This window comes from Anabrus simplex, chromosome 3, assembly GCF_040414725.1.
Source record: "Anabrus simplex isolate iqAnaSimp1 chromosome 3, ASM4041472v1, whole genome shotgun sequence".
NCBI classification, from domain to species: domain Eukaryota; kingdom Metazoa; phylum Arthropoda; class Insecta; order Orthoptera; family Tettigoniidae; genus Anabrus; species Anabrus simplex.
The window spans coordinates 129,011,018-129,155,196 of NC_090267.1; the positions used below are offsets into that span (position 1 = coordinate 129,011,018).

Genomic DNA, 144,179 nt, shown 5'->3' on the forward strand with positions numbered 1-144,179 from the left:
ACCACGCGCACTGCCTTTAACTCCTGAAGGAGAACTTTGGGATGAACAGGGCAGTTGTCTAGGAAAAGGAGGATTTTCCTCCTTTCACGTTGAAACTTCTCGTCAGTACCACGCAGCCGAGATTGGTAAATGGAGCTTGTCATCCACGACAGGGGTTGCTTTTGTACCTGACCGGTAATTTAATTCACACCCGAGAAACAGGGAGACTTTGCCGATTTTCCGATCACTAGGTGCCGATTGCAGAAACGATGACTAATTTTAAGCCTTAGACAACGTCTACCTAAACAACGTATAAATCGAGCACGATCTTTCATTGCATAAACAATGTTCAGTCTATGTTTAACTAGACATCGCTTAAAGTTTCAACATTGGTTTGAAAATGGAGATAGAAGTATCTTTCATGCAACTCCTTGCTTGTCGCAACCAATGAAATTCGTCGGTGCGCGCGCCGAACGCCAGTCAGCGGTTTGTCTTCCTACACATTGCTCAAATATGGCTAAGCATGAGCATGACTTTACGAGTATCGCTTTCGGTGGAAATTAAATCTCATAATATTATCGACACTAAAGCGACACGCCACCGTACGGGGAAGTGTAGCTTTGATTATAGCGTTGTTCTACAGTGAGTGTAATCTGCTCATAAATACGGTAGCTTCGACGAAGGGAAGATGACACAATACTAAGTATAACCGAGTGTGTTATACGGGGCATATAGATGTAGCATGCATTCTGGAGATCGTAGGTTCGAAATGCATCATCGGCAGCCCTGAACACTGCTTTCCGTACTGTAGTTTCCCTATTTTTTACATCAGGTAAATACTACGGCTGTTATTATGGCCAAGGCTCTTCTTCCTCAGTCCTCTTTAAACAATAATCACATCCACTTGCCTTTTCCTATCTGATAGTTGCCGAAAATGTATACGATTATGTATATAAAAACCTCATACAACCTACTTTTCAGTTTTCACTATGATGTGAGTTTACTTGGCAGTAAATATATAAGTGAATCCCTCCCAGTTGATGTATGTGACAGCCCTGTGACGATCAGGACACGTAATTCTGATATGTATGTAGTCGAAGTGACCTATAATTCCATGGAAATTACCCCATGTGTATAATAAAATATAGAATATCGGTTGCCAAGAATTGTATTCAAGTTGAAAATTACCGGATTATCCCTTTGTCAGTCTTAAGAAACAAGTCTCTCGAAAAGCGAAACCTTACTTTAAGATCTATCTCCCCATACATGTCAGACGAGTTGCTGCGATTTAGCAGCGGGCGACCCACATAGAGGTTGTTGGACTAACCTTTCTTCCAAGAATCGTCTCAACATGAGAATACAAATGACATGTTTCATGGTACATAACCTCTGATTGAGATTATCTCCTCTCATTTGAGGTTAAACAGTGGTCTCGACAGTGTTTAAACATGACTGGTTGAACATCGGTTTTATACAGTGTCTAAGTGATAAATAACGTCTCTGCAATTCGCCAGCCATACTTAGGCATTGTTTAACCGTAGCCATTGTCTAAATACCGTTTCTGCAATCGGCCCTAGATCTTTTAGTTTTTTTGTTCGCGTCGTGTTAGTTCCCAGCATCACTGTAACCCTTTCTTCACTTGTTAACTGTTCCTCACAAACCACAAACGCCATATTGCATAGTTAATGTAGTACAAAATTCGAGTATTTTCTGGAAATGTTTGCTTCGAGAAATCGAGAATTCGTATAACCGAATTTCGAGTAATAGTGAAGAACAGGACCGCCGGCCGGGAAATTTAAGTTATTTCGAGATACTGAAAATTCGAGTAATGGGGGTTCGAGATATCGATGTTCGACTGTATCATTGCATCAGTGCCCTAATTCATTGCAGCATTAGTACGCGAACCTTTTCTTGAGCCCTAGTTCCCATTCCGCACTATGAAGCTCAGGCCTCAAGAAAAGGTTCGCGTACTATACAGTACCACCCCTTTTATGATTCAGCGATTTCCATTTTGAGCGGATTTTTTTAAATTGTGCAATGTTCTGATGCTCGGTAAACGGATGCTGATTTAATTTTAACATCAATAACTTCCAAATACGAAGATAAGAGCACAGATAAGATAGGCAGCAGTTGCACGTCAGCGTATAGGAGTGGTTATTCATTCTAACAGTTGATAACTCTGGTGTAACCTTGCAAAAATTCATTACAAGAGAAAACGGTGCTTTATTAGCGATTTATTCCACGAACACTGTACTCAACCAATTAAATCTTGTATTATATATACAGTATATTGCCCTCTAAGGAGCACGCAGAACCACTACTTAGCACTGGGTTTCTTGATCTTCTTATCCTTGTCATAATAATAATAATAATAATAATAGCTATAGAGTTGGTCCGTTATTGGACAGGTTCCCTATGGGAATCAACATCTCTATTATCCTTTTCATCTTCCCCAAAATTCCTCATCCTTTCACTTTCTTTCTTTCTTTCTTTCTTTCTTTCTTTCTTTCTTTCTTTCTTTCTTTACTTCTTTCTTCTTACTCCATGAGTTTTTGAGTTTCGAATTCCTTCCTGCTGGGTTCTTGCGTATGAAGTTATATGTATAGGTTTTCTGCCTGTGTGTAATCCGTATAGTTGCCAGTGGGTCAATATCGATTTCTGTGATGTCCTTCGGGTGTATACCAGCCAGCGTATTTTGGATTGTCGGGTTCCGTTGATGATGTTAACCAGATATAGAACGTAAGGCGAGGAAACTATCATCCATGAAATCCATGTGCTGAATAATGTTCATTCTTAGAGAGTACAGTAAGCTTTACGGTATACCTTAAAATTAGTCCTCTAGATTGTCCACAACACGTTGCCAACGATGTGGGAGACGTCGGATTCCAGTCACCTCACCATGTGTGAATTTTGCAAACTGGTGTTTCGCAGAGCTGGCAATGGACTCTAGTGTTCCGAACTGTCTCCCACGCAATGGTTTATTCACTTTGGGAACCAGGTTAAAATCGCACGAAGACAGGCCTAGTGAGTATGGCGGCCGTTGTAGTACTCTCCTACCTCCAGAGTTGAAGTTGCCTCCGAACAGCCCTACAAGGTGGTACGGTTGGATCCCAACCAATACATGTGAGATTTTTGGTATACAAATCCACGCCCCGTAGTTCAGATTTCATATCAAGTTGAGGTCCTGTGGCTATGATCGAATATAATAGAATAATTCCCATCCCCTAATTCCGGATCGCCAGGAACTGGGGAGGGAGTATTCAAAATTATTTTGATAGATGCATAATTTTGTTACAATTAATGTACCTATTACTGCCTTAAATATTACAATTACGCCTACTAACTAATTGCACCCGATCTCTAAATTGTAGTTTTTAACATTTTTATTTTTCATTTTTGTCCTAGAATTTAACATTGTTATTTGGTCTAAGACAACATGTATCTTCTTGTTAGTGCATGTATGTATTTGTGTCACTAGTCTAAACAATGTTATCATTACCTTACAATAGACATTATGAATTAAATAAATAAATAAATAAATAAATAAATAAATAAATAAATAAATAAATAAATAAATAAATAAATAAGTGAATGAATAATTTAATGAGTTGAATGCTCCCCGCCTACATCTACGGAACTCCAGCAAACATTCACCCATGTGGATGAATGCATGACGATGAATAAATGATTAATGAATGAATGCATAATTAACGGACGCATGAAAAGAGGTCTCCGTCCCAGTCACAGATAACCACCAACTGGGGAGAGAGCTTTTATTATTAAATGCGTGAATGAATGTTTGAATAAGTGACTGGCTGAATGAATGAATGAATGAATGAATTGCCTGATTGGTTTGGATTGGATTTCGTGAGTGAATATAAACACGGATATGTGGCTATGATTGTGATATCAATAGCCACGTAAAACTACAAGCTTGATTCCTTTATATTTTGTTTCACTTTTTGCATTCTGGTCCTCTAAATCAGTTTCCTCTCAATCTCTCGTATGCATCACACTGGATCACTGCCGTTGTTATTCAACTTTTAATCGAATGTAGCATCAGCAGGGAACTGACTGTGTAATGCGGCTGAGAATGTGTTCATTCAGAATGATAAAATCTAAGTTTGAGGGTAAAAAGACCTATATAGAAAATATTGAATACTTCATTTTTTGAGTACGTCGAGTTCAGTGTATAGGTCGAGAGATGGCAGATATACATGAGTATTATTTAGAAGGATGAGTTGTTTCTCGTTTGTCATTCATTCTGATAAAACTTGGTGACCGTACCTCTTCCTGACAATTGCAGAGATGTCTTGGGCAATAGATGAGATAAGCGATGGAATCAGTTTCTTATCTCTCATGCATGAACATGGCAAAAACTGTGGGCGACAAAAAGAAATGTCACTTATACGTTATTCAAGTACAACCTGCAAATGAGCGTTCACAGTGATAATTTATACTTCGTACTGGGCTGTGTACAGTACACGATCGGACGGGTTCATCCATAAAACTGTTCGGTACGTTGATTGAAATCTACAACTAAACTATAAACTCCTCATCTTCAGCGACGTGTTACGTCGACAAACATGGCAACTACAGCACCCTACAGAAAGACTGAAGAAAAACACGGTGTCTACGACATGATGTCCAGCATATCGCACTATAGAACTGAAGACATACATGGCGTCTAAGACATTGCACTGGACAGACTGAAGACAAACATGATGTCTGTTATATTACACTGGACAGACTGACGACAAACATGACGTCTGTTATATTACACTGGGCAGACTGAAGACAAACATGATGTCTGTTATATTACACTGGACAGACTGACGACAAACATGACGTCTGTTATATTACACTGGACAGACTGAAGACAAACATGACGTCTGTTATATTACACTGGGCAGACTGAAGACAAACATGACGTCTGTTATATTACACTGGGCAGACTGAAGACAAACATGACGTCTGTTATATTACACTGGACAGACTGAAGACAAACATGACGTCTGGGCAGACTGAAGACAAACATGACGTCTGTTATATTACACTGGACAGACTGAAGACAAACATGACGTCTGTTATATTACACTGGACAGACTGAAGACAAACATGACGTCTGGGCAGACTGAAGACAAACATGACGTCTGTTATATTACACTGGGCAGACTGAAGACAAACATGACGTCTGTTATATTACACTGGACAGACTGAAGACAAACATGACGTCTGTTATATTACACTGGGCAGACTGAAGACAAACATGACGTCTGTTATATTGCACTGGACAGACTGAAGACAAATTCCACCCCCTTGCGATCCTGTAGTATCCTACGATGAATACGATATGTTGTTGGGTAAGACCAGCCCCATGATATTCTTCTCGCATGCCCACGACTGGTCTGGGCACGATGAGCACCGAGGAATAAATAGTCGAAAAACACAACACATACACAGGCAGAAAGATAACGAAAAAGGGAAACAAAATATTTTTAAAAATCAGTGGGAGCTCAAATCAACCAGAGGTAACGGGACGATAAATAAATACTTACCTATCATGTTCACGCGGACCGGGTCGAAAATGACCAGAGACGAAGTCATGAACTGAACTCGAGCTTATTACATCAAAAGGATAAATGTTAAATGGCTACCCCTCCGCCGACCAGAAAACAAAAGAGTTTATTAAATAATTCTTAAATCAAAATAGTAAATGGCCTCAGTAAAATTAGGAAGAAATAAAACAAGAAAATAAGAAAACAGGCCTTGATGGAAACAATACATAAGCTTAATGACCTATTCACTATCGTCGTAGCATCGTGCCTACCCATAATGTGATCCAGCCAATAGGTTCAACCATACATAAAATACAATTACAGTAATCAGAAGATAGGACAAGAAATTGTTACCTTAGGAACAAAATAAAATAAATACGTTACGCAGAGTTCAGCCCAAAGTAAAAAAAATTATTTGATATCCATATCAACAGGACTAGTCTTTACAGATCGCCACACACGGCCATGCAATGAGATGCCACACAACAAAGGTTTCCAACGAACTCAAAAGAAGAAAACCGGGCGCGTTGGCCGTGCGGTTAGGGACGCGCGGCTGTGAGCTTGCATCCGGGAGATCGTGGGTTCGAATCCCACTGTCGGCAGCTCCCAAGATGGTTTTCCGTGGTTTCCTATTTACACACCAGGCAAATACTGGGGATGTACCTTAACTAAGGCCACGGCCGCTTCCTTCCAACTCCTAGGCTTTTCCTATCCCATCGTCGCCATAAGATCTATCTGTGTCGGTGCAATGTAAAGCCACTAGCAAAAAAGAGAAAAAAGAAAAAATATGGCCGAATCAAGATCAATGAAAGGGAGGCATGTGGAAGCATGGCGCCCGGGATAAGAGATAAACAAGGCTTGCTAAGGCAACATATACACACTCAAAAATGCCAGAGCACAAAAAATGCAAAAATAAGAACAAACGACACAACTACAATAGGCAATATGATTCGTCCTACGTATCTCACATTCGAACACTCACACAATAGGTTAAAGACGGGTCCAAGAAACGGGGAACGCATAAAAGATAACAATATTCAAAAGAACCCCAAAAATGTAGAACCACGGTTCATAATTAACGCCCCACGTGGATATTCGAAGCCAACCTACACAAGATCGGAGGCCCAAATCACATCATCAATACGTCTCTCATATACAATTCAAATGCCAAAACAACACAAACCATCCATGTGCAGGCCGGCCCTCCCGACGCACAGCGACATAACGGGGACATCGGAGAGCAATTTGGTACATGAACAATAACAAAGGGACTTCCACACATGCACCGTAGAATAAAATTGTCATAACACACATGGAAGGTGCAACAGAGCTCATTCACACAATACAGACATTCAATTACAGTAAGACACAAATCAATGTACCGTGTTGTGACACAAAAACATAGCTGATATAAATAACGTTACATGGGCAACAACAGAAAGATCAAGGCGGGTCACCAAGTAAATAAATACCCACGGAGAGCAAGAAATAGTGGCCAACCACAATGCCATGTGGCGACACAAAACTAACATGATCCACGAGGCCCACCTTAAATAACAGAAAGAAATCGAAAAATAAACCAGTAGTTACATTACCTTAATCAAGCACGTTGGAAACCACCGAGACAAAATACATTTACGTCTTATAACGTTTAAAATAAGGCTTGTAAAAACAAGCGTGTAGAAACATTGTGTCGCTCGCCATAATCCGTCACCAAGATAAAAACCTTAGAAGAGGCACGGAGAAACTAGATAGACAAGATCGAGAACAAACGTCGTAAAATCACAGGAGGACAAAGGCAACATCTGTGATCTCCTTGGGCTAAGTTTGCATGTAAAATAAAGTCAAAATCGCTGCTTTTTGATGATGCTTGTTGTTTTAAGGGGCCTAACATCGAAGGTCATCGGCCCAAGTCAAAATCGGATATGATACCGAAGTCATTGAGTACATGTAAGTAACAGAGGGCAATCAGTTCGTCCGAAAAAAGAACCAGATAAAGATAGAGATGGCCGGGATATGGCACTAAACATGGAGTCTAAAATATCGTATTGAAGCAAGATCGAAGATAACAATGGCGTGTGGCCTCCGAAGAGGCCTATTGCAGGTCTTTCGAGTTGACTCCTTATAGGCGACCTGCGCACCGATGAGAAAGGGGCCCTACCTATCATGAATTCTAATGCTTAAGACAGCACACACACACAGTCTCCGAACCATCAGAATAAACCATTGAAGGTAAAGATCCCAGACCCTGCGGAGAATTGAACCGTTGGGCAAAGGCCAGCACGCTAACCATTTCGCCATGGAGCTTAACAGATCATGATATAACGTTGAACAAATACTGAAAACAAGTATCCAGTCTGTGGTATTGGACTGTAGAAAGTTCGAAACAAGTATAGTGCCTATGTCAGCGTAGTGAAGAAAACACGGCAGGTCATACAGATGAACGGAAGACAAAACATGACGCCCATAGTACAACACTAAAGAAGGACTGGAAGACAAACGTGATGCCAAGATGTAATAATATAGCAGGGCTGGAATATAAATATAGTGCCCATCCATTGTACCTAAGGAGGCGGAATTCAAGCCAACAATCATAGAATATAACTAGGAGAAGACTGAATGGCGCTCTTGAGAATCAATTTTTAAAAAAAACTGAGGACAAACATGGCACGGAACGATTTTCTTCTAGGACGAAGAACTCAGAGGTTACTGAGGTGATCTCTGTTCAAGTAGTGTTCAATACACAGGGTGTCTCAGGAGGAATGGTAAATACACAGGTATATGACAGGAACGTTAATATGAAGCAAAAAACTTCATATGGACATATGGCCTATTCGAATTCTTTCTGAAATATAACACATTTAATGTACACTGACTGACAGAGCAAATGCAACGCCAAGAAGGAGTGGTCAGAACTTTATGCCAATTGCAGGGTAGACTGACGTCACTGAGGTATGCTCATGATGTGAAATGCGCCGCTGTGCTGCGCACGTAGCGAACGATAAATGGGACACGGCGTTGGCGAATGGCCCACTTCGTACCGTGATTTCTCAGCCGACAGTCATTGTAGAACGTGTTGTCGTGTACCACAGGACACGTGTATAGCTAAGAATGCCCGGCCGCCGTCAACGGAGGCATTTCCAGCAGACAGACGACTTTACGAGGGGTATGGTGATCGGGCTGAGAAGGGCAGGTTGGTCGCTTCGTCAAATCGCAGCCGATACCCATAGGGATGTGTCCACGGTGCAGCGCCTGTGGCGAAGATGGTTGGCGCAGGGACATGTGGCACGTGCGAGGGGTCCAGGCGCAGCCCGAGTGACGTCAGCACGCGAGGATCGGCGCATCCGCCGCAAAGCGGTGGCAGCCCCGCACGCCACGTCAACCGCCATTCTTCAGCATGTGCAAGACACCCTGGCTGTTCCAATATCGACCAGAACAATTTCCCGTCGATTGGTTGAAGGAGGCCTGCACTCCCGGCGTCCGCTCAGAAGACTACCATTGACTCCACAGCATAGACGTGCACGCCTGGCATAGTGCCGGGGTAGAGCGACTTGGATGAGGGAATGGCGGAACGTCGTGTTCTCCGATGAGTCACGCTTCTGTTCTGTCAGTGATAGTCACCGCAGACGAGTGTGGCGTCGGCGTGGAGAAAGGTCAAATCCGGCAGTAACTGTGGAGCGCCCTACCGCTAGACAACGCGGCATCATGGTTTGGGGCGCTATTGCGTATGATTCCACGACACCTCTAGTGCGTATTCAAGGCACGTTAAATGCCCACCGCTACGTGCAGCATGTGCTGCGGCCGGTGGCACTCCCGTACCTTCAGGGGCTGCCGAATGCTCTGTTTCAGCAGGATAATGCCCGCCCTCACACTGCTCGCATCTCCCAACAGGCTCTACGAGGTGTACAGATGCTTCCGTGGCCAGCGTACTCTCCGGATCTCTCACCAATCGAACACGTGTGGGATCTCATTGGACGCCGTTTGCAAACTCTGCCCCAGCCTCGTACGGACGACCAACTGTGGCAAATGGTTGACAGAGAATGGAGAACCATCCCTCAGGACACCATCCGCACTCTTATTGACTCTGTACCTCGACGTGTTTCTGCGTGCATCGCCGCTCGCGGTGGTCTTACATCCTACTGAGTCGATGCCGTGCGCATTGTGTAACCTGCATATCGGTTTGAAATAAACATCAATTATTCATCCGTGCCGTCTCTGTTTTTCCCCAACTTTCATCCCTTTCGAACCACTCCTCCTTGGTGTTGCATTGTCACTGTCAGTCAGTGTACATTTGTTTCTGGGCTAGTGGCACGCACGTATATGTCTTACCCACCCAGCCTCTTTGGCGTTTTATTCTAGATCAGCCTACCTTGTTGCTTTCAACCTCCTTTTCTTGGATTGTCTTTCTGTCATTAAACTAGCCCGTTGAACGCGCAGTTATCCGTGGTGTGTTGTGAGAAGTAGTGCGAGGGATTGAGTATATATCAGGGAGAAGCGTCGTTCAGCTGCGTTTGTACACGCGCTGACTAAAATGCTGCACATCTACATTAATGAAGAATAAGAATTTGTAGGTATCGCTTCTGTAATTGTAGTGCTCCTGCTGCTGTCGAGGAATACCCTCAGCGCATTCCGACACGTCGAATTCCTGATCGTAGAGGGTTTGCAAGAGTTTTCAGCACATTGCGTGCAACAAGTTTCCTTCCAAGTTCCCATTTATTTTCAGAACGTGTGCAGGAACAGCAACACATCGTTGAAATGGTGCAGCATAGTCCTACTACCCGCACACGGCGACATTCTGCACGTATCAACGTCGCACGTACACACGTATGGCGAACATTACGTGCAGAGAACTTGTACCCATTTCGGAACGTCAAAGAGGTTGGGTGCACACTAGCCCAAAACAAATGTACATTAAATGTATTCTATCTCGGAAACCATTCGGAATAGGGCACATGTCAACATGAAGATGTTTGCTTCAAATGATCGTTCTGTCATATCCATTCCTGCTCGGACACTCTGTATATGATATTTTTCAAGACTTTGTGTACTTTTTAAATTACTCATAGGTTCTTCAATCTGCCGAAACTAATTTTGAATATATACATTTTAACTATCCGAAAAAGAAAACATATGGTAACAGGATCATGCATGGAAAAGGAACAACTTAATTATTCAGGTAGTTCATAAATTTTATTCAAGATTAGTTTCCGCAGACTGTAGCACCTAACAGTTATAAATTAACTGAGTCTAAACTGAAGAAAGATGGCTTCGCAACTACTAAAATGTTATCATTCCTCACTTCAAGGGGGAGGTGGGCCTCTTAGACGGTGACGCCGTCTCTCAGGCCGGGAGATTTGTTACGATGAAGGAGATGCTCGGAGAACGTGAGGGTGTTGGTGGCCGTGGCCTATACTAGGAACTGTCCTGGCTTTCGCCTTAGTGCAGGAGAGTGGAAAACCACGGAAAACCATTCTCAGGACAGTCGACGGTTGGGGCCAGCCGTGAGAACTAGTCCTGTCCCGTCTCCCAAATGCAGAGGCGTAGAGCCTCGGTAGAGCCGTGGCCACTCGTCGTCTGCTCGGTTGGTCGGTCAGAGTGCAGAGCTGTTGGGCCACGGACCAGCCGTGGCTACTTATGGGCCAAGACCCACTCTGCATCTACCGACCCGTTGGCTTCAGTTGTCGTCGTCGGAGACTTTCATTCCACACCCTGAAGGGCTCTCCCTCTGGCCAGGAGCTTGGGCGGGGTTGGGAAGATTTGTGAAGAGTAGGAGGTGGGAAAATGTGATGTGAAAAAATATGGGACGTGAAGGCCTCTTGGCTAAGGGAGGTGTAATGATACATATGCCTTTATTGTTTGATTGTGAGTTAATTACAATACAGACGATTTATACAGATATACAGAAACTAGAGGTTTAAAGAGATCTGCAAGGGAAAAGGTGGAGGGCGAAGAGGTGATAAAGGGAGGAGAAGTGGACAAGGGACGTAAGGAGAAGGCGGAGATTGTCGGAAGACGGAGGATGTGGGGAAAAAAGTGGATGGTGGTGGGTGAAAATGGAGATGGGAAGTAGAAGATTGGGGCGGAGGGGTCGGCCGAGGACGGCGACGAGGTGAGGGAGGTCGGTTCAAGGGTTGGGGAGGAGATCGGGAATGTTCAACGCGGTGGTGACGGCCGTAGAGGAGTAATCCGTGGTGGACGAGGCGTTGTACGTCGTCAGGCGTCGGTAGATGGAGTCGCAGCAGGCAGGTAGGTCCATCGGCGTTGAAGATTCGTGAGGCGCGTTGTACCGGGAGTCCTGATTGGCGAAGAGCATGGACGGTAAGGTCAGAAGGGAACCGGAGTCTACCCCACGGACGACGCAGCTATAAGTTGGCTGTTGTTCTGGCGGTGGTGGTGGCGATGATAGGCGTTGTGCTGTAGTGGTGGTAGTGTCCTCGGCAGGCGGCTGGATCTGAGCGGGTTGTTGAGCAGGGGTAGGGTAAACGGGGAGATGAAGTGTCAAAAGGGGGAAAGGACGGGACATTACGGAAGTTTTGATAGGAAAGTTATGGAATGTGTGAGAAGAAGTGGTGGTGGTGGTGGTGGTGGTGGTAGTAATGGTAATGGCAAGGGAGGTGTAGTGAGAAGGCGAAGGTAGGGGTGGTGAGCGGTATGGGGGAGGCGTTGTTGCTGCAAGCGAAGTGACTGGTGAAGGGGTTTCTTGGTTGCTGTCGGGGAGCTGTGCCATGATGTTTGGGGGCGTAGTTACCACTCGATGAAGACGATTGTGGATCAGTCGCCATGATGAACGATGTGATCACGGTCGACTGAAGAGGCCAAATATAGCAGTACTGCGTCGGAAAGTCCTGGGCCGGCGAGGAGGCTGGAGACACAATGGACTCCAGATGGATGAAGGGCATTGAGGATGTCCTCTTCCGGAATGTCTAGGTTGACCTCACAAACTAGGCAAGTGTATATATTGGGAAGGCCGACCTCCATCTCGGTGAGAGCATATTTGCTTTATTAGGTTCGGCGGGTTGCGAATTATAGGTGAGGCGTCACCCGGCCGAAGAAAAAGAGAATTGTGTGTCCCCCGCTGGCTTCAGATATCACAAACTTTATGTCTATTTCATCAACGCATTCCACGTAAATATCTATCCATCATGGGGTTAGACTTTAGAATTTATTTGCCTTCTTGGTTGCTTGCTTGCTTGAAAGTTTCACCGTTCACCAATAACAGGTCTGCCCCACTGCTTTGAATCGTGTCTCCTCAGTGAGCACTTTGATAACACTGGACTGAGAATACCGTTGTCATTAGTCCAATGATTTCGTTGTTTATCTTTTGTAGTAAGACGTGTGCGAGAGAGATTCACGGGAAGGTTTCAGCTACACCCAAACATCGAAAAGTTTGAAAGCTTTGGATCAAAATATTATAGAGGTGCAATATACGTTGAAATTAACGATCTCGACACGGTACAATCTATCCGCCTACCGAAAATGATGAACACTCGCCAGAAAGTGCACCTGTCATTCTCAAGGGGTCTACTCGCCGGAGGTAAGTAACAGACCACGACCTACAAACTCGGAAAATTATTTCTTCTGCATTCATCGAGACGCAAAACGTGAAAGTCTGAGCTGTTATATCAGTCATCTCTGCTGCTGCTCCACATTTCCTAGAATTTCCGAAATTGATAGTTTGCCTATAATTAGCAAAATAATACGATGTGAGCTATGATTATTTTAACCTTCACGAACGTGCTCTCAGGTGATTTGTTGTATTTTATCAGGATGAGTTCTTGAAGATAACTTTATATTAGAATTAGGTAAGGTATAATGATTAAATACAGTATTCGGGAGATAGTGGTTTCGAACCCCACTTTAGGCAGCCCTGAAGAGGGCTTTCCGTGGTTTCCCATAATTAAGGCCACGGCCACTTCCTTCCCACTCCTAGTCCTTTCCTATCCCATCGTCGCCATAAGACCTATCTGTGTCGGTGCGACGTAAAGCAAACTGTAATTGTATATTTATTAAATAATGAAGTAAACATACCTTTGATTTCTTTTATATTTATGCAGTTTAATATCATTCCTTATTTATGTTTGTGTTAATTCGCTAAACAGTGCAATCAGAAAAAACTTGAGCTCCAGATTTGCCATCAATACATTGTGGAGCTCTCATTAGGCTACACGTCCGACTCGTTGGCTGAATGGTCAGCGTACTGGCCTTCGGTTCAGAGGGTCCCGGGTTCGATTCCCGGCCGGGTCGGGGATTTTAACCTTCATTGGTTAATTCCAATAGCCCGGGGGCTGAGTGTTTGTGCTGTCCCCAACATCCCTGCAACTCACACACCACACATAACACTATCCTCCACCGCAATAACACGCAGTTACCTACGCATGGCAGATGCCGCCCACCCTCATCGGAGGGTCTGCCTTACAAGGGCTGCAGTCGGCTAGAAATAGCCACACGAAAATACACTGACTGACAGAGCAAATGCAACACCAAGAAGGAGTGGTTCGAAAGGGATGAAAGTTGGGGAAATAACAGAGACGGCACGGACGAATAATTGATGTTTATTTCAAACCGATATGCAGGTTACACAATGCGCACGGCATCGACTCAGTAGGATGTAGGACCACCGCGAGCGGCGATGCACGCAGAAACACGTCGAGGTACAGAGCCAATAAGACTGCGGATGGTGTCCTGAGGGATGGTTCTCCATTCTCTGTCAACCATTTGCCACAGTTGGTCGTTCGTACGAGGCTGCGGCAGAGTTTGCAAACGGCGTCCAATGAGATCCCACACGCCACACGTGTTCGATTGGTGAGAGATCCGGAGAGTACGCTGGCCATGAAAGCATCTGTACACCTCGTAGAGCCTGTTGGGAGATGCGAGCAGTGTGTGGGCGGGCATTATCCTGCTGAAACAGAGCATTGGGCAGCCCCTGAAGGTACGGGAGTGCCACCGGCCGCAGCACATGCTGCACGTAGCGGTGGGCATTTAACGTGTCTTGAATACGCACTAGAGATGACGTGGAATCATACGCAATAGCGCCCCAAACCACGATGCCGCGTTGTCTAGCGGTAGGGCGCTCCACAGTTACTGCCGGATTTGACCTTTCTCCACGCCGACGCCACACTCGTCTGCGGTGACTATCACTGACAGAACAGAAGCGTGACTCATCGGAGAACACGACGTTCCGCCATTCCCACATCCAAGTCGCTCTGGCCCTGCACCATGCCAGGCGTGCACGTCTATGCTGTGGAGTCAATGGTAGTCTTCTGAGCGGACGCCGGGAGTGCAGGCCTCCTTCAACCAATCGACGGGAAATTGTTCTGGTCGATATTGGAACAGCCAGGGTGTCTTGCACATGCTGAAGAATGGCGGTTGACGTGGCGTGCGGGGCTGCCACCACTTGGCGGCGGATGCGCCGATCCTCGCGTGCTGACGTCCCTCGGGCTGCGCCTGGACCCCTCGCACGTGCCACATGTCCCTGCGCCAACCATCTTCGCCACAGGCGCTGCACCGTGGACACATCCCTATGGGTATCGGCTGCGATTTGACGAAGCGACCAACCTGCCCTTCTCAGCCCGATCACCATACCCCTCGTAAAGTCGTCTGTCTGCTGGAAATGCCTCCGTTGACGGCGGCCTGGCATTCTTAGCTATACACGTGTCCTGTGGCACACGACAACACGTTCTACAATGACTGTCGGCTGAGAAATCACGGTACGAAGTGGGCCATTCGCCAACGCCGTGTCCCATTTATCGTTCGCTACGTGCGCAGCACAGCGGCGCATTTCACATCATGAGCATACCTCAGTGACGTCAGTCTACCCTGCAATTGGCATAAAGTTCTGACCACTCCTTCTTGGTGTTGCATTTGCTCTGTCAGTCAGTGTATTATATTAGGCTATATTGTTACAGGTAAGAAATATGCGCAAGCTTTATCAGTTGCACTCCTATGACTAATTATGCGCTTGATAAAAAGAGATACCGATAGATGGCAGAAGCTATCTGTATCGTTTGAGACATTAATATCCTCCTGAAAAAGCTTTACTTCTCCATTATTTTCTCTTTTGACATAAATATATCAAATATAACAAATCACCACGCGATGTTACCTAGCAACAGTACCTTAAAAACAGCACAGGCCAATGATCTGTATTTCATGGTCATCCCTCAATACTTCCCATCACAGCCTGCACAGTTGCTAGGCAACGTCGCGTCACACACTTTAGTTAAAGACTTAGCCTACTGATGATCATTTCATTCTCTCAAAGGGAAATTTCATTTAATTTATATAGAGAAAGGAGGGCACACATATTTTGCAATTTTTTTATGAGATCAGTTTATTAAATAAGCTACGATTGATTTCATTTTACTATTAGTTTTGTCACACTGACTCAGACAAATTTTCGAAGACGGGATGGGGGAGGGCTAGGAGTGGGGTTGAAACGACCGTGGCCTTAATTAAGGTACAACGCCAACATTTGCCGGGTGTAAAAATGGGAAACTACGGAAAACCATTTTCACGGCTGCCGAATGCAAGCTAAGCGTTGCCAACTCGCTTGATCTATTATTTTATCTATGAAATATTTTCTTCCTGGATTTAACGTGTTCTTCAATCCAATCCAATAACCATGACACAACAGCTCCGAAGGGCTATGGCCTACCAAGCGACCGCTGCTCAGTCTGAAGGCGTACAGATTACGAGGTGTCGTATGGTCAGCACGACTGATCCCCTCGGCCGTTATTCTTAGCTTTCTAGACCGGGGCCACTATCTCACCGTCAGATAGCTCCTCAATTTTCATCACATAGGCTGAGTGGACCTCGAACCAGCTCTCAGATGCAGGTAAAAATCCCTGACCTGGCCGCGAATTGAACCCAGGGCATCCGGGTAAGAGGCAGGCACACTACCCCTACACCGCGGGCCCGGCGTTGACGGGTTCGTATTGTTTATTATCCTAAAAATATTCCGCTTTTTCTCTTAATTGGAAGTTACAGTAGTTTGTTATTCAATAGCTATGTAACCGTTGTTGATGGGTTATGTTTTGTAATTCCAGCAGTAACGCAGTCTAGTAAAGGTGAGTGGCAGCAAATAAAATAAAACAACTAATAATGCATATGCTACGAGCAACATTCGGTCAACGTAGTGATTTAGCGTATTTCGCATAGCCCTATTACGTAGAACTTTTGTTTCATTTGAATGGGCGTCATGATCAGCGCAGTGTCTGGACCGACAACTTTGCACCTAGAGAGCCGAGGTTCCAATCCCGGTGGAGAGTTATTTTTTTTGTTTTTACGTTGCACCGACAGAGATAGCCCATATAGCGACAATGAGATAGGAAATAGGAGTGGGAAGGAAGTGGCGGGAAGGAAGGTATACCCCAGCATTTGTCTGATGTGAAAATAGAAAACCAAAGAAAACAATTTCTAGGGCTGTCGACAGTGAGGTTCGAACCTCCTATTTTACAAATGAAAGCTGACAAGTATGTGATCCAAACCGCATAGCCACTTGCTCGGTGATTACACCCGTTTTTTACTTAGTTTTATGTCACACCGCCTCAAAGAAGGTTTAGTTTTCATCCGAAAATTACCCGGGATCAGGAAAAGCAGCTAGCCGGAAACTTTGGGTCAAAAGCCAAAATAAGGTAGGATAGCTCAAACAATTAGCCAAGACTAAGTATAAGGAAAGTACAAAAATTCTAGTCATGCAAAACCAAAACCGTACAGGCCATGAATAGTACTTGGAATGGTGGAATTCTTCTTCCTCTTCTTCCTCTTCTCCTCGTTGTTTCTCTGGTGAAGAGTCCGTTTTGAGCGTCACTTTTATCCTCATTTTGTGCAGTCTAACACTTTCGTATGCTTCCATAGTGATTATTTTTAAGTCTGAATTTATCCTACCAGCGGTGCTTTGGACAAAATCTGGGGCATTGATTGGCCTTCGACGTCGAAATGGAGAACGGAGATGGAAACTATACCAGATACTGGACGCTGAATGTGGGCATACAATCAGCCATTTTTCTGTCACAACCTCTGCTCTCTACTCATAATTAAGGCAGCATCCATTTGTTCCCAAATTGTGTCTTTGCTTATCGCCCAACGGAGTATTCGGGTCTCCGTGGCGTCTGGCTGACGTTCAGTGACATTTTCGGCTGGTGGGCACTCAACTCCGTACGGGCAACTGGCCTTATCACTGGCATATATTCGACATGAGACGAAGTGGCTACTTTTTATTTATTTATTTCTTCCCACAAAGGACGCCTGTGATCTCCTCGTGTTTGCTTGCTCTCACTTCATTGTTGATGTCACCGTCGCTCTGCAAACGAAATCGAAAGTACCTGTTTTCTGTTATCGTTTGACGAGATTACTTTCAGCGTCATATGCCGCTCAAGAACAGGAGGTCTTGTTTCTATATTTTTCGTCTTATGGATAGGAATCTCACCCACGCCCTTTCGAGTGCATGGAGCACGCCTTCAGCGACTGGGCTAGGCAGCCTCTAAAACAGTCATGCGGGTTGCATATACATACATTGGTTTTACTCAGCAACTTTTACGGATCATTTCATTATACTTGACGGGCAATTAATTTCATTATATTTGACGTGCAGTTCAAGGAAGTGATCAGCATCGTAACTACAATGCCGCATAGGGCGTGGCTACACCTTCCTACTGTTATTCTTTTATCTTAGTACGGAATGTGACCGCCGTTCACTTTTCCCGCTGGGTTATATAATGATAAGAAATATTTACAAAGAATTCGACCCGTCATCAATGTTGCGGTAGTGAGTAAGAAATGCCGCTAGATGGCAGCAGTTACCAATCTTGAGAAATGTACTACTCTGTTTATTGAAAATCTGACCTTTCAACGTCTGAGCATGAAAATGATGACATACGTACTATAGCTCCAGTGCGAAGCTTATTCTGCAGGAATCAGTCAATGGGATAGCGTCCGTGGATCAGTAGTAGAGTGTCGGCCTGCGGATCTCAAGTTAGCGGGTTAAAACCCGGCAGAGGAAGTCGGATATTTGAAGGGCGGAAAAAAGTCCATTCGACACTCCATGTCGTACGATGTAGCTGTGTAAAATATCTCTGGTGACACATTTGGTGTTTACCCGACAAAAATTTATTAAAAACCCAGCCATAGACGCCCAAGAGATATTCGGTTTAAACTGCCATCTAGTAGATCTAGAGTAAAACGGAACGTCGAAATTGACGAGCAAGCAACCAGATGGTGTCAAACTAATATACTTGAACACGGTCGCTGAGACCATACCATTATTATCATAATCATCATCATCAAGGGGGTAACCATTGAAAGCATGCCTGAGGTGAGAATGGAACATGGCACATGCCGTCGGCCACTGCCAGCGTTGCCAGCTGTAGCAGAACTCAGGTTTTAGAGCGGAGAACAGACTGTGTGTAGTATAATTTCATATCTAAGACATAATCATAAAAAATAATTTGTTCCATCTCTTCTCTTACATTCTCGGGACTAAACGTTCCTTTTACTGTTTTTTTTTAATTATTATTTTTTTTTTTTTTTGCAAGTTGCTTTACGTCGCACCGACACTGATAGGTCTTATGGCGACGATGGGAGGGGAATGGGCTAGGAGTTGGAAGGAAGCGTCCGTGGCCTTAATTAAGGTACAGCCCCAGCATTTGCTTGGTGTGAAAATGGGAAACCACGCAAAACCATCTTTAAGGCTGCCGACAGTAGGTTCGAACCCACTATCTCCTGAATACTGGATACTGGCCGCGCTTAAGCGACTGCAGCTATCGAGCTTGGTCCTTTTAGTTTAAATACAGTTTTCTTAACTATTCTGTTTTAAAGGGAAGTGTTGGATCTCGACTCTGTGGGTGAATTATTTCTCGAGCTGAGACTATCCCTGCATATTCTATATTTAATCGTATTTTTTCCTTTCACATTCCAGAAGTTGTCCTGTTCTGTGAGTATCCCTATACTACATGAACGGAAAGAAAGCATGTTAAGATGTTTTTTCGGCCCTCGTATGTTACTCATTCTGTGAAGAAAAGTTCTGACGTACTGTGCGAATGTAATAGATAACAACTGATAGGCCACTAGATAAGATACCACTATACTGTATAAGCTCCGACATCAATAACCAGTAATATTCACTGTCGTAGCTATGGGTAAAGGACTATTTCTGATCCTCGTCGTGTTGGCCGTGCTCAATCTGAGTGCGGGTAAGGAGACCCATTCCAAGGGAATTCCCCGGGGTAAGTACACATAATAATCGTTGATAATATTATAAAGCAAGAAAGCTTGTGTTTATTTGGATACGGAGGGTGGTATCGGGAACCATGTAACCAATTTCAGTACTTCTTCCACCATTAGAAAGCTCATTTCTTCCTAATTATTAAGCATGTTCAGTCATCAGCCCAAAGGTTGGTTGGATCCTCAACAGCTCCGCCCTTACCTGTCATAAATGGTCTAGGCATCAATGAATAGGCGTACTAGGAAAATGAGGAGTGAGGTAGTTTCCTGTTGCTTTCCTCACTGAACCAGAAGTTTGCTAATATATATATCAGTATGTCAAGCCCACTGAAATTCAAGCAACAACCGACCCTATGAGCAACATTTTCACACCATTCATAACAGGAAGTGGCTGCATAAGGAATGGAATTACTAGTATCGCTCATATCTCAGTGACATTCAAATTTTCAAAGCCAAGGATAAGACTGAGACAGATCAGCGAAAATAACAAAATTGCTTTAACCCATACCAGAAGACATAGTGCACTGTAAACACAAGGACTCGCCAGCAAAGGCATCTGATTATTATGGGCTACATATAAAATTCTTTTGTTCAAGAGCTTAAGAGTATATATAAGTCATGTCATATTGGGTCCTCACAGTGCAACTCATTGATTTAACTTTCGACGGGAACTATTATTAAAAATGAAAATAAATTAATTTTCAGAAATTTGTTGTTTTATTTATTTCAGACATTCAACGATTAATGATGTGTGCATGTTTTTAAAACTTCAAGCCTTTCTCATGAAATCTAGATAGTATTGACTTATACTCTTAAGCCTTGGCGTGAAATATTTATGCTAACTTATCAGGGGACAAGTAGTTCTCAAACGAGTAGGGTAATTCGGAAAATTGTACGTCGGGGAACTTTAAAATTGGTAACACTGCCTGAGTCCGCCTCTGTAGTGGTAGATGTGATTAACGGCCACCCCTGGAGTACCGCAATCGATTCCCAGCTCTGCTACGAAATTTGAAAAAAGTGGCACAAGGGCTGGAACGGGGTCAACTCAAGGCATTTTTAGGCCCATGTCCATATAACATATTTTCTTCTTCTACGTGTAAGGAATGTGTCCTGAAAATTTGACCTATCTTGTTGTGACACCCTGTACATACTAGAGCCCTGCAAGATCGAGTATGAAGAACATAATTTAAATGAAACAGACTTACACCCGGCTATATCGGGAAACCACCAAACGTTTCTGTGAAATAGTATTGTACAGTATACTTACAACCGTGTATGAAATACCTGGCCAAGTAATTTTATGTTCCATCCTTCCTATCTGTGTCATTTTTTTCCTTCAAGCAATTCTTTGTTTGAAGTAGAACCAACAAGTAGAACCACCAACAACAGAAATATAGAATCATGCGGTATAGTGGTTTTTTCTGTCTTAATTCATATTATGAGTGAAAAGGTAATTTTGTTCAATTATTATTACTAATTAATATATTTGTTATCACAGTGCATTACTTAAGTAAGATCAGAAATAGATCTCCCCGGTTATAGGAATGGCAAATTCCTGTTGACACAATCTCGTACTTAGTGGCTTAAGTACCCGTACCGCCTAAAAACAAATTACTAATTTTACATCAAAAAGGAACATAAAACCGTAAAAATTGTCCATAAGTGTTATAAATGTATCTCTTATATTATAACAACTCATCTGATTTATAAGTAACTAGCTTATATACCCGATGTTCCTCGGGGTCATATTTTTTACATACACCCATCCATTTAAAAGAATATAAAAATTGTCCATAACGTTCCAGAAAAACAAATCCCCTTTGTATTCGTTCTTGTTGTATTGAATAGGTTCGAACCCACTATCCCACTATTGTGCCTAACAGCTAGATAATCGGTCCCTAACGGCACGAGGTGCAAGGAATTTGAAATTAAAACTTCAAAATGTATCCACTGACTAGAAACTAAAACGAAGGATAATGAAAAATGATCGTGAAACAAAAGCAATCAGTGGATCAAATTCGCAGACCAAACCAAACCCCATTGCACTACAGCCCTTGAAGGGCCTTGGCCTATCAAGCGACCGCTGCTCATCCCGAAGGCCTTCAGATTACGAGGTGTCGTGTGGTCAGCACGACGAATCCTCTCGGCCGTTAAACTTGGCTTTCTAGACAGGGGCCGCTATCTCACCGTCAGATACTATAGCTCCTCAATTCTAATCACGTAGGCTGAGTTGACCTCGAACCAGCCCTCAGGTCCAGGTAAAAGTCCCTGACCTGGCCGGAAATCGAACCCGGGGCCTCCGGGTGAGAGGCAGGCACGCTACCCCTACACCACGGGGCCGGCACAGTGGATCAAATTCACAATACCTTAATTCCTGGGAAGATGCTTATTATCAAAAGGGGTCAAAAATCCAGGTCACCGGCCTCTCACAATGCTACTAATCACTAGTAAAGCAGAACCATGGTGTTCCTCCTACAATGTTACTAATCACTAGTAAAGCAGAACCATGGTGTTCGTCCTACAATGCTACTAATCACTAGTAAAGCAGAACCATGGTGTTCCTCTTACAATGCTACTAATCACTAGTAAAGCAGAACCATGGTGTTCCTCTTACAATGCTACTAATCACTAGTAAAGCAGAACCACGGTGTTCCTCCTACAATGCTACTAATCACTAGTAAAGCAGAACCACGGTGTTCCTCCTACAATGCTACTAATCACTAGTAAAGCAGAACCATGGTGTTCCTCCTACAATGCTACTAATCACTAGTAAAGCAGAACCATGGTGTTCCTCCTACAATGCTACTAATCACTAGTAAAGCAGAACCATGGTGTTCCTCCTACAATGCTACTAATCACTAGTAAAGCAGAACCATGGTGTTCCTCCTACAATGCTACTAATCACTAGTAAAGCAGAACCATAGTGTTCCTCTCACAATGCTACTAATCACTAGTAAAGCAGAACCATGGTGTTCCTCTTACAATGCTACTAATCACTAGTAAAGCAGAACCATGGTGTTCCTCTTACAATGCTACTAATCACTAGTAAAGCAGAACCATGGTGTTCCTCCTACAATGCTACTAATCAGTAGTAAAGCAGAACCATGGTGTTCCTCCTACAATGCTACTAATCACTAGTAAAGCAGAACCATGGTGTTCCTCCTGCAATGCTACTAATCACTAGTAAAGCAGAACCACGGTGTTCCTCCTACAATCACTAGTAAAGCAGAACCACGGTGTTCCTCCTACAATCACTAGTAAAGCAGACCCACGGTGTTCCTCCTACAATGCTACTAATCACTAGTAAAGCAGAACCATGGTGTTCCTCCTACAATGCTACTAATCACTAGTAAAGCAGAATCATGGTGTTCCTCCTACAATGCTACTAATCACTAGTAAAGCAGAACTATGTTGTTCCTCCTACAATGCTACTAATCACTAGTAAAGCAGAACCATGGTGTTCCTCATACAATGCTACTAATCACTAGTAAAGCAGAACCATGGTGTTCCTCATACAATGCTACTAATCACTAGCAAAGCAGAACCATGGTGTTCCTCTTACAATGCTACTAATCACTAGTAAAGCAGAACCATGGTGTTCCTCCTACAATGCTACTAATCACTAGTAAAGCAGAACCATGGTGTTCCTCCTACAATGCTACTAATCACTAGTTAAGCAGAACCATGGTGTTCCTCTTACAATGCTACTAATCACTAGTTAAGCAGAACCCTGGTGTTCCTCCTACAATGCTACTAATCACTAGTAAAGCAGAACCATGGTGTTCCTCCTACAATGCTACTAATCACTAGTGAAGCAGAACCACGGCGTTCCTCCTACAATGGTAGTAAACACAGGTAATGTAGTCCCACGGTTATGTCAAATACAATGGTACCACTCACAGGTGACACAAAACCATGGTGTTTCGCACAGAAGGGCACCACTCATAAGCAATACAGACGCATGATGCTCCGCACATAGTGGGAATAATCATAGGCGCCGGTATTCCCGAGGTGTTCCTCACTTAATGGAGCTAATCACAGGCCACGTATACTCATGGTGTTGCTCACATAGTGGTACTAATCATAGGCAATGTAGACCCACGGTATATCACACATTAAGGTATCACCCACAGGCAACACAGACTCAGCTGGAGACCGTAGCGGTTCGCGTTCCTTTGGTGATAGTGATTAATGTTCTAAAAAGGAGCACAACCAGGCACGTGTAGTAGTACTAATCGCAAGTAAAGTCGACCCATGGTGTTCATCGCGTAATGGTACAAATCACAAGTAGGCTCATGGTTCTAATGTCATCATCCCTTGGTCGCCCCATTTAGTCACCTCTTACAACAGGCAGATGATGCCGTAGGTGTATTCTTCGTCTGTATCTCTCACCCACAGGAGATAGAGAAATGAAAAATAAGGTATCCGGTACTTCGAAAAATTATGTATCGAACAAAAAAAGACAAGGGCCACGAAGGGCGTGAATATGAAAGACACCTTAGGCCTTGAATGCCCTAATACCGTCGGGGTCGGAAAAGAACAAGATTTGACCAAAGGAGGTCGGATAGGATAGATGAAAGTGAGGCGCCTGGCACAAGTAAGTGGAAGCAATGCAAGAACTCAGCTAAGGGCCCCGTGGTAGCCAACCCACGCTCCCAAGTTGAGAGACCTTGGGGTCCCGTTTTATCGCCTCTTACGACAGGCAGGGGATACCGTGGGTGTATTCTTCGTCTGCGTCCCCCACCCACAGGCGGTTCTTGTTGAATTAACCTTTCAAATACAGCTTGTTTAATACATAAACGTACAAATTTACAATATACTGATAACCAACACAACTACTCAAATCTACACAAATGTACAACATACTGTACATTGAAATAAACGCTGCTTTCAAACTACAGTACAAGAGAGTTCAAGTTGCAATGACAGACTAATGCAATGCCTGCCTCGTGGAGCTCGCATGAAGCGGTGCTTCGGGGAGCCAGTCCTGGAACATGCTACATAAAGCTATCCGTGAGAAAAAATACGGGAATTGTAGATTAACACCACACTTCTTGATCGATTATCCTTGTGCCTTGTTACATGTGATGGCAAAAGAAAGGAAGTCTAACAGGAATTTGTAATTGCTTGAAACTTAAGGATATAGGCCTATCAGTTGGGATTAATGGAGCGGCGGCCCCCAAACCGTTTATTATGTTTTGAAGATCTCACCCCTCCAGCATCGGGGGTAGGGATATCTAACACCCATTGCATTTTTTTCTCAGTTAGTAACTAATAATTGTCCCAAGTTTTGTTGATTTTTTCTTGTGGTTAGGAAGGGATATGGAACAAATATACCCACTTACAATGATTTATTTATATTACCAGACTTTATTTTTAGGATTTGTATTGTCTGTTTATTATGTGTGAAGTAAATTTTTATAGATTTTTTATTTTGATGTTCACTGGTACTTTACGAACTCATTTGTACTCTTTGAGTTATATGTTTTAAGTTTCACGTTAAACTTTGTCCCTGTGGAAGCCCAAACTGTTTGAAAGTAGCTGATCCTTCAACTGTTCATTTCAATATTCTAAGTACGTATCGAGAGCCAGGAAAAATATTCCCGTTTTTTACACCATCTGAAACAGTGCGAATGGGACAGACATATTAAACGGCCATAAATTCATACGATGATTTTTCAGTGGGTGTTATGCTTATAAAGTCAGTCTCGTAGTGTAGGGTTAGAGTGCCTGCATCTTACCTAGAGGCTCCAGGTTCAAATCCCGGCCAGTCCAGCTACTTTAATTCAGAACTGAGGACTGGAACAGGGTTCATTCATTCTCATGATACTGAGGAGCTGTTCATACGAGATGCAGTGGACTTAATTGCAAAGCTAGACTATGACCATGTGACACACCAGTATCTGCAGGTCATCTGACTGGCTGCTAATGGCTTTACGTCGCACCGACACTGTTGTAAACAAGGTTGGGTTTACAAAAAGCACACCTTCTTTATTTGCTTCACATGTAAAATTACAATATTTACACTAACAAAACTGAAAGTTATCTCGAAGCAAATTGAACTATGAATTTGGAGAAAGAGTCTGTCTTTGTACACTATATACACGTTGGAGTATTCACGTTCACTACTATTTCGGAAAGATAGTCTTTGTGACATGAAAAGTTCTTGATAGTCGAAAACTATCAGAAGCACTGACGTAAATATCTCAGAGAGTCCTTCCTTGTTGAAGTGTCTGAGTTCATTAACGTAAGTTCGATGACTGAAGAGTTCCTACTTAGCGAAACTAAGTCGATAATGGGAGCTAGCATTAGCTAGGGAATGATAGTGGCATATAATGGTAAGACTGGTATGGACAGCGGAATAGGCAAGAGGAGCGGTGGCCCGAGGTGAGACCTCTTACTGCCAGAAATTCAGTCCACCTGGCCGAAGCACATTTTCAAGAGGAGTAGCCTCCGTGCTCGACGTAGGGTGTATTCTGGAGCTGGACACCGGGGTCAGTGGGCTGTCTGGACAGGCTAGGAGCTCCTTTATATAGCACACACGACGTTCCAGGCACGCGCACTGAGGGCTGCGCGTCGAGGCTCGAAGAATAACACACTGGCACGCGTGTAGCTGGCTGGCGGATCGAGAAGGGAACGACGGACATACAACACCCTCCCCTCCTAAATACGCCGGTACGGCGTGAAACGGCGGCGGCGCTGGCGGCGGCTGCGATGCTGGGCCGGAGCTGCTGATGTCTCTGTTGTATTGTCCGGAGCTGGGACTGGGCGGAGTGGCGCTGCCTCGTCCTGAAAGGAACCCATGGTTATTAAATGGTCGAAAGCTCGTTCAGCAATAGATTTATCTGGCTTAGCAATAGCATCAATAGCTGGACATGGGCGGTAGCGCAGACGTATCTGGTCTTGATGGCGGCAGATACGTTTCTCCGTAGTCTGTATCTCGTAGAGACGATGACCCAACGATCTGCAGATGACTCCAGGTATCCAGAGTGGGTTGGACTTGAATGTCCTGGTGTAGACCTTGTCGTTAACTGAGAACTTCGGTGGTGAGGTTGGAGGCTGGGCTGGAAGAGGCTGCAACAGAGAAAGTAAAGTTCTGTGAGGTCGTCCATGGAGCTTCTGTGCAGGAGTGATATTATCAGCGCCGGGCAGAGTTCTGTAGTTGCTTAAGAGTTGGAGCAATGCTTGGTCTTTAGTTAAGCCTGAAGAGATAGCTTTTTTCATACTTCTCTTAAATGTCTGTACAAAGCGTTCAGCTTCACCATTAGATCGAGGGTGAAAAGGCGGTGCTAGGATATGACGAATGCCATTATATGTACAAAAGTTCTTAAAAGCAGTAGCTGTAAATTGAGGTCCGTTGTCCGAAATTAGTACTTGAGGTAAACCTTCTGTAGTAAATATTTTCTGAAGAGCACGAATGGTAGCTGCGGTCGTAGTAGTTGAATGCATATCCACTACATATGGAAAGTGCGATAGTGAATCGATGACTATTAACCACATGGAACTGAGGAAAGGACCTGCGAAATCGATGTGAACTCGTTCCCAGGGAGTAGTAGCAGGAGGCCATGAAGCTAGATCAGAAGACGGGGCGTTCTGATTCATTTGACATTGTTCACAATGACGGATGAGTTTTTCGATGGCGGCATCAATACCGGGCCAGTAGCAGTGTTGACGTGCTAGTTGCTTTGTTCTGGATATACCCCAATGGCTTTGGTGTAATAATTCGAGAACTTGTTTCTGTAGGCGAAGTGGGATAACCACTCGGAAGAGGGTGCTTGTTTCTAGGAGTACGACTCCAGCACGAGTCGTGAGACGATGCTGCAGACGATGATAAGGTGCAAGGTGGGCAGGAAGCTTGCTCTGAAGAGGCCAACCGTTGCGGATGTAATTACGGACGGTAGCAAGTGTACTGTCCCTATCCGTAGCTTTAGCTATGCAGGTAGCATCAATAGGAAAACTGGATACAGTATCTTCAAGTTCTATGTCCAACTGAAGACATTCAGATTCCTGAGAATCGAAGGCAGTATCAGGACCAACTGGTAAGCGTGAGAGGGCATCAGCATTACAATGCTGGGATGTGGCTCGATAGACAATCTGATAGGAATAATCAGAAAGGAACATGGACCATCTTTGAAGCTTGCGGAGGGAATTCTCAGGGATCTTATTACCAGGGTGGAATAAGTGTACGAGAGGCTTATGATCAGTAATGATCAGGAAATGGTTGCCATAGAGATATTCATTGAAACGGCGAATACCAAAGATGATGGCTAAAGCTTCTTTCTCTATCTGTGAGTATCGACGTTGATGGTCATTAAGTGTTTTCGAAGCGAATGCGATGGGGCGTTCCTGTCCATGACGATCCTTCTGGGAGAGAACGGCACCGACACCGTAGTCTGAAGCGTCAGTAGCTAGCGTGATGAGCTTGTCGGGCTGAAAATGAGTGAGTTGTATAGCTTGAATTAAGGCGTTGTTGATGGTTTTCCATGCCAGTTGGCATTGCGGAGTCCACTGAAATTTAACACCTTTTTTACGTAGAGCGTTTAATGGAGCTGCCACTGTAGCGAAGCGGGGAATGAACTTATTATAGTAGTTCGCTTCGCCTATGAAGGACTGGAGCTGCTTGTGGTTCTGAGGTGCCGGCATGTTTACGATAGCTGAGACATTCTGTGCACTAGGGCGAATTCCAGTCTTATCAAGTATATGTCCTAGGTAGTGAACTTGAGGCTGAAAGAATGAACATTTAGCGAGATTCGCTCGTAGGCCATTGTCTTTCAATTTCTGGAGAAGGAGGCGTAGATTGGTTAGATGTCCCTGATGATCTTTTCCAGTAACAATAATATCATCCAGGTAGTTAGCACAACCGGGAATGGAGGCGGTGAGTTGAGCTAAATAGCGCTGAAAAATAGCCGCTGAGGATGAAACACCGAATGGGAGCCGCTGGAGCTGGAGCAGTCCGAGAGGAGTGTTGAGTGTTAGAAATTTCTTAGATTCTTCGTCTAAAAGTAGCTGGAGATATGCTTCTTTAAGATCAACTCGAGAGAAGAATTGTCCACCAGAGAGACGACGGAATAAGTCTTCTGGACGTGGAATAGGAAAGATATCTGTGTCGATGTGTGCGTTGACGGTAGATCGAAAATCTCCACAAAGTCGAACATTACCATCAGGTTTCTTGATGACCACTAGCGGAGTAGCCCATTGACTAGAAGTAACTGGTACCACAATTCCAGTTTGTATCCATCTGTCTAATTCTTTCATGACCTGGTCTTGAAGTGCGAGAGGTACTGGACGTGCTTTGAGGAAGCGAGGCTTAGCTCCGGACTTCAGCTGTATGTGAGCTGTATAGTCTTTTGCTGTTCCGAGCTGAGAGTCGAAGACTTCAGGAAACTGCTCTAGGAGAGCGGTAACGTCAGAAGTAGGATGCAATGTAGATACGATGTTAATGTTGTCATGTATCTGGAAACCAAATAAGTTAAATAGATCCATGCCCATAATGTTGGAGGCAGTGTAGTTGTTAACTACGAGAAGAGGAATGGCCTTCTGAATTCCTTTATAACTAGCCTGAAGCTTGATTTGACCTTTAATGTCAATTTTCCTTTTGTTAAATGTCACGAGCTGGATGTCAGCTGGAGAGCATGCAGGTGAACCTAAGTCATGGTATGTAGCCAGGTTAATAATAGAGACCGGTGATCCAGTGTCTAATTGAAAATCGACAGAACGATCAGAGAATGAGAGAGGAACGATGATCTTGTGAGAATTCTTGGTAGGAAGAATAAGATTGATCTGATCAACTTCCATGTCTTGGCGGGGCTGTATATGCTTCCGGCGTGCTGCAGGAGTCGTAGCAGGGCGGAGCGAACTCTGACATACAGTCTGAATGTGTCCAAGTTTATTACATCGTTCACAAGTGGCTTTGAAAAAACGACAGTCACGACGTTCATGATGCTTGAAACAGCCTCGGCAGGAAGGCAGGAGTTTCTAGTTGCGTTTAGAATTGGGCTTCCTGGTAAAATGACGAGAGGGATCCGTGCGAAAATGCTTGGTAGAGAGCGCCTTGTCTGCGCGGTTCACTGTAGCAGAGGACTTGTGGGCCTGAGGCGAGACTTGAGCAACTTCGTGTGGAGAAGCTATGGCTGCGGCAGTCTTGGTAGTAAGCTCATAAACCGTAGCAATACGCTGGACGTCTTCTAAAGAAGGGTTACTCTTCTTGACAGCGTCAAAACGTATTTTGTCTTCAGGAGTATGTAAAATTACCATGTCCCGAATGAGAGAATCAGTATAGGGTGAACCACAACCGTCCTTGGAGCATATGAACTGGCAGGGTTTAGCTAGACCACGCAATTCAGTTATCCATTCAGTATGTGTCTGATGGGGTTGCTTTCTGCTCTGAAAAAATTTATAGCGAGCAGCCACTATGTGAGGAGCTTTGGCATAGTGTTCAGTGAGACGGGCCAAGAGCTGTGCGAATGGTACCTCAGAGAGGTTTTCTTCTGGACTTAATTTACGTAGTAATTCACACGTAGCATTGCCAACCGAACTAAGAAATAGTGCTCGGCGGCGTTGATCATCTGTGACAGAATGGCAGATGAAATGCTGTTGTAAGCGGGCTAAATAAACTGACCATTCTTCCTTAGCCGGATCAAAAGCAGAGAACGGAGGAATAGCTGATGGCTGTGTAAAGACAGAAATAGCTTGCATAGCCTGAATTAAGGCTGTCTGTTGTTGTTGCATAAACTGTTGTTGTTGCTGCTGTAAGGCCTGGAATACGGTAGCGAGTTGCTCAGCTGTAGCCATTGCGAGATGCGTGCAATAAAGAGCAAGTATAGCTGTGTGTCAGAACTGGTTGTATGCGAGACCTTGACCGGTATAGCGGGGAGTGAGAGAGAGCAAGCAAACACGCTGGAGCGTGCCACACAGGTGGAGCGCACGACAGAGAGCTGTGGAATGTCGGCTGACGTTCCGGAGTGTGAAGAAGTGTAATAGCTTCACTTGAGAAAAGCGAACTGCTGTGATAGGTCGTACAGGCGCCAATGTGGAATGATGATAGGTACGTAGTATAAGGTCACTGTGCCCATGACTGGACAATATCCCGCAAGAGTTTGTTGGTCTGTTGCAAATGAGTTGATAACCGAATGGACACAGGCTTGCACTTTGTTTCAACCGAGTGGGCGACACACTGAGCACTGATTGACTTCGTCGCCAATGTATAAGTGTCTGAGGGCACAGAGTTTGCTGTATCTCGGTGTGAATGAGTGGATGACGGGGCCTAGAAAGTTCGTGCTGTGTCTCGTCACCACTGAGTGTCGATTGGCGCAGATGAATTGCAAGTTTGCTATCCCGTCGCCCAGAGTTGGCGACTGGGGCCGATGAAGTGTAGGTTGTTTTTTTTTTACCTCGTCGCCACAGAGTTGTGTTGTAAACAAGGTTGGGTTTACAAAAAGCACAACTTCTTTATTTGCTTCACATGTAAAATTACAATATTTACACTAACAAAACTGAAAGTTATCTCGAAGCAAATTGAACTATGAATTTGGAGAAAGAGTCCGTCTTTGTACACTATATACACGTTGGAGTATTCACGTTCACTACTATTTCGGAAAGATAGTCTTTGTGACATGAAAAGTTCTTGATAGTCGAAAACTATCAGAAGCACTGACGTAAATATCTCAGAGAGTCCTTCCTTGTTGAAGTGTCTGAGTTCATTAACGTAAGTTCGATGACTGAAGAGTTCCTACTTAGCGAAACTAAGTCGATAATGGGAGCTAGCATTAGCTAGGGAATGATAGTGGCATATAATGGTAAGACTGGTATGGACAGCGGAATAGGCAAGAGGAGCGGTGGCCCGAGGTGAGACCTCTTACTGCCAGAAATTCAGTCCACCTGGCCGAAGCACATTTTCACTGGCCGAAGCACATTTTCAAGAGGAGTAGCCTCCGTGCTCGACGTAGGGTGTATTCTGGAGCTGGACACCGGGGTCAGTGGGCTGTCTGGACAGGCTAGGAGCTCCTTTATATAGCACACACGACGTTCCAGGCACGCGCACTGAGGGCTGCGCGTCGAGGCTCGAAGAATAACACACTGGCACGCGTGTAGCTGGCTGGCGGATCGAGAAGGGAGCGACGGACATACAACAGACACATATAGGTTTTGTGCCGACTATGGGATAGGAAAGGGCTGTGAGTTGGAAGGTTCATTTGCCTGGTGTGAAAATGGGAAACCACGGAAAATCATCTTCAGGGCTACCGACAGTGGGATTCGAACCCACTACTTCCCGGATGCAAGCTCACAGCTGCGCACCCCTAACCGTACGGCCAGCTCGCCCGGTCATCTGACTGGAGAACAGTCGTTCGACAGGCCACAGAAATGTTGTGTCACTGGTTATTGTGCTTATAATATACATGCATCTTCATTATCGTATACTGGTATATCTTTCAGCGATCAGTCTGCAAGCCTCTTAGAATTGTCTAGACACTTCCACAATCCATCAGTCGATGAGACCGTCACCAATCAGCTTAGTGACCCCGAAAAATCTCTGTCATTTTGGATATGTTTTCACCTCTTATCACCCCCATGTCATTGGAGGCTGAACTTGACTTAACGGCATTCAGAGTGTCACAATTCATCTCAGCGACACCGAAAACTTTTGACACTAATATCGTTAGTCTTCTATTAATTTTACATATCACCCACTCCTCTATAAGTGCTAGGGGTGCCTTAACCCCATAGTATTTTTTCCACAAAGAGCTATGCTGTAACATTCGTCCATAATCTGTCAGTTTAGATATTCTTTTTCACCCCTTCTCAAACCCTATTCCGATTGGGGCTAAACTAGGACCTAAACGGCATCCAGATTGACAATTCGTCTCAGTGATCCCAAAAACTATGGATTCGACATGAATACCTGTAGTTTCCGATTATTTGTACATGTTATTTCTTCCCTTAAGAGTGCTAGGGGTGGCTTATCCTCACACTATTTTTTGTTGCCAGATAGTAAGACATATGTGTACCAAGCTTGGTTAAGAGATATGATAGAAAAATTTAGAAACTTTTCGTACCACTTTTGGAGAGGCATATGGTCTATGGTTTATTCATCTTAATCCAAACAATGAGAACCATTCTACTCTATCCCACTTATTGATGAGGTTACTATCCGTAATAGTAGAAGCCTTTACTTTCTACTCCTCCAAGGGCCTTCATAACCTTAGCTAGTTACTAGCAAAGGATAAATTACTTATTGTAAATAATATATGGGAACAGCGCTAAGTAACATAAACAAATATTTGTATACGAGTTTGCTCAATTCTAACACTTCCTAATTTGTATGTCTATAATTTGAATTAAAGAAACCTCTAGCATCGTTTCAACGTTAGAGAATCCAAATTTGTGACGTTTTTTCAACGAAACCACAGTTCAGACTGGGAAAGCGGCCTCTCTACATCAACTGGCGTATAGGAGCTGTCCTGAAGAGCAGCATCCTAACAATGATAAATCCCTCTTTCTTACAGAATGGCTGAGATTAAGGACACCTTTGGCCCGCCCACGGCGTTCTAGTGACGCTCCATACACCATTTCAGCAGAAAAACTAAGACAAATCCGTAGCGACCTGCTCTACTGGTTCTCTGACCAAGGAGGTAATGACGGACATGGAGACTACCAGAGCGGCATTCAATCATTCAATCCACAGACACAAGTGGACTTCAATTTTACTCTACCTTTCATGGGATTCCATTTTAACTACATTAAGGTGAGTACTCCAGTATGGCTTCAAACTGGCTATCGTTTCTATAAGTAAACTATCCCTTAAAGGAGGTAATCATGAATAGGACCAACATTTATACACTTTTGAACTCTAATTTTGAGAAGCATGCCTTCGTAAACAAGTATATACATAATTTATATGAATAGAATTAACAAAGAGGAAGAAAATATGAAGTTTCGTTCTGAAAAAGGGGTCAATAGTAATGTCCCACTAAATACTTTTACGCTTTCCGGAGACACCAAGGTGCCGGAATTTTGTCCCGCAGGAGTTCTCATACTTGGCGGTAAACCTACCAACACGAGGCTGATCTTCAAATACCACCGGACTGATCCAGCATCGAACCTGCCAAGTTAGGGTCAGAAGGCCAGCGCCTCAACCGTTTGAGCCACTCAGCCCTGCGAAACAAGGGTCAGTGTAATGCAAACTTTGTCTGCAGTAACGTGCAAAAATTAGATTTTCACTTTTAAGTACGCATAGTATCTGAATTATTACGTCTCATGTATGTCTACACAGTCCGCCTCTGTGGTGCAGTGGTTAGTGTGATTAGCTACCACCCCCGGGGGCCCGGGTTCGATTCCGGGCCCTGCCACGAAATTTGAAAAGTGGTACGGGGGCTGGAACGGAATCCACTCAGCCTCAAGAGCTCAACTGAATAGAGGTGGGTTCGATTCCCACCTCACCCATCGTGGAAGTGGTTTTCCGTGGTTTCCCACTTCTCCTCCAGGCAAATGCCGTGATGGTATCTAACTTAAGGCCATGTCCGCTTCCTTCCCTCTTTCTTGTATATCCCTTCCAATCTTCCCATCCCCCACATTGCCCCTGTTCGGCATAGCAGGTGAGGCAGCCTGGACGACGTACTGGTCCTCCTCTCCAGTTGTATCCCCCGACCCTAAGTCTCAGGCTCCAGGACACTGCCCTTGAGGCGGTAGGGGTGGGATCCCTCGCTGAGTCCGAGGGAAAAACCGACCCTGGAGGGTAAACAGATTAAGAAGAAGAAGAAGAAATATGTCTACACCGTTATATAAAATTCAAATTCTTAATGTAGCTTCTAAATTATGCTATTTCTAAAATATTACATGTTGAAAATTACACCTCAGTAATTGTTTTGATTAATAAGCATAGTAGGCCAGCATATTTACCAAGTGTAGAAGAAGTATCTACAATCTGTACAAAAATCAGTCTGCAGTGATAAGAAACGAAAGCTACGAAAAAAAAAAAAAAAAGCAACAATCCAGAAAGGAGTGCGGCAAGGCTGCAGTTCATCACCCTCTCCATTTCAATGTTTACATAGAACAGGCAATAAAGGAAATTAAAGAAGATTTTGGAAAAGGAATCACAATCCAAGGAGTGGAAATCAAAACTCACATATTCCGATGATATTATTATTCTACCGGAGTCTGCAGAAGGTCTGGAGAAATTGCTGAATGCTATGAACACAGTCTTGGAGAAAGAGTACAAGATAAAATACATAAATCCAAAATAATTGTAATGGAGTGCAGTCGTATGAAGTCTGCTGATGCAGGAAATGTTACATTAGGAAATGAAGTTTCGGCCGTCTCTGTGGTGTAGTGGTTAGCGTAATTAGCTGCCATCTGCGAAGGCCCGGGTTCGATTCCCGGCTCTCCCTCAAAATTTGAAAAATGGTACGAGTGCTGGAACGGGGTCCACTCAGCCTCGGGAGGTCAACTGAGTACAGGTGGGTTCGATTCCCGTCTCAACCATCCTAGAAGTGGTTTTCCGTGGTTTCCCAGGCAAATTCCGGGATGGTACCTAACTTAAGGCCACGACTATTTCCTTCCCTCTTCCTTGTCTATCCCTTCCAATCTTCCCATCCCCCCGCAAGGTCCCTGTTCAGCATAGCAGGTGGGGCCGTCTGGGCGAGGTAGTGGTCATCCTCCCCAGTTGTATCCCCGGTCCAGTGTCTGAAACTCCAGGACACTGCCCTTGATGCGGTAGGAGTGGGATCCCTCGCTGAGTCCGAGGGAAAAATGGACCCTGGAGGGTAAACAGAAGCATAAGTAGAAGAAGAAGAAGGAAATGAAGTTTTAAAGGAACTAGATGAATATTGTTACTTGCGTACTAGAATAACTAATTATGGTAGCAGAAAGGAGGACATAAAATGCAGGCTAGCACAAGCAAGGGAGGCCTTTCTTAAGAAAAGAAATATTCTCACTTCAAACATTGATATAGGAATTAGAAAGAGGTTTTTTCAAGACCTTAGTCTGGAACCTGACACTGTACGGAAGTAAAAGATGGAAAATAACGAGCTCAAGAAGAATGCTTTTGAAACGTGGTGTTACAGAAGAATGCTGAAAGTGAGATGGGTAGATTGAATCACAAATGAAGATGTACTGAATCGAATTGGTGAGAGGAGAATTATTTGGCGAAATTTCACCAGAAGAAGAGAAAGAATGATAGGGCACATCTTAAGACAACCAGGTCTTGTTCAGTTAATTTCTGAGGGAAGCGTACGCTGTAGAAAGGCAGGGGTGGAACAAGGTATAAATATGACAAACAGATTAGAGTAGATGTAGGATGTCGTAGTTATTTAGAAAGATTAGCACAGGATAGGGTGGAATGGGGAGCTGGATCAAACCAGTCTATGGGCTGATGACCCAAACATAAACACAAAAATTATACATTTTCTTGTAGCTATAACATGCGGTAAAAATTTGGAGTCAGTGGTACCAACACTTCAGTAGAAGTGAGCGGAGCAAACTAGAATAAATTATACATTTCATGTAGCAAAACTTTGGATACAATGAGAAATGTTATTGTAGTTTCAGTATCATTTCACTGTGCTTTTTTACCTGTCTCAGTTAATTCAGAAGTTCCAAGATAGCAGGTTCCAAAGTTCACAGTCCAGTGTGGTCCACACTTACGTTGTACTACACAGTCGTTCGCATCATTATGACCACTAGCCAGTATCCAGGGTAAATGAACACAGACAGAAGCCAAACGGGCCGGAAGTCACTTAATAATGTGCTGTTAGCTTGTCACAGGTATCTGGAGCAATGCTGCCTGCAGTGCATCGCACAACTAGACCTACGTGTTGAAGGATCCATTGAGGGAACACGACACTCAAGGTGGTCCCACAGATGCTCATTTGTTTCACGTCCGAGGTATCATGGAGCAGGAAAGTACTTGGAAGCCTTCCAATCACTGACGGGCATTTCTAGCAGTGTGACATACTGCACTGTCTTGCGGGAAGATCCCATCCACAATCAGCATGTATGGGTGTACGCAATCTGCAAGTACAGTCTAGCTCCATGGCCTTCGGTCCTTTAGAACTCGAGTTCGATTCCCGACAGAGTCGTAGGAATTTAACGCTAAACAGTTAACTTATTTGGTTCATGGACTGGGTGTACGAGATGTCTCCAACGTTCTTGAAACTCTCACACCGCACAATACTGTACTATCTTCCATCACAATAACACGCTGCTTCGCATGCACGGCAGACGCCGCTCACCTTCATCGAAGGTGTTCTGCCGTACAAAAGCTGCATCCGACTTTAATAGCCACACGAAGTTATATCATCATTATCATCTGCGAATATGGATTAATAACGATATTGGACGCTGGTGACCTCCCCGTAGATGAGTGGTCATAGAGAAGGTGTCGAACACATTCCCTAGAACACAACGCAACAGTGAACAGTGTAACACATGGTACACTATCAGGAGTGACATTGCGTCGCAGTTAATTACGGTCTGGAATACCGGCACGTCGTCCACTTCTCCGCATCAGAGCCGAGGAGGACGCAGATCCGGCCTGCAATGCCATTCGGATGAAGTGTCGATCTTCTCAGGGAGAGTTCTGAGTGGTGCGACCAGACCAATCTCGTCGTGTTCTACGGCTTTCTGTGAACCATTCTGTACACACCCGTTGCAATGCCGACACACTTCATCCCACAGGAGCAGCAATTTTTCGGGTGGATGCATCACGTTCTCTAATGCCAATAATGCAGCCTCTTTCAAACTCTCTCATTCGACGGCACGGTTCTCCCATACATCTGCGAGGCATCCTGCACAATGAGAGCCGCAGGCACATTTTACCAGTCGGTGGTGGTACACCAAGACATCGATGTGGACCTTGAACCTGAGGGCCGGCATGGTTCAAATGCTAATCATTTCTTGAGAACATACTAATGCACTTGTCCAGTGAATATGAACTTCCTATCTCTAGTCTTTTAAGATGTTCTGGTTTTTACGTAAAAGAGTGTATTTTAGTAAATGCTTAAGTAATTTACAGTAAATCTATATAAATAAAGTTGTAATAGGTACGCTGTCTGTAATTTCATTTGATTACCAATTTTTCAGATTTCTATCCGCTTTAGGTCAACTCAAGACCGTATCAGTGGCTTTTTGATTTCGTGTCTGTTTGTCCGTCTGCCTGTCTGTCTGTCTGTCTGTCTGTCTGTCGATTCCACCATCACGGCGAAACGGCTGGATAGATCTCGACTAAACGTCATATTTAGAGTATACTCACCAGGAGAAGGTTTAGATATGCATATAATTTAAAAATCACTGAATAGACTGGGGGTTTATACGAAAACAAAGACAGGTTTCTCAATTTTCTGTAAAATACGTAGACCGTATGTGAAATTTCTCTCCATTTGAAAAAACTTTTGTTATGTACTTAATTTCGCTTACTCTTCAAATGACAGAAAAAATTATTTTTTTTTTTTGGTTTCATGATCTGCACAGAGTGACCGACAGACCGACGACGAACCTACCGGTTACCATGGCAACGTCTCTGTTGCTTGACAGCAGCGAAGTAACGTAATGCAAATATCGTCATTATTTCTGTAAACTCGTGGTTGTTCGTTATGTAGAAAGCGAGAGAGACGTGAAGCTGCCATTCTGCGGGGTATTTGCGGAATACTGTTGGCGGTTACAGACGTCTCCGAATAGCACTAAGGATGGCTATTCATATTTCAATAGTACTACGGACTGAAGGCCATTATTTTGCACTGTAAGGTGTTTTATGGCATTTGCTATAAATGTTGCTGTGTTTCTCTTCTAATTCCGTTCTCTCCTTTTATTCATTGCCTCTACCTTGCCTCTTTAGGCTTAAGTAGTAACACCGTAAGTCATCTTCTTATGTAAGAATCCCTGATCCTACATTTTTCCTCTCTTACCGGTTCCTTAAATCCGTAACTTATCATTATAATTTAGCGATGGCATATCTTTTTTCCAATCCACCCATTTGGTATTTACATATTTCTCTTATCCTGTCGTTCTCAGTTATCTTCAATTAATGTCGACTTCATTAACTGTATTATTTTCTTCCTTAATTTCTTCGTATATATGAGAGTGCTAAACCCGAAACCTGGACACTCTTTCTTTTGAGGATAAATTCCAAGCTGTACAAATGTGTAACCTTTTGACCCCGAAATATATCGAAATATGGAGGCAGTTTTAATGACTGTGCAGACCTTCGTTTCGGGGTAATTGGTGGCTAAACAGTAAATCGTATCATTAAACAGATAGCACAATCGGTGCTCAATTTGGGAAGACCGACAACTTTGGTCCCATGACTTTTCGTCGTATCTCGATCCCTTATACGTCATATTAGTGGCGTGCGGTGAACATATTCGTTACAACAGCTGCAAAAATGTTTCTTAAATATAAGCAATCGTAGCCCACTACACTCTCTAAAGTCAACATTACCATTTTATGAACTCACTTGATAACTAAGTGGAAATATAACAAGCAAACAGGCGAAACAATAAATAAATAAATAAATAAATTAATAAATAAATAAATAAATAAATAAATAAATAAATAAATAAATAAATAAATAAATAAAATAAAATAAAATAAAATAAATAAATAAATAAATAAATAAATAAATAAAGATACATATTTTGGTATTTTGAAATTATAACTCTCATGAATAATTTTTGGAGGTGAAGTCAGCTGCGTATTTTCCCAGTAGCTGGTACCCTGCAATCGGGAAGTGGGGGTTCAAATTCAGTCTAGATTTGTAATGTGAAAGAGAGTTTGGTGAACCTTGAAGAATTCCTCCGAGATGATATTTTTCCATTCTGCCAACCGTTTTGGCCACTAAAGTAGTGAACAGCAAATAACGAGATTATTAATTTAATGTTCCTTAGTGACAGAGTGGTCTGTCCTGAATCATGTCGACAACGTTGACATTGTCATTGAAAGGTGAACTCCATTCTTCTCTCCTGTGTAGCAAAGTAGCGAACAGTTCTTTCAAAAAATGAATCTTTTGGCGAACGTCTTCCAATAATGCTGCTTCAATGGAAAACAGTGCCCAGATTGAAAGTCTTTTTTCTCCCGTTATGTTCCTTCTCAACCTAATTTCATCCAAATGGCCAGGGTATGAATTTAGAAGACTAGAAATTTCAGCTTGAGAGATATTTTTATGATAAATTACATACTACCCTTTCTCCGCAGATATTAGCCCAAGGAAATTCAATTTCTCATAATCCTGAAAAACCATTTCGAGGTGACTGTCAACATTATCATATATTTCACAGTAAATTTGTTTGTAATTAGGACTGTTTCTTTTTGTTGGCTCGCCTATTTCTTGTGCTGTTTCGGCATATACTGTATTGACGAATAAATGGCCTTCCGAATTTCATCAACTTTTCTCCGGCAGAAAATGATGTCAAAAGTTTTCGTCTGGAGGACATTGTAGAGAACATCAGTGAAAGCAAATATGTTGTAAAATGTTCTAAGGAGAAAACAAAATGTGAAATCATTCAGCGTGAGAAAGTAACCTTTTTACTGGAGCTAACATTTCATTCTCAATTTCGAGGGAATTGCGTAGCATTGAGTTAAAAACTTCACACAAATGAACACGGTGCTCATTAACCTCTTTGTGTAGTTCCACCTAGTAGGTGAAACACTAGGAAGTCTTCTCTTCGAATACTCTTCCAGGAATTTAGACCGTTTAGGTGAACGTGAAAAGAAAGCAGCAATACCATTAAGAGAGCTAAAAATATTTTGCATTCAGACAACTTGTTCACAGTATGGGACAAAACTAGATTTAAGCAGTGCGCATAGCAATGAATAAATAAAGCTTGAGGATGTGTTCTTTTAGTTAAAGTTTGCCCTCCATTCATATGCCCGGGCAATGAAGCAGCTCCATCGTAAGACTGCGCAATTAACTTGTTATTACAGTCGAACTCAGTCAAATATTGTTTAACGATTTCTGAAATACCTAAAGCTGTTCTGTTTTCACTGACGTCACTGTACCCGACAAATCATTCCTTTTTTTGCCCATCGTACACATAACGTAGAACAACGGGGAGTTGTGCAGTGGTGGAAATATCAGTCGTCTCGCCCACTAAGACTGAAAGACTTGGCTTCTTTCAATTCAGATTTTATTTCTTCCAGCACGAGTTGCCACTGAATCAATTAAATCATTCTGATTTGTATTTGATACATCCCTAAAACTGTGGATGTCTCCAGGTGGGTTTTCAAGAGAGGGTCGTATTCTGCAGTGTATTTTAACTGCTGGATGTAGTTACCCCTATTAACTGAGGTTTCACGCTCACCATGCCCTCGGAAAGAAAGTTCTTGCTTACATAAAATGCACACAAAGGCTTCAAGAGTTCCCTGATTTGTTTTACACTCTCGTTATGAAATGCGATTCCCTGTTTGAGCTGGTCATCTAATTGTGTGTCCACCCTAACTTTACCAAACGACGCTAAGAGATAAGATGCTCTGATGTGTCCTATAGACTCTTCGTGAGAAACAGCTGCATTGGTAAAATTTCGCATATTAATGTACCCCGTTTTAGTCCAGCTTGGAGTTTCTCTCCTTACCAAAACATGTTTTTCGTACGAAGAAGCAGTGAAGTGCCTAGTGAAACCTTTTACTTGTTTTGTTAAGCCTGGTAAATCTGGAGTTGGCCTACCTTCTTTTATAAGGCTACATTTTTCGTGGAAAGTTCTACCTGAGAAAGGCCTTTCAAGAATATTTTCCACTACACACTCGCACATATTTCCAAATTGATATTCACGGCAGTGACGACACCATCATAACTTAATCTACAGCGTCACGACGCATAACACGCGTTATATTCATGAATAATGGCACTTACTTACTTACTTACTCCATGGCTCTACGGTCCTTTAAGGACCTTGGCCTCCTTGACCACAGCTCTCCAGTCGTCCCGGTCTTCAAAACGCCTACGCCACCTCCTGACTCCAACGGTCCTCAGATCAGTCTCCACATCCTCACTTCTCACATTCCATGTTCCAATATATCCGTATCGTTGTCATTTAGCGCGCTTTAGTCGTCGTAAGTTTGGGACCGTCCGGTTATCTTGATTTGGTTTCTGAACAATATGTAGTTTTGTGGTAGTGGAGTTGTTAGCCCCACGTACCAACTCCCAACCTGGAGGACCAGGGTATCACTCTTAGTCTGGATCATCACCTTAGACCTGTCCGGCTTGGGTGGCCCTACCAGGAGCATATGGTCCCGCCGGCATAGCTCTAAGGATCATTTGAACACGCAAGCCTCCAAAACACCCGGCAAAATGTATTTTGCCTTCGTCAAGGTGGTGATACCATCGGGAGGTGAATAATGGCACAGAACCTACAAAAACTTCACCTGTAATCCAAGATGAACACTACAAAAATTCACTATATATTACCATTGTAGACAACCAAATACAACATTCGCTCAGCTCTGTGCTCATGCTGGGCAACCTAAATATTTTTCTGCGACTATTGGAAAACATACTGTACACTTGCCATCAATGAATTGCTCGAAAAAAACTTTATACATGCCAAAATCAAAAAATAAAATATATTCTTTTATATTACAATTTATTTCATAAAAAGGCTCTATTTTTATTAGCAAGACGATGTGTAACTGGCTATACTGTTAACTTGTTGATATTTTTATTGTAGCCTGTAGTGAGTGGCGCTGAACCCTTCGAGTGTCAAGTATTAAAACTAACAGGCCCTACCTAAGTTAAGCTGGCCTGTCATCGTAAATTGCTGTCTGGGGAGGGGCCGCAGCTTCAAGGACGAGGAAGCTTCAAGTGCATGCATCACCCAAGCGACTTAAAATTCGCTCGGGTAGCTCTCTTTCGCGCCGGCGAGGAAACCCAGCTTGCTGGAGAAGCTGAACTGCGGTAGTGCGAGCGGATCGTCGAGACAGCTGTACTTGGCTTAGATATTAGCAGTTTTTTGAACTTTATAAAAAGCGTTCTAAGGAATAATAAGAAAATATAAATACATATTTACCCAAGCAGTGCTGGGGTAGATGGGGTTCAGTGCACGCCACTGCGTTATATAGAGCTGCATTTCTCGATTATAATCAAATCTCCCCAATAATTGTAACTAACATTAGGAAAAGGGGTCTGTCTTAATGAAAATTTCCCATCTCCATTGTGAATTTCAGTCGGTAAGTGAGCCTGCCGTTATAATAGAAATCCCCGAACTCGATTAAGAATGGCAGTGGCCTGCTATTATCATCAGAACTCCCCTTCGCGCACCATACATCGGAAAAAAACGTATGGGGTTCTCCCCGTGGTCTTTCTCGGATCTCGGATAACGCTAAGACACGTGCAACTTGTTATAATCTTACTCACTGCGTGTACAGGAACTTACGCATAAATCCGTATACAACGTAGCTTTTTTGCCTATAAATAAATTTAATTTCGTTCCTGATCCATAGAATGTGACTGAAGATGTCCTATAAGAGGACGAAACATGTTTCACGAGTGTAATTTAATCTAAATTTTCGCACGTTAACACGAATAGATGCATTCCTCCAAACACGGTACCAGTTGATAATCAGCGCCGTCTTCATGATGTTAAGGGCTTGATATTGTTGTCGGAGCATATGGTTGTACAACCTCGTCGTTATTTCTGTAGATGTAAGTACGTCCCGGGGAAGGAAACTCAGTTCACATCTTAAGTATCATGCATGCGGCGTGTGGTGATTGATATCATGATGAGGATGATGATGATGATGATGATGATGATGCTTGTTGTTTAAAGGGGCTTAACATCTAGGTCATCGGCCCCTAATGGCACCAAATGAGACGAAATGTAAGGACAATTAAAAATCCATAATCCTCCACTGACCAGAATTCAAAACCTGAGTACGAAGAATGAATGGACGGATATGAAGTTAAAACAATCAGTGGACCCGACCCGCAATGACCCACATTCCCAGAAACTAACGTTAAACAATAGTATTACTGTCCAAGAGACTGCTTCTAACGCACAATACTGAATCGATGATGCTTGTAGTCTAAACGGGTCCAATATCCAGGTCATCGGCCCCTTATAGTAGTACTTATCGCGAGGAAAGTAGAACCATAGAATTTGTCATGTTGCGGTACTAATCAAAAGTAGCGTAGACTCGCCGTATTCCACACAATATGGTTCTACTCACAGGTAATGTAATGCGCACATGTAACACAGACGTATGGTGTTTTGCACATTGTGTCGCTATTTACAGGCAACGCAAACCTATTGCGTTCTTCACATAAGTGGACTAACCACAGGGACTCGCACTATCCCGTTGTGTTCCTCACATAGTAGATAATAATCATAGGCAAGACAGAACTATGGTGTCGCTCATATAGTGGTACGAATCACAGGTACTGTAAAATGTATCCTGAGCCACACACTGTTGCTACTGATCACAAACCAATTGTGTACCTAACATAGTGGTATACGCGCAAGTAAAAGCGACCCATGGTGTTCACTGCGTGCTGGTACTAATTACAAGTGGTACCATGGTTCTAATCTGATCATCCCTTGGTCGCCCCTTGTAGTCGCCTCTTACGGCAGGCAGGGGATACCGTGGGTGTATTCTTCGTCTGCGTTCCCCACCAACAGGGTGTTCATTGATATCATACACTGCATGTGGATTACTACTTTCTCTGGGGTTGCACCATTGCTTTAGGAATATATTTGATATGGGGTGTCCAGGTGTTTGTATCAATTTCAAATTTCTGTTAAGGAAGAGCGCTCTGGTTTTTGTATGCACGTCAGCAGCTGGACGGCATGTAGAGTTACGATCAAAGTTGACACGAAGTTGGCGAGTAGGCAGTCCCAAACCATCATGGCCGACTTCTTGAAGAGTAGAGACGAGTGTAACACGACCACCGTGTCGTAGACATCGGCGAGAGACTATTCAAAAGGCGATGACCAGCGCATTGTGGCCGAATGATACAGAAAGAGAGCGAAGCGCTATATTTATACGCAGTGGGGTGAGTGGAGCTATGACAAGAAACTAAGATTGTGCGGGTTAGAAAAGCGAACTGCGAATATAAAGTTATACACAAGTACACTTAAATATGAGAAATGTATTAAGGTTACAGTGGTTGTTAAAAATTGATAAGGAATCAGATAGAAAACAGCAAATAAGCAAAATGACGCCAGAATGACGTAGTGAGAAACGTCACAGTGCACTAGTCCATTTGGTCAATGAAATTTAAAGTATAGAAAGCTCGAGATAGGAACCATTTTCAACGGGAAAAGCGGTCAGTGCGTCAAATGGGAAAGTGAAATGTAGACGCAAGACAAGATATAGGCAAAGCAGAATGTAAATTTAAAAAGAATAAGGCTACAACAAGAGAAAACGTCAAATGGAAAGGTGCCGTGACATTAATTTAACCTAAGGAAGGGAGTAGTAAACATTTAAAGATTTAACACATTAACTAGAAAATTTAACATTACCGGGCGAGTTGGCCGTGCGGTCAGAGACATGAGGCTGTGAACTTGCATCCGGGAGATAGTGGGTTCGAATCCCACTGTCGGCAGCCCTGAAGATGGTTTTCCGTGGTTTCCCATTTACACACCAGACAAATGCTGGGGCTGTACCTTAATTAAGGCCACGGCCGCTTCCTTCCAACTCCTAGGCTTTATTTATCTCATCGTCGTTATAAGACCTATCTGTGTCGGTGCGACGTAAAGCAACTAGCAAAAGAAAATTAACATTCGCGCATACGCGCACAGCGTGTTTGCACATCAGAAAGATGACGCCTACTTAAATTTGCGCACTTGTTGACGAAGAGAGGTGGTAGTAGCTAGTACTGAGTTTGAACGAGTCTGTGTAATAGGGCTACGATAAGATGGATGTTGTGTCCAAGATATTGCAGGAAGTCTTGACAGGGATGTATCCACGGTGCATCGGTGTTGGCAACAATGGTCACGGGAAGGCACTGTCTCAAGAAGACCGGGGTCCAGCCGCTACGGAGAGGGAAGATCGCCGTATTCGCAGTATGGTTGTGGTGGATCGTACAGCAGCCATTACAGCTTCAGTTGGAAACAGAGTGATACAGTGAACTGTAACAAATCGATTACTTGAGGGACAGCTACGAGCCAGATGTTCTGTAGCGTTCATGTCACTAACTCCGAATCACTGCCATCCGCAACTGCAGTGGTGTCAAGCTAGAGATCATTGGTGGTCGCAGTGAAGACTGTTGTTTTCTCAGATGGGAGCCGCTTCTCTCTTGGTGCCAGTGATGGCCTTAGGTTCGTAAGGAGGCCAGGTAAGCATTTGGAACCAAGCTGTCTGCGGCGTCAACACACTGCATCTACACCAGGAGTTATGGTCTAGGGAGCGATTTTCTTCTAAAGCAGGACCACTCTCATAGTTACCCCAAGAACCTTGACAGCGGATTTCTACGTCAGACTGGTGAATGAACCGGTTGTGCTGCCTTTCATTCGCAGTATTCAGGGGGATGTTTTCTAACAGGATAACACTCTTCCTCATACCGCTGCTGTTACCCAACGTGCTCTACAGAGTGTCAACCAGTTACCTTGGCTTGCGAGATCACAAGACATTTCGCCCATTGAGTAAGTATGGAACATTATGAGACGACAAATCCAGTGTCATCCAATATCAGCATTAACCTTCGCTGATTTGACTGACCATGCGCAACAGGCGTGGGACTCCATCCCACAAAATGATACTGTATACGGCACCTGTACGACACAATGCATGCACGTTTGGATGCTTGCATTCAAAATCGTGGCGACTTCAGCAGTTAATAACGTACCACCATGCCACATGTCTTCTCGCGCATACTTGAAGCTGTGACCTGGAAACTTTAATCAAATAAATATGGTACCTAGACAGTTGTTTAGCCTAAATTGCATCATTCCAAACTACTGTATTCTTTATGTTTGTATTTCACTTTCCACAAGTGTATATCCACATGGCCTACTCACTAGCATGCTTTTATTGTTCAACTGTTTTATTTATTTACTTGGGAGTCGGAAATCAAGTGATCACAGTCCGATTTTAGGTACTGACTGACTCAAAATATTTTAAATATTGTTATCTTCTCTGTGGATCCTCCGTGGCTCAGGCAGCAACGCGTCGGCCTCTCACCGTTGGGTTCCGTGGTTCAAATCCCGGTCACTCCATGTGAGATTTGTGCTGGACAAAGCGGATGCGGGACATGTTTTTCTCCGGGTACTCCGGTTTTCCCTGTCATCTTTCATTCCAGCAACACTCTCAATTATCATCTCATTTCATCTATCAGTCATTATTCTTTGTCCCAGAGGAGTGCGACAGGTCTCGGCAGTCTGCACAATTCCTATCCTCGCCGCAAGATGGGGGCTTCATTCATTCCATCCCTGACCCGGTCAATGACTGGAAAACAGGTTGTAGGGTTTAATTTCTCTTCATTCTCTCAATGTTCTCAATCTACCCATATCAGTTTTCAATGTGAATTTTTACCCTTCTTAAGAAGCCGTGTTGAAACACCGGACCCCGTGAGATCTCTGAAGTTAATCAACATTGGTTGCGGTCAAGATTTAGATGGGTTGCCACACGCTGTTGGTGGGGGTAATGGAACGAAGGAGCGGAAAGGAACTGCCCACCCTACCGCACGTAAACTCCGGCTCAGGCATACCTCTGCGGTGGTTCAGACCTGCCTTCGTGCAGAACACACCCTTACCCTTACCTTACCCTCCATGGCTAAATGGTTAACGTGCTGGCCTTTGGTTACAGAGGTCCCGGGTTCGATTCCCGGCAGGGTGGGGAATTTTAACCATCATTGGTTAATTTCACTGGCACTGGGGCTGGGTGTATGTGTCGTCTTCATCATCATTTCATCCTCATCACGACGCGCAGGTCACCTACGGGTGTCAAATCAAAAGACCTGCACCTGGCGAGCCGAATTTGTCCTCGGACACTCCCGGCACTAAAAGCCATACGCCATTTCATTTCCCTCACGGGGTCCAGTGTTTTTCAACACGGCTTCTTATGAAGGGTAAAAATTACGCAGGTGGTTCAATAAATAACATAATGAAGACTCCCACAAGTGAATTATTCTCAGTTTCATTCGAATTTCACACCAAAGTAGAGCAGGTATATCGCTGCTTCCACTCATGATCATAACAACGCATACCATATCGATGGAGGCACATTCGTGTATGTGGGGCTATACCCTTTATCCATTTACCATCCCTACATTGTACCTACAATTTGTGGATAATAATAATAATAATAATAATAATAATAATAATAATAATAATAATAATAATAATAATAATAATAATAATAATAATAATATCAATTATACTGTCCACAAGGCAATTCAAAGACGAAGGAGTTGACTGAAATGTGGTCAAGCATTCCCATGCGTAGTGCGATCCTATTTTTCTATCTGAAAAGCACATCAATAATTCAAAACGTCGTGAGTAGGCATCGTATTGGAACACGACAATCTGTACACTCTATACATGAGTTGCTATGGAGCTGCCACTAGGAGGTAATGGATCATCCTATCCATACAGGGAATCGAATATTATCCTTGACCATTGTCGAAGAATCTACATGGAAACGGATTAGAACCTGACAGTGATGTTCAGCGAGCCGTCATATCCTGACGAGAGTTATCTGGCCCTGATTTCTTCCATGCCCAGACAGATGAATTGCTATATTGTAAATACAAGTATTTAGAAAAATATAAGTGCAGTGTGTAAGAAGAGTTATGCACCAATCCAATACCATGATTTTTACATATATATAGGTGTTGTGTGTATTTATGGGAAATAAGGTCATGTTATCTTATTTACTGAACCTTCCTCGTATTTTAAAAGTTAACCTTCAAGTATTCAAGCTCTTTTGGCCTTTTTATTCAGAGTTTCGTCCCAGTGTACCACTCGGCTCATCTGTTTGATTGCCACAACTTTCCTAAATGCTGGCGGTTACAGCGGCGTTGAGAAGCCACTACAAGCATCCTTTATAGGACAGTGCAGTGATGCTGCACTTGGGGGATACTTATATCACTTACCACCACTGGTATAAATCCATGCCTCTGGTTTTCCTATCAGAAATTTAATTTTCCAGAAGGGAACCATAATTTCCTCAATTGCCAATATTATAGTATCAAGCTTTTTAGACCTTTTAATCGTGAAATTACCAGCGTTTTGTCCCAAAGTTAACCTTGTCTCGCCCATACAGCACTTTCTTTTAGCTGAAAGTAAGTACCATTTGGTACTCCGAAACACTGTTAATATTTATTAGCTAATTATTATGTCTAATTTGATCCACAGGTGTCAATAAATGGTTACCTGGGATTCAGTGATCCCCCTGATGAATACACCTACCCGCTCGTCTTCCCCATCAAGCAGTCACCGCAAACAGAACAAGTAAATGATCCATCCTTCATGGGCATCTTCTTCAGCCAGATCAGAGTTGGTAACGTCCATCATAAAGACATCGATCAGCGAAGATCAGGACTATATTTCAGACTGGAGACTAATCTACAGAGTCGCACTGATCAGTTTGGTGTTGAGCTACGCGAGCGTCTGAAGTGGGATATTCTTGAAGGAGGAGTGCAGGTGTCAGAGTACTTCGTTCCGAAGCACGCCATAATTGCGACTTGGAAGAATGTGACCTTCTCTGGTGGGATTGATAAATCACTGGACACGGTAAGAATATGACACGGGAATCTTCCACTACTACCTTGTGTGGATATGACGTAAAGTCCCTCAAAAGAAATGAATTGTTTTATATGTTCCTAGAATTAAATATTATTATTATTATTATTATTATTAACAAATATATTGGGAAATATCCCGATGGCAATGGTCATTTACAGTTGTGTGATAATAAGGTAAGGTAAAGTTAAAATATAATTACCCAACAACAACAACAACAACAACAAAACCAAAGTACAACAAGCAATTCCATGGAAATAAAATACGACAAGAAATACTACTAGTCGGACATTCTAAATCCAGCATCATCAAGTGCTTAACACAACGGCTTACAACACTATAGGTTGAGCTGACTACTAGCTTAGCATTAAAAGTAAAGTTAAAACATAACTATACAATAACAACAACAGTACAACAAGAAATTCCATGGAAAGAAAAGATTACAAGAAATACTACTAGTTTTTCTAAATCCAGTATCATAATATATATACGATTTTACATTGTCACATTGTATCAGGCTGAATTTTATTTATTATAATTCGCCTCTTATGTAGACAGAAACCCCGTGAATACTCATACAAAATATCTATAGGTTCAATCGTTTCTGTGACAAGTGTACCTACGAAGAACTTCTACAGTCATTCTTCTTTTGATCGATTGTACACAGAGGTTCTCACTAATGGATACAGCGAAATATTAGGAAACCATTCCTTTATGTAATATGTTTCTTTCACAAGGCGGTCTATGATTAAAAAATTCGTCACTTATGGCAGTTTTTATATTTTGTGGTAAAGGCGTGCTCGGTTCGCCCGGAAGGACGTGGGTTCGAATCCCCGTCAGGAAGTCGTAAAAATTTAAGAAACGAGATTTCCACTTCCGGAGGTGCATATGGCCCTGAGGTTCACTCAGTCTACACCAAAAATGAGTTCCAGGTTAATTCCTGGAGGCAAAGGCGGCCGGGCGTGGAGCTAACCACTTTACCGCATCAAGTGCCGAGGTTAACAATGGTGGAAGCCTTTACCTTCCACTCCTCAAAGGGCCTTCATGGCCTGTACGGGGGTGACTTTGCTTTGCTTTGCTTTGCTTTTTTAATATTTTGTGAGCATTGGAAGAAATTAGAAAATCATTTTGCTTCCAAGAAAGCCAGACTTCAAAATAAATGAAGTATAAGTGAATCATTTTGTAAAAGGTATATGTCAGATTGAATACTTTTAATAGAAATACTGTTTGAAATATAAAGGATATAAATTAAACATGTCTCATTGGCCAGCAATAAAGAGCTTTTCTAACAAAAGTTGATGTGGATAACGAATAAGCCTACCTTATTTAATTTCAAAACCATTTAAAAAATAAACCTGTGATTTCGATTTTTTTTTTTTTTTTTTTTTTGCTATTTTGCTTTACGTCGCACCGACACAGATATGTCTTATGACGACGATTGGATAGGAAAGGTCTAGGAAGTGGAAGGAACGGCCGTGGCCTTAATTAAGGTACAGCCCCGGCATTTGCCTGGTGTGAAAATGGGAAACCACGGAAAACCATCTTCAGGGCTGCCGACAGTGGGGCTCGAACCCACTATCTCCCGATTACTGGATACTGGCCGCACTTAAGCGACTGCAGCTATCGAACTCGGTCCTGTGATTTCAAAAATTGGTACAAGAAATACTTGAAATTAACTTCGTTTAGTTTTATTTCACCAGTAACAACCGCAATAATAATAAGAAATTTTATCACCATTATCCATATGCTTTATTTTTTTAGGGAAAGTAATCAAACAATTAGTTCCCTAATGTTTTGTAGACATAATACTCTGGGAATCAGTAATACAGTACAGTGGTAATTTGGCCTTATTTTAATTACCCATGTGTACAAATCTCGGTGAGATCTGCCTATTCAAAAACAAACAAAAGTTTCGACATTCATACACACTTAACCAGAAGCATGACAAAAAAAAAGATAGTATTCTGTGCCTTAATGGCAAGACCAGCTTGAGAATAAATAAATAAATAAATAAATAAATAAATAAATAAATAAATAAATAAATAAATTAATTAATTAATTAATTAATAAATAAATAAAGCAATCTCAGGTCATATGGGAATCCAATTAGCTCACGCATACAGTACATACACACACTTCTATACAGTACATACCTGTAGTTTAAATTGAAGTCCCCGGTTGGTAGGTGTGTGTGTGTAACAGGTAGCGTTTTTATGTTATAGTGTGCTAAAATAAATTTATTTATCCGAATAATGTCCGACTCGTTGGCTAAATGGTCAGCGTACTGGCCTTCGGTCTAGAGGGTCCCAGGTTCGATTTCCGGCGGGGTCGGGGATTTTAACCTTCGTTGGTTAATTCCAATGGCCCGGGGGCTGGGTGTTTGTCCTGTCCCCAACATCCCTGCAACTCACTCACCACACATAACACTATCCTCCACCACAATAACACGCAGTTATCTACACATGTCAGATGCCGCCCACCCTCATCGGAGGGTCTGCCTTACAAGGGCTGCACTCGGCTAGAAATAGCCACACGAAATTATTATTATTATTATTATCTGAATAATGTAACTTACATATTAAAAATGCCATTTACAGCACATAATTTGGGTTTTAGGTTTATGAGTTATCTTAATAATAATAATAATAATAATAATAATAATAATAATAATAATAATAATAATAATAATAATAGCAGCGTATGGTCTTCGAAGATCTTCATTGGTTAATTTTGCTGGCTAGGGTGCTGTGTGTGTGTGTGTGTGTGTGTGTGTGTGTGTGTGTGTGTGTGTGTGTGTGTGTGTGTGTGTGTGTGTGTGTGTGTGTGTGTGTGTGCCGTCTTCATGATTATTCTCACAAACGCCTATACGGCGTCAACTCGAAGGATCTGCACCAGGCCTTTCCGTAGGTCACACGCCATTATAACTTTTTTTTATCACATAGCGAGACTAAACCTTATACCTCGGAACTTTCAAAATGATTTTTCCCCCCACAATTTTTATTTTAGTTAGTTATTTTTAACATTTCAAATAATGTGTTCTTAATATTGTCATCGCAAAGCTTTGACATCTTGGAAGGAAGTACTTGGTAGCATTTGCTTAAAATACACTTTACAGGGTCAATTGAAGGTATACCCGTGTTTAATTATTTTAAGAACATCCCCATCGTGATGGATATTTCAGACGAAGTTTGATGTGTTTGGAAGTGCTGGAGAGGTAAAACAAACAAACAAAAAAACTACCGTACCTCATTCAGCACTGGTGAAGCTACCGGTTCTGGTGTTAGTAGAGCTGAAGAAGTCATCACCACTTCATTTTTCCCCGATCCTGCTTCCACGCGATGTAGCCTACATTGATTTCTAGAACATAACGACTACAATTTTATTTACTGATAAGAGGAAAAGGAACAAATAAAAGTAAAAATTAGTAAACCAGTATTCTTTACTAATTCGATTATTACTCAATTTCCAACTCTGCATTTTACTTATTTAGTGTGTTTCTAACACACGGTTTATTCACACTCCACTCGTGAATATTTCTACATAACCTCCACTAAAACCCACACCAGAGGTGCTCAGCTGGGCGGCCGATGAGGCTAACCCAGTGCGGCCGGGCTGGCGTGACGTAAATGCGGATAGCATACGTCACAGTGAAGCGAGAGAGCGAACGCACTTTGCAGGGAAGAAAATTTTGACGTTCGATTGTCATTACGGAGCTCTCCTCCATTACTCAGCGAAATGCTGAATGGGGTACAGTATTTGAGAAAAAAACACGCTATAATCGCAAGAAAACCGACCTTTTCAAGATATTCCGGTTTGATATATACTACTCTCAATGTAAACAATTAGTTTTATTTTCTTATATCTAAGCTAACACGTTATAAGATGTGTGTTACAATTTTAAGCGTACAAGGTACGATTTACAATTCTCTGGATGGGAATGACAGTATTTCCATTTCTTAAAAAGTAAAATTTCTGTTATTCCTTCAGTAAAATGTTACATATTTACATAACTCAACAAGTTAACTGCTTGATTTTGCACAGTATTGTTGTGTTGTTTGAATTTCCCTGTTCACTGAATTTAAAACTTATCAGGTGTCTGATGATAATAACTAGACTCTAAATAGCGGGGAAATTTCATATCGAGTGAGGACATAGATATTTACTATTCAAGATTAAAGTACAACTATAATGCAAATGTATCTACCAAATAGATATACAGTATGTCTTCAAATAAATAACCTAACTGATGTTATTCCCGGTAAACATGATCGGATTGTTGGTGAGTTTATCGGGTAATTTAAACACAAGCAAACACAAGCCATAGCACCGTAACTCTGTATTACACTGACTGACAGACAGAGCAAATGCAACACCAAGAAGGAGTGGTCAGAACTTTATGCCAATTGCAGGGTAGACTGACGTCACTGAGGTATGCTCATGATGTGAAATGCGCCGCTGTGCTGCGCACGTAGCGAACGATAAATGGGACACGGCGTTGGCGAATGGCCCACTTCGTACCGTGATTTCTCAGCCGACAGTCATTGTAGAACGTGTTGTCGTGTGCCACAGGACACGTGTATAGCTAAGAATGCCAGGCCGCCGTCAACGGAGGCATTTCCAGCAGACAGACGACTTTACGAGGGGTATGGTGATCGGGCTGAGAAGGGCAGGTTGGTCGCTTCGTCAAATCGCAGCCGATACCCATAGGGATGTGTCCACGGTGCAGCGCCTGTGGCGAAGATGGTTGGCGCAGGGACATGTGGCACGTGCGAGGGGTCCAGGCGCAGCCCGAGTGACGTCAGCACGCGAGGATCGGCGCATCCGCCGCCAAGCGGTGGCAGCCCCGCACGCCACGTCAACCGCCATTCTTCAGCATGTGCAAGACACCCTGGCTGTTCCAATATCGACCGGAACAATTTCCCGTCGATTGGTTGAAGGAGGCCTGCACTCCCGGCGTCCGCTCAGAAGACTACCATTGACTCCACAGCATAGACGTGCACGCCTGGCATGGTGCCGGGCTAGAGCGACTTGGATGAGGGAATGGCGGAACGTCGTGTTCTCCGATGAGTCACGCTTCTGTTCTGTCAGTGATAGTCACCGCAGACGAGTGTGGCGTCGGCGTGGAGAAAGGTCAAATCCGGCAGTAACTGTGGAGCGCCCTACCGCTAGACAACGCGGCATCATGGTTTGGGGCGCTATTGCGTATGATTCCACGTCACCTCTAGTGCGTATTCAAGGCACGTTAAATGCCCACCGCTACGTGCAGCATGTGCTGCGGCCGGTGGCACTCCCGTACCTTCAGGGGCTGCCCAATGCTCTGTTTCAGCAGGATAATGCCCGCCCACACACTGCTCGCATCTCCCAACAGGCTCTACGAGGTGTACAGATGCTTCCGTGGCCAGCGTACTCTCCGGATCTCTCACCAATCGAACACGCGTGGGATCTCATTGGACGCCGTTTGCAAACTCTGCCCCAGCCTCGTACGGACGACCAACTGTGGCAAATGGTTGACAGAGAATGGAGAACCATCCCTCAGGACACCATCCGCACTCTTATTGACTCTGTACCTCGACGTGTTTCTGCGTGCATCGCCGCTCGCGGTGGTCCTACATCCTACTGAGTCGATGCCGTGCGCATTGTGTAACCTGCATATCGGTTTGAAATAAACATCAATTATTCGTCCGTGCCGTCTCTGTTTTTTTTTTTTCCCAACTTTCATCCCTTTCGAACCACTCCTTCTTGGTGTTGCATTTGCTCTGTCAGTCAGTGTATATTAGAAATGCTTCTAAAGCAGCTCTTAAAATTTAATAGTGAAAATTGTAATTTATTACGTGCATTACAAAAATATTTTAAGTTGTACGTCTCTTATCCGGTCAAAATACATAAACTGCTATGAACATAAATAAGTTCTTACAACGTAATTTGAAAATGACGTGGATTTCTGCCTCCATTTCAAATTCGTGTATCGCCGCAGTGGCAGGGAAAACTTAGACAAACCCTCACGGCCTGGACGGAGTCACAACGTCACTGTAGCGTAGCTTACGCTGCGTCAGGAAGGACATCCGGTCGTAAAAGTTCCCTACGACGATTCATCTCACTTCATTCCTGATGTCGTCGGGAAACAGTACAAGGGACTGGATACACAAACACACACACACACATATATTACATTTCTCCATTTCTCCTCATAATCGTCACAATGCGGGACAAAAATATAATAACTGACTTTGATCTTGCAGACCAACACATTCCAGCTGGTTCTTGCTACAGACGAAGAGAGCACGTACGCCATCTTCAACTACGCTGACCTGCACTGGACGACTCATACGGAAGCTGGAGGAGATACTGCTACAGGACTAGGAGGTGTCCCAGCCTTCGTGAGTATTAACAAAACCCATGTTACTACTAAAAGCCGCCTTTTCATGTTTGGCCAGTTTCAAAGGTCCCGTTGATACGTTTAAATCAGATCAGCATATCCCTTTCTTAATTTAGTACACCTAGTTTAAGAAGTAACTTGAATTTCTTTTTGATATTTCTACTTTAAAACTTGACGGGAAATATCTCGGGGTAACGTAAATCAATCTGCTATCATCTTTTAGCATCTTGGAAGAGAAACTTAATTAAGATAAATAGTCAGGTGTTCCTCTAACATGTGGGACGTAATCGCCGGAGTGGATAGCACCCCATCCCCGAAAAACCACACACTAAAATTCCCAGTGAACATATCGTCACTCCTATACCGTATGTATGTTTAGTCCTCAGCCCTAAGGCTGGTTGGATCCTCAACAGCTCTGTCATCAGCTGTCATAAATGGCTTAGGCATCAATGAAGAGGCGTACTAGGGAAATGAGGAATGATGCTGTTTTCCGTTGCTTTCCTCACCGAGCCACAAGTTGCTATTACATATCAGTCTGCCAAGCTCATTGAAATGCATGCACCAACAGACCCTATGAGCAACATTTTCACACCATTCATAGCAGGGAATGGCTGCATAAAGAATGGTATTACTAGCATCACTCATACCTCAGGTGGTGGTGGTGATTATTGTTTTAAGAGGAAGTACAACTAGGCAACCATCCTCTCTATAACACTAATCAGAGGGAAGAATGGAACGGGTCCGACACTTCGAAAAATGAAGATATCGGCCAAAGGAAGGCAAGGGCCACGAAGGGCGTGAAAATGAAAGACTCCCTAGCCCTCGCAAACCTAATAGCGTCGGGGTCGGAAAAGAACAAGAGTTGACCAAGAGAGGTCGGATAGGATAGATGAAAGTGAGGAGCCTGACACAAGTAAGTGGAAGCAATGCCAAACTCAGCTGAGGGCCCCGTGGTCGCCAGCCCACGCTCCAAATTTCAGAGCCCTTGAGGCCCCTTTTAGTCGCCTCTTACGACAGGCAGGGGATACCGTGGGTGTTATTCTACCGCCCCCACCCACAGGGGGACTCATACCTCAGTCACCTTAATATTGTCAAAGCCAATGATAAGACAGAGACAGATCAATGAAAGTAACAGAATTGCTCTAGCCTATACCAGAAGTCATTGTGCACTGTAAACACTAGGTCCACCCAGCAAAGGCAAAGGCAAACTCCAAAACCGCGAATGTGATAATGCTTTCCTATCCATTATTTTCCTTAAGACTGGTCATGCCAGCCACATATTGATATGCAGTCCATCGGAACAAATTTCGTTGAGTTCATTTTCGTATCCGGGTCTTTAAAGGAAAATGAACCTTACTGTATCGTACCGTAGGAATATTTGTTTGCATGGCATATTTACCCGCTCTCAGAGTATGATGTATTTAAGGTTCATTTTCCTTTACAAATGCGCATAGGAAAATGAACTCAACAAACATTGGTCTGATGGACTGTACATCATTATGTGACTGGTAGGCGGGACCAGTCTCAAAGGAAATAATGGACAGGAAGAGCATTGTCACATTCGCGCTTTTGGTATAGGAGCGACGATATGCCTTACGGACGATCGTTTACGAGCCAAACGTGTTTTAGTTAGTACTAGCTGATGTACCCGTGCTTCGCTACGGAATTCTAAATTTTATACAGAATTCTAGGTTAGGTAGTGTAAACGTTGTGAGCAAGATTGTATTAAGTTGCATAGCTCTTAAAGTTGCCCTAGAATTACGACGGGCAAGTCACCAACGTCTTTTCTCATATGAAGACTGGGTTAGGGAATTTTCATTGTAATGGTAGGCCAGCTTGCCTACCGTCAGTCACAACCAGGTTGGGGAGATATCATTATAATGGCAGACAATCACTATCCGCTTGCCTTTAAGATTCTCAGAAAGACTCTCTTAGTGGTTTTCCCAACTGAAATGAACATGGGTCATTACAATGACGTCAGTAGGAATGGCGCGATTAAAAGTAATGCCTTCGTATGAAATACTCGATAAAATGAAAAACCACACATTTTCTCACTTTTCCACGAACAGTACTATGCTGCCGATCTAACAGTCCAAAACTACAGAGCTGGAATGACCAAGACGCAGACATCCGTGAACAATCTTCGTCCTTTTTTTCGGCGGGGGGAGGGGGGTTTCAAATAGAGGATAGTCCCAGGGAAGAACCTATGCCCGTTTACTTATCTGTTTCCTGGGAGTACCCGATGAGTCAGAAAATCTCAATTCACTACACTGGCGGGGAAAAGAACTATCTGACGTGAAGGCAATTTTTCCTCCAAGCCAGAGAAGAAACCACATCTTCTCTGCTAATTTGGAATAAAATTAATGTAGATTTAATGAAAGTGAAGAGGAAGAAGCTTCTCCTAAGAAACGACTCTTTTCAGGGTTGAATTTTGAGTTATTTAGTGAATTGTGGTACTATAATTTGGAATAGCGCTAAATTGTAATTCCAGACCAGTTCATACTACTACTCCTACTTTTAACTGAACCTCTGACATAAGTGCGCACACTCCTCATTCAAAACAGCGCGTCAGAGTAGGTATCGAATAGCTGGCATACTATGATGAACCAGTGTTTTACGTACCAACGGTATCAGAAAATGTATGAACCAGAGAATTGGCATGCTAAAGAAGAAAGTTATCTAACTCCTCAGCTATTTCCCGCCAATATTCAGTTAGGCTGTTATACTCGGTACGCAGCAGTAATCCCATCTATCGGAGTTGAATATCAGCATAAGAGACAAAGAACATTACAACAAACAACGGTCAGTGTAATGTTATTGTTGATCTATGTTACGCGCTTTGGCTATTGTAGGCCTTCACATTATTAATTGTCTTCCGGTTCTGCAATACCACTCTTATCATAGTCGGTACGGTAAAACTGAATAAAACATAAATGATCGGAAATTATATTCTCTATAACTTTTGTTATGTAGTACTTTTCCATAGGACCAAGAACATAGGTATTTAAAAATTAAATTTTAGGTGCCTTCCCCAAAACTACCATTTCTCCCAGGGTGAATAACATTGTTTATAGCTTAAACTGTAGTTTCTTATTCCCTGACTCTATATACCGATTTTCATTAAATTCTGTTTACCCATTTTGTCGAGGCTTGGCGTTGGTATAGACTTAGCAACAAAAATCCAAATTCATGAATATCTGTGTTATCATAGCCGGTACGGTAAAAATGCATAAGATGTAAATGATCAAAAATTTAATTCTATATAACTTTAGTTATGTAGTATTTATCGATATGATCACTAATAATATAAATATTTAAGAATTGAATTTTAGGCCTTCCCCTAAACTACCGTTTCACTCAGCGTGAATAAAATAATTTATAGCCTAGATTGTAGCGGCTCACCCCCGACTCTACATACCGATTTTTATTAAATCCTCTTCAGCCGTTTTCTCGTGATGCGTGTACAGACAGACAGACAGACAGACAGACAGACAGACAGACAGATAGACAGGAATAACGGAAAAGTAAAAACTGCATTTTCTTGTTACTGTGGACATGATCGATACAGAAATACCATTTTTTTCAAATTCTGAGCAATGTGCAGACAAAACTCTTATTTTATATATATATAGATTGGAATGGGGGAATAGTACGTATTTAGGATTGAGTTTGGAGTCAGGCATGGCAGACATTGTACTACTTCGCCAGTGTGTGGAACAAGGTTAGGAATACGTCGGTAAGTACTCTGAAGCATCGCACCTCCCTTAGAACAAGGTTGCCATGTAATACGTGTAGTGTCTGGAGTGTTCGAACGTGTTTGACAATGAGGTGGCGTGTTTAGGCCCGCATTCAGATACATAGTGGACATCTTGAGCACTTCTTGTATTAGAACGCAGTATCCCTGTGGTACACCAACATGGTGACAGCTACTGAACATGGGGTGTGCCAGGTAAGGCTATTACCGATATTTTCCGTACAAAGGAGGAAATTCTGTAACTCGTAAACGTTCCACCGCAGGGCGCAAATTCATTCGGACTTTATATGCTGTTTTGGGATGTACTATTCACCCCCATTACTTCTCACATTATATTGATAACACTCTGCCTAACCTTCATAACATAATTTTCAGAAATACTTTCCTACCATGTTTTCATAGTCCTCGTGCTAATCTAGACTGCTGTAGAAGTGTTTTCGTTTCATCACACAAAGCACGGGTCTAACTTTCTTACGTTTACTTGTACTGGTTATACCTATAGTTTTTTTTGAAGGCTTTCTCTCTACGTAAACGACTGTTGACCAAATACAAATAAGAATTTCTAACTCTCCGTTAGATTAATGTATATTAAAACAGACATTACATTAATAATAATAATAGTAGTAGTAGTAGTAGTAGTAGTAGTAGTAGTAGTAGTAGTAGTAGTAGTAGTAGGGGAGCCTATTAACCTCTATAGAGGGCGCGTCCCCAGTGGCGGATAGCGGGCCTACAGCAATGTGGGCTGGAGAAAATACCTCGCAAATTAACCCGCAGACCAACAGGCAGCCCGACTCCTGGAGGCTTTACAATACTAGGACACCCTCTCTTCAGGGGTCATACATATGGGGGACCCTAACACAGGGTGATGTGTGAAGACCCCAACGACATCAACAGCAGAGAAGATAGACTTCGGTATGGTAATGATGGTGGAAGAGGCAGCCCTGTACTTGGGGATTAATATGAGTACAACTTGGAACTGGTCAACGGCTTCTAAGGCGGAGGAAGATGTTTAGTACCACCTCAACGGCAAGGAAGGCGGAAGAACCACAACGGGGAAGATTGGTCTCCGTAGCTGAGCAGGCAACTAATCTAAGGGAGTATACCTTGAAATTAACCCTACTAGAGCTCACAACCTCGGTAGTAACATGATTAGGATGTAATAACTCTAATCCACCCAACACAAATTTCAACTAAATCATGGTGGCAGTGATGTTCGTGGGTCTTCGGATTCTGGGGAGCCCACACCGACATACCACAAGTATGAATCAGAGCATCCTGAAACCTCTTGTAACAGGATACGGCATAAACAGCCCAACTACTTGGTCACGTTGAATGTCAACTCCCTAATCAAGGGAATCGAACCCGGGACCCTCTGAACCGAAGGCCAGTACGCTGATCATTCAGCCAACGAGTCGGACATAAGTGACATTAATAAGGTGAGGTAAAAATACAACGCTTAAAAGAATATAAACAAGTTATCTGCTTGTTGGTCAAAGTATAAAATGAAAGTGAGGATATTAACAAATTTTTAAAGACTTGATCACTTTGGAATGATTAAAAAGTCTCAAGCGTAGCACTGCTAAACACTAGGTTAAATAAAACATGGACATCCAAAAACTGACATGGGATGCAGTCCTTCCACAGAGTATTGATACTAAAGTAACATAAGTATGTTATATATTGAAAAAAAAAGGTGGATCAATTAAATTTTCCTCTATCGTATGTTATGCATTCGAATCTCAGAGAGAGAGACCGGGCGAGTTGGCCGTGCGGTTAGAGTCGCGCGGCTGTGAGCTTGCATCCGGGAGATAGTGGGTTCGAATCCCAAAAGGCATGTGCTGGGGCTGTACCTTAATTAAGGCCACAGCTGCTTCTTTCCCACTCCTAGGCCTTCCCTATCCCATCGACGCCATAAAACCTATCTGTGTCGGTGTGAAGTAAAGCAACTAGCAAAAAAAGAATCTCAGAGATACCGGATCTTCAAGGGAAAAGTGGGGCGTTTGAAGATAAAGAACATCCCTCATTTGGGGACTGGCCTCATTGCAGCCACAATATACTGGACTCAGTTATCGACTCCCATTTTCCCAATAACAGAGCATCTCTATTAACATTTCGGTGCACCAATAAGGTATACACAGTTGTGAATGTACATGAACCCATTAACCAGGACAACAAGGGGAATTCTGAAGACACAGATAAGTTTTGGGAAGAATTCCAAGATACGATTTACAAGATTCCAGAGCGCCATACAATCATCTTATTGGGTGATTTTAACGCTTCCAGTAGTGGAAGTATAAACACATAGTTGGGGAATACCCAGCTCACACGCGGACCAACAGAAATGGAGAACGACTTGTTGGACTCTGTAAGACCTTTAGTCTAGTAATGAAATCAACGGCTTTCAAACGTATACCAAGAAAGAAGAAGATACGGATTTCACCAAACAAACTCCTTGGAGAATTTCAGATAGACCATGTGGCCATTTTAAGGAAGTCCTGCAGAGAAATACAAAACGTCACGGTACTAAGAGGGGCGAATCTGGACTCAGACCACTAGCTCTCCAAAATAAAATTTCAGTCCTTAACCAGAAACACAAGAAGAGCGCGAACACCCAAACTCACTAAGTTTGACCTGGAAAACTGAAATCAAGGAACATGATTACAGAGGAAGTGCAAGCGCTAGAATACGAGAGTTACAACTGGGACCAACTACAGGACAACCAAAGTTGCCACAGAAGTCGCCCCGTTAATGAAACAGAAGAAATACACCTGGTGGACCAGTATCTGCGACCAAGAGATCGCACAGAGACTAATAGCTTGGCTACGATGGAACTTACAAAAATCCCAAGCAAATAGGGATAAGTTCATAGAGCAGCGTCAACTAACTGCCGGAATCATCAGACAGGTTACAATTATTTATGGCCTAGCTTATAGCAACTTATTCTCTGACTTTACATACCGATTTTCATTAAGATACGACCGCTAATAACATAAATATTTGATAATTAAACTTTAGGCCTTCCCCTAAACTACCATTTCACTCAGCGTAAATAAAATTATTTATGGCCTAGATTGTAGCGACTTATTCTTCAACTTTGCATACCGATTTTCATTCAATTCTATTCAGCCGTTTTCTCGTGATGCGTGTACATGCATACAGACAGACAGAAAGTACGGAAAATTAAAAAAGTGCATTACCTTGGCACGACTGGTGCAGAAAAACCATCCTTTTTAAATTCTGAGCAATGTACAGACAAAACTTTATTTTACATGTACCGTATATACAGTAGATATATATATGTCCTTCTAAAAGGCGCTTACTTTAAATGCACGGAGTTGATGTACCTCCGGTACAGATACAATGGATGACGTCTGCGACGATCCCAATCACTTCCTCACACGACCATTTACATACATTGCATGAGTTTCAGCGGGCTGTTAAAGACTGTAACAACTGCTCCGGGAAAGGACAACGTACAATACTCCATGTTTAGTAAATTGCCTCTCTCGGCTCAAATTCTCCTTGTCCAGATTTTTAATTCCATATGGACATATGGCCCACTACCAGAAGACTGGACTACTCAAATAGTGGTACCCATATTAAAGCTCGGCAAGGATCCTCAAAATACAACATCCTACAGACCAATAGTTTTATCCTCTTGCGTATTTAAAACACTATAACGGATGATTAAAAACAGATTAGAGTGGTTTCTGGAATGCTACGGACATGCGTAGAACAGTATCGACAATAGTGCCAACAGTATTCAACAACGCACCACCTGTTTTTATGGAATTTCAGTCATTTTTAATAGAGTGCACGTTGGTGACCCTGCTTATGAAGCAAATAAATATAAATTGCCAACTGCTGAGTTATAAAAAATATGTGCTTATGACGTCACGAAGGATCTATTGTTCCTAATGAATTGCTAATTACGAAAATTTGCCACGCATGCGGAATAGTGAAAATTCGAACTTACTTTATGGATATTAATTTCCTGTCTGTTTTTTTTACAAGTTGCTTAACGTCGCACCGACACAAATAGGTCTTATGGCCGCGATGGGATAGGAAAAGACTAGGAGTGGGAAGGAAGCGGCCGTGACCATTAAAGTACAACCCCAGCATTTGCCTGGTGTGAAAATGGGAAACCACGGGAAACCATCTGTAGGACTGTCGACAGTGGGATTCGAACCCACTATCTCCTGAATGCAAGCTCACAACTGCGCGCCCCCCCTAACCGCACAGCAATTTCCTGCCTGTCTCTAATAGTTTATGTTGTCAGGTATGACGTCATCACTCCTCAGTCAACCTCTAAATTTGTTTGACGTGCTCTCGTCGTATATAGTGCACTATTCAATGTTTTATATCTTGCGCAATAGTACAAGAACGCAGTATTTTCGCACCTTATCTTGTTCCCCGCACCTTAATGAGTAAATATTTAAGAGTGCTAACAGGTGAACTGGCGATGGTCCGCTCCTTTACCGTAACCGGAATCGGTCTGAATCCCTTTACACATAGAGCAAAATCCCTTCTTCTCAGAGGGACTCTGGTGCTCCCATATAGACTATCTAGCACGTTGTGTCAATACGCGGATTACTTAAGGTTACTATTCCCATTTTCTGTTGGCAATAACTCCACCCCAAGAGTGAATCAGTTCATTAGACTTGAAGCAATAAGCCCTTGTCATATGACAATTTAAAGGTTTGAAAAGATTTTGCACTTATTAAGTATGCATACTGTACTTTTGCCCATATGGTAGATCAATAAATACACTGACCGACAGAGCAAATGCAACACCAAGAAGGAGTGGTTCGAAAGGGATGAAAGTTGGGGAAAAAACAGAGACGGCACGGACGAATAATTGATGTTTATTTCAAACCGATATGCAGGTTACACAATGCGCACGGCATCGACTCAGTAGGATGTAGGACCACCGCGAGCGGCGATGCACGCAGAAACACGTCGAGGTACAGAGTCAATAAGAGTGCGGATGGTGTCCTGAGGGATGGTTCTCCATTTTCTGTCAACCATTTGCCACAGTTGGTCGTCCGTACGAGGCTGGGGCAGAGTTTGCAAACGGCGTCCAATGAGATCCCACACGTGTTCGATTGGTGAGAGATCCGGAGAGTACGCTGGCCACGGAAGCATCTGTACACCTCGTAGAGCCTGTTGGGAGATGCGAGCAGTGTGTGGGCGGGCATTATCCTGCTGAAACAGAGCATTGGGCAGCCCCTGAAGGTACGGAAGTGCCACCGGCTGCAGCACATGCTGCACGTAGCGGTGGGCATTTAACGTGCCTTGAATACGCACTAGAGGTGACGTGGAATCATACGCAATAGCGCCCCAAACCATGATGCCGCGTTGTCTAGCTGTAGGGCGCTCCACAGTTACTGCCGGATTTGACCTTTCTCCACGCCGACGCCACACTCGTCTGCGGTGACTATCACTGACAGAACAGAAGCGTGACTCATCGGAGAACACGACGTTCCGCCATTCCCTCATCCAAGTCGCTCTAGCCCGGCACCATGCCACGCGTGCACGTCTATGCTGTGGAGTCAATGGTAGTCTTCTGAGCGGACGCCGGGAGTGCAGGCCTCCTTCAACCAATCGACGGGAAATTGTTCTGGTCGATATTGGAACCGCCAGGGTGTCTTGCACATGCTGAAGAATGGCGGTTGACGTGGCGTGCGGGGCTGCCACCGCTTGGCGGCGGAATCGCCGATCATCGCGTGCTGACGTCACTCGGGCTGCGCCTGGACCCCTCGCACGTACCACATGTCCCTGCGCCAACCATCTTCGCCACAGGCGCTGCACCGTGGACACATCCCTATGGGTATCGGCTGCGATTTGACGAAGCGACCAACCTGCCCTTCTCAGCCCGATCACCATACCCCTCGTAAAGTCGTCTGTCTGCTGGAAATGCCTCCGTTGACGGCGGCCTGGCATTCTTAGCTATACACGTGTCCTGTGGCACACGACAACACGTTCTACAATGACTGTCGGCTGAGAAATCACGGTACGAAGTGGGCCATTCGCCAACGCCGTGTCCCATTTATCGTTCGCTACGTGCGCAGCACAGCGGCGCATTTCACATCATGAGCATACCTCAGTGACGTCAGTCTACCCTGCAATTGGCATAAAGTTCTGACCACTCCTTCTTGGTGTTGCATTTGCTCTGTCAGTCAGTGTAAATCCGGACATGTTCATTCCATTTAGAGAAACTTGTAAAAATACTCTGTATTATCGCCATATTAATAAATTTAAATATTTATGAAAATTGCCGCTCCACTAAATAAATTAAATGTAGAAATGAAATGGCTAGAAATTCTTCCTGCAAATTCAAAAAAGTTCTCCCCTGAAGTTAATTGAAATGTGTAAGGCAATGCCTGACCTGTGTTAGTGTACGCCACAGAGACCTGAATACTGAAAGCTTCAATTGTAAAAGAAATATGAAACACCTGACATGTGGATATATTCGCCTATTGAAAGTTCTCTGGATTGGTCGAATACAGAATGATAACATCTTGAAAAGAATGGGGAAACCGAGAAAATTAATCCAAGCAAAGAAACATTTAGGCCCCCTAATGAGGAATCCCAAAGATATTACATGCTTCAAGGCAAGTTATTTACCGTGGTTTGGTGGATTAGCAGAGGTGAAAGAAGGTGCAGGGATGAATAGGTCTCAATATTCGAAATTAAAGTTAATTTAACAAGGTTATATTTTCTTTCCAAGATCAAGAAATAACAAATATAACAGGTACTCAGTAGCTTAACAACAAATCGAGAGTGTACAATTACAGTGTTACAGGACTTGGGCTCCGAGAGCCAGACACACAATTCTTGAGCTATAAGCCCAACCTTACGATACACAAGATTCAACAAAGGGGCAGAAGACCCCAATCATGCCCAGAAGCTCTTGCTCCCAATTACACAGTAAAGCCTCCTCGAGGCACGCAGAAACAAATTTTAAGAAAGAGCAACCCGCTCCTAAAGTTCAAGCCTATCAAAGGCCACACCAAACTCCACTTCAAGCTGTCCTCTAAGGACATACACACAGGGGTAAAAAATACCCAACCTACTGAGGCCTATTCAGTGAAGAAACAGAAATATTACATGGCCTCCACAATACCAACTTGAGAGGAGGCAAAACTGCACTCCAAATACACCTTATTAAAACCTACTTGGCACTAGGCCACTAATGCAAGGGCTAATCCCATACTAAAGAGGTGACTTATATAAGAAAACGATTTACATTACATTACAAGGGAAGAAACGGTTGTGAAAATAAGTTCACCTCAACGCAATATGAGTGGGAGCTCGAGAGGGTTAAGCACTCTCTATCCCAATATGTAGTTACAGAGGCAGAATTTAAATCAAAAGTCTTTTACATTTAAGAGGAAAGTTACATGGTAAAGATTTCGTACCCGCCCCGAGGGTTAAACTGCTGAGCTGGCAAGAAAATAAGTTATAAAACGGCCATTACCTGGTGGTTGAACTGCTGCCCGAAGAAAGAGGCGCTTCCCGCCCCCTGCTACATAATTTACACAATGATAGGTGTTACTGAAGTGGCGCGGAGACCCGAAAATCAGCAGTTTATATAACCTCGTGGAAAGTTCGAGGCGTTTCGTGAATGACAACACCCGCCCACAAGCATTTTATTGGATAATGGCAAAAACTACTACACCAGATGAAGAAGAAACACCTTATTGGTGGAAAATTAATTACAGAAATTCCTTATTGGTCAAATTCAAAACTGGCGGATAGAAAGGGTTAACATTGCCAACTTAAACAATGGCAGAAAGAAATTTAATAAAGAACAAACTTATAAGTACTAAATTTCTTCAAAAAAAAGGTTCCTTCACTTCGCACTAGGGTGCAGCATTGTAGTTCTTAAGTAGTGTCCTCTGGAAGAGAATGTTCGCACTTCTTGCTACAGATAAAACAAAAATGAATCGAAACTGACATAGTTCAGAACACTTCAGAATTTATAGTAATGACATCTTCTGAGAAATCGTTGAATTAATATGGAAGTTAAAGTTCAGGCTTCCTCCAGAAGAGGAGTTTTAACTGGCGCAAAGTTTGGATTAGCGGCGTGGAGGTGTACCACCCGGTACACTCCCATATAGACTATCTAGCACGTTGTGTCAATACGCGGATTACTTAAGGTTACTATTCCCATTTTCTGTTGGCAATAACTCCACCCCAAGAGTGAATCAGTTCATTAGACCTGAGGCAATAAGCCCTTGTCATATGACAATTTAAAGGTTTGAAAAGATTTTGCACTTATTAAGTATGCATACTGTACTTTTGCCCATATGATATATCAATAAATAAATCCGGACATGTTCATTCCATTTAAAGAAACTTGTAAAAATACTCTGTATTATCGCCATATTAATAAATTTAAATATTTATGAAAATTGCCGCTCCACTAAATAAATTAAATGTAGAAATGAAATGGCTAGAAATTCTTCCTGCAAATTCAAAAAAGTTCTCCCCTGAAATTAATTGAAATGTGTAAGGCAATGCCTGACCTGTGTTAGTGTACGCCACAGAGACCTGAATACTGAAAGCTTCAATTGTAAAAGAAAATATGAAACACCTGACATGTGGATATATTCGCCTATTGAAAGTTCTCTGGATTGGTCGAATACAGAATGATAACATCTTGAAAAGAATGGGGAAACCGAGAAAATTAATCCAAGCAAAGAAACATTTAGGCCCCCTAATGAGGAATCCCAAAGATATTACATGCTTCAAGGCAAGTTATTTAGCAAAGAGAAATATCTTGGCAGAAAAACATACAATATTGGACATCAATGAGAACAGCTGGTGAACTCCTTGCAGTTGCTGATCGAATAAAATTCCAGCATGTGATCGCCAATATCCAGCAGTGGATAGGTAGTGGAAGAAGAAAAAGACCTAACTCCGAAAATGTCGTAATAGGGCTAAACTTACATAAAAATACAAATGTCAATAGGGTATCCCTTAAAATACCGTATTTACTTTATTTTATCAACTAATTGTTGCCTCCTGAATATCAACTTATATCCTTAACCACTCACTAGGTAATTATTTGTTTCAGGTTGGTTTCAATGGAGGAAATGGAACAGGAGCCTTCGAGTATAGTCTATTCTCCCAGTCTCCAAGCTTGCTCCGAATAGCAAAGGAAGGCTGTGGTAACGGTTTTCCCGGAAGACACATATTCCGTATTGATGAGCAGGTCGCCTTGGCCAGCTGTATAAACACACTCTGACCTCAATAAAACATGATGATTGTAACTCTCATTGCGCATGATAAATTGTGAAGTCAGTATTGTATCTTCTCCATATGTTCAAATTACAGAGAAACCCCGATTAATCGAATCTCAAGGAAAGAGGAGACAACTTTCGGATAATCAAGGTTTCAATCTAACTAGGTAAAATGAAATAAATTTGATTTATTAAGATTTCGTGCAAGTTTTCACTAATTGTAGAGACTATTCATATTTTTAAGTAAGTCATTCTCAAATGTAATATACTACTTACTTGTAAAATATTTTATTCTTTATAAAACCAGTTTTAAAGATTCTGATGATGATGATTTAACAGCTAGGTCATCGGCCCCTAATGGTACGAGGTACAGCGAAATGAAACTATAATTAAAATTTCGAAATGTATCCACTGACTAGAATCTAAAACGAATGGTGATGATAAATGACCATGAATCCAATCCATGGATCCAATTCGTAATGCCTTGTTTTCTTAGATGATGCTTTTTGTCCAAAGGGGTCCAAAATCCAGGTCACCGGTCCCTCATAATGGTGCTGAAAAATGAAATGTCGTATGGCTTTTAATGCCGGGATATCCCAGGACGGGTTCGGCTCGCCAGGTGCAGGTCTTTCTATTTGACACCCGTAGGCGACCTGCGCGTCGTGATGAGGATGAAATGATGATGAAGACAACACATACACCCAGCCCCCGTGCCATTGGAATTAATCAATTAAGGTTTAAATCCCCGACCCGGCCGGGAATCGAACCCGGGACCCTCTGAACCGAAGGCCAGTACGCTGACCGTTCAGCCAACGAGTCGGACTACTCACAGGTAACGCAGACCCAGGGTGTTCTTCGTATACTGGTACTATTCACAGGTAACGCAGACCGAGGGTGTTCCTCGTATAATGGTACTATTCACAGGTAACGCAGACCCAGGGTGTTCCTCGTATAATGGTACTACTCACAGGTAACGCAGACCCAGGGTGTTCCTCGTATAATGGTACTACTCACAGGTAACGCAGACCAAGGGTGTCCATCGTATAATGGTACTACTCACAGGTAACGCAGACCCAGAGTGTTCCTCGTATAATGGTACTACTCACAGGTAACGCAGACCCAGGGTGTTCCTTGTATAATGGTACTACTCACAGGTAACGCAGACCCAGGGTGTTCCTCGTATAATGGTACTAGTCACAGGTAACGCAGACCCAAGGTGTTCCTCACATAATAGAACTAATCACAGGTAACGCAGACCCAAGGTGTTCCTCACATAGTAGAACTAATCACAGGTAATGTACACCGACAGTGTTTCTATTTTCCGTTCCCACATATTGAATAATTTGTACGAAATACAATCGCACACAAGAGAAACAAATAAAGCCTACAGCAAATGAAGATTTAAAAAAACATATAGAACACGGTCTCAGTACACGAGATCAGCATAACTACGGCAAACCAAAAATTAAAATAAATACCTTACATTCCAAAGAATAGAACCAACATATTCTATATAATGAAAATCATTGACTCTGAGCAGAGAGTCGCGTAGGGTGGACGATAAATCCATTTGATAAACCACACAAATTCTAGTGCAATCATTCTGTAGCTTAACATTTCCACCTTCCTCGCATCAGACATTGTTGTCTCTCGCAGAAAGCGGAAGGCAAGAAATGTCACAAGAGAGAAATGCTTCGTCAGATATTGATGGCATGAGACGCCATCTCTCAAAGAGAAGCTAATGATACGTCATCTTTGAGAATATTACAAATTGATACGTTCGAGACATTGCCGCGAGAGCGACGTCAGAATGGTGCAACACAAGGACAAACTTGGTGTGGCACAGACTGTATCTTAATTAAGGCCACGGCCGTTACCTTCCTAATCCTAGCACTTTCCCACCGTTGCGTCACCGTTAGTGCGATGTTTAAAACCACTAGCAAATAATAAGATGAAGTAGTATTTCGTGACTGGACGATAACACATGAGTCCAACCACACCTTTCAAGAAGAAGAAGAAGAAGAAGATGAAGTAGTAGGCGTTGATCTCTGAATCAGATTTGTTGTGGTTAGGGCAGTATGTTATTGATATAAACGTCTGTAGAACATTTCATTTCTTAGCCACATTCTGAATAATTAACCTGCAAAATAATGGATTATGTCGATGAGATTGGATTATTAATAAATTGCTCATTATACAAATGTTTTATCGTAGGTGAATTTATTAGAAAGCGTGCGGAAAATGAGCCCGAAAAATGATTTCACATTCATTACAGGAAAACAATTTTATGCAGTAGTTTTCTTTAAGGAAAAACACCTTTCCGCACTTTGTCAGAAAACACTAAAAAAATATCTACAGTTAATCTGAATTAAAATAAAGTGTGCTATTGTAGGGTGCATCATTGTGTGAACCATCTACATTGTAATTTCGTTTTCGACTGTTACAATGGCTGAAAATACATTATCCATAACACCACTCGATTTTTCAAGATAGCGTGGGAATAGCTGTTCTTGCCTTTTTAGCACACTGGTACCTCTTCCTCCTCCTCGCAGTCTCCACTATCATCACCTTCCGGTTGACTGACTAATTCGATTTGTGGAGGTTCCGTTGCCTTCTATAGAACCAGTTATTAATTTCGCAAACATGTCTAATATAATCAGAAAGAATGTCTTCCAAAGCTTACAAACAATGCATGTCAAACTTACTGGCCTGTAATTTTCAGCTTTATGTCTATCACCCTTTCCTTTATACACAGGGGCTATTATAGCAACTCTCCATTCATTTGGTATAGCTCCTTCGACCAAACAATAATCAAATAAGTACTTCAGATATGGTACTATATCCCAACCCGATGTCTTTAGTATATCCCCAGAAATCTTATCAATTCCAGCCGCTTTTCTGGTTTTCAACTTTTGTATCTTATTGTAAATATCGTTGTTATCATATGTAAATGTTAATACTTCTTTAGCAGTAGTCACCTCCTCTATCTGGACATTATTCTTGTAGCCAACAATCTTTACATACTGCTGACTGAATACTTCTGCCTTTTGAAGATCCTCACATACACACTCTCCTTGTTCATTAATTATTCCTGGAATGTCCTTCTTGGAACCTGTTCCTGCCTTAAAATACCTATACATACCCTTCCATTTTTCACCAAAATGTGTATGACCACCAATTATGCTTGCCATCATGTTATCCTTAGCTGCCTTCTTTGCTAGATTCAATTTCCTAGTAAGTTCCTTCAATTTCTCCTTACTTCCACAGCCATTTCTAACTCGATTTCTTTCCAGTCTGCACCTCCTTCTTAGTCTCTTTATTTCTCTATTATAATAAGGTAGGTCTTTACCATTTCTTACCAACCGCCTTTATTGAACTGATTACAATGTGGGATGGAAGGGACAAGGCCGTTGGTAGTTACAGGTGGAATGCTGGCGCCAGGTCAGTAGGATGTCACCCCCCACCCCCACCCCCCGGCCGCAGTGCATGCCTTTGTGCGGTTTGGAATGGTGTCAAACAGTTTTTGGATCCTCTCCTAAGGCATGTTCGTTCACAGTTATTGTAGCTGTCCTTCCAGATCCCGCAGGTTGGTACCTTTCATAACACCCAGATGCACTAGTCATGCTCCGAATGTCATTACTCAGCACTACCCATAACCCAGCAGCTTCCATATTGTCACAGCCATGGATGTTGACTGGAACTTGGGTGGAAGCTACACTTTACTCTGTCATATAGTTAACAGCCTCATCTCTATTACATGTCGTGTCGATAGACTTGTAAATTTGCAGAACATAGGGTAATTCGTGTAAAAGTTGCAAGCTGATGACGCTGGCAGCTTCATTTCTTGGAGCAAAAATTGCTCTTTGACACAGCCATGAGTGATCGGTGAAATGGTGTGCCCACCTATGTTTAAAATTTCAGATCTCTGCGTCCCGTAGAATTGGCTGGGCATTGAACATACACACAGGTAATAAACAGTTCTGGATATCACGGACTGAACGAAAATAGCTTCCTGTGCCACGGACTTAAAATGGCATCTTGACTGATATAATTATGTATTAGGTACTATTCCTTTCTTAAATAAAATTGTTTTTGAGGCACTGAAACAGACAGGTCTTATGGCGACGATGGGATAGGAAAGAGCTAGGAGTTCGAAGGAAGCGAATGTGTCCTTAATTAAGGTACAGTCCCAGCATTTGCCTGGTGTTAAAATTGTTAACCACGGTAAACCTTCGACAATGGGGTTTGAACCCACTACCCGCACGACCAATTCGCTCGGTTTAGTATTCTTTGTTTATGTATCTTATGATTGCGTTAGTTGAAATAAAATACGGTTCACGCCTTATTGTTGGTATAGTGAAATCCTCACATTCCCTAACATTTTAGTGAATGAAATTAATATCGGGTAAACAAGAAATAAATAATTATAATGATTAAAAATAATAAAATAATTAAGGAAAACATTCAGCCAGCGAGTCGGACTGAAAAGACAGAGAATGGTCGCTGATTTGTCTGTCTGTCTCTGTCTGTTAGGTCATCAGCCCAGAGGCTGTTTGGATCCTCAAATAGCACCACCAAAGGTTATGCGGTTATAAGGAAACTCCAAAAACCAATGGCAGCACCAAAATGAGGCGTACTAGGCAAGATGAGGAGTGAGGTAGTTTGCCATTGCTTTCCTCACTGCGTCAGAAAGTACTATTGCAGCAAGACTGACCCTATGAACAGCACCTTTCATAACACCCAGATGCACTAGTCATGCTCCGAATGTCATTACTCAGCACTACCCATAACCCAGCAGCTTCCATATTGTCACAGCCATGGATGTTGACTGGAACTTGGGTGGAAGCTACACTTTACTCTGACCTGTGCCAAGAGATGGATGCAAAAGTACTGTATCCATCAAGAAATGACAGCAGGCAGTGTCGCTGATTTAGCACACAATTTTATTACCACAAATATTCGCAAGTATTATGAGAAATATTGTACTGTTTTTGGTGATGTTATCGTATGCAAGGAGCTTTGCTGTGACCTAGACTTCGTTTAAAACACGGCGCCATCTTTACCTGTTGTATATCGAAGGCAGTGTTCTGGAACACGGTAATAACGTGAGGAAGGACTTGACGAAAACTTAGTAGTCTATAGACAGGTTGCCTGGTTACCACGGTGCAGATTTTCTGGTTTCTGTCCACGCAGTTTAAGTTAAATTGATGACACTAATTCCAGATAGATCCCCAGCCCCAAAACATATTCATATTAAATAATAATAGTAATAATAATATTAATAATTTATACTAATAACAATAATGTCCCTGGCATCACGTTAAACTGCGTCCACGAACCAAGTGATCATCAGTATAAGTGGTCCTCCTCTACCAAGTACCAACGGCCTCTTCGGAGGGCGAGTGAGCGGGTAAAGGTTCAGGGCACCCTCTTGCCCTTGGGGTGGGAAACTGCCTCTAAAGGCGGAAGAGCCACTAGATGGCCAACGGCATAGAATATTAATAAATCCATTAGCGTCTCTTCACCTATTAGGTGCGGCAACTGGTCAGCGGCTATACTCCGAGTCGGAGCGACTGCCTCAGAAAATCTTCAGGAACTCACCCACCTGATTGTACTCCGATCCATCGGAGGCAACCCATTCGCTTGAGAGCCAGCACACCATGAATCGTGCAAGTAAGAACAACATTACGCCAGGTGGTAACCAATCCACCCGCCAAGTGAAAACTAAGCCGGCAACCGGTCACTTTGTATTCTGGGAGGAGTCGGGCTTACACGAAAGAGAGAGTCGGAGCTCTCTGACAAACTTTTCGTCAAAACGCCCTTCTACATCGGCACGCTAAACATCAACACACTCCTGCAAGTAGGCAAACTTCTCAGATTAACATCAGAATTAGAACAGCAAAAAATTCAGCTACTCACCGCACAAGATACCAGATTCACTTAGTCGGAGACATCAGAATATGGTAACTACAGTATTTTCAAGAGCAAAACTACACAAACAGTAGGAAAAGCCACACCATTGTTAGGTATGGCCTTTTCTGTACACAAAAAGATCGTGAACTTCGTAGAAGAGATCCCTCCCATGAACAACAGACTAATGACCTTGCGACTTCGTTGTGCAAATCGCCACTACACCTTCGTAAATTCCAACGCATCCACCGACGACTGTAAAGATCAGAAACAAACAGAGAATATCCGGAACAAACTTGAAACCACAATTATCAAAATCCCTGCAAAACACAATCATTCTCCTCGGCGATATCAATGGTAAATTTGGTAAAGAAAATTGCTACAAAAAAGCGCAGGAAGAGTCTCAGCAACCGAAAAGACTAACAAAAACAGCGAACGCCCCATCGAGCTCTGTCAACAACACGACCTGAAAATCATGTCAGCATTCCTACCTCTCCACATGGGAATCACACAACACCTGCTGCGGCAAACACCAGATCGATCATATCGCCATCTCCTTTCCAGCACAAAACGAAGTACTGAACCTATAATTCTACGGGGAGAAAAATTTTTTTTCTCTCAATATTAATTTGGTATCAACAAGCTACTTTTATTTTTTAGGGCAGCCATGTTGCGCTCCTAAGAGCCCCGATGTCGCGTGGGAATGATCTCACTCACGGCAAGCTCGTGAAATACCGTGACACCTCGGCGGACCTCGAGTGCCCGATAATTCTTTAAATTCATGGAATTCTATATAACGAGGGATTTTGGCAATACAGCAAATAAAGAAATAAATAAGTTAAATTATTCGTAAACCCTACGTGAAGACAGAGCCCCCAGGGGAAAACATAAATGCAGTTAAGCCTAAGTACATGTCAGCGTCAGATCAGTGAACTAGCTACACGTGCCAAGGTCAATGGATGAAGAAAACGCGCGAAACGCACGGGCAGAAATAATTTATTTCCCCTGTTGTGAGTGTGGTAAAATTATACGATTAGCATCTAAAATAATTACAAGCCTGTCCGGAATTCTGGGACAAGTCTCATCAAAATCGGTCTATTGGACGCAAAATTGGCAGATTACGCAATCAAGCTTAATAGTGTGGGTAGCGTCCCTCCTGAGATTATAAAAGGAACTCCTCACCGTACATTTGTCAGTGTCGATCTGGATCTTGAAGCCGCGGGAGCTTCCGCCCGTCGTCAGTGGAAATTTGCGCCAGATTGATCTACAAATAACTAAATACATGTCCGTGGCTGAGGTCCACATACTCGGTTAGGAAGAGAAGGTGATTGAAAAAGTTCTGAACGTTTGCCGACGAACTATGAAAGTGTAGGCGTTGGTTAAATTATACACAGCAGATTTTATTATATCATCCCATGTACGTTTGAAAGTGGTAAGAGAGTTGGGGAAGCTATTCAGAGTAGTTCTGCTCCCTTTATCTGTTGAACACCTGTTTTATTGGAGTAACAGAGAGAGACAACTCTGGGAACGAGCCAGACAGTCGCAGTTGACTGCAGAACGAGGGAAGTTCGTTGTGTAAATTATAGAGAAAAGTGCGTGATTTGTGTGGTAATTTTTGTATCGTGTGGAAAAGGCAGTGTTTGTAAGAGTGAGATGTTGGAAATGATAACGTTATTTGTGAAAATGTACGGCTAAAAGGTACGAGGTCAGCTGGCGACGATGTAGCCAGAATACTGGGAATGACGTCATGTGCAGGTCTGTCTATATTTGTATTATGTTGTAGTTAGATTTCATTGTTCTGTCCCAACAAAATTTTCGCATCCGGGAGATAGTAGGTCCGAATCCCACTATCGGCAGCCCTGAGGATGGTTTTCCGTTGTTTCCCATTTTCACACCAGGCAAATGCTAGGGCTGTACCTTAATTAAGGCCACGGCTGCTTCCTTCCAACTCCTTTCCTATCCCATCGTCGCCATAAGACCTATCTGTGTCGGTGCGACGTAAAGCCCCTAGCAAAAAAAAAATTTCAAGATGATTGTCGGGTTGATATTTGTAATTATCAGGCGAAAGGTGTTGTAATTTTTGGTCAACGTGTGAAAATGTCAGTGTGCAAATCTCACGTCAAGAAACTGTAAAAAGCGACGTTTAAAATTTGGTGTTAATGTTCGATGAGATATTGTCCAAAGCGTGGAATTTTTGGGAAGTTATAAGTGTAAATTAGTCGTGGCGAATACCTAAATTTCAAAGATCAGTTGAATTCGGAAATGTTTAATATAATAATAATAATAATAATAATAATGATAATAATAATAATAATAATAATAATAATAATAATAATAATGTCTACCGCGGGATAAAGAAATTTTTCTATGTTAAAAGTGCATTTAACCAGTATATTTTTACAAGGATCGCAGGCATTTAGAAAATTTCAGTGAAATTCGATAGAGTTACATTTATTCATGGGAAGTAAAATTTCGAGACATCGTGTATATCAATGATACGAAAAATCGCGGTGTGGTCTTGAATTCTCGAGGTCCGAAAGTCATAATAATAGTAAAGTAAGAGGTGTGTTTTATAGTGGTTGTTGTTTTCACCGGAGGATTGAATGATGAAAAAGGGTCTTGGAAATATAAGAAAAAGGGATTGAGAGCGAAGAATTGATATGTATGTGGAGATGAGAGGGATAGGAATATTGAAGATGAAATGAAGCCTGGATTTTAAGTGATACCGCTGGAATAAGGCGAGGAGAATGAGTTTGAGACAAGCTATATTTTACCGAGGAAGTATTTAGGAAACAGGCTGTATTGAGACAGGCTGTAGTGTTTTCCGCTACCAATCCGAAATTTGAGACGACTACTGTGTGAAGCACCGTAGATTTCTAGTAAGATCCCAAGTGAAAAGACTCTAGTAAAAGGTTAAAAATCATGGTAGTAAACGTTCAGTGATTTGTTACGTAAAGCCCGTATGGATATTAAGATAATGTGACCTCAAGGATAAAAGAGCACTTAGGACACATGGGTGGTGTTGTATTGAATTTCGTTTCACTGGATATGTCATTGATATAAATAGTTGGAATTGACGATAGGCGATTTGTGAGTTTCTAATGCGGTAGTGATGATTATTATTTTGAAGGCATCCACTATGGTAGACGTGTGTTGGGAATTATCATTTGTTTCCCTAAAACTTCAGTGCACAGGCTGAGATTGTGTTTGGGGTGGAGAATTGTTCGTCACGTATATTTATTTTTCGAGTTCACGTATTGTAACGATATAGAGACTTACTGTATTTTTCGACTTGCATTCGTTTAATAGTAAGAGACGTTGTTCCGTTGTGTGTTATTAGTCTGACCAGGTTTAGTATTGAAATGTCAGAGTTTGTTTGAAATTGCTAGTTCGCCTGATATGTTAAGGGATGCGTAGTACGACCCATTTTGACGCCCGACGATCTTTAGGACGTCACATGTTATCCTTGGAGTTACTGATGATGAGACGTCCTAGTTCACGCCCGACGATAGAATTTGGAAGGTATCATGTACATAGAGATTAGTGTTAGGATGTACAGATTTCAAGTGAGCCCGACGATAGGTCTGGGAAGTCAGCTGCACACACTCAAGTCTCAGATTAGATGTTTCTTTTGTTTTTGCGAAGTGGCCTGGACGAATATAGCACCTACAGTAAAATATAAATTACGAAGAGGGTCAGATCGGTTATGATGAGGCCAACTAGTACGTAGGTCCAACAGCTGTTGGTGTTCCTTAAGATAACGGGGCCGCTATCGGCGAATGAGGGTTGCCCAAATGTTGGATATCGACCTGATGGAGATTAAATATTTTTACTGTAATTCTCCGTGTGTGTTGAGTTTTAATGACTTCGATGTGTTAATTTATTTTACGGACTTAATTGTTTGTCGTTTTGACGTCCGTTTCGTTTTGATAGTGTGCATATTGACACTCAGTGTATTAGTGTGAGACTTGAGTTGCGAATGCTGTTTCGATTCGTCAGCCAGTAACACTATTTTATTTTCAATCTTTGTCGTACTTTCATTTTTTTTCGTAGTTGAATTTCATTAAGTAATCAATTTATAAGTAGTGTGTTGGGACAGACAATAAATAGATAGATCTGTAATGGTAGTCATTGTTTTTCAAGGGAAAGAATTCCTTAAAGTTGTAATATTTTTCGATGTGGACTGGTAATTTTATTAAGCGTAACAAAATCATTTCTAACCTGAAAATCGGTTCGATAATAATACTTTTCAAGTGACTTTCCACTTTTTAATTAACTTCAGTGTTTGGCATTTCTTCTAAATGCATGATGAATAAGTGTTTCCTGCATTTCGCAGTTTTGTTCCTTTAGAACGACATAACGTAAGATCCTCACGGAACATGTTGTTGTTGGTTCCTTCCGAACAGCTGTTTTGGGTGATGCACATTTGGCATCGGGATTACCTTATCACTTAAGGGTGTCATGAATGACAAATACATGGTGGAATTTTATTTCAATTGTGAATGATGCTGTTAACTCGTAGTGAACACCATGCTTTCCCATAATATTTCGCAACCTATCTAAAGCAACTGATAGTCAATTTGGTTCGATTAAGGGTCCATTCGGCGGGTGTTCCGTATCCGTAAAGGGTATTCGACTGGTGGATAACCTTAATTGAGAGAAAATCAGGCGTTCTACTTGTTGAAAGTCAGATTTTCCACGGATCGTGTGGATTAACTCTCAGTTCTCGTTTGGAATAATAGGTGCCCGGTTTTCAGGTCTTCCCTTTTTCAGTTTTTCAGTTTCGCTGTCCACTAAGGTACTAACTTCTCCGAAGCAACTCTTCGATATTGTAAGAAACAAATCAACGCTATGCAATGTGACTGTGTTTGAAACATTCAAAAATAAATAATTCAATTTTTTTAAATTTCAAGAATGTATATAAAATTAATAATGTTGTCGTGCTATTTCGATTTAATAAAAGTTAATAAGCACATTTTGCTCCTCATTTCAAGTAGTTAGGCTCTCTTCTGAACCCCATCGTTTGGTTAAGATCGTGACCGAATTTATTCCCGCAACGACCCATGATTTAAGAGTTCTAGATTGTTCTACTGTAGCAGCCGTGGCCGACCAACGATGGAATGGTAAGTTCAAGGGTTCAGTACACTACGTTCAAGTCCGCACAGGAGCTAACATTGACTCGGACAGGCATCTAAAAAGAATCAAAGTGAAATTTAACTCAAAAGGCTTCTACCAAAAATCCAAGGCAAACAAAAAATTGGACATAACACAAACAAGAATATCACATCTCAGTGAAACGTGGGATAAAATCCCAGCAAGAACTTGAAACGAATTCCACGACAAAATCATGAAGAGTGCATCAGAACAAATCACACTACAGAAAAAGAACAGACACCCTGTTTGGAACACCGAATGTGACCAAGCCATACTGAACAGAAAAAACGCATACCAAAAGTTCATCAGCAACCGCACACCTCAAAACGAGAAAAAAAATCCCGCAAAGTCCGCAGACAGACCTCTAAACTCATCGGAAAAACCAAGAGGAAATGCCTGGAAGACCAACTGTAGTCGACCGAACAAGACTTCCGCAACTACAATACCAGAGATTTTTACAGCGTCTTCCGCAACAGATTGAATGTGTACATGCCCAAGTACCTCTTCTTCAGAAAACAAAAAGGAAAATTGGCACTCCCAGATGAAGAAAACACCAAGGAACTCGCGAGATACTTCGAGTCACTATTCAACTGCCCAGAACCAACAGAAAGGTTTCCACATAAACCCCACCCAAACCCAAACCAAGACTCACCCCTACCGACACAAGAGGATATACACCGACACATCAACGACTGAAAAAACAAGGCATCCGGAGACGACGGCATCGTAGCAGAGCTTCTTAAACATCTAGGAAATAATTCACTCCAAGAACTCACACAAACCATACAAGAAATTTGGACAACGGAAAAAGTACCAGAAAATGTGACAAACGCCCTCCTCGTTCTACTTCACAAAATAGGTAACCGAACAGATGTGAAGCATTACAGGGGAATTTCCCTGGTGCAAGTCGCATACAAAATCCTTTCCGCAGCCCTCCTCTAAAGAAGACAGGAACAACTAGAGCCATTCATAGGCGAATACCAAGCGGGCTTTAGGTCCCACAGATCCTGTGCAGAACAGAACAGATACTCAATCTGAAAACCATCTTGAAAGTACGACACACCAGTAAACAAACCACAATCTGCACCTTCGTAGACTTCCAGAAAGCATACGACTCCGTTGACCGGCAATCCCTCTTCCGAACACTGAGTGAATACGGACTGGACAACAAGACTCAAAAAACCATCAGACTCTCACCAACACAATCTATCAAGTAAAATTCATGGGAAATATATCTGAAAATTTTCAGATAAAAACCACTGTCCGACAAGGAAATGGACTTTCCCCACTACTCTTTAACACAGCCCTGGACAACATCATGAGAGAACGGGAACAAGCTCTAAAAGCTCAAGGAAATTGGCATCCATTAAGTATGACAATAAAACATGTAAAAATCTCCTGTCTCGCTTTCGCAGATGATCTCGTGATCCTCGCAACAAACGAACAACGGGCAATCAGCCAAATCGAAATCCTCAAGAAATGCTCAGAAAAAAATTCAATCTACAAATCTCCTTCTCAAAAACCAAGGTAGTGTGTAACCATTGCAACTTCCTGGATTTTAACATGAAATTTCGCACAATCAAAAAAGTAACTGAGCTCCGATATCTCGCAGAAATTGTAGTACCAACAGGAAAAGAACAGAAGGCCCTCGAGGCCCGCATCCAGAAAATGAAGAGAGCCCTCGGCCGAACTCAAAACATTTACAACAAAAAATGCCTCTCAATCTTCACCAAAATTCGACATTAGAACACCGTGATCAAACCTGACATACTATACGCGAGTGAAACACCGGATCTCCACAGAAAAACATTACTCGAAGACATCCGGAAAGAGGAACGTAAATTCATCAGAAAAATGCACGGCCCAAAACTGACTGACGAAGGATACCGACTGTAGTCTCATACGAAAACCGAGGAGCTCTCAAACCTTGCGGCCGACATGAGAAAAAAGACGCCTGAAATTTTACGGACACATCAAACGCCTTCCAGAAAACAGACTGACAAGAATCTTACGAGAGGCAACAGAAAACATCAAAACAAATAGGTGGACATCGGAAATCCGCCAAGACCTGGAAAAATCAGGAATCAAAGTGGCCGACATCGCAGACCGAACCTGCTACAGAACGAAAGTCAGCAAGTGGGAAGTAGAGTCAGAGAGAAACCACAAGAAGAAGACTGGAGCCAAGTGAACAGAAGAACGAAGAACCACGATGAGAGTAAAATTGAAGGCTACCTGGCAAAGAAGGAAAGGCACAACTACTAAGTGAGCTTTGCGTGATCAGTTTTCTGGTCTTTTTCGCATCCAATAATGATAATAATAATAATAATAATAATAATAATAATAATAATAATAATAATAATAATAATAATAATAATAATAATAATAATAATAATAATAATAATAATAATAATAATAATAATAATATAATTGCTTTTACGACCCATTAACTACTTTTGGGCGGTTTTCGGAGACGCCAAGGTTTCGGAATATTGCCTCGCAGGAATTCTTTTACGTGCCAGTACGTCTAACGACACGAGGCTGACGTATTTGAGCACCTTCAAATACCACCAAACTGAGACAGGATCGAACCTGCCAAGATGGGGTCGGAGGCCAGCACGTGAACTGTCTGAGCCACTCAGCCCGGCTTATCCATATTAAAACTAATTTGTGAGAGGTATGAAACGAACGACCTAGACTGATACACTGAGGTGATCAATGTTCAGATTCAAAGGCTCAGAACAACATGAAAATATTTTGTTAAGAAGGAAGCCATAGGAAGCCTCCGTGGCTCAGGCGGCAGAGCGCCGGCCTCTCACTGCTGGATACCATGGTTCAAATCCCGGTCACTCCATGTGAGATTTGCGCTGGACAAAGCGAAGGCAAGACAGGTTTTTCTCCGGGTACTCCGGTTTTCCCTGCCATATTTCATTCCAGCAACACTCTTCAATATCATTGCTCCAGAGAAGTGCGACAGGCTTCGGCAGCCGGCATATATTCTATCCTTGCCGCTAGATGGGGGCAACATTCATTTCATTCCTGACGCGGTCGAATGACTGGAAACAGGCTGTGGATTTTCATTTTCAAGAAGGAAGCCATATTTTGCAGTGTCGATTCAGTTAATGTAAGATTAAATCTTTTCCTTCTGCGGAACACTAATTAAAACACCTACAACACTCTAATATACGGTACCTGTAAAATACTTTAATAGTGTTTTTACAGGTATGTTATAGCGTTACAATTAGTATTTTAGACAGACTATAAAGCTTTAAACTTACACGAAAAACAGAAACATTCCTTCATTTCTGATCGATACCCCCTTAACCTTCGGAAAACGCAGGAAAGCAGCCTGATACGGTAACTCATACGGGAAACTAAAAACAAACAAACAAAAAAAAAAAGGAAACCTTACTTGATGATGGGCGCCGATCTCTGTGAGTAGGCACAAGAAGGAGACGGAGAAGAAACTCGCAGATGCCAGAGTGATGGAGGCTGAACCCCCAAAAGTGATCTAGAATGGCTTATTATCTGGTTATTATCTGAAAAAATGTCTGGCAATATAATACCACAATTGGTTATGGGTGTCATGTTATTTTTATACACAATCGGGAAAGTTGGCCGTGCGGTTAGGGGCGCATAGCTGTGAGCTTGCATCCGGGAGATAGAGGGTTCGAACCCCGCTGTCGGCAGCCCTGAATATGGTTTTCCGTGGTTTCCCATTTTCGAACCAGGCAAATTCTGAAGCTATATAATGTAGGCCACGGCCGCTTCCTTCCTACTCCTAGCCCTTTCCTATCCCATCGTCGCCGTAAGAGCTAAGTGTGTCGGTGCGATGTAAAGCAAATAATTGCAAATTTTATGCACGAATATCACTTTGCTCAGGTCTGAATGACTGAGGATGAAATCCTTTCGTATTTATATCAAAATAAACATCAAGAACTTTCGAAATGGCTCTGGAAGGCTCTATAGAGCCCAGTCACGTCGACTACTGCTTCAGCCATCTACCAGCAATGATTTTATAGTCCAGACCCAGATATTACGATTTTTCCACGTCGTGTACATATGTCTCTGGCAGACACAACCAATAAGGACAGGATCTCCTTTGCTAGTAGGGAGTCCTTTCCTAATAAGTAAACTACCATTCTATCCAGCCTATAAAAGATCATGTAAACCATACACGTGAACTGTAGAATGAGGACGACAGGACTGCAGAACTACTGGTTTTCCCATATGCATATACCTCACAGTATTTATTTCTGAATAATAGAATGAAACGAAACAGGCTCAAGTGTTTATTTCTTAATAAATGCGAATTGCGAAATAACTGGAATTATATTTCAACGATAAGATAAATTAAGTACTTTACAAGGACGATTTTATATTATTTCTATTTACTGATGAATGATCACGTGAGAGCAAATGCAGTTCTCGTTAAAAATAGAAAACAACTATATTCTTCTAATCTACTTTATATTAGCAAATAGTGGCAATCATTACCGAAATAAATGTTTTTATTTATAAGGAGTCGTTTTCCTAATAAGCAATATACCATTCTATGTAGCCTATATAGGATAATGAAAGCCAGATTTCTACTCAAACTGAAAAATGATTTTGGTTCATTTCTATGCACACCATTATCCAAACTATAGGATACCTCGGAGTTAAGAAAGTTAATTAATGTAAATTTTAAGACAAAAGAGTAGAAGTACGCCTCACTCCAAGCAAATGGTGCGTTCCTCACCGCAGAGGTACCCTCCCCAAGGCAGAGAGGTGAGGCATAGAAAGTCCACCTTAAATGACCATAAATCCCCATACTGCGGATGAGTAAGTTTTTCCTTGTCCACGATGGTAGAGTATTGGTACATCAGTACCACTTGAAACTAAATTTCGCGAGATTATAGTATTCCAAAATATAAATACGTGGGAGAGATTCTTCCTTCGCCCTTACCATTGAGAATGAAAAGGAGGTTCTAAAAGAAAGGGTAAGGAAGAGGGAGATGGCTCTCTGACTGTCATGGAACTTACAGATACATTTCCATTCTAGTCGAATAAACAAATGTACGGCGGTTGAAACGGAACGCCTCTTTACAGAAAAATATTGATAAGAGTGACGGATCTAGACACTGACAGTGACTGAAGTATGAGCGATGCTAGTAATGCCATTCCTTATACAGCCAGTGCCTATTTGAAATAAACGAAAGTGTCGCTCATAGGGTCGGTTGGTGCATGCATTTTAGTGGGCTTACCAGACTGATATGTAATTGGAACGTCTGGTTCGGTGAGGAGAGCAAAGGGAAACCACCCCAGTCCTCATATCTCCAGTATGCCTCTTTAGTGACGCCTAGGTAGTCTATGACAGCTGATGGTGAACTGTTGAGGATTCAACCAGCCTTCGGGACGAGTACTCGACACTTATTTATTATTATTTTATTATTATTATTTATTATTATTATTATTATTAATTATTATTATTATTATTATTATTATTATTATTATTATTATTATTATTTTATTATTATTATTATTAACAGTATTTTTTCACGTCAGATGGCCTTAGGTTTATGACGTGTAGGAAATATCTAATAATTTATAGCCAAGTTTTCTTATCAGTATACACTCCGCCTATTGACCTACTTCCATCTCATCAACTGCATTAGTTTTGGAAAAATGGGGATAGTAAAATTAAGGAAAATAAAACTGAAGCTTCAGCTGACCATTATAAAGTTATAAAAACGACTGTTTACCTAAAAAGTCGGAATGTACAGACAAAGTAGATTATATACAAATATAAAGAATAGAATTTGTCTACAAATTATAGGGCCATTATTTAACACTATGGTATATTATCAGTAATGTAAAACGACCTGGACATCTGCCGTACCACACTTAGAACACAGAGACAATGCATTTACCGTAAAGTCTTCACATGGTAATGTCATGTATTTCATATATTTCTGCTCAGTACTAGCAATTACTGGACGCGGGGTGTAACCACCTGACCGTGTGATTATCTTGCCACGCCCTACTATAGAGTAGCTGAACGGTCGACACCACCAAAATGCTGGTCTGAAGAAGGTATTTCTAATCAATAACACTAATCTGCGATGGTTTCATTGCCACCATCCTGCATTGTTTTCTAGTATGCATCCCGAATCAGGATCTGACGTTAATTTTCTCACATCACATCACATTTCTTTAAAATATGATATTATGTTTTTTACGTTTTAATATTATCAGACAAAGTAGGGGTCCGCATACTACGAAAAACGTAAAATTAAGCAATTTACTCAATTTTTCTGATACTTGAAGGTCTAAAAGGCCCGAAAACGTTTCAAATTGTGAGTCTTAGATAGCTCTATCAAACCCAGATAATGATGATTAAGAAAAGGATTGTAATTTTTAGGGGTAAAACATATATTCTCATACTTTATTATATTTTATTTACCTAAAATTCGTAGCTGTAGTTGTTTTCAACATTGAGTTGTTTGCCTGAAGGGATTTTGTGGCTTTGATGTGCACATGCACTGGCTATGTTGTTAGTAGAAATGTTGAAGATTTCCTGATTCATTTTTAATGCGATCTCCTGCAACCATTTGGCAACCCTGAACAATCATGCTCACAGCCTCAACAATGGCAGGTTTTACTGAGTGGGGACATCTCTTGAAGTGCTTTATCACCATAGTCTGAGTTGTACTTCGTTTGTTAGTAAAAGAGAGATTTTTGTATTCGTAAGTACCCTACGTGAGTAACACACTGTATTAATCTTTTTTATTAAAATTATATCAACATGCTATGTTGTGGCTGCAAGATCAGTTCAAATACATTGTGTGGAAGTTTCCTGTCTATAAAACAGCAGCACAGAATAGCCGAGTTTGTGAGAAAGGCGTACTATGCGTACTTCGGTATCAAACTTGGAGACTAAGACAAGCTGCGGTCATCACGTAAGACTTGTAGGACCTGTACTGCATAGCTGAACGGTGAACAAACACCGTTGCCATGTGAAATTCCATGGTGTGGTGACAATCTACAGATCACAGAACGCACTGCTACTTTTGTTCTGCGAATGTAAAGCGATTTAACAGCAGGCACAATAATACGATTGTGCATCCAAGCAATATTTCATTTCCAATTTTACCCGTTCCCCATGGCCCTGATGTACCAATACCACAGAATCTGGAACAATTATATGATTGTTCTTCTCCTGACTCTGATACGGAAATGGCCGGCGCTACCTCTGACTATTATTTCTCACCAGAAGGTGTTGAAAGTCAACCCAGACTTTGCTAGCAAAGTGTGATAAATGACTTTGTTCGATATGTTGGTCTTTCAAAAGAATATGCTGAAATACTTGGGTCTAGACTCCATGAAATTATGTTAGCACTAGGGTCGACGTACTATTGGTAAATACATCGCAAAGAAGAATTTGTACCCTTCTTTTCTGAAGAGAAAAGTTTGGTTTACTGCGGCAGCATTCTGGAGGTTAAGCTAAAACTAGGAGTACCATAGTATGACCCTATCTACTGGAGACTTTTTATTGATGCCTCCAAGCGTAGTTTTAAGTACGTCCTTCTCCACAACCAAAACAAACTGGTATCAGTTCCCGTTGCACAGTCAGTTTTTATGCAAGAAACTTTTGGAAATCTTGAGACTATGCTGCGTAAAATAAAGTGGCAAATGTGTGATGACTTTAAAGTGATAGGTATTATCTTAGGTCTACAAACAAATTAAACAAAGCACCTCTGCTTTCTTTGTGACTGGGATAGTCGAGCAAGGTCACTTTACTGGACGGAAAAGGAATGGCCACAAAGAATTGTAGGCTCGAAAAACATAAAACATTAGAGTCTTGTTGACAAGTCTAACATGCTGTTACCTCTGCTTCATATCAAACTAGGGCTTATGAAGCAACTTATTGAGGCTGTAAACAAAGAAGTTAAATACTTTCAGTACCTTTGTCATCAAATCCCAGGCATCAGTATGCCAAAATCAGGTCCAGATATCAGAAAACTTCTTTCTGATGCTAATTTTGAAGACATTATGTACGCAGCAGAACTTTCGGCAAAGAAAACATTCTGAGACTTTCTTGGCAACACAAAGGAACAATTTACAAACGAATGGTGGAGAGAATGCTTGTTTCTTTCCAAGATTTTTGACTAGAGTATGATCTTAAAGGTGCACACGTTACATTCACATCTGGACTATTTCTCTGAGAATCTAGGAATGCTGAGCAAGGAGATAGATTCCCCAGGATCTAACGGAAATGGAGCAAGAACATGCTGTCAGATTACTGAAGAGAGAAAATCCAACTACACCTCAAAGCGAAACGCAAGGCAAAAAAGTTTCTTAAAATAAGTCACGATATGATAAAACTGAAACTGAACATTCTCGTTTCAAAACATGTTACTAGTAAAACAGTAAGTGAAATGTGGTGTTTACGGATGTGATTTTTCCTCAAGCATGTTTATGTGCGCACAACAGTGTTAATATAGGAGTGTGTAGATGAGTAAAAATAACAAGAAAAAAGCATTCCTTGCATGTAATAATATAGTAAATTAATCCTGTGTGCACGTGAGAGTCGTACATGTTGATTTTCTGAAAGAACCTGATGCGATGGAGAAAAACTGACTTTATGTCCAGATTCAGCATTCCTGAAATACGAAAAGTCACTGTTTGAACATTATGCAATTGTCAGAAAGTTTAAATTCGCAGGCCAGTGTAATTGATCGTGAAAAGTCTACAGCAATATATACATATATAAAGTTGTAGGGCGTTCGCTTTCTGTAATTTCGTTTGTTTTTCCATTTTTCAGATATATATCTGTTTTAGGTAAATTCAAGACGGTATCAGTGGCTTTTAACTTTCGTGTCTGTTTGTTTGTTTGTTTGTTTGTTTGTTTGTTTGTTTGTTTGTTTGTTTGTTTGTTTGTTTGTTTGTTTGTTTGTTTGTTTGTTTGTCTATCTGTTCCATCATCACAGTGAAACGGCTGGATAGTCTCGATCAAACTTAATATTCAGAGTGTACTCATCCAGGGGAAGGTTTAGATATGCATATGATATAAAAATCACTAAACAGACTGGGGATTTATAGGAAATCCTGAACAGTTTTCTTCAATCTTCCCTTATACTATTTATTTATTTATTTATTTATTTATTTATTTATTTATTTATTTATTTATTTATTTATTTATTGACTTGTGGCGTGGCTCAGGCTATGAAGCCTGCTGTTATGCCAAACCATCTCATATGTACTACATTGTACAAACTACAGAGTATTAGGATTTCTAGTTACATATAATTAATTATAAAATTAAACTTAAATAATAGTTATAAACAAAAGGAAAATTTCTGAGAGTTACTTTAAAAAAAAACATTAAATACTAATTTCTTAAGTCTATGTACCATTTATAACATGTTTTTTTAAATACATTTCTACTATGTATGTCTCTAATTACAGCCGGAAGGGAATTCCAAGAGCGTATGGTTGCAGGTATGAATGAGTTGCCGTACCCGGTCGTGCGGTAAATTGGGAAGCTCAGCAGGGAAGAGGTTTCTGACCTTGTAGGTATGCTGTTGGGAGATGACAAGTATTTAAGATCCATTCTCAGATAACTTGGTGTGTCTGTACGGAGAATGTTGTGAACAAGCGAAACAGAGTGAAGGTTTCTTCTCTCCGCCAAATATAACCACGACAGCTGTTCAAGACAAGGTGATATATGGCAATACCTGGGCATATTTAATACAAAACGGATGCATGTATTATAAGCCCGCTGAAGTTTAGTGTTAAGTGTGGTGTTTAGGTTGTTGTATATTACGTCACCATAGTCGAAGATGGGTAGAATTAAGCTTTGAATAAGTAACTTTCTCGTATTTAGAGGGAGGAGATCCCGTAAACGTTTAAGAGAGTGCAAAGAAAAGAATACTCGTTGGCATATTTTCGTCGTGTGCTCCGTCCAGTTTAAGTACTTATCAAAAATGAGGCCAAGGTTTTTTACTGTTTCGTTTATTTGTATTGGTGTTGCGTGGAATAGGATTGGGGGAATTTTAACACTTTTCAGTTTGGTATGATTACTTTTAGATCCAATTATGATTGCTTGCGATTTGAATGGATTGACTTTAAGAGAATTATTTTTAGTCCAGTCTTTTATATTTTCCAGGTCATCGTTTAGTTTGTCAATGTCTAGTTGGATGTCTTTCGGGTTTGTTTGTATATAAAGTTGAATATCGTCTGCGAAGAAATGGTATTTACACGTTTTTATATGTTCTGGTAGGTCATTTAAGTACAGTGAAAATAGCAGTGGCGCTAGAACACTGCCCTGAACTACGCCAACTTCAGTTTGTTGCCAGTGTGACACTTTCGTACCTGCTGAAACGCACTGCTGCCGCCCAATTAAATAAGAGTGCAGCCACGTCAGTGCGCTTGTAGAAAATTTTTGTGCTTGTAGTTTAGCTAATAATATTTCTCTGTCTACACAGTCAAATGCTTTACTTAGGTCTAAAAGTACAAGGATAGTCATTTGTCCGTTGTCCATGCCTGCTTGAATGTCATTTGTAACTTTTAGTAGTGCTGTAGTTGTGCTGTGGTTAGGTCTAAATCCTGACTGGTATTTGTCGAGTAAATTGTGTTTGTTAATGTAATTTGTTATCTGCTTGTGAACGACCTTTTCTAATATTTTACTAAGACAAGGAAGTATGCAAATTGGTCGAAAGTCTTCGGGTTTTGTTGGATTATCGATTTTTCTTATCGGTCGTATTATGGCACTTTTCCATATATTGGGAAAGATTCCTGTCATGAGTGAGGTATTTATTATGTGTGTAATTGTTGGGAGAACAATTTCAGTGAGTCTTTTAATTAATGTCAAATTTATTCCGTCACATCCTGTAGCCTCTGACTTTATTTCATGAATTGCGTCTCTGGCGTCATTAAGAGTTACATGTGAAAAATAAAATTCTTCTCCATCGTGTTTTGTTTTCGTATGTAGTCTGTCGATTGTTTCCCTTTTAGTTCGTTCGTCTGTATGTGAATTTTGTGAGCAGAAAAATTGATTTAATTCGTCTAATGGCAAGTCAGTGTTGTTTTCGTCGGTTTTATTTTTTGTCAAACCAATGTTCCGAAGAATTTTCCAAACATTGCCAGAACTGTTATTTTTTAGGATTTCATGTGTGTGGCGTATCTTAGCATTCCTGATGGTCTGAGTTGTTGTGTTACGCAATTTTTTGTACTTTTCGAAATTTTCTGCGGTTGGATTTTTTCTATAATATTTGTAAGTTGCATTTCTTTCCTCCATTTTTAACCTTATGTCTTGCGTCAGCCAAGGTGATGGTTTTCGTTTCACTCGTGCAGTCCGTATGGGGGCGTGTTTGTCATACAGTCCTAAAAGTAGTTTGTTAAACAAGGTTATTTTATCGTTAATGTCTTGTACGAGTTGTATGTTGTGCCACGGTGTTTTGAGTGCGTCCTCAATGAACGCCTCTTCGTTTAGGCTTTTGAAGTCTCGATAGGAAATTAATTTAGGCTCATATTTGGGACATTTCAGTGAGTAAGTTGCGTAAATAAAGTCATGTTGGGAAAGTCCGGGAGCTGGCTGTTGTCCGTAAGTCTGTATTCTATCAGTATTGTTTGTAATAATTAAATCCAGTAGTGTATGGGAAGTAGCTGTGTGGTGTGTAGGATTTAGGGGAAGGATCGTCATATTGAGTGAGGTAAGCATGCTTTTGAGTTGTCTAGATTCAGCAGAGTCACATTTTATCATGTCAGAATTAAAGTCGCCCATTAAAATAGCATGCTCATACCTGGGTAATAGGTCCTGTAGTGCTTCCTCCAGGTCTTCGATATATCTCGTCTTCGGTGCACGATACACAACACCCAGTAAACACTTAACACTGCGAATTTGTAATTCAATAAATAGGAACTCCGGCCCGTTGTGAAATTCACTTGGTGTTTTGAGTAATTCTTTGAATTTCATATCTTTGCGCAGATATATCCCTACGCCTCCCCCACCTTTTCCTACTCTATCGTTTCTTATCAGCGCGTAACCCTCCATATTTACTAGTGAAGACGGGATACTTGGTTTCAACCACGACTCTGATATTAATATGGCATGGAAGTTGTTGTTAGAGAATATGTCTGAGAATTCAGTGAAATGGGAAAGAAGGCTCTGTGTGTTCACGTGGCCCACCTGCAGAGAGCTTGGAGGTACAGGAGGAATGTTGCTGGGGCAGCCAGCAGTGGTTTGGGAAGGGGTGGTTGTAGTTTGACCGGTCTGCGTTTGGGGAGGGGAGGTTTGCAGGCTGTAATTAGAGACATTTGTTTCCTTTAACCTAAGAAAAGCCAACTTGACAGTTTCTAAATGCTAACTGAACTAGTTTCCTGGAATTTAGTTAAGCCTAATCTAAGTTATCAATTAAATTTAACATATATTTACAAATCTAGGTATTTTCCTATTCAATTACAGTTATCGCCTAGTTTTAGCTTAGGCTCATGATTAACTAATGTTGTTTAGTTCTTGACTATTGACTATATGTAAAATCCATGGACTATATGTGAAACGTTCTTTATTTTAAACAACTTTTGTTATGTACATAATTTCGCTTACTCTTCAAATGACGGAGAAAATTACTGTTTTCTGCGGGTTTCATGATCTGCACTGAGTGACTGACAGACCGACAACGAATCTACCAATTACCATGGCAGCGTCTCTGGCTGCTTGCCCGCAGGGAAATTATGTAATGCTGTTTCCATCATCATTCATGTAAACTCGTGGTTGTTCTTTGGGTAGCAGGCGAGAGAGACGTCAAGCTGCCATTCTGCGGGATATTTTCGGAATACCGTTAGAGGTTAGAATCGTCTTTGATTTTCACTAACGGGGGGCTGATAATGTGTGGACAGTACCGTGGAGTGTAACCCATTATTTCACACCGTAAGGTGTTTTCTGCCACTTGCTATAATTGTTACGCTATTCCTCTTCTACTTATGTTTTCTGCTTTATTTCCTTGCCTCTGCCTTGCCTCTTTAGGGTTAAGTACCTGAGAATTCCTGCGCCTAAAATTTCTCTTTTCTTACCGCTTTCTTAGATCCGTAACTCACATCATCACAATTTAGTAGGAACCTTTCATTTTCCAATACATCCATTTGATATTTACAAGTTTGTCCTAATCGGCTGTTTTCAGTTATTATCCTATTTTCATTTAATATCGACTTTCTTGACTGTATTTTCTTCCTTAATTTCTCCGCATGTATGCGAATGCTAATCCTGAAACCTAGGTACTCTTTCCTTTGAGGTTAAATTTCAAGTTGTTCAGTGGCTAAACGGTAAGTCGTATCATAAAACAGATAGCACAATCGCAGTTCAGTTTGGTGAGATCCACAACTTTGGTCCTATGACTTTTTGTCTTATCTCGGTCCTTTATACGTTAGATAGAGCTGCATTTCTCGACGTTAAGTTAATTTAGAGTTTTTTTACACGTATATGTTATCGTTTGACACACCTATACGAAAGACAGAGTCATCAAATTCGGCACGCACATTGACACGACCAGTGGTCATATGTTAACCGAAGTTCATGATTCCAGCAACCACATAAGCATCCGAAAAATAAAGTAATGTGTGAAACCTGTACCAAAATTTTACCTTATTCAATGTTTCTAACTCAATCTAACCCATAAATATAGGAGATACGAGAAAATGTCATAGGACCAAACATCTAGAACACTAAAAGAGGCGTCTGATGGTGGAATCCCTTTGTCGATATGTTGTACCGTTAAGGTATTTAAGGTCTGCACTTACAAACATGTTCTTGCTTATCTATATAAATTAAGTTGGAGGGGGAGTCCACTGTCTGTAATTCCATTTGTTTTGCCAATTTAAGAAACGAGATTTCCGCTTACGGAGGTGCATATGGCCCTGAGGCTCACTCAGCCTACACCAAAAATGAGTACCAGGTTAATTCCTGGGGGCAAAGGCGGTCGGGCGTAGAGCTAACCACTCTACCCCATCACGTGCCAAGGTTAACAATGGTGGAAGCCTTTACCTTCCATTCCTCCAAGGGCCTTCATGGCCTGTACGGAGGTGACTTTGCTTTTTATTCACTACTTACAAAATGGTATATTACTTGGTACAATGTTATAATTCAGTGTCTGTTTCTTTTAGATATTTTGCTATCATTAGGTTCATCCGTGGATTTTGATGATAAAAATACTGATATTCTTGTTAGAAAAGGTACGTTCAGCTTTGTGAATGGATTGTTAAGTACAGTATATTTTGAGGCTGTTTAAATTTGAAAGACTAGAGGAATATATCGTTGATGTCTGCCACTTTCCGTCTGTGTCGCACGTTGGTGAGTAAATTGTTCTTTTTCGGAAGACTTGATCAGGATAGCAGCCATGTGCAAGTCTCATTCTGGTTATGATGAAACCAAGTTTGCCTCGCACAAATTCTAAAATCCACCCTAAGTTGAGGAATCGTAACATGAAACTGAATTAGAGACTAGAAAAATAACTTCGCAGGTAGGAATAATACAGTACTCAATATTGTTCCAACATTTACTTGGATAAAATGTGGGTGGAGAAGGTCTAATATTTATCTGAAGTTGGGCGCTACGACCTTCCACTATAGTCGACTCTCGATAATTTGAAACTCAATGGACCAGAGAAAAAGTTCAGTTTACCCAGAGTTCAAAATAATAGGAGTTCAAATAACCAAGAGAGACGGAGGGAAAAGTTCAAACACACCAGTGATTAAAATTCGTGATTTTTTCACAACATTTGTACAATTATACACAAATGTTCATTTTGAAAAAAGAACTTCGTAATTTTCTTTAGAGTGAGCGATTTCTATCTATCATTGTCCAACGAATTTTCGACAGCGGTGAGAGCTGAGAAGAAATCGTCACTTGGGTCCGTTCTGTGGGCGTAGGAGCGTAGAGTAGTAAGAGATGCCCTTGCCTCGCTCAATGTGACAGGAAATGGCAGTTGTACTTCTTCGTTTTCTTCCTCGTCCTCATCCAGAGAGGCCAAATCTAACTGTTCAGTATCGGTTAGGGCACCGTGGACACCGATGTCATCGTCAACTTGAACATAATAATCAAACGTTAACTCTCCACAGTTAGGTAGAAGTCCCCATCCTGAGTCAGAATTCGTAAATTTTGGCAGCTCTGACGACTGTTCTACCTATTCGGTTTGCTAAAACCCGCACTTTCTGAAGCAGTTATAAAAGGTGGTAGGATTGATATTTTTCCGGCCTTATCAGTCATGATTATAACGTTCAAAACTGTTATGTTCGCCTTCGCACCTTTTTTCAATGCTATCCAGCACAAAAAAACCAATGTCTCTGCGGTAGAGAGTTTTAACATTTTGAATAATGCCTTGGTCTAATGGTTGCAATCTTGATGTCGTGTTGTGTGGAAAAAAATAAATTTTACGTGGTCTAATGGGGTAGGTTATTATGCACGGTGCAGTTGTCCAAAAACAGTGAGATTTTGCCGGGTTTTTTTTTATTTTTCATGTCACTGTTAACCGAGGCCAGCCACTCATTAAACAACTCTGTCGTCATCCATGCTTTTTCGTTCGACCGATACGTTGTAAGCAACGATTTTATTCCTTTAAAACAGCGTGGTTTCGCAAATTTCCCTGTAAGGAGTGGTTTCATCCTTTGACATCCGTCCATGTTACACACTAGAAGGACAGTTATTCTTTCCTCGCTCAGTTTCCCTCCATGACACTTTTCGCCTTTGAACGTCAGGGTGTGATCAGGAAGACATGTTTAAAAATGCCCGGTTTCGTCTGTGTTGAATACGTTCCTTGGGCCATAGCCATTCAAAAGTTGATTTCGTTCGTCAATCAGTTCAGAGCAAACGGAATTATCCACGCTGGCGCTCTCTCCGCATATCTTTCTAAATGTGATGGCGTGTCGGTTTTTGAAATTTGAAAGCCACCTCTCACTTGCTGCAAATCCTTTAATCCCGAGAGACTGAGCGAAAGACGTGGCTTTTCCTTCAACATGAAACCGCCCACGGGAACGTTTTGTCCTCTACACTGACGAATCCACCTAAGCAAACACTCCTCAAGACAGGGAAATTTGCCCTGACGTGACCTTTTTTCCTACTCGCACTTAATGCACTCCCGGTGACACAATCTTTGTTTCTCAAAATAGATGGTAAAATGCCGAACTGTTTTATGACATCTCTTTTTAATTGTTCATCCTCCACAGCTTGAATCACACGCTTTTTTTTTTCACGTATGGAAAGATACTTGTTCTTTCTTTAACACAAACATTAACTGTATAGTAACACATTTTAACGTTTGAAAGACGATTCAAGACTGCGAACTCACTCATGCATCTCATTATTGATGTAAACAAACGGTAGGTCTGTGCATGATAACAATTCTGTAATCACCGAGTTCAAATTATAGAATGTCGGCAAGCAAGATGCCATTCCTACAACTTCAAATTACCACGGGGACCAAATCACATTGATTTTTTTAATGTATTGAGTATTTTTCAAGGGACAGGGAAAAACTTCAAATTATCGAGAGATTCATATTAACAAGTGTCAAGTTATCGAGATTCGACTATATCATCACTGACCTATGGAAGTAGGTAAATATTTGTAGAACGTGCGTCCAGACTCTGACAAATTCAGACGTCTGGGGAATTTCTAAAGACGTAAAAGATAAAATTAATTCAGTGGAAAATAAGATGACTGACGCACATGTAATTCAGTGCATCACAAATCACACTTCCGAATCTCATCATCTCAAAGATAGCAATCTCTAGAGTACGTTTGTTTGATAAGACATGTAGTACTATATAAGACACTAGCACTGGTGTTGGCGGCATCTGTAGTACACAACTGCGACAATGACTAAAGTATTGCTCTTGAATTTTATCGTGCTGGCCGTGCTAAGTGCCAGTTCTGGGTATGAGACGCCTACAAAGGGAGTAGCGAGAGGTAAGAAATACGTATATCCTCTACATTTGAAAATCTTCACTTGTCAACTATTTTTTCTCTCGCGCAGGGTCTGTCGAATTAGCCCAATTTCTAATGGCTATAAATTACGATGTTATAATCTCAAGTAAAGTTTGCTGCAACATCGTACAGAAAACGACTTTCAGTTCCTTATTATCTACATACATAATTTGCCCCTTGTTATTTACTGATGGATGCAGTATTTTTCACTTGTCTCTCGGCACAGAACATAGCAAAATACAGTTTTTACTGAAGTCTCGAACGCATGGTGATGGTGGCGGTGGTTATTAGGCTATTTTAAGAGGAAGTACAACCAAGCAACCATTCTCTCTTAACAATAATCATAGGGGAAAATGGAGGAGGTCCATCCCTTCGAAAAATGAAGGTATCAGTAAAAGAAAGGGAAGAGGGGCCTCGAAAACCTAATAACGTGGGTGTCTGAAAAGAATGAGAGTTGACAAAGGGAGGTCAGATAGGAAAGGCAAAAATGTGGAGTCTGGCACAAGTAAGTGGGAAGAAATCGGAATCAGCTAGGTGTCTGGTAGTCGCCAACCCACGCTCCCAAGTTAAAAGCCCCTGGGGTGCCATTTTAGTAGCTTCTTACGACAGGCAGGGGATACCGTGGATGTATTCTACCACTCCCACCCACAGAGTAAAGGAAGCTGGAAGGTGGTGCAAAGTCATGACATTTTGAGCACCCATAGTGCGGGTTTTTTTCCTTTTGCTATTTGCTTTACGTCGCACCGACACAGATAGATCTTACGGCGACGATGCGATAGGAAACGGCTAGGAATGGGAAGGAAGCGGCAAGGTACAGCCCCAGCATTTTGCTGGTGTGAAAATGGGAAAATACGGAAAACCATCTTCAGGGCTGTCGATAGTGGGGTTCGAACCCACTATCTGCCGGATGCAAGCTCACACCTGCGCGCCCTAACCACATGGCCAATTCGCCCGGCTCAATTTAGTTCGGCTGGTTACATACAGTAATTCAACCCGTATTTATTTTTTCTCGAAAGCTATAAGTGTATTGGTATCTATTCTTAAAATTCGTTGTTTTACTAACCTCAGACGAAAATAAAATTCTTTACATTTTACATGAATTCTGAAAGTGCAGAATTTGTTGATATGAATACTTCTTCGATTCATTTTTACTCTCCTTATAGCTATCTTGTGCAAGAATTGTAAATTGAAGTCCTTTAGAATGCCTGCGTTTCGACGTTCCTTTTTCTCTGCCAGGTGACGAAGAGACGGAATTGGGTGATCTACGGTAGTTTAAATTAATTTTGTCGGGTAAGCACCAAACGTATTACCAGATATCTCTTACCTATCGACAACGTTCCGGTATGCATTTTTCCCCATCCTTCAAAATTCCGACTGTCTCTTTCGGGTTTGAACCCACAATCTCGGGAAGCTATCCCCAGATATCTCAATGGATACTTACCCTATGGAAGAATAAATTTGAAAATTTTAGAATAAGTATTGTCTAAGCATTTATATCTAAGATAGCTGCTGTAACAACTGACCCGCGTAGGGAGCTGAGGCCATACGATTATTATTATTATTATTATTATTATTATTATTATTATTATTATTATTATTATTATTATTATTATTATTATTATTATTATTATTATTATTGAGAGCCTCCGTGGCTCAGACGGCAGCGCGTCGGCCTCTCACCGCTGGATACCGTGGTTCAAATCCCGGTCACTCCATGTGAGATTTGTGCTGGACAAAGCGGAGGCGGGACAGGTTTTTCTCCGGGTATTCCGGTTTTCCCAGTCATCATTCATTCCAGCAACACTCTCCATTCTCATTTCATAGTCATTAATATATCACTTTGGAGTGGTGACCCCATCGTACTAACAGCCTATAATATGCTTCATTCATTACATTCCTGACCCTGTCAATGACTGGAAAACAGGTTGTAGGTTTTCATTTTCATATTATTATTATTATTATTATTATTATTATTATTATTATTATTATTATTATTATTATTATTATTATATTACAGCACATCCTAAAGCAAGGTTTAGCTTTAAAGATCGAGTGAGCAGGCCGTGCGTTTAGGGGCGTGCAGCTGTGAGTTTGCATTCGGAAGATACTGGGTTCGAACCCCACTGTCAGCAGTCCTGAAGATGGTTTTCCGTGTACCCCATTTTCACACCGTACAAATGCTGGGGCTCTTTCTTAATAAAGGCCAAGTCGTTTCCTTCCCACTCCCTTTCCTATCCCATCGTCGCCGTAAGACCTATGTGTGTCGGTGCGACGTAAAGCAACTTGTAAAAAAACAGGGTTTTTTTTAAGATTTTGGAGAAGAAATAGGTTTCTGTTCGAATTTCCTTGTTCTTTCTGCTACAAGACTCAGCTGAATTCGTTGTCATTTTCTGAGTGTGCGGCTAAATGAAATGTGGCTCTCCGTTCAGTGTCTCCTCGTCGTGACTGGAAAAGTCTATTCCAAAGATCGAGGACAGCTACTTCACAAATGTGATATTGCCCGAGAATTGCTAAATTCTCGAAATCTGCCACAAAGGTGCGGCATACTTCGAACAAGGGATCGTGGCATCGGAATGAAACAAGCACAGATCGTGCTTTTGCCTAAATTGAACAATAAAAATTAATTTCGTGTGGCTATTTCTAGCCGAGTGCAGCCCTTGTAAGGCAGATCCTCCGATGAGGGTGGGTGGCATCTGTCATGTGTAGGTTACTGCGTGTTATTGTGGTGGAGGATAGTGTTATGTGTGATGTGTGAGTTGCAGGGATGTTGGGGACAGTACAAACACCCAGCCCCCGGGCCTCTGGAATTAACCAATGAAGGTTAAAATCCCCGACCCGGCCGGGAATCGAACCGGGGACCCTCTGAACTGAAGGCCAGTACGCTGAACATTCAGCCAACGAGTCGGACAATTGAACAATGATTTAAAAAAAGAATCAAGTTTGGTGCTGCCACTGACTAAAGTAGTAAGATCACCCAGACCATTCAAGATTCTGAAGACGGGAGGAAAATTCCTAGACATTAAAGAAGCAGTATCGCTGTCAATAAACAAATCAAACTTTTAAAAATCTGTAGGCTAAATGGGTAGTAGGTCAAAATTCAGCACCAGATGTAGTGGAAGTCATAGAAAGTTTCAAAGAAATAGTTGATTGCAGAGCTTCAAAGTTCCGAAACCAGGGATGATATTATTTGCTTTTTGTTTTACGTCGCACTAACACTTCGAAGGTTTTTGGCGACTGAGGGGTGGGAAAGGGTTATGATTGGGAAGGTAGTGGCCGTGGCCTAAATTAAGGCACAGCATTTGCTTGGTGTAAAAGTTGAAAACCACGAAAAACCATCTTCAGTGCTGCCTACAGTGGGATTCAAACCGACGATCCGAATGCAAATCTCACAGCAGCGCGATCCTAACGGTACAGCCAACTCGTTCGGTGCAGGGATCATAATGGAAGACATTATCAAGATGGAAATGAAAGGTCTTTCTGCAGAAGTTGAATTAGCTGCTTAAAAGATGACTTTATTCTGCCATAACTTATATTGTGTGTGTCCACGTCGTAGATGTCAAATCAGTGCCGTCATGTCTGTGCCTACGGAAAGACTTCTCCACCAAAAGCTCGCGTTTAGCTTCTGTCTTCGGTGATCTGATGCAAGAGCTTGTAAACTACTTGGCATTTTGGAAGGTGTTATAGAAATGCGTACCTTATCTTCGTGTCACAATAGTTACGAACTCGCATATTTTCTTAAGCACGCTGGATATCTCCTCGATTGTAACATGGTTCTAACTATGGAATCTTCAGCATTCTACAATAGATACACGTGTCGCAGACGCCCAACTGATTGACTGAAAAACCCTACAACGCTCGATCTTCGACACTATAGCGATGCACCGACAACACTCCACAATAGGCCACCGGTTTACAACTAGCAAGTCACAAGATGTTTCAGGTTTTCAAACAATACAATGGGAAGTCTGGTTCTGTACCCACATCTGAATCCCATTTTTTCGTTAGCCGGCATCTTAATATACTTAAAATAGTGGCACTCCTTCAATTACGTTTAATAATAATAATAATAATAATAATAATAATAATAATAATAATAATAATAATAATAATAATAAGGCTTATACACAAGATCATGACATGCAGCAGAAAATTGAAGAGTCTGCCATGGTTCCAAGAAGTCCAAATGGACCTGAAGAAAGCCCATGTAGATACATTAGAAATGTCAGGTAGAAATCTTTTCCGTAAAAAAGTAAACCAATTAATAATACAGCCAGAGAATGAAGGTCCAAGGAGACCCGGAACCAAATGGACTGAAGAAAGGAACGTAGCGCACGGAGAAAATATGAAAGTCATATGGAAGACCAGAAAGGCGAATCATAAAAGCGCTGCGTGATCCAACAGGGTACATACGCAAATAATAGTAATAATAATAATAATAATAATAATAATAATAATAATAATAATGGTTTTTCGCTCCACTAACTACTTTTACGGATTTCGATGATGCCGAGGTGCCTGGATTGTTCTGAAATTCTCTTATGTGCAACTCTCAAGCTCTCTGGGTTGGATAGAGAGTAGTGTACGAGCTAATAGAATTACGGTCGAACCTCGATAGCCTATCTCGAAACACCTCGGGAGCTGAATTTTATTTCCAGTAATCGAAATTTCGGGATATTAGAGAACTCGCGCCTTTGATGATTGCACGTAATCGAATTACGTGTAAGTACAGCTTGATACTGTCATATCATAAGTGTTATTTAACCATATAAAAACAAACTCGAAGTATTTTGTCATTTAAATTACAACACTTACCACAGCAAGTCGTAGAAGACAGAATACATACAGTAGAGGAGCATCAGTTTCACTCTCAAGCTTCTTTTCTTCCACATAGGTTTGAACAACAATTATTGCTGTAAAAATATTTACATTCGGCTGACTGTTGTGCAGGATCTTAGAACAGTCAGTGCACTTTACGCCTGGTCTAGTGACAATCTATGAGAGGGTTCATACAGCTCAGTTGACTATGATCAACACACCAGGTGTGGTCAGATAAGATTTTTTCTTTTTTTTTTTTTTTTTTGCTAGTTGTTTTACGTCGCACCGACACAGATAGGTCTTACGGCGACGATGGGACAGGAAAGGGCTAGGAGTGGGAAGGAAGCGGCCGTGGCCTTAATTAAGGTACAGACCCAGCATTTGCCTGGTGTGAAAATGGGAAACCACGGAAAACCATTTTCAGGGCTGCCGACAGTGGGGTTCGTACCTACTATCTCCCGAATACTGGATACTGGCCGCACTTAAGCGACTGCAGCTATCGAGCTCGGTCAGATAAGATATACTGTAGTACTTACACACACACACACACACACACACACACACCTTAAATGCCGCACTGGACAGTTAATGTTGTACAAAATACGAGTTACAGATTATTTTCAGTGTCTATGGAGGAAACGTTTGCTTCAAGAAATGGGGAAATTCAAGTAACATAGAAATATATCGTGAAGAATAGAACAGACGGTAGGAAAATTGAAATTATTTCGAGATACAGGAAATTCGAGTAGTGGAGCTTCGAGATATCGAGGTTCGGCTACATATCACTTTCTACAAACCTTCTTCATTTGATTGAAAATGACAATGAAAATCCACAGCCTGTTTCCAGTCATTCGACCAGGTCAGGAATGGAAGAATGAAGCTCCCGTCTAGCGGCGAGGATAGGAATGTGCCGGCTGCAGAAGCCTGTCGCTCTCCTTTGGGGCAATGATTAATGACTGAAAAATGAAATGAAATGTCGTATGGCTTTTAGTGCCGGGATATCCCAGGACGGGTTCGGCTCGCCAGGAGCAGGTCTTTCTATTTGACGCCGTAGGCGACCTGCGTGTCGTGATGAGGATGAAATGGTGATGAAGACAACACATACACCCAGCCCCCGTGCCATTGGAATTAACCAATTAAGGTTAAAATCCCCGACCCGGCCGCGAATCGAACCCGGGACCCTCTGAACCGAAGGCCAGTACGCTGACCGTTCAGCCAACGAGTCGGACAATGATTGACAGATGAAATGTTAATGGAGAATGTTGGTGGAATGAAAGATGACAGGGAAAACCGGAGTACCCGAAGAAAAATCTGTCCCGCCTCCGCTTTGTCCAGCACAAATCTCACATGGAGTGACCGGGATTTGAATCACGCTATCCAGCGGTGAGAGGCCGGCGCGCTGATGCCTGAGCCACGGAGGCTGTCTTCATTTGGTTGCAGGATCTTATAATCTAGAGATACTAGCGTCTAAACTTGGCAGGTTCTTATAAAAATAATAAAGCTACTTGCTTTACGTCCCACTAACTATTTTTACGGTTTTCGGAGACGCCGAGGTGCTGGAATTTCGTCCCGCAGGAGTTATTTTACGTGCCAGTAAATCTACCGACACGAGGCTGACATATTTGACCACCTTCAAATATCACCAGACTGAGCCAGGACCGAACCTGCCAAGTTAGGGTCAGAAGGCCAGCGCCTCAACCGTCTGAGCCACTCAGCCCGGCGGCAGGTTCTTCATTATTATTTGTTTTGATATGGCATTCCCTTTTGACGAGATAATATTTTGCCCAACAGACTGGCTAAAACCGAGGATATATTTAGCCCGTCCACAGCGCCTGCCTGGTACCCACCACATCGTTTCAGAGGAACGACTCAGACAAATCCGCAGTGAACTCCTCTACCCGTTCTCTGACCAAGGAGGTAATGATGGATACGGAGACTACCAGAGAGGCATCCAGTCACCCACCCCACAGATACAGAAGAACTTCACCTTTACTCTGCCTTTCCTCGGTTTCCACTTTAACTACGTCAAGGTAAGTGATAAGTTATGAGATGATTGTTGAACATTTTGATAAAACATGATATAAGAAATGTTTTAAAAGTTTAATGAAATGTCAGTTGTTCAGATAATATTTCAGTGAGCATTTCATATTACTGGATCGACAGAGAATAGGATTGCCATCAAGGCTATTCCGATTTTAATGGTGACAATGCCTGACCCGGTAATAGGGACTGGTGAAAATTTCTATTCACAAAATAATAATAATAATAATAATAATAATAATAATAATAATAATAATAATAATAATAATAATAATAATAATAATAATATGCTTTTTTCTGTGAGAAAGGTGGTACTCACCATGTAGATGCCATTACATCAACATCCACACTTCTAATAAACACGCCGATTTTTTTTAAAAAAATTTTAAGTCTTCAACGGTCTGCCCAGTCATTATCAGAGTCATTTCCTTTCGGCCCCGTGAATCTTCGGTCTTGGTTTTGTGATCCTCCTCTTCTTCATCTTCTTAATCTGTTTACTCTCCAGGGTTGGTTTTTCCCTCGGACTCAGCGAGGGATCCCATCTCTACCGCCTCAAGGGCAGTGTCCCGGAGAGTGAGACATTAGGTCGGGGAATACAACTGGGGAGAATGGCCAGTACCTCTCCCAGGCGGCCTCATCTGCTATGCTGAAAAGGGGCCTTGTGGGGGGATGGGAAGACTGGAAGGGATAGACAAGGAAGAGGGAAGGAAGCGCCCGTGGTCTTGGTCTTAAGTTAGGTACCGTCCCGGCCAGGAGGAGAAGTGGGAAACCACGGAAATCCACTTCCCGGATGGCTGAGGTGAGAATCGATCCCACCTCTGCTCATTTGATCTCCCGAGGCTGATTGGATCCCGTTCCAGCCCTCCTACCACTTTTCAAATTTCATAGCAGAGCCGGGAATCGAACCCGGGCCTCCCGGGGTTGCAGCTAATCACACTAAGCAGTACACCATAGAGGCGGACTTGACCCTCTTCACCACGTGTATTTTCGGTACTAAGATCACAAGTAGATTTGACCATTTCTACTTCTTCAGCTTTCCTTATTTTACTCATTGACTAAAATTAACAAATTTTTTACTCATTTTTAACTATGTTTGCACTGACTTAACTCAGAGAAACTTTATTCAAAACTCACGTGAACGCCTACATATTGCAGAGCGGAATATAACTGGCAAACTGAAACAATCGGAAAGTGAACACAACTTCGTGTGCCGGGCTGAGTGGCTCAGACGGTTAAGGCGCTGACCTTCTAACCCCAACTTGGCAGGTTCGATCCTGGCTCAGTCCGGTGGTATTTGAAGGTGCTCAAATACAACAGCCCCGTGTCGGTAGATTTACTGGCACGTAAAAGAACTCCTGCGGGACTAAATTCCGGCACCTCGGCGTCCCCGAAGACCTTAAAAAGTAGTTAGTGGGACGTAAAGCAAATAACATTATTATTATTATTACATTACAACTTCGTGTTTCCGGCTGTGCTACCAACCTATGATGCCTATAAAGCATGTAAGCATGGTACAAACTTACGAGAATCAAAACTGAAAATTCAATTCGTGAACACAGTACCATCTGCTTTATTATTTATAATAAATTGCTCTGTCAATAAGTTTTAGTTATTTTTCAAAAAATGGGAAAATGAAGTGCTGGTACTGCATTTCGTTGCGTACCGGCAGAAAAAGTAATAATAATAATAATAATAATAATAATAATAATAATAATAATAATAATAATAATAATAATAATAATAATATTTTTACGTCCCACAAACTACTTTTGAAGGTATTTTGCGTCGCCGAATACCTTCAACGTGTTAGTGTGGTGTTAAACAACTAGCAAAAAGAAATTAATGATATTGATTCTTCCATGGATGGCTGTTTGAATGATGGGGACTGAATTGAGCATAATGTGTTCATCTTAATATGATTTAAATAAAAATTTAAAAAATGTTTGTTGTTATTGGTTTTATGTCTCATTGACTCAGAGAGGTATTATGGCAAAAATAGGATGTGACAGGGTTAGGAATGAGAAGCAAGCACCCGCTGGCCTTAGTTAAGGTACAGCTCCAGCATTTGCCTGGTAAAAAAAATGGAAAACCGCGGAAAATCATCTTCAGGGCTGCTAACAGTGGAGTTCAGACCCACTATCTCCTGAATGCAAGCTAACACGTACACAACTTCGAACCGCGTAGTCAAATCACTCGGTAAAAGAAAGCATGAAATAAAATATTGTACCTACGTAACATGGGTGGAAATGCTTCATGTATTCACTTAGATTTGCCTGCTGCCATTTCTTGATGGATACAGTACTTTTGTATCCATCTATTGGCACAGGCCAGAGTAAAGTGTAGCTTCCACGTAAGTCCCAGTCTCATCCATGGCTGTGACAATATGGAAGCTGCTGGGGTATGGGTGGTGCTGATTAATGCCATTCAGAGCATGACTAGTGCATCTGAGGGTTATGAAAGGTGTTGCTCATAGGGTCAGTCGTGCTGCAATAGCACTTTCTGACCCAGTGAGGAAAGCAATGGCAAACTACCTCACTCCTCGGCTTGCCTAGTACGCCTTATTTTGGTGCTGCCATTGGTTTTTGCGGTTTCCTTATAACCGCATAACCTTTGGTGGTGCTATTTGAGGACCCAACCAGACTCTGGGCTGATGACCTAACAGACAGACATTCACTTAGAAAATTTCAACACACACCTAAAGCCCCACTAACGCAAATAACTATTACATTATCCAAGCTTAGCACTCCGACATATAACACACCCATCTAAGGTGAACGTAGAAGAGAAAATGCACTTACATCACAATTTTGTGCGATTTCGATCATTAGTCTAGCATTTCCACTGTAATTTCTTATTTGAAAATTTTGTTCTCACTTGAAATGTCACAATTAGTATTTGTCCCGCAGGTGTCAATAAATGGCTACTTGGGATTCAGTGATCCCCCTGAAGAGTACACGTACCCTCTCGTCTTCCCCATCAAGCGCTGGCCAAGATCAGTACCGGTAAGTGATCCATCGTTCATCGGAATCTTCTATAGCAAGATGAGAGTTGGTAATGCCCATCCTGCAGACATTGACCAGCGCAGACCAGGAGTATACTTCAAGTTGGAGACTGACCTCCAGGCTGACACTGATCAGTTTGGCGTTGAGCTGCGTGAGCGTCTTGTGAGGGATATCCGTGAAGGAGGACTGCAGGGATCAGAGAACTTCGTTCCGAAGCACGCCATAATTACGACCTGGAAGAATATGTCCTTCCTTGGTGGCATTGATAAAGCACTAGATACGGTAAGAATATGCTGAGTATATTTTATGTGAAGCTAATCGTTTAAGAGACAACTAAGAAAAGCATATTCGCAGAAGACATGTGTCAAAACTCGGTGAGGGTTGCACAATTTTAAAGCGAAGCTTGTAGCTAAATTTCTCCCTCTCACTCTACCCCGATATAAAGAAGAGAATATCTTATTCAATCGACCAAATGTAGGGGAACTGTTCGGTCTGGGTACTTAGTGAAGGATTCAAAGTTATCAATGGGCAAATATGTATTATTGTTCTCTTTCCTTCTGAAAACGGTCATAGTTATTCTTGGAAAACGACTAACGACATTTTCTTGTCATATTATTTTTTGTGGTAAAATATATGGCAGCATAATAAGATAGTTTTATCTTTTACTATTTGCTTCACGTCGCACCGACACAGACAGGTCTTGCGGCTACGATGGGCTAGGAGTGGGAAGTAAGCGGCCATGGCCATGATCCCCAACATTTACCTGATATGAAAGTGGGAAACCACGGAAAACCCTAAAACCATCTTCAGGGCTGCCGACAGTGGGATTCGAACTCACTATCTCCCGTGTGGAAGCTCACAGCTGCGCGACTCTAACCGCACGGCCAACTCGCTTGGTATATGTTTCATCAAACTTACCTGAGTTAAAATAGACCTACTGGAGTGGCCTCATGGATTAACGCGCTACGACTATAGAGCTAAGCTCTGCATTCGGGAGACGCGAGAGTTCCAACCACAGCGTCGGTTGTCCTGAGAACGGTTTTCTGTAGTTTTCCAATTTCACTTCGAGGCAAATGCCGGGACAGTTTCTATTCATAGGCCACAGCAAATTCCTTCCGCCTCCTTACTCAATTTAATTCACCAACATTCATTTCGTCTTCATTAGGTTCTCAACTGAGGTTCGCGTCAGGAAGGGCATCAGGCCGTAAAAAGGTGCCATAAAAATTCATCTGACCCCATCCGTTTGTGCAGTGGGGGCAAATTACACTGACTGACAGTGACAATGCAACACCAAGGAGGAGTGGTTCGAAAGGGATGGAAGTTGGGGAAAAAACAGAGACGGCACGGATGAATAATTGATGTTTATTTCAAACCGATATGCAGGTTACACAATGCGCACGGCATCGACTCAGTAGGATGTAGGACCACCGCGAGCGGTGATGCACGCAGAAACACGTCGAGGTACAGAGTCAATAAGAGTGCGGATGGTGTCCTGAGGGATGGTTCTCCATTCTCTGTCAACCATTTGCCACAGTTGGTCGTCCGTACGAGGCTGGGGCAGAGTTTGCAAACGGCGTCCAATGAGATCCCACACGTGTTCGATTGGTGAGAGATCCGGAGAGTACGCTGGCCACGGAAGCATCTGTACACCTCGTAGAGCCTGTTGGGAGATGCGAGCAGTGTGTGGGCGGGCATTATCCTGCTGAAACAGAGCATTGGGCAGCCCCTGAAGGTACGGGAGTGCCACCGGCCGCAGCACATGCTGCACGTAGCGGTGGGCATTTAACGTGCCTTGAATACGCACTAGAGGTGACGTGGAATCATACGCAATAGCGCCCCAAACCATGATGCCGCGTTGTCTAGCGGTAGGGCGCTCCACAGTTACTGCCGGATTTGACCTTTCTCCACGTCGACGCCACACTCGTCTGCGGTGACTATCACTGACAGAACAGAAGCGTGACTCATCGGAGAACACGACGTTCCGCCATTCCCTCATCCAAGTCGCTCTAGCCCGGCACTATGCCAGGCGTGCACGTCTATGCTGTGGAGTCAATGGTAGTCTTCTGAGCGGACGCCGGGAGTGCAGGCCTCCTTCAACCAATCGACGGGAAATTGTTCTGGTCGATATTGGAACAGCCAGGGTGTCTTGCACATGCTGAAGAATGGCGGTTGACGTGGCGTGCGGGGCTGCCACCGCTTGGCGGCGGAGGCGGATGCGCCGATCCTCGCGTGCTGACGTCACTCGGGCTGCGCCTGGACCCCTCGCACGTGCCACATGTCCCTGCGCCAACCATCTTCGCCACAGGCGCTGCACCGTGGACACATCCCTATGGGTATCGGCTGCGATTTGACGAAGCGACCAACCTGCCCTTCTCAGCCCGATCACCATACCCCGCGTAAAGTCGTCTGTCTGCTGGAAATGCCTCCGTTGACGGCGGCCTGGCATTCTTAGCTATACACGTGTCCTGTGGCACACGACAACACGTTCTACAATGAATGTCGGCTGAGAAATCACGGTACGAAGTGGGCCATTCGCCAACGCCGTGTCCCATTTATCGTTCGCTACGTGCGCAGCACAGCGGCGCATTTCACATCATGAGCATACCTCAGTGACGTCAGTCTACCCTGCAATTGGCATAAAGTTCTGACCACTCCTTCTTGGTGTTGCATTTGCTCTGTCTGTCAGTCAGTGTATTTAGATGTTTAGATTTTGGAGATTACTTTAAAAATCAAAGGCACAAAAAGGAAATTCCGTTTTAACCAATGTAAAAGAAACGGGTCCAAAAGATAGACATACATCTGAGTCAGTTTTAACTTTTGCTCAGTATTCCCGTATGTGTTTTGGGTGGGCATCTTTACTTTCTTCAGTCCGCATTTTGCCCTGTTTTTAGCGTATGATCTACATAAATAAAGTTGTAGGGGGTCCCCTGTCTGTAATTTCGTTTATTTTGCCAATTTTTCACATATTTATCCGCTTTAGGTCAACTCAAGAACGTATCATTGGGTTTTATCTTTCGTATCTCTTTGTCTGTTTGACTGTTTGTGCAGTGGTGGACACAATTTCGTTTTAACCAATGTAAAATAAATTACAAATCGATGCTCTTTAATATTTTTTGCAGGTATAGATGAATTTCACTATGCATAAGTTGCATGAAAGCAAAAACCTTCAGCAAGTTCACCTATTCAGACAAAAATAAATTAAAAGTAACATCTTCACACTAAATTTAAATTCGAATCTTACCTATTAAATTGGACTTAAATATTTTCATTCGTTAAGAAAAACTTTTTTCAGATTCGACACAGCTGATAGAAATTATAATCGTTTCTGAATGTCGAAACACGAAATATAACGCTTATAACATTACAATATACCTGTGAATTCCACTTATAATTGTCCAGTTTTTACAGGTATGTTATAATGTTCTAAATGTTGCATTTCGTGTTTCGATAGGGCAGAAAGCTTAAGTTTTATTAAATATTTTCAATCATAGAAAATTGAATTTAAATTATTGTTCTTAGTGTAAATCTTTCAGATTATATAATTATATAATAAACCCTGTCCTCGACAGCAGACAGGCCAGCCTCGGTTCGTTTACATCGACTCACCATCACTAGCGATGCCTGTATATTAGTGTTGGCTACTGAATGCATGATTCGAAGCAGTGTATCGATTCATTCAAGTGTCCGAGTGAATCGATTCACAGGAACGGCGAGCTCATGGCACACGATTCAGCTTACTCCCAGCGGACAGTGCTGAGTGGCGCACACACTGGACGTTGACGGGGAGCCGAGCTTCCGCTGCAGCGAGACATTGAATCATGGCACATCGAAAGAATCGTGAACGAACGCGGCTCAGTGAGACACATGATACACACGGCTCCTTATCGGCTCACTGGACACTGGCGGAGAGCCGAGCTTCCGCTGCATCGAGACATAGAGTGAGCCATGGCACACGGAAGGAATCGTGAACGAGCCGGCTCAGTGAGACACAAGATACGCACGGCTCCTTATCGGCTCACTGCAGCCAGACATGCAGTGAGCCACGCTACACTGAAACAATCGTATGCTATAATGGACTCTCGAGCTCAGCTCATTTAAAAATAATACCCATTTTCATTCACTGTCCTCTTCTTACAGGGAGGTTTAAATAATAGATGGATTTATTTGCAGTGTTAAAAAGGTAGTCACAACATAATTCTGAAGTAGCTAGTAAGTAGGTAGGCTATTAGGTTATACTATTTATTAGTTTAATGAATCTTAGTATTATAACTTAATTGACATTTGACAATTAAACTCGACTCTAGCCTGCCCTATGACTATGAGTCATGCTCATGACCACTCAAAAGTACCTGTTTTATATTGGGAAGAACGGCTCAGTATTTTCTCAGTTCATATGTCACATCGTTGCACAAGACTTCAATCATATGTGGACAGACGCAATAACAGTATGTTGAATCAGAAAACCAGAGGGCTACTGTACATCTCGGGTAGCCTATACAAAATATGACGATTTAAAAAAAAACCTCAGCTGATAGAAAAATACATATTTTCAAAAATGACTGAGCGAGTTGTCGTGCGGTTAATATCACGTGGCTCTGCGGTTGCATTCGGGGGATGGTGGGTTCGAATCCCACCGTCGGCAGCCGTTAAGATGGTTTTCCGTAGTTTCCCCATTTTTACACCAGGAAATGCTGGGACTGTACCTTAATTCAGGCCATGGCTGCTACCTTCCTAATCCTAACCTTTCCCACCCTGCGTCGCCGGAAACCTTCGATGTATTAAAGTAACTAGCATTTTTTCTAAGAAAGGAGTTCATAGTATGAAGACCAGATGGCAGCTGCGATCACTGAATGCTGTTGCTGCTGTCTTACCAGATGCAGTAGGAGCGGTGACCAATGAGCCGTGAATCGGATCACTGTATCGATTCAGTAACGTGAACGGAATCAAATGAATCGATTCAGTAAAATGAATCGAATGTCCCATCACTACTGTATATCACTTGCCACGCCACACTGCCGCTTGTTCAATTTCTACACATAGCTGTCATCATAGTGCAGTTCAAAACCTATTGGAGTTATCTGCATAACATTTTCCATGGTAGTCTGTTTTTATATGAAGAATGCGCTCTAGGATATTTCCTCTGGCATAAGTAATTTATCTTTTAAAAGTATAATATTAGCAGCGTAAAAACATTGAACAAATATATGAAGGGTAATGATTCTTTAAATATTGTTTTCTGAAGGAATTTCTCAGAGATTTTACAGTATCTTGTTCAAAAAAATACGTAGGTATTGAAATAATTTCAGTATAAGGATCGGGTATATATTCAGTGAATAATATTTATTGGCACTGCGAACGCCATTTACCCTGTAGATGAAAAATTAATACGTAAATTTGATTGTAAATTTTCTTCCAATACTAGGCTTTTTAAAAATCTAAACATAATTTCATAAAACGAAAAAAAAAAAGAAATTAAATTTTAGCTAACGAAGGGTTCACCTCCCACTCGAACTAACACAGGTTTTCGATGATATTGGAATGAGAAAGGCAAGATTAGGAAGGAAGTGATCGTGCTCATAATTAAAGTGAGTCAACTCCATTGCAAAACTGTATTTGACAAATTAAGTTTCTAGGGTCTCCATTTATCTGCCATGTAATTCTAGAAAAAAATATGTTTTTGATTATATCAGTAAATAAATATTATTTCATCATTTTTCCCAGAATAATACATCTCTATTGGCAGAATTTCCTTTGTTCTCGACCCTCTTCAATGCACTCGCTTCTGTCTTGCAGACCAACACGTTCCAGGTGGTTATTGCCACAGATGAAGTGCGCACGTACGCCATCTTCAACTACGCTGATCTCCATTGGTTGAGTCATACAGAAGCTGGAGGTGATACTGTTTCAGGAATGGGAGGAGTCCCTGCTTATGTAAGTACTGCAGAAAGTTTTCTTTTAACTACAGACAGACCTCCCAAAAAAAGCATTTGAGTTGTGGACGCAAAAAGTCAGCAGAATTCTCCAACCGACTGCGTTCGCTGCCATATAAGACAGCTCCTTAATTGGTCTAACGAGGTTGAATTAATCCTGTTCCATCCCTCTGTTTAGAATTTTCACTGAACTAAACTAAACGCACAGAACTATAAACGTAACCGTACTAAATGTTGCTGTCAGAAAATTAGTAAAGATTCTTGGATACGCCTTATTTTTGCACTTAGTCAGTATAGGGCTATATTGAACGGTTTGCTTCTGAGCACCAAGTCACACTTTGACGAGGTTACTTTCTCCCAATTATGCAGATCTACGCACCTTCCATGGCCTGTCGGGATACGGTTGAGGGTCATCCATATCGCTCTTGGCTGATCGAAACTGGGAGGTTTGTCCAGGATGCAGGACAAGCTTCAGCATTGTGAAGGGCAATTTTGTTGCCAGTCTCTTCATTCCAGGGGCGTAGCCAGGGGGGCGGTTTTACTGGGGGTTAGAACCCCCTCCCCCATGGAATTTTTCAAAAATAAAATAAACAGAAACTGACGATAAAAAATAAACAAAATAAACATTCCGAGACATAATTGTAAAACCAACAGATCTGTTGAATCTATTTTCTAAGAAGCCTCGAAAGTTGGATTTTAGATTGTAACAGGGCCTCTCAAACGCCCAAAATCTCATGCGTGCAATCTGAGGCGCAGAGGTCCTGTGCACAGTGCATCGGTCCCACTCGGCTCGCCTCGGACCAGCGCTTCGTCTCAGGGCGACTCGGCTAAGGTCGGCTCAACTCGGCTGGAATTTGGAGCGCTACGGAGCAAGTGGGGAAGAGGGAGACAGGCGGAGCGAGCAAGACAGGCGCGGGGAAAGAAAGAGACAGCGCTATTGCTCCAAATCGAGGAGTGGGGGTCTGCACTCTGGTCAACCAAGCGAAGTCGTCTTTAGCGCCTTGCACCGCGCAATGCACTGGTGAATGCACCCTGAGAGGCCCCGTGTGTAAACTGAACATACAATTCGCTGTAAAACTGTACTGTTGACCTGGATCGCATTATTCTTGTTCTGTATTTTAATGTAAGATTGTGTAGTGTACTGCAATCTGAATATCAATATAATTCACTTGTATCAGTGTCCTTATAATGACAAGTCACACATGCGCGTACCACACACACGCACCTTCATTGTGTTCTATCAGCGTTTTGTAACTGTAAACCCCCTATCGGCCAATCCTGGCTATGCTACTGCTTCATTCCCTTAGCTGTGGATGTTTAATTCATCACATTATAAGATCTATTTTTCGGTGAAAATGGCTTGATGTTTGCTTCACTCCGCAAGCGATACGTCTACGATGAGCAGCGAATCGAACCTAGAGCCTCTAAGTAAGAGACAGGCACACTGCTCGTATGCTACAGAAATGACCTACTTTCATTCTTCTAGAGTTCAAAACTTCCATATTCATTCTTCAGTATATACGACGAAGGCTGACAGCCCCCTTGAGTTAATTTACCGTCAGCCTCTTCAACAGCCTACTCTGTTCTGTGTAATGTAGTTCTCCAATCACTTATTTCTATCATTTATTTAACACGCTAGTTATCTCCAGAATTATCACTCGAAGTAGCGCAATCTATCTTTCCCTGTCACTGTTCCCACTCTTTGGTGAGGGTCACAGCTGTGATCAGTATCACACATGCAGACTTGACCCAGTTTTACGATGGGATGTCCAACCTTATACCAGTTCTATATGGAGGGATTTGTTAAACTACTATATGTTTCCGAGTTGGTTGTCAGAGTGATGACCATTAGGAAATCAAACATCCAGTTACATAACTACAGAAATCCTTGGATCGACCGGGGATCAAACCCACGGCCCTCTGAACTGAACCGAAGAGCGCAAAAGTGATCATTCAACCAAGGTCTCAGTAGCATAGTGTAGCCTACTCAGGGTCCACAACTGTAAGCTAGAATCAGTAAAGCATTTACATTTTTCTTGCACTTTTAACCCCTTTTCTTCTTACTTTTAATAATATCTTCTTTTGCCCAGGTTGGTTTCAACGGAGGAAATGGAACACAGACTTTCGAGTACCTACCATACTCCCAGTCTCCAAGCTTATTTGAAATAGCAAAACAAGGGTGTGGCAACGGCTTTCCTGGAAGACATATTTTTCAGATTGATGAGAAGATCATATTGGCCAGCTGCAAGAACATCCGTTGACACCACTGAAACACGTTATCTGTATCTCATTTTTATATTTTGTATAAAATTAATCGAATAAATTTTGTACTTTTTAAATAAAATGTTTCTTGTCTATTTTTCACCTCCAGAATGCCTAGTCAATTTACTCCACCCAAAGGTTAATAATAATAATAATAATAATAATAATAATAATAATAATAATAATAATAATAATAATAATAATAATAATAATAATAAAATACATGTGGGAACAAATGAGTGTCCTGTTTACTTTTTGTGACAACGTCGGCCGGTGCAAGTCTGCCTTGGGAGAAATGAAGGACACGTTAGACAGATCAGTACAATTTTATTGATAAATGGTCGACAAGAGCTACAGTAAGAGAAGAATGGCATCGCAGTGGTCAGTTGTCACGTCAATAAATAAAATCCTAAGGGTGGATTGACAGTAGGCCTAACGTTTATTATTTCAACAAAATATCTTCAAAATCATTCGTGTTATTTGTAATACTCACCGTCTGAAGCTTTTTATTTTACTTTTTATTACGTCTGTCTGTCTGTCTGTCTGTCTGTCTGTCTGTCCGTCCGTCCGTCCGTGTTCCTAAAAGTGGGAAGAGGCTGGACGTCAGTCACCCAAACTCTGTATTTGGAATCTACCTATTCAGGGTTGTGTTATAGGGTGAATGTGACGTCAGGTCGTCGTATAGAGTACCGGTTTATAGAAAGATCAAAACAGTTATATTTCCATTAATATGAAGTCTGTTAAAAAAAATCATATAATAAACGTAGAAATTGCAATATCCGATCCTTTATACATATTTATCCTAAGACTGATAATAACGGAAATATTTACGAAAAATTGAGTGGAAGTCCCGTGGGACTACAATTTGTAACGGAGAAGTCGGAGAAGCACATGAAATTTCGCACAAGTTTGTACAAGAAACTGTACCGTACTACCCATTCGAAATTCTGCCTTGATTTGATTCAGCTTTACCGTAGTTCACACTATAGCCACATGCTTCCGGAGAAATCAGTAGGCCTACTGAACATCTTAAATTAGCAGCCGGTAGGCTGGCTGGCGGCAGCCCTCCACTTCTCGCATTTCTCTGCTTTCCTCTTCATCTGACTGTATGAGTTACAGTTCATTTCCTCGATGATCTGACTCACGTAGTTCAAACATGGTCTTCCTCGGTAGTTTCGCCCTTCTATTTGTCGTTCTATTAATGGAAGTCATTGTGACTAAGTGTGTGTGCAATTAGATAGGCTCTTCTTCTTTTTCAGTACTCCAACAGACTTATTACCTCTTGTGCTTGTCCGAAAATGTTATATTTGCAGTCCACCTGATATTAGACATTCTTGTGTAACACCAAATACCGGGCGAGTTGGCCGAGCGGTTAGAGGCGCGCGACTGTGAGCTTGCATCCGGGAGATAAAGGGGTTCGAATCCCACTGTCGGCAGCCCTGAAGATGGTTTTCCGTGGTTTCCCATTTTCACACTAGGCAAACGCTGGGGCTGTACCTTAATTAAGGCCACGGCCGCTGCCTTCCAACTCCTGGGCCTTTCCTACCCCAACGTCGCCGTAAGACCTATCTGTGTCGGTGCGACGTAAAGCCGCTAGTAACACCAAACCTTAAAGACATGAATCTTATCAGCCCTACTTTATCTCCGTGGATTTTAACCCCATCTTGGGATTATCGATCTCTGTTCATCATTTCTTGCTCATACAAGTTGTTTAATACATGCTTCTTCTTGGCTAACTACACATCAAATAATGCCTGTCTCTTGCCAACAGAGATTGTATATTATTCTTCCATCGTTATATCTGATTCCTGTTTTCTTTAGGATGCCAAACAACATATTCCAGCTTACACTGTCGAATGCCTTTTCTATATCCACGAAAAAATAAACGTTACTTTGTCTTTTATTACCTTGTTTTCGATTATCAGTCTCAGTGCTAAGATGGCTTCCCTGGTACCAAAATTTATCCTGAACCCAGATTTTTTACAATTTTTCTTTACGTCGCACCGACATTGATAGGTCTTACGGCGACAATGGGATAGGAAAAGGCTAGGAGTGGGAAGGAAGCGGCCGTCGCCTTAATTAAGATACAGCCCCAGCATTTGCCAGGAGTGAAAATGGTCTCCAGTCAAACGTCTTTCATTTTGCCTTCCACTCGATCTAGGACAATGCTAGCAACAATGTTTTATGCTTGTGATACTCCATTCCATGTTCTAGAGTGTTGGCAGAACCGGGCATCGGAACAACAATGCATTTCACAATATCGGTTGCCTTACACAATTAGTCGCCTACAACAAGGCCAAATTGTCCATCAGCAACTGTTGGATGACGAATTGAATCCTGTAGCACACATGTTGTATTACTAAACAGCGATGATTATTCTGGTAGTGGACTGTAGTTTGGTTAAGCACGTGATAAGACCATAGGGCCGAGTCATGCATCAATATTACACGTAAATGAAACATTTATTACAATTAAACATGATTAACAAACTGCGTAGAAATTATTTACACATTAACAATAAACTGAAATGCCTGGATGGCTATTGATTAAGTTAGAGGCCATGTGGCCGCGAATGCATCTCTCGCCGACATGTTGTCTTGTTCAAGTCTGTCTCGTTTTCTTCCGGAAACCAGATGCATTCTGGACACTCAATAGAGACGCGGACAAGAGCGCGCTCTGTATAAATTTTCTAAGAGGACGGAACATTCTCCCCTCTGTTGATTGCATTCAATCAAGACAAAATACCAGTGGCGGCCGGTCAATACGTGCTACCGGGCTCCAGCACGTAGCTTGGAACTGTACGGAATTATTTATGTACAGTACAATTATCCTTGTGCCTTTTCTTTGTTTTGAGTATGGTATGAATTTGTGTTTGGTGAAAATCAGGACAAGATCTGTTGAACACCTAGCTCTCTTCTCCCGAGAAACTTAGTCCGTGCTCATCTGAAATGAGCTCTGGCCTGTAGCCTGAAGGAAGCAATACGCAGGCGCAGCCAAGCTTGCAACACACCCCGTAGCCGGTGGACTATACCATAAACCGGGCTCAACTTTCACTGATCCCGTCAATAGTTACTTTTTCTCCCGCAAGGGGGGTAGAACTGCACGATGTTTCCTGCTACCCTGATGTTGAACGTGGTAAGTGGTTAGCGATTCTGCCACTAGAGATTAGTATCGCCTGGGATTGAAAGCAACGTCAGTCTCGAAAGTAAAGCGTAAGTGGAGGCAATCTATCGCAATGATAATGTTGTTATTAAGGAAACCAACCAATGCTTATTATTAAGATTCCTTTTGGAATCAAAAATAAGGAATTCGTTGGTGAGTCAAAGAATATTTGACTGGCCCTAAATGTTTTCCTGCATTACAATGTAATTTTGTTCTTGTTTGTTCTGAGTTATAAATTGTGAGAAAAGCTTTATTATTATTATTATTATTATTATTATTATTATTATTATTATTATTATTATTATTATTATTATTATTATTATTATTATTATTATTATTATTATTAACAGGTTTGAAGTATGTTGGTCATCATGGCAATATGCAGACTTAAAGAAAGCTTATTCAGTCGCTTTCTTGTAGCACGTAGGCTGATTTTTTCACGAGCCGCCACTGCAAAATACAGTTTCAATGAAAATAACACTAACATAAAACAAAATGTCATCAGAATACAAATACATAATAATAAATGTTGCACTTAAATGAACGTCAAACACTAATTAACATAGATAAAATGAAACAGAACTGTACACTGGTGTGCAGGCTGATGCATTGTTTTGTTTACAGCTGCACAATGAGAGTTTTTGAATTGTTCATTTGTTAAATGACTGTACAATATAACTACAAATACAACTTTATACACCAATCAACTCACTGACACTGTAAGGAATCATATTGTCATTAAAAAGAAAACACTACTCGATGGGAAGGGGACACAACTTCACTATTGGTCTCTTGAAATTTCCATGAGCAGTTTTTATGGTGACTGCTCGCACAAGTCCATCGAGACCTGGGTGAAGTTCCTCAACCACACCTAGTCTCCACTGAAGCGGGGGTAAATTGTCCTCCTTGATAACCACCACTGCTCCAAGTTGTATACAAGGTTGCTGGGAGGCCCACTTTGGCCTGTTTTGTAGTTGGGTTAAGTATTCCTTATGCCATCTGGTCCAAAAGTGTTGCACCATTTGCTGGAACCGTTTCCATGCTGAAAGTTTATTGCTGGGTACAAGTGTCAGATTGGATTCAGGAATGGAATTCAAACTGTTACCAGTAAGGAAATGACCTGGAGTCAAGGGTTGAGGGTCAGTCGGATCTGAGGATAGGACTGTAAGTGGACGAGAATTTAAACAGGCTTCAATTTGTGTGAGCACAGTACTAAGCTCTTCAAATGTTAATGATGAGTTTCCAACAACTCGATGCAAATGATATTTAACTGACTTGATGCCAGCTTCCCATAATCCTCCAAAATGGGGTGAACGAGGTGGAATGTAATGCCAGTTGATACCCTTGTTTGCCAGATTGCTTACAACTTCCTCTTGATGCTGCGGTGATGCTATGAATTGGTGAAGATCTTTTAATTCTCTATCGGCTCCAATAAACGTAGTAACATTGTCACTGTAGATATCTGCGGGCTTTCCTCTTCTGGCTATGAAACGGCGAAGTGCGGCTAAGAAGGCATCTGTAGTAAGACTGCTGACTACTTCCAAATGTACAGCCTTTGTTGTGAAGCAAACAAATAGTGCGATGTATGCCTTGATACGGACATTGCTCCTCTTGTTAATTGGGCGAAGTAGAATAGGACCTCCATAATCAATGCCACAAACACTGAATGGACGTGCTGGTTGAACTCTATGCTCAGGATAGTCAGCCATGAGTTGATGACTAGTTACGCCTTTCAATTTGTAACATGTTACGCATTTGTGCACTTGCTGTCTGGCTACATTTCTGCCATTCAGAATCCAATAACGTTGACGAAGGGTTGCTAACAACAATTCTGGTCCTGCATGAGCTTGTTGTAAGTGTTCATGTTTGACAATTAGAGTCGTCAGGTGATGTTTTGATGGTAATAGTATTGGATGTTTGGATGAAAACGGAATCGATGCATTCTTCAACCTGCCTCCGACCCGTAGAATATTGTTGTGTAAGAAGGGACATAGGTTCCTTGTCTGGCTCTTCTTAGAGACTACGCCTCCGTTTTTCAGGTCTCCAATCTCTTCTGAGAAGGCTGCATTTTGTAATTTTGCCCAGTCTGATGCTAATGGATCTGGCAGTGGGTCGTCCCAGTGAAGTTGATGTAACCATAAGTCCTGCAAAAATATCTTGTATAGTATCACTAATGGGCTGATCAATCCTAATGGGTCAAATATAGATGCTACAACTGACGTAGTGGTGCGTTTAGTAATGTTACTGTTCCCTGGAATGTGTTTGATTCTGTTTGCCACTAAGAATTTGTCTGACGTAGGATGCCATGATAATCCTAAAGCTTGTATGGTGTCATCATTATCAAACTGGAAAGGTAAGTTAATTTCTCTGTCTTCAGGTGGAACAGCGGCAAGTATAGCTTGATGATTTGAGCACCATTTCCTGATGGGAAAACCACCTTTATTGAGTAAGGCTATGAGTTCACTTTGCAATTTTAATGCTTCAGCGATGTTGGACGCACCACACAGGGCATCGTCAACATAAAAATCCCTTTGTAAAACCGTTGATGCCAGTGAAAATGAAGTTGCTTCATCTTCTGCCAATTGTTTGAGGCACTGTGTTGCCAAATATGGAGCTGAAGCTGTACCATACGTGACAGTCAATAGTTCGTAAGTCTTGATAGCTGTTCGATTCCCTCCAAATAATTCTTTGCAACTGCGTGTCATTTTCATGAACCCGAACTTGTCTGTACATTTTCGTGATGTCTCCCGTAAATGCAATGTTGTGTGTCCTGAATCTCAACACAATGGAATAAAGGTCTTGTTGTATAGTAGGCCCTACTAACAATGTATCATAAAGCGACACTCCAGTAGTAGTTTTGGCTGATGCGTCAAAAACTACTCTGACTGATGTAGTTGTGCTTTGTTTAAATACTGCGTGGTGTGGCAAGTAATAATGTTCAGAATCATTTGTTGCATGTAGGCCTACCTCCCTCATGTGAGATAACTGTTCATACTCGGACATGAAGTTCGCATACTGTTCATGCAATACTGGATTTTTCTTGAATTTTGCTTCCAGTTGTTGAAATCGTTGTGTTGCCATATCACGAGAATTGCCCAAAGGTGATCGAGTTTCTTTACGAGGTAACCTGACAACGAATCTTCCTTCAGGAGTGCGTGTGGTGTTTTGCTTGAAGTGCTGTAAACACTGTTGTTCATCCTGAGTTTTAGGTTTAGTGTGCAATTCTTCTATTTCCCAAAATTTACGAAGTTGCGTGTCGAGTTGATCTTCCTTTTTGACAAAGAGAGAAGTGACTGTGTTGCATGCAGGATGGCTGTTTGACTGAGGGCATTTACCAGAAATTATCCAACCCAGATGAGTGTCCTGCAATACCGGGTAATCACCTGCACGTTTTTTCCCATCTGTCTTTAAAATGTTAAAGAACATCTCTGCACCAATGATTAAATCTACCTTGCCTGGACTGTAGAATTTAGGATCTGCTAGTGTGATGTCATTAGGTAGGTTCCACGATTTGTAGTCTAACTCCATGGAAGGCATTTCTCCTGTGATGGCAGGAACCACTAAACAATTTATGTTAGTGTTAAAATCTGATGTTGTGGACTGGAGGTGAATATCCACACTGTGTTTCAGTGTTGATGAAGAATTGTTAATGCCTACAATAGAAGTGGTGTCTTCTTTACATTTTAAATTTAGTCTGCTGACAGTGTCTGTAGTAATGAGATGAGTCTGACTGCCGCTGTCCAAGAGTCCTCGAACCTTGCGAAATTTACCACTGTGATCCTTGATTTTGACAATAACTGTGGATAACAACACATATGGTTTGTTTCGAGTACATGGATGTTCATTCTTGGTGGTTGTGTGAACGCTGGCAAATACCACCTTGTTGTTAGAAGTAGTTTCGTTAGTTGTACTAGACTTGTGATTTTCAAGATGTAGTAATGTGTTGTGGGCCTTGTTACATTTGCGACAGTGACTGGATGTACACTCTGACGTTTTATGTGATGCTCTAAGACAGTTTAAACAGAGTTTGTTGTCACGAGCATATTGAATGCGATTTGACACTGTTAACTTGAGAAATGCTTCACATGCAAAAAGTCCTGGTGTATGACCTTGTTTACAATAAGAGCACTGATTGTTAATGCATGCAACATGTGTATAGGACGACGGTTTTTTCTTGTGTGAGCTTTCTTTACTACCGCGCACCTTGACTTGACTGACAGATGTTTCCATGCTTTCAAGGACTTGGCAGCGATGTTCAATGTAAGATGTTAATTGTTTGAGGGAGGAATTTTTGTTGGCGTTTGCTTCTAGTTCCCAGCCCCTCCTGGTTTCATAATCAAGATGATCAACAATATGTTGTGATAATATTACTTCTTCGAGAGGAGTATCTAATTTCAATGCTTTAAGTGCTTGTAAGTTGCTTGAGAATGTGCCGATGAACTGCCTGAGGTCTTCAGCGGTTTCATTCTCCACTGTTGCAATGTTTAAGATTTCTCTAACATGCTTTGCTGCTATTAGTCTCTTGTTTTGAAACCGATCACATAATAGGTTCCAAGCTACTGTATAGTTTGTTTCAGTAGTTGGAAGGTTCTGAATTAATGCTTTAGCTGAACCTTGAACTGCTCCTAGTAAGTAGTGAAATTTCTGAATGGTTGCTAGACTGGAATTTTCATGCACCAATAGTTTGAAATTATCTTCAAATGACATCCAATCTTCATAGTTACCACTAAACATGGGTAGTTTAATCGCGGGTAATTTGATGTTGATATTTTCATGCGACGAATTGGAAGTGTTACTTCTGGTACTACCGGCATTTTCGTGTTGGTCTGGCGACAATAATACCTGCATTTTTGCTTTCAAACTGTACACAATGTCATCTACTTCATCTCTATCTACACCATGATCTCGTTTACTATCCTCCACCTCAAGCTGCGATTGAACTAAATCGTATTTGCTTTCTAAATCAATAAGTGCATCATATCTAACCCTAATGTCTGCTAGGTTTTGAGTAGTGTCGTACTTTTCGACGAAAGTTTTGATTTTTGTGATTCTACCTTTCAGATAACCCCGTTGCTTGATCAGCTTTGCGATTTCGTTCTCGTCCATCGTAAAGCACTGGCTCACACAAATGTAAATAATGCAAGGAAAAGGTAATTAAAGGGAATCTGACCTTGTAAACTGAAGAGTCCCACGTTGCATTGTATGTTTCCAATCCTGCGGATATTTCACACGCGTTTCACTTTTACCGTGTAATATCGGGCCCGGAAATGGACCAAAATGTTGGATGACGAATTGAATGCTGTAGCACACATGTTGTATTACTAAACAGCGATGATTATTCTGGTAGTGGACTGTAGTTTGGTTAAGCACGTGATAAGACCATAGGGCCGAGTCATGCATCAATATTACACGTAAATGAAACATTTATTACAATTAAACATGATTAACAAACTGCGTAGAAATTATTTACACATTAACAATAAACTGAAATGCCTGGATGGCTATTGATTAAGTTAGAGGCCATGTGGCCGCGAATGCATCTCTCGCCGACATGTTGTCTTGTTCGAGTCTGTCTCGTTTTCTTCCGGAAACCAGATGCATTCTGGACACTCAATAGAGACGCGGACAAGAGCGCGCTCTGTATAAATTTTCTAAGAGGACGGAACAGCAACTAACAGAAATCAAAGAAATCGTCTGCACAAAACAGCAACAGATACTAGAAGGCATTAAAATCCGAGCACATCACCCTTCGATCACCGAGGAAGAAAGCACATCTCTCTACCATATCGCCAAAGACGAAAACCGCCATAAAAAGAAATGCATTATTCAGTTACAAACAGGAAGTGGGATCATCAGTTGAGCAACATAAATCCTTCGAGAAGTCACTAACCATTGTACAACTGTCTTTGCCCCGAACGAGTCGCCAACAGCCGACCCTTCACCTCTCCTCAATGCTATCCAGCTACACCTTAGCCTCCAAGACGCCCAACGTTAGCAGCTGATATCACAGAAGAAGAATTGCGGAACGTAGTATTCGCAGCCAGTAGAAATTTAAAAAAACCTGATCCAGATGGGGTATCATTTGAATTTTATAAACAGAATTAAGATCTACTGATATCTGATTTGATATCATTTTTTCGGGAACTATTTAAGAGAGATATTCAGTGTTTAGAATTAGCACAGGAAATTGTCGCCATGCTACCAAAAATTAAATTCTCTAAATCCCTATCCGACTACAGACCACTCACCCCGATTAACACAGACTATAAGCTTCTTACAAAAATATTAGCCAAGCGCATCAAAGCAGTACTGTTGAACATTTTGGGTCCTGAGCAACATAGCGCCATAGAGAAATCTAACATTGTCACTAGGCTTAACAATTTACGGAACTTCGTCTTACACATGAATATAGAACCTAAAACATACGCCGCGCTTCTCGACTTAGACTTCGCCCAGGCATTTGATAGAGATTCACATAAATACTTCGGGTCTGTATTCCATAAATTCACCTTTCCCGCAGACTAACAGCTACCATACGTCTATAATACAAGTAAATGGTCACTTAACCAAACCGATACAAATTAAGAAGTCCATACGACAAGGATGTCTGCTGTCGACCATTTTATTTGCCCCAAGCATCGAACCCTTTAAAGACAACTTGTGGTTCAACTTCCAGGAATACAGCTAGGACAGTCAAAGATCAGTGCACAAATGTACCTATGCAGATGACGTCTCCGTTATACTAAGTACCGGTAACGCATCTCAGATCGACACACTAAAAAACATCATCCACACTTATGAACTACACTCTAGTGCCCAATTAAATCTACGAAAATCGGCACTGCTGCCATTTGCCGCCTGGCCACGAGTAGTAACATGGATACCCACTTGATTGATTGATTGATTGATTGATTGATTGATTGATTGATTGATTGATTGATTGATTGATTGATTGATTGATTGATTGATTGATTGATTGATTGATTGATTGATTGATTGATTGATTGATTGATTGATTGATTGATTGATTGATTGATTGATTGATTGATTGATTGATTGATTGATTGATTGATTGATTGATTGATTGATTGATTGATTGATTGATTGATTGATTGATTGATTGATTGAAGTAGGTACCTGCACAGAAATCTTTTGTTTGCAGGTGTGTATGAGTGGGGACTTAACTTCCCTTTGGCACAACAGCAATGAAGATTTGTAGTGTAGTGTAGTGAAGAATGAAGATGTTTAGTGATATGATAGCATGTGTGTTATCAAGAAAGAAATCTTCTCAACTCTAGCCTCTACTCTTAGCAGCAGTGAAACTGAAGGGTGGGAAGGGTGTGTCAAAAAAACCACTTTTCTAACACCTACCATACCCTTTTATTGTTGTACCTCAAACCATTTACCCCACCATTCATTTTGGAGTAATTATAGTTGTTAGCCAATAACTTTTAACATCTTGGTGCCTTCACAGCACACTTCATTGCAATTTTTTTGATTTCTTACTAATTTTATTGCTTTCAGCACATTTCATATAAAGTACTTTGATTTCTCATTTATTTGGTGTCTTCAGCACATGTTTATGCCAGTTTTCTTCTATTTCATGCCTTCAGAATTATCTTAGGAGAAACCTAATTTTTTAAATATTGAACAATTTTTGATACCTAACTAGTTACTCCAACCTGACCTTTTTACTCACCAAAAGCAAGTTAAGGCACTTTTAAGACAAAGGGCAGGTGTTCATGGGAGGAGTTATTTTTAAATCGGCATGACTGAATTTCAAACTTGAAAAAATTACTCTACAAAGTTAAATTTAAATTAGACTCCTCTCATAGACGGGGCTGCCTGGCCGAGGCAGTAAAGGCGTGCTCGGTTCGCCCGGAAGGACGTGGGTTCGAATCCCCATCAGGAAGTCGTACGATTTAAGAAACGAGATTTCCACTTCCGGAGGTGCATATGGTCCTGAGGTTCACTCAGCCTACACCAAAAATGAGTACCAGGTTAATTCCTGGGGGCAAAGGCGGCTGGGCGTAGAGCTAACCACTCTACCCCATCACGTGCCGAGGTTAACAATTGTGAAAGCCTTTCCCTTTCACTCCTCCAAGGGCCTTCATGGCCTGTACGGAGGTGACTTTGCTTTGCTTACTCTCATAGACCTCTTCTAGTTTGTAGATCTTGATGATGGATTTCATATGCTTGGTGACAAGTGCTTCTTTCTAATCATTTTGGCCTCTGATTTCATGGTTTAAATACTAAACCCTCGAGCCAGGAGTGCAGTAAAAGTAGCAACTGGGAACACTTACGATTTGGTGGGCAGGGATAAACTGCTATACAGACTTGTTCCAATTCTCAAGGTTAATACTGGTGAAGTTTATTATTTGAAAGCACTTATTTCTTGACTGTTGTGCAGTGCATCAAATTTGACTATATAAACAAATGTATTGTTGGAAACAAAACCTTCAAAGTCCGTGGTTACTGTATACACTTGCTGGTACTATACAGCTAGGAAATTAAACTGGTTAGGCATATAGAGGATGTTAGGGCCTTGATGATAGTCTACATGAAAATGCACTGGTTCGCTAGTGTCTATACCACCTTAAAATAAATACATTAGGCCTATATGTGCAGTATAAATATACGTCTTAATAATGCCAAAAATTCCATCTGATTTATTCAAAATATTAAATTTTCCTCCTTCTTATTCATTTCTTCTCTGGCATCGCTAATGGAGTTATCTAGACTGTTATATGAGTGAAGGACAACAAGAATACAAAGCAATCAGTGGTGGACATTAATGGATTACTGGCATTTGCAGATCCTCTGGTGAGATGTCTCAAAAGAACACCCTTCTTGTAAGTATACTTTAATTCCCATCTCTAAATATTTTCTTAAAAATGCTTACTGTATTCCTAATTTTGAATTTTCTGTATACATTTTTTTCTAGAGCCTTTGAAAGTTAAAGATAGCCTAAACAAAAGAATAGATCATAAAAAGCAGGGGAATGAATTGTACTATGCTTTGCAATCTGCTGTAGGATTAGAAAACAAGGATTGGATGAGAAAGATGTAAGACTGGAGGGCGTTTACAAAAATGATTTGGCACTAGTGAAGCAATGTCAGAATCAGTGGAGTATTGTGCGTTGTTCTGAAGGATTGTATTTTGATTGACTAATGATTGATATATGTGTGTATGCGTGTGCTTTTTTTGTGTTTTTTTTTTTTAAATCAAGAACGATTACTCCTCAACTCTAGCCCCCCACCCCCACTTATAGTAGCAGTGAAGTTGGAGTGTGGGAAGGGTGAGTCAGAACATTCTTCTAACACTTACCTTTTTATCGTTTTACCTCAAACCTTTTACTCCACCCTCCATTTTGGAACAATTATAGGCCACTTGTTAGCCTATAACATATTGGTACTTTCAGTATACTTCAATGCAAAATATTTGGATTTCTTACTAATTTAATTACCTTCAGCATATATTTATGCCATTTTTCTTATATTCCATGTGTTCTGGATTCTCTTAGGAGAAACCTAATTTTTTAAAGACTGATACATTTTTAATACTTAACTAGTTACTCCCAAATGACATTTTTTTTTTTTGCTATTTGTTTTCATGGTTCATGGTGTGGGTTACTGTAGACACATCCTAGTTCGTGAACCATGAGCAACGGCTGAATGGCCTAGTAAGTGGTCCTGAGAGCCGGGATACCAGTTGCTATGGAATGGGAGTGGGCATCTCGGACATATTCTGAGTCATGGCCCTCTTTGTGCTCAGACGACTAGGACTATACAATCCACCAGTGGTCCATAACCACTTAGAGGAGAGATCCTCACTTGGACTATGTGCAAGTAGGGTAGCATCCTGCTTCATGAATTTACCAAGCTCAGAACATTTTAAGCACGCCTCGGACCTATGGGAGTAACGGAGTCCGACTCCCATTTGATAGGCAAGGGACTCTTTGGAAACAACTTGGCGAACGAAATGACCATTGTAGAAATTTCTCACCATTTACTGCAGTGTGGTCTAAAAACTACTTTGCTTTTTCTAAAGGGTACCTTTGAGGAACTACCACAAGACTGCTAGGCTGGGAAGTGTTTTATTGGGTGGAGGGAGTTTGCCTATGAATCATGTCACTTTCTTTCCTTCTTTCTTTCTTTCTTAATCTGTTTACTCTCCAGGGTTGGTTTTTCCCGTGGACTCAGTGAGGGATCCCACCTCTACTGCCTCAAGGGAAGTGTCTTGGAGCTTCAGACTTTGAGTCGAAGGATACAACTGGGGAGGATGACAGTATCATGCCCAGGCTATGCTGAACAGTGTCCTTGTGGGGGATGGGAAGATTGGAAGGGATAGACAAGGAAGAGGGAAGGAAGCAACCATGGCCTCAAGTAAGGTACCATCCCGGCGTTTGCCTGGTGGAGAAGTGGGAAACCACTGAAAACCACTTCCAGGATGGCCGAGGTGGAAATCGAACCCACTTCTACTCAGCTGACCTCCCGAGGCTGAGTGGACCCCGTTCCAGCCCTCATACCACTTTTCAAAATTTTGTGGCAGAGCTGGGAATCGAACCTGGGCCTCCGGAGGGTGGCAGCTAATCACACTAACCACTACACCACAGAGGCAGACCATCATGTCACTTTCTAAACAAAAGTGATGGGCATAAACTTGTTGTTTGACTGCTTGAGAAGGAGTGATGAGAACCGTATTTCCACAGAGTACAATGCATGACGTTACTGGCCGAATCACTATGGTACATATGCAAACCACTCTGACAAAGTCCAGTATGCAAATGGCATTCCAAGAACTAGACAGTCCACACATGATCCCTAACCATCTATAAATTGTTGTGTTTGTGGTTTTTTAACTTCTTTTTATAGGATATCCCAAAGGATTAATTCTAATCCACAAACAAAACTGCAAATATTTCAACATTGGGAAGAAAGCTTACAAAGCTTGATACAAATAAAATTCATTCTGACCCCAGTATTGGTGACAATGATATTCTGAGAATTATTCAGCATCCTTCAGAGCAAACTTTAAAATTGTCGGATACAGGAAACAAAATAAATTTTACTCATCCTGGAGCACATCATGGACTAGGTCTTGAAAATAATTTCCACCTTTCTGCTGGTAGGGATTGTGGAAGGGATAAAGCTGTATTAAGAGGAGAAAAAACTTCAACATACCAATACCAATGATCAGTATTCCCTCTGCCCTGCTATTCTGGTCTACTGGACCTAGTAGGATCCTATTTGTTTTGTGTTTGCTAGATGTGTATGTAAAAATTCTTACTTAAGGATTTCATCATTACTGTAGTTCATTACTGTAGTAGTAGTAGCAGCAGCAGCAGCAATAGTAAAGATGGTTCCACTACTTCTTATTTAATCATGGCTGACAGTACAGTGTCTAGAAGTAGCTTTGAGTAATTAAAGAAATTCATATCCTTGCATTTCCTGACATGGTTGAGCTCTGTTCATGTATATCTGCTAAAAAAAAAAAAAGAAATCATATGGTATTGTACAAGCTCTTTGCAGGCTCATCTGTGCATGTTAGAGTCCATTGAGTACAGTTCACACAATCCTGAAAACAGCTTAGCTGTATGGTTAATGTTATCTGATTATTCTGGGCAATAAAATGACAATGTAAGGAATTCAGTTCACATTAGCTCTTATTAATCTGGTAAATTAAGAACTACACATGCCACTTGTAATTAAGTTTATCCATCCAAGTCAGTGGTATGATATCCAGCAGGTTTCTTCAAATCTGTGCCAGGTGGCATAGACTGCTGAGGCGTAAGTAGACATAAACAGATCCAAACATTGCAAATTTATTTCCTATCCAGGACATATATATATATATATATATTTCTATTTATACATGTTAAAGATATGTTTTGCCATTCACCTCAGGTGTCATTGATAGTTATATTGGTTATAGTTAATTCATCCTAGTCATTCCATTTTGTGTTTGTTATGAAACATGAACTAATTTCTTGTCCAGTCTTGGGATGTCCACAAATAAAAACATGGTAGGTTTTATTACCTAGTCTGAGCATGTCATTATGTGGCTTGCATACTACTGTATGTTCACAACATTCATTCTTTTAATGGTGGAGCTCATGGACAGTAGGTCAGCTGCATTGACACTGGTGAAGGCTGGCTTTTAGCAACAGAAGCTGGTCATAGGGAAGGCATTCCTGCTTCTACTGGTAGATGACAGGCCAAGTTTTATTGGAAACATGCTCAAGAAGCAAAGAGGCATTCTACAGACTGCCAACACATCTCTACTAGAGAGCAAGATAAGGCCCTCCTGACAATACTAGAGGAGATCCCATTCCTCTTCGATGTTTTGCCGAGGGCTTTGACTTCTTGGTGTCGTGCAGACTGAATATAACTGAATTAGGGATGTGAGACTCCAAAATTACGTCATTGCTAGGAAGATCCATCTGACCAAGGACCAGATTACTGATCACCTCACATATGCCACGGGAATGCTGAATTCTGCATAGGAAGATATAATTCATTTATCTCATATTCACTGTTCCGTATTGACACCAATATCTCAAAAGGAATAATAATAATCTCAAAAGGAAATAATTCTGGTCCCACCTTATTCAATACTATTCAGATTCTTAAAATCTTTTTAACTTATTTTTATCATCACTATTAACATTTACACACTGCACATATTGTTTGGTACGTGTTTCATCCTTAGTATAGAACTTCTTCAGCCAATATACAAAATAATTGATACATGATTTTTAACAAAATGTTTAAAACATCTGACAATACACAAACATTTTCATACCATTTGTTCATTACATTAAAACAAATGATCTCTAGAAAATAGTCTTCGTAGACTAAACTGTCCCAAAAAATACTGATTAGATGAATGAAACTTAAAACATTGTATACTAATTGCAGTGTCCACTAAACTGTTGTGAATCATTGGATGGACATTATCTATTATGCTCTTATGTTAAGGCTCACCAGGAACTTCTAAAATCATTGGTCCATATTTAAAATGTAGAGATAATAACCGCCAACATGGAACAATGTAAATATTACATAGATAAAAACTAGTAGTACTCATAAAAGAAATTTTAAAAAAGAAAAGGCAAACAAAGAAACATTAGAATATGCAGTCAAAAACAAAGCAAAAACTATAGGTCAACTGAATGAAAAACTCACTCCATGTTGTCGTGCAGATCTGTTTACTATTAATCTGCTCATGTGTATACTGTACCAAAGCTGCATGAAAGACTGCCAAGAATGTAGGCCTACACATGAGCAAGTAAAGAGAAAAATAAAAGGGGCCCCAGGGCCTCTTAACTTGGGAGCGTGGGTTGGCCCTTAACTGAGTCCTATCATTTTTTCTATTTATTTGTGCCAGTTTCCTCACTTTCATCTATTCTATCCAACCTCCTTTGGTCAATTCATGCTCTTTTCTGATCCCAATAGTATTAGGTATCTGGGACTAGGTAGTCTCATTTTTATACCCTTAGTCTTTCTTTGGCTGAGACCTTCGTTTTTCAAAGTGTCTGACCCTTTCCATTTTTTCCTTCTGATTAGTGTTAATAGAGGATGGCTGCCCAGTTGTACTTTCTCTTAAAACAATCATTACCACCTCAATGTTGTAAGACCTCTGGCTATGCTTTTAGTGTTAACCCAACAAAATTCATTAAAACTCAGTCAGAGACACCCAAGAGAGATTCTGTTTACTTTGGCACCTAGTAGGCCTAGTGTGTTTATGTCTGAAAGTCGAATTTGACGAGGTTAGCTACATGGCGTCAAATGAAAATTTCTGTACAAGGCAGCCGAGGCCATACGATTATTATTAACAAATACATTGCATTTGGGGGATATCCCAGTGACTATCCCTGCTTACAAGAGGACAGTAACAATTAAGTTAATTAAAAACATACGTAACAATTTTAAAAATACAAAAGTTCACATGAAAAAAATATTACAAAAACTACAGTAGAGCCCTGGTAATTCAAACTATCTGGGGCCAATGCAACCTTGAATTACAAAACAAAATGATAACATGAAAATAACAAATCAATGGGTGCTTGAATAAAAGTTTAACAAGTATATATATATAAAAAAAAGGTTAAACCAAACAGTACATGCCCGTGTTAATGCCCGTTTACATGACAACACTGTTTTGCAAATGATTTCATGAACATAATTACATGGGTGGTTGTATACATGAAGACTTAGTGATTACTGTAGTTTCATGATATCTTCTGTACAGTATTTTACTTCAGTACTATCTGTTTCTTATGGATGCTCACTTCCTTGCAGGAACGTAAGTTGTGCCAGAGATATTATTGGTGACAGTAAATGCTGGGGAGAAAAAAAAATAGGGAATGGATAAACAGAAAATCATGTTTAGGATGTTCTGCAACCTTACTGAAAGAGACGGTAGTAAAAGATCCAAAAACTATTCAAGAAACTGCAAAGAAAAAAAAACTCTAAAGGGTGACCCGTAAGTACAGTTGTAGACCACTATTTAAATTGCCATAAAGTCTAGTGGAAGTGCATTTTCTGACAGGTTTTACTTTTAACATGTAGTAGAAGTGTCATATAGCAATGTTCTAAAAGGCTTTTTTCTTACAAGTTACAGATTGAAGTTCTGAATTGGCAACTAGTAGGATCCCTTTGCCACAATGAATTTGGTGTGTATGCCTGTACTCTGCAACCAACAATTTGCAGGAAGTTCATCATCATATGAGTTTCTAGTATGGACTGGTTGCACGAAAACTGAAAACCATTTCATGCTTTAACATTTTGATGTAACTGCTACCATATTGGATATGCTGCATGCAGGGAGACCAAACACTGTTGGCATTGCAGAGAACAAGGAGCAAGTTCAACAAACATTAGCATAGTTTCCCCCCACAAATCCAAATCAACATGGTGTCTGTTGGCAACACTGACAATTCTCAGAAAATCATTTCAGTGGATGCTCAAAAATATGAAATTGAAAACACATCGTTCAAGACTTGTCAACAGGTTGAATGAAGACGATTATTCTGGTCGCTGCCTGCAGTTTGCTGAAGAGTGGCTCACCAATTTGGAAGAGTGATAGATTTTGATTCCCATAGAAAACTTTAAATATTTGTCCTGACTAAGCAAATTCATAATTTCAACATAATTCCACTACATGCACTAGCCATGCTCCTTGGTAAGTAATAAGTAAGTAAGTAAGTAATATGTTTTATTTATCCTGGCAAAGTTAGGGATGTACTCCCTTTCTTACACATAACCAGTCTTAACCTAGAACACTTAATAATAACTACTGATGACAATAATATGATAATATGGACAATAGTAACAGTAATACCATTAACAAAAGTAACCACACTTTAAAAATAATATATATCATATCATCTATAAATCGTACGTAAAGTGCAGAATATAATTATGAATAATGAGTACTAAGAGTATAATTGTGAATAATGAGTACTAAGAATATAACTATGAATAATGAGTACTAAGAATATAATTATGAATAATGAGTACTAAGAATATCATTATGAATAATGAGTACTATAACAACTACTTAAGAAAAAGTTTAGAAAATATATACATTTCTACAGTACACCGAAATATCGCCTTCAGTTGAGAGGTGAAGAGAAGGATTAGTAAGAAGTAGAAGAAGAGGAAGAAGAAGAAGAATATCTGTGAAAGGAAGAGGGAAATGATGATGAAGAGGCGGTAGGAGTAGGTGTTTTCAGGTCATAATTTGATGATTCATGCATGTTTACCTAGTATTTCGACACAGGCATGTTTAAAAGCTAGGTGTGCTAGTTACCAATTGATGAGCCTAAATTGCCATGTTGAGGCAAAATACCAGCAACCAAGAACGAGTTAGCTGGAAAATTTATAATTTCCAATAACAGACCAATTATATTGGAATTAAGTTGGGAGGGGACCCACAGTTGGCGCAGAGTACTGTGTGGTCTGCTGATGCCAAATTTCACCTGTCCAGTAGGTGTAAACAGATATAATTGAGTTTACTGGTGCAAATCTAATCCAAATGTGTTAGTTGAGTATGATGATAAAAGTCCCAGTGCCTGTCTGGGGAGGTGCGACATACAAAGGTGGTATAATTGGCCCTTTCATCTTTGAAGATGGCATCAATGGTGAGAATTATCTGAAGCTCATTAGGGACACTATTTACTCTCCAACAGAGACCAATTTTAACAGTTGTGACAGCAACATGGTGGAGCTTCTCCTCATTATGCCAGAACAGCAGAGAACTAGATGGAATAAGGATTCCTAGGATGCTGGATTGGACATTGCGGGCCAAATAAATGGCTGGCCCGCTCTTTGGACCTCACCTGACCAGAGTTTTTCTTGCGGGGGTAGTTAAGGGATGAAATTTATTTCTCCATCATCAATACCCAATTACTGAGGAATTTCCTACTGTTTCTCAGAAGCAGTGTGGCAATATCATGTGAAAATGTGTCTTTGCGATTACAGGCTTGTATTGACACTGACGGCATGCAAGTTGATTACATAATGGAATACAGATATTTAAGAGTATCTGTGTTGCAAAATAAGCCATTTGTTTTATTTTCATGCCAACTCTGCTAGAAGTTAAAGTATGGTCCACTACTTAATATTAATAAATTAAACTTCACAAATTTGAATAAGTTATTTTGGAAACTATTTTCCTCAGGAAGGAATCAGCAATGTTGAACAAGTTTATAAATTTCTTCTGTGCTACTGCCAAACTTCTTCCTATTCTCTTTCTGATTGCGGGCTCATTCTCATGTAGGCATTCCTATAACAAATCATGCTTTTGAGTTCATCAACTGTCTATCCATCCACATTTGCAATATTGAAGCCACATCTCAACCTTGCTTGGCTGATGGAAGGCAAAGACTATAATTATTATAGCCATCCAAGAAGTAAATCATCAGACGACCATCTGTGAGCTAGGGGTAGGATACCCAACTATATACCAATAGATGTTATTCACAGTGATGGCCAGGGCATAGCAACATACATCAGATCATTCACAACAAAGTCAGACTGAGAAAAACTCATAATGGTGTGTATGTACCAGTGGCTGACGTCTATGTTGTTGCCATTGTAAATGTTTATAAGCCTCCTAGTGCAAACTGGTCAAATTATTCCTTTGTCAAATTTTCCCACACCCAGCTGTGATTTTAACTGCACAATGAAGTACAGGGTCATAACTATAATGACAGTAATAGTACTTAGCTTCAAGACTGGATTATGCATAATAATGTGCAGTTTACTTACAGTGCAAAGATAAAGCCACATTCAAGTCAGCAAGATGGCATAAAGAGTATACATCTAATCTTGCTATCATCTCATATGATCCCGAAGGAGATAACAAAAGTCATATCATCACTTCATTTCCTCATAATTAATACCACCTCATAATGGTTCACTATGGAATAAAAATATGTGCCACAAATTTCCTACAAAGCCACAGTGAATTTCCAGAAGACTTATATCAATACTTATAAGTATCAAAAAGGTTGAAGATTTTTATTGTTATAAGTCATTGTAAATAGAATTTGATACGTTAAATGAAGCTAATTTCTTGGAATTTCCAGAAGGCTGACTGAGAAGACTTTGCTCAAGATCTAGACCACATAGTAATGAATTGCTGCCACTTCCACAGGCATATAATTTTTTTTCAAAGGCCACTATTTCTGCTGCTAAATGCCACATTCTGTGCAGATTTCATAACCAGTACATACCGGGTTGGAATGAGCATTGCAATGAAATCGATAGGGAGGACCGAGAGACTTTTGAAAATGGGTGTGCATAACAGTTTATTATAAAACTGAATTCTCAACAGAGAAAATTACAAGATACTATGGAGAACATCAAATTCATTCACTCTTGCTGTTTAGTTTGGGGTGTCTTATGAAAACAGAGCTGATATAACCTGAAAAATCTTAGATCATCGCGAGATGCCGAACAATGTAGCTCACGCTTACAAAGTGTTTCAAAAGTCAAGGTGCCAAAGGAGCTCATCTGAACAACAAGAGGAATGCTATGGAAAGAATAAAGGAAATTTCAGCCACATATGGATTTCAGTGGACCATTTTTAGTGGAGGAATTTGAAAGTGCCCTAGTGCCCAAGGAGGTAAGGCTGCTGAACCAATCCAGAATTCATAAAAAATGCAGATCCTAGAGTCAAACAGTGGCTTTAGAACAATATTATTGCATTTGGTTTACTATCAAAACTTTAAGATAAAAACAAAAGTAATTACCATTCTAAAACCCAGTAAGGATGTAAATGATTCTGCACACTATGGACCAATATCACTGCTTAGGATTATCTATAAGCTATTTGAGAGACAGATTCTTAATCACACCCAATGAAGCTGGTTGTGTCATCATACACAACCATTAACCCAGATCAAGAGAGAGAGGGTCACTTTCCATGTTCTCCACTTGAGTAATTCTTGCCTACCTTCTTGTTATTACAGGTCCACATTGAACTGGGAATGTTGTTCTTGATAACGTCTCAAAGGACTTATTACTCGTTTCCACCTCATTAGGATTGCTCCATTAAAGGGACACTGTCGTTTTTATTGAATTATTTCTACTACGATCCGGTCTAGAAAGCCAAGAATAACGGCCGAGAGGATTCGTCGTGCTGACCACACGACACCTCGTAATCTGCAGGCCTTCGGGCTGAGCAGCGGTCGCTTGGTAGGCCAAGGCCCTTCAAGGGCTGTAGTGCTATGGGGTTTGGTTGTTTTTTTTTTAATTTCTACTACGATACTACGTCAAATTTTAAGAAGTGCGATAAATTAAGCACATAATGCTTCAAGACTATTCTATTTTTAATTTGTTTTTCTTGTAAATCCACTTTACATCATAAGTGAGCAAACCAGTTTGCATATGTTTTTATCAGTTTATAGCATAAGACTCGCAAGCCATGGACTTGTAGAAAATATGAACTTAGAGACAGTATATTTTTAACACAGTTTCATGTTGTTAATATGGTTTTAAATTGTGATCAATTTGACGTTGATAAACTTATATGATTGTCAATTTTTCTACAAACTTATATCAGCTGATGATGACGCAGTGGGGCATCGAAACTAGTACTGATTGAAATATACGTTGTAATTACATCTACGCAACAATTTTTATGTATTGAATAACCAAACCAAACCAAACCCCATGGCACTACAGCCCTTGAAGGGCTTTGGCCTACCAAGCGACCACTGCTCAGAAGGAAGGCCTGCAGATTACAAGGTGTCGTGTGGTCAGCACGACGAATTCTCTCGGCCTTATTCTTGGCTTTCTAGACCGGGGCCGCTATCTCACCGTCAGATAGCTCCTCAATTCTAATCACGTAGGTTGAGTGGACCTCGAACCAGCCCTCAGGTCCAAGTAAAAATCCCTGACCTGGCCGGGAATCGAACCCGGGACCTCCGGGTAAGAGGCAGGCACGCTACCCCTACACCACGGGGCCGGCTCCATGTATTGAATAAGGTGGACCCTAATTATAATAAAAGTTGTAATTCTTGCCTGGTGCATCCACGCTGCGAGGGTGGCCATCCTCCACATCAGTAGGCCAGTGTGAAAAGATGGCTAAGTTGAGTCAGAAACCCAGCCCCACGGGGTATAATGTAGAAACTATCAGGCGAAGACCTTAATGGCGTCTTTGGCAGAGAAGGAGATCTTCGGAGTGGCAGAGATGGCGGTTGAGGCAACATATCCTCCCTGGGGATAATCAGAAGAGGACACCACTGCCTTGTGGAGAAGAGGGATCTTCAAAGGCTAAGGAAATAAACCCTGAAAGAAAATCCTCACCTGTGTTAAGCCTAGCAAGTCAACAGTTTAGTATGAATATACTGCTTTCAAACCTAAAACAAGCCTTGGATGGAAGAATAAATTAAATACTGGGCATGACAGTTCTTCTCGTACCATCCAAATTTATGATGGCCAAAAGCCTGATGCTCATTGGAGATACTGGAAGACACAAAACCCTCCCAAGAAGGAGAGACTGAAAATGCACATCATATTCTTCTGCAAGTATATGCACTGCAGACAGGATGTACCACAGAAGAGAAAGAGCAATTCCTTATCAAACTTGAGGAACAAATAACAGAGGAGAACACAATCATTATGGGTGATCTGAATGCCCAAGTTGGTAAATGAAAACCCTGAAAACATCATTGGCCCCCATGGCTATGGTAACAGAAACTCTGAAGGAGAGAACCTGACTGATTTCTGTGTGCGAAACAACTTAACCATACAGAACACATGGTATCAGAAGAGGGAGAGACATAAAATAACGAGATACAGCTGGGATGGAAAGCTCAAGACTGTGATCGACTACATCATCATTGATAGAAAAGCAGGTCAGTATGTTGCATATGTTAAAGTAATACCCAGCGAGTGCCTAGATAGCAACCATCAACTATTAATCACTGACCTAAAAGATGTCCATGTGCCCAAAATTAAACAAAAGAAAATGCCAAAGATTAAGACATGGATTTTGAAGGACATGGAGAAGAAAAGAAACTATGAAGTGAGGATAACAGCCAAATTACCCAAACTGAGAAAGGGGTAGTAGAAGAAGAATGGTCCTTATTCAAAGAAATCCTATAAAAGAAGCTGCAGAAATTTGTGGAAAAACAAGTGCCACACCAAAAAAGAAGGAAACACCTTGGTGGAAGGGCCAAGTGAAGAAGACAGCAGTAAAAGACAAAAATATACTGAAAAGAAAATTAGACCTCGAAAAAAAGAAAACAGATGATAGATGAAATGAATTAGAAATTGAATATCTAGCACAGGAAAAAGAAATCAGCTGTAAAAAGACTGATCCAGGAAGAAAAGGATAAATGCTGCGATGACTTTACTACAAGGATAGATGAAGATTGTCAAGGAAGTAGGAAACTAATGTACAAAATAGTAAACAGTAAAAGAAATTAATATATAAACATCCTTGCACTGGAAACAGATGATGGTAGCTTAATATGAACAGAGAAAGGGATCAGGGATGAAATGAAGAAGTAATTCAACATGCTGTTAAATGGAGATGGGGCAACACCACCACCAATGACTGTAGTATAGATGAGGCCAAAAACAACAAATATCCATTAACATGGCTTGAGGTAGAAACAGCACTAAGAGCATGTGAAATGGGAAGTCCCCAGGCTTTGATGATCTCAGCTCAGACATGAAAAATTCAGCTTGAATACCAGGCTTGAATTGGCTATATAGAGTGTTATCAGTGATTTGGGAAAGAAATAAAATCCCAGAAGATTGGAGTAAAGGAGTCATCATCGCACTGTTCACAAAGGGCAACTGAAAGAAATGTGGAAATTACAGAGGCATCACGCTGTTGCCACACACACTGAAGCTGCTGGAAAAGATCATAGAAATGAGGCTTAGGAAGATAGTGGAACCTTTGCTTGGGGAAGAACAACATGGGTTCAGGAAAGGTCAAAGTACTGTGGATCTTATCTCTGCAGTAAAATTGCTGACAGAAAAGTACTGGGAATATGGAAGAAATCTTGTGATTGCATTTGTGGACCCTGAAAAAGCATATGATAGTGTTTCTCGAAACAAGATATGGGAATGTCTGGAAAACCTAAAGGTGCCAAAGTACTTAATTGACAAAGCCAAGATGCTATACCAAAAGTGCTACAGCTGTGTGCAGATAGGCAACGGACAATCAAAATAGTTTGAAACAAAGAGAGGTGTCCAACAAAGGAGTGCCCTATCACCACGCCTGTTTGTAATAGTAATGGACAAGTTCATAAACTCTATCAAGAAAATGGACAGTGAACCAAACACCCTGGTATTTGCTGATGATGTGGTTTTATGGGGAGAGATAGAAACTGAAGTTCAGAAAAAACTTAACAAATGGAACAATACATTCAAACATTTTGGACTGAAGATGAGGAAAACAAAGACAGTGGATATGACCATCAATAGGGAAGGAACAAGCTCAAATATATTTCTGGAAGGAGTAAAAATTGAATCAGCTTCCCACTTCAAGTACCTCAGAAACACAATCTCGAAAGACAACACTGCTAGGCAGGAAATACTGAGCAGGACACAGAAAGCATCAAACTTGTACAGTGAAGCCAGAAATCTTCTCTGGGACTGCAAAACACCACAAAAAGCAAAAAATCATGTACCACGCTTACTTTGTACCAATCCTCATGTACAGTTTAGAGACATGTACCCTACTAAACAAAGACTTCAGTAGAATCCAAGCAACTGAAATGAGATTCATTCCAACCATGAACCAAACTACCAGAAAGGACAAATTCATAAATGAAGTGAATAGGAAAGTAGCTGGTATCGAGGTTCCTATTACCAGTGTCATAAAGAAATGCAGACTCCAGTGGTATGGTCACATAATGTGAATGAACAGGGAAAGGCCTGCCAGAAAATATTTTGACCTTAATCTCATAGGAAGAAGACCACAGGGAAAACCAAGAAAGTGCTGGATAGAGACTGTAAGATCAGAAGTGGAGGAGAGAGGACACAAATGGGAGTATGTACTGGAACAGAAGATATATGAAGACAGAAGGAGATGGCGAGCACCCGGGAAACTGGAGTTGGGAAATGATGATGATAATGATCCAATGAAGCATTGATGAAATTATCCTAAATGTCCAAGCTGGTTTTCATAAGAACTGCAGTTGCAAGGACCAAGTGTTAGCCTTGATGACACATACTGAAGGTGGCTACCAATGTCATTTTAAAACTTACCTGCAGCATATGATACTATTTTGTAGGATGGGCTGATGTTGAAATTCTTGCAATGCAAGAAAATGCAGCCTGCTTAACAATAGGTTATCGAATTGTCTCTTCCAAGTCTCCATCAATGAAGAAACCAGCAGCTGGAAGAGATGATGGTTTAGCAGAAAGCAATGTTATAGCACCAACTCTCTTCAATCCATGTCATATATACCAATAATGCAGGCAAAAAACTTCCAATTTGCTGATATAACTTCCCAGGCAAGAACAGACGATTGTGAGAAGGCCCTAGAAGAACTGTCTGGACTGCACAGTTACTTTCATAGAAGACGCCAACAACTAAATCCGATTACATCAGAGGTATGCCTTTCTACATGAATACAAAACAGGGTAGATTAAAACTGGAGGTGTGCTGAGAAGGGACACTTATCCCATAATGATATAATTATTGGAAAGCAACAAACAAGTTTCTCACATATCTGGGAGTCACTTGTGCGTGCACTCGCCTTCAAGCCACATGTAACAATAATTGATATGGAAAAAGAAATGGAGAATAATAGGTAGATTTTTGTGAAAGAAATTGGTTGTGGGCTATCCATGGTTTAGAAAGATATAGTTGGGGTGAAAGAAGTACAAAGAATACATAACAGCTTAAGAAGCTTTTGATGCAGGCCATCAAGTTGTGGTGACAAGGATGAAAGTGGTGGGAAAATGGAAAAAACAAAGGAAACAAGTGAGAAGAAAATAAAAGTATGTGCATTAAAAAGATAGAGATGTACAGGAGCAATTTTGAAGACCCTGAAACATGACATTCCATTCACAGAATTTGGAAGTGTGGACGAGGAATGTTCCAAGTTCAGAAGGGCATTTGTAAACTGTGCACAGATCTGAAGGAGAACAACCACAAAAGTGAAAGTAAAGGAGACACCATGGTGGAATGAGAAGGTGAAGGAAGCAGCAGGAGAAAATTAGTAAGCATGGCAAGAATGGAACAGAAAGAAGAAAGCAACAGGAAATATCAGAAAAGTAAAAAGGAGATTTAAAAGACACTGTGTCCAGACCTAAGTTGGGAAGATGGAATGATTTAGAAATGTTACTGAGCTCAGATATGGCCTGCTTGGTTGCCGTGATTGTTAAGACTTCATATCCATGTAGTCTGACACCATTGTTAGCCGGTATAAGTCCTGTTGGTCAAACAAATTTTCACCATCCAGCAGGATACAAGAGGTGGTGGTATACAATCTCTAATCACTAGATTGCATGACAAAAGCCTGGTTTCAGTTCCAAACCTCTCTGCAGTGTTCATATGGAGTGAGGGTATGGGATTTGATGCCGATTTGTCTGCTGGATGGAGATGCAAAGCCTTGAGGAGACCCCTTGGCATTATTCAACAGGAGTAGGCTATGTGCCGGCATTGGATTTCACCCTCTGCTTTCCTACTAGCATATATCATGTCATTCATTTCATCTCATCTCATTAGCTCCTCTGAAGAGGTTTATGACAGGAAGGGCATCCAGTCACAAAAAAACTCTGATGATTTGTCTTGCTTCATACCAGACCGCGTAGAAAAACAGGACAAGAGCTGGACATACACTGGGCCAAGAAAGGGAAGTTTGTTGTCTTACATATCATGGTAGTGGACGAAATTGTGGAGTCAAAGGGAGCACTTGTGAAAGAGAGATGAATGTAATGTTATTTGATGATACTGTGGAGTGGGGAACGTATACTAAGGAAGTACAATAAGAACTGGACACACTGAATGATATGAAATAGAGTGTGGAGAAGAGCAAGACTATAGTGACAATAAGAGGCAACAATATTGGAGATCAGCGTCTTGAATTTATGGACAGCTTCAACTACCTAGGAAGTGAACTAATGCAAAGTGCAAGACTGGTACAGAACGCATTCTACCAGAATGTATGGGACCTAGTTTGGAAGGAGGAGGTACAAAGGAACTTACAGACATATTGACATAGGCAGTAGAGACCTTGGCAATGACAGAAAGAGGCAAGTAAAATCCAAGCCAGTTAAATTCCTAAGGAGTATGATAGGAAAGACAAGGAAAGAGTGAGAATTGAAGATGTTAGGAAGGAAATTGAAGTAGAAAAATTAATAACAATTGAAAAGAATAGACTAAGATGATTTGGACATGTAAAGAGAGTGGAGGAGAGAATGATATCAAAACAGATGATTTGAGGGAAAGAGAGCAGGAGAGAGACCCAGAGCAAGATGGATAGACTCAATGAAGACCAACACAACAATGAACCTGGAATAAAACAGATTTATATGAAAGGCGTACTATATTTTTTTACACTTTATTTGTTTCTACATTACACGTCAGTTGTTACGTCCACCTTCTCAACATAATCTCCTTGTAACTGTATGCACTTTTGCCATTGATGTGTCAGTCTCTCCAGACCTTCCTGAAACCACTTGTTCGGAGTGCTGCGTACCCATGCCTTGAGAGCTGTGTCCAGTTCTGCAAAATCCGCAAAACGGCGACCATGCAGAGGTTTCTTCATGTTTCCGAACAGGTGATAATTACTTGGTGCCAAGTCGGGAGAGTATGGTGAGTGTGGCAGCACCATGAATCCAATTTGATCAATGGTAGCGGTGGTCTTTCGGCTGGCGAGGGGCTGGGCATTGTCATGTTGCAGAAGCACACCTTTAGCCTGTTTTCCTGGCTGCTTAGTTTGAATGGCACAACTTAAGCCCTTAAGGGTTGCCACATGTGCTGCACTGTTAATCATGGCCCCAAATTCCAGCCAGTCAATGAGGATGATGCCCTTTGTGTCCCAGAACACTGTCACCATTCGCTTGCCAACTGATGTCACTGTTTGACATTCCTTTGGTGGTGGACTGCCCCTATGCTTCCATTGCATCGATTGTTGTTTCATTTGTGGCTCATGGTAATGGAGCCATGTCTCATCACCAGTCACAAACCTAGCCATGAAGTCAGCTGGATCTTGATCATGGCGTTGTAAAAGTTCTCTGCACATGTCCACATGCCTCTGCTTTTCATCTTCGGAGAAGAGCCTAGGCACCCACATGGATGACACCTTCCCCAACAGTAAGTGGCTGTGCACGATTTGCTGCAGGGTGTTTCTTTTCATAGGAACCAAGTCGTATAGCGCTGTCCCCGATGGTTGCTTTCCATGTTGTCTGCTCCTACGCTGACAGTGTTGTTATGAAATAGCTATGACGAGTACATTCGTTGGCCCCTGTGCCTGTTCTGCTACCAAACAGTGGAACAAGACACTAGTTACACATCACCATCTTCAAAAGTGAAATGTGAACCATACCCGGACGTACAAAATATAAGTGTAAAACAATATAGTATACCCCTCGTAGAAGAATGGTGGAAGGAGAGAGGAATGTGCAGAACTATCATAAATGCCCCTGTCTGGTTGGAGCTGGATATGGAA

The 144,179-nt window shown here is 41.5% G+C and overlaps 2 protein-coding genes across 2 annotated transcripts; both read left to right on the forward strand.

Annotated features, from left to right (window-relative positions):
• The first annotated feature begins 19,608 nt into the window (after positions 1–19,608).
• LOC136867096 (protein mesh) lies at positions 19,609–68,992 on the forward strand. Its single transcript, XM_067144197.2, has 5 exons — positions 19,609–19,759; positions 33,260–33,498; positions 49,031–49,408; positions 55,657–55,794; positions 68,630–68,992. The coding sequence occupies exons 1-5, from the start codon at positions 19,669–19,671 to the stop codon at positions 68,798–68,800; spliced, it is 1,017 nt and encodes a 338-aa protein (XP_067000298.2). The 5' UTR covers positions 19,609–19,668; the 3' UTR covers positions 68,801–68,992.
• A 27,708-nt stretch (positions 68,993–96,700) lies between these two features.
• On the forward strand, positions 96,701–114,948 carry LOC136867097 (protein mesh). Its single transcript, XM_067144198.2, has 5 exons — positions 96,701–96,798; positions 103,423–103,661; positions 106,578–106,955; positions 112,467–112,604; positions 114,694–114,948. The coding sequence occupies exons 1-5, from the start codon at positions 96,708–96,710 to the stop codon at positions 114,862–114,864; spliced, it is 1,017 nt and encodes a 338-aa protein (XP_067000299.1). The 5' UTR covers positions 96,701–96,707; the 3' UTR covers positions 114,865–114,948.
• Positions 114,949–144,179: the final 29,231 nt, after the last annotated feature.

Bases quoted from the DNA above. Each gene is read 5' to 3' on its own strand.
- LOC136867096 (XM_067144197.2), top strand. From the start codon at position 19,669: ATGGGTAAAGGACTATTTCTGATCCTCGTCGTGTTGGCCGTGCTCAAT. The intron at 33,499-49,030 runs GTGAGTACTCCA...TTTGATCCACAG, and splicing joins TCCATTTTAACTACATTAAG to GTGTCAATAAATGGTTACCT. The intron at 55,795-68,629 runs GTGAGTATTAAC...TATTTGTTTCAG, and splicing joins TAGGAGGTGTCCCAGCCTTC to GTTGGTTTCAATGGAGGAAA.
- LOC136867097 (XM_067144198.2), top strand. From the start codon at position 96,708: ATGACTAAAGTATTGCTCTTGAATTTTATCGTGCTGGCCGTGCTAAGT. The intron at 103,662-106,577 runs GTAAGTGATAAG...TTTGTCCCGCAG, and splicing joins TCCACTTTAACTACGTCAAG to GTGTCAATAAATGGCTACTT. The intron at 106,956-112,466 runs GTAAGAATATGC...TCTGTCTTGCAG, and splicing joins TTGATAAAGCACTAGATACG to ACCAACACGTTCCAGGTGGT.